Here is a 144,179-nt window from a genome sequence, read left to right on the forward strand (position 1 = left end):
TCTTTTTGTGTTTCTGACTGTCACCCCCTCTCTTCTGTTTACAGTATGCAGTGTACAGTGTGTCTATATTATATCCGCCTATAGTCATCCTTCCTTTCTTCTTTGCCTCCCACTCTCTAAGTAGTCCCTCTCTCTCTCTCTGTCTCCCTCCCTCCCACTCACTCTTCCGCTGCTTGTGTGTTTTTTTGTCATCTTTAACATTATCCGTCTCCAACAGGTGAAGATCGCCAACATTTCACACTAAGATGTTTTGGTAATCAAGTTTGGTTTTCTTTTTTTCAGAATCAGAAGCAGTTATTGCCACGGTTGCACATACAAGGAATGTGACATGATATCTCTTAAGTCTTTGTTTTGCCTGGTACGCTATTCTTCTCTCTGTATCTCTTTCTTTCTTTGTTGCTTTCTAAGTGTGTGCGTGTGTCTGTGTGTGTGTATGTGCGTGTGTGTTTAGAATGAAGATGTTTCATTAAGTGGCATAGAGAGTGAAGCCTCTCGCTCCTTTTTTTCTTGTCTTGCTGATAGTCGGCAGTCGGCAGTGTGTGTGTGTGTGTGTGAGTTTGTTGTGGGACTGGCTGGAAGAGGAGAAAAGCCTCTGATGGCTCCAGTCACTCTCCCTTGAGCCTGACGGATTAACTGGGACATACAAACACACACAAACACACTTACAGTGTGCGTGCACATAGCAAAATGTAACTGCCAATTGTATGTGTATACATTTGCATTCATACACCCACGCGCATATACACGCTGACATAATAATGGATGGGACAACACACACACAAGAGGAAGATTTGTATGCTGCATTTCAGAACGCAGATTAAATCAGAGCATATGGCACATACACAATGTAGGTGTACGTACCTGCATCTATGCACACCAAAGTCAAATGAAAGAAGATGAAACACACACACACAAACACAGATCCAGAAAGACAAATATACGCTGTCCATGCATGGACACAAATAGACTAAATGCACAAACACATACTCCGTCGACATCAGTCATAGTGAGTTTGATTCCAGGAAGTGTTGCCTTGGCTGTTTTTAGTCCCGGACATTAAATATTTAAAGGGACCAATCACACAGGTTTAATTGAATCTGAGGCCCCTCCCTTCGGGGGCGACGGGCTCCGATCACAGCCAATTAGAGGCAGATGAGTCTGACAGTAATGGGTGCTATCTGCTAGTCCCTGGAGAGAAAGAGAAAGTGTGTGTGTGTGTGTGTGTGTGTGTGTGTGTGTGTGTGTGAGAGAGAGAGAGAGATAAGGTGCAGGGTAGGTTCTGTGACGCATCAACACACTTACCGACCACCCATTCACACACACACACATGCATGCATGCACGCAATAATGCTATTTACAAAGTCTGTGTCTGTCTGTACTCTCTGTGTGTGTGTGTCTGTACTCTCTGTGTGTGTGTGCGTGTGTGCGTGCGTGCGTGTGTGTGTGTGTGTGGAGAAAGAGAGAGAGATGGGGGACATGCAAATCTACGTTAACCTAATTATTCTGTTGGTCCCCTGTGTTTTCTCATTAGAACTCACTGCCAGCAGGGACCAGAGAGAGAGAGAGAGACTTGGTGAGAGAGAGAGAGAGAGAGAGGGAGAGAGAGAAGCTTGGTGAGAGAGAGAGAGAGTGAGAGAGAGGGAGAGAGAGAGAAGCTTGGCGAGAGAGAGAGAGAGAGAGAGAGAGAGAGAGAGCAGATTGAGCCACAAATGAATAGAAAGCAGGGGAAAAGATGGAGTGATGCAGAGAGATGAGTGTTACGGAGAGACAGAAGACAGCTTGTTGAAAAGTGTATGAGCCATAAATTCCCAGAGAGATGCGTGACTGAGGTTTCTCACCAACTTAGTGCACACACACACACACACACACACACATTTTTGTCATATCCAAATTTGAAATCACTTTGATTTCATGCCCAGTTTACAGTTTTAAGATATATTGATTTATTTTAGATTTTGTCATTTACTTTAAAACAATTAAACATGACTTGGCTGATAAGTTGAAAAACTATATCAACAGTATATCTGTCTTATTCACACGACAGCCAAATAGTCACATTCAGAATGAAGTAAAGCAGATGGATGCAGCACAGCTCAACCTCAAGCTTTATGCCCCACTAGCAATGTTGGGAGAGAAATGTGTTTATTACAACCCACAATGAGACTATGTTGGATATTACAATTAGCATACACATTCATTTCACTATTCTTACAGCCTAGTAGACAGGAACGGATCCCAATTAACACACTAAAGGGCCTTGAGCTACAAATGTGGGGTGGGCCCCCCTTTACTCTCTTACAGAGGTTTAGATGAGGGGATTGATACCAATTTCCTGTTTATGAAGCCAGTTAGCTTAGCATAACTTAGCATAAATACTGTCTGGCTCTGTCCAAAGGTATCAAACTCCACCCAATAGCACCTCTGAAGCTCACCAATGTCATGTCATATCTTGTTTGTTTAATCCTTACAAAGTGTTAAATGACAAATAGCACGCAGTCAGTCAGTCTCAGCGAAAAGGCAAATAAGCATATTTGTGAAAAAAATTGGAACGTTTCCTTTAAAATTGTCACTACCCGTTTTCTCATGAACTCTGGATCATGCCCGGACATTGTCCAGGTTTGCCCAGTCACACATGTAGCACACAACAGGAGGTTGTCCGTGTGAGAAAGGGCGTATGTTTGCATATGGAGGAAGGGGACATGGCCCTACCAATGTTTTAGCAAAATCACATACACACATGCAGAGAGAGAGAGAGAGAGCAGTACTATACATTGTTTTCATTCAATTTCAACTTTATGGTAGTATTACTTTTTTCTCAAAATATAACAACTTCTCAGAGAACACAGATATGTAGGATATGTATTAAATGTGCAGAAATTGAGCTTAAAAATGTATGAGCTATTAAAGTCCAGGGTTAATGAATGTTGGGATGTGGCAGGAGCATGTTTGGTTATCAGCAAGTATAAAAACTAAATTATTGACATCAATAAAGTGATTCATATTAATAAGACTATTAAGATATATTATTAATAACAGGGCACCACCCTGAGATCAGTGAGATCAATAACCAAACTACAAATTGAGTCTCAAAATTGGTGTTCACCCACAATATCAATGTCAAGGTACTATTCCACATTCAGAGTGAACAGTGAAGGTTTGAATTCGAGCACAGGCCAGGATAACCAGCTATTATTAGTTTATTGAATACCAATAATACTGATCAAGTCAAATAATATCTAAAACCAACAACAACTGCTGTACAATTACGAGCCTACTATCTAAAATCAAATAAGTATTTGTGTGGGTTAGTTAAACAAAAAGGGAACACTCAAAACAAGGCTTATCACACAGAAACCAGACTGAACTCAGATCAGGTCTTTTAACTGATAAAGTTACAGTTACCAAAGCAAAATGTCTTCCTTACGACCAGCAAATGTTGACTTGATTGGGAAGACAATCTGTCCTTCTTTTCCTCTGAAGATGTTCTTCTTCCTTCTGCGGGCAAGTTGTCCGCTTCTCTTTCGGGATCCAAAACAGTCTATTGTTCCACCAGCGAATGTAGAACTATTCCTAGGTTTTCTTAAAAGCAACAACATTGTGTGCGCCCCCTCACATTTGAATCGAATCGCGTGGGTAGCGCTGATTTTTATAGTCTCAGTGACGCCAGCCCCTGTGGTGCCTGTGGCCCTCGTCCAATGAGACCCCAGTGTTGGGTTTGGACCAAAAATCACGCCGAGGTGAGATTCAACGTCTGGTGGGGCTTGGTGTGATTTTAACCCAAATCAGGCTGTTGAACCATAAAGGTCCATGTAGGTAAGACTCCCTTTGTTCCAACCACATGGTGAAGTCCCAACATAAATGAATGAATGTATCATTGAGGGTAATAAGTGCCACATGCATATTTAAAGAGGTTACTTACCAAAATAAAAGACACAAAGTGTGTTGACTTGGCAGGGATGACATTAAATGAGAGAAGTTGCTCTTCAGGGGAATAAATGCTTGAGAGCAACACAGAATGACTGAGAGCCTTTCTTACCTCTTGTGTTTTCCGGCACATAAATAAAAGGCATTTCCACCTGACACTGATGCATGCAAATTCACCACAATGCCGGACAGAACCCAGCTTCATGTGTCAAGAAAAGTCAGGGGTTTCAGCGCATGTGTGAAAGGGGCTGTTGTTTAAATATTTTGGGAATTGTGGGAAAAGAACAATTTCACAAATATTTGATAAACACAAATATATGATGATTCAGACAAAGAGGATTGCACCAGCTGGGAACTCACATCGACTTGTACCACTGCTTAATACAAGAACATCATCTATAATACATCTGCACTATGCCACATAGAGGAGGAGTCCAGGGGGGGTTCATACACCGTTCTATTGTTTTTCAATACTGTCTCTGAATAAACAGTGACGACGCATTGTTGTTGTGCTTTTCAACTTTGCATCAGGTTCAGGATCAATAACCGCACAGCGACAACTTCATTCTTGTCTTTTGGTTTTGAACTAATGCGCCTTTTTCACAACAGACGTGTCATAACAGGGAAAGCACATGTAATCAATGGCGCTACTGCTGGCTGCATTTACTGTGCGTGATGGCTCACTGGCATGACTTATTGGGACGCCCCAGTGAAACAGCCCTCGTTAATGTTATTAGAAACACCTGTGTTTCTCCTGATATTAATGAGTGCTGTGACAAAGGCTTATTCAGGAAACCGTCTTGCACTTGTATTTACGATGTACTCACCTCTGCTGCCACTGATTTTTCAATAGATCCATGTAAATTAAGTTAGATCAAATACATTTCCCACTACCGCACACCTCTAGAAGGATAGGTCTGATTTTTCTAAGTTTGCATCAGGTACTTATTTATAGATTCATAGAACCCCACTTCATAAAATCTGTACTATACCTTAAATATATGAGATGCACATGCACGTATCTGCACCAACTGTGCTGAAGTCAATCCAGCAGAAGGCTCAGTCAACCACGCTTCCCATATCTCCTCGTGTTTGTAGCATGATCCTCCTTTGACTGGGCTTCGCTGATTGCATGCAAGCTGTACCTCGGTTCTGAGGAGAAAACTGCGCTTCCAGGCTGCTGCATCTGTTTGATAAAGAGCCTTCACGTCTCCAAACACAGAATGCAACCTCCGAAAGTAGCACAAACATTTATATTCTTGGCCTAAAAAAAGCAATGACAGGTAGATTTTTCATTGAAATGAAAATTCGAAATGTTATGGGAGTAGCTCCTTCAACCAAACAGTTACAAGTCGGGGATTTATGTCATGTAGTCGCATGTAAACTGCGACGGTTAGACTGTTCAAAGTGTATTTCGCAACAACCTTTAAAGCAGATGTTATGTGGGGGGATGCTTACTACATTATTGAATGCATAATTTATGAATTAGTGAAGAAATAAAAAACAAAGACAAGCTGCTGAGAACAGAAATAAAGGGATCGTCCCGACAGTAACACAGTCATGAAACCCCCACAATCCAATGGGCTTCCAATTAATATCCATATAGGCCTGTTGCTATAGCGTAGTTTTCCTCTTAACTCTCTCAGACACAGTCAGCATGTGTCAGCTTTGCATTATGTCTTCTGGAATGTGAAGGAGCTTTTTATATTGGAACACTGCAGCGCCAGGACTCCATAAAGCCATCACACAAGCATACAGCCCATAATGTGATGCATGTCAGAGACAGTATGCTGGCTCCAGTCTGCCTGAATAAAAAAATCTGAGTTTGCCAAGTATCGTTGGAAAGAGGAGTGAAATGTTTGGTGGAATGAAGTGAGTGGAGCAAACATAGACACGGAGTGTTTGTTTTATGAAGAAGCCGGGACTGGAAACAGAAACATTTGGATCAGCGTGAGAGGAGTGGAGATTGGAGGCTCGCATTCTCTGCGCGTCATCCTGCTGGCACCTCCGATGCTAACTGCTAACTGCTGTGGTTTGTGGTTGGAAGGCTTCTCGCCACTGTGTCACTGTCCATTCACTCGCGCGCGCACACACACACACACACCCACGCTCACAAAGGCATTCTCACAGAGAAACGATGACTTATTTATTATAGACTCACACAGACAAAGGACCGTCTGTAATCCCACCCTTGAAAACTGAGATAGTGGGCTCCATGCTAACACTTAAGCATGCACTGTGTTCACCGATAGCAGGCTGAATTTGATGACGTTCAACTCTTTGCTCCGGGGCAAGATATCTCAACAAGCCCTGGACAGTTTGCTATGAAATTGGGTATGGATAGTCATATTACCAAGCGGATGAATTCTAATGATTTTTTGTATCTCATCCACCTTTTCTCTCCAGCACCACCATCAGATTAAAGTTCCTCAACAACCTTTTTCTTGATAACTTAAAAATAATATTCAGATCTATATGGCATTCCCTGTAAATATTCAGGTTCCTCAGAGGATGAAGCCTCTTTCTCTCTGGTCATCACCCTTAGCTTTCCTGTCACTATTATGCTAAACCATATATATATATATATATATATCAGTGGTGGGCCGTCAGGGCCAGCAAAGCCTTCTCTGCTGGCCTAGACAGAATCATAAAGTTATAGCTATTTTATAATTTAATTATTTTTCATAAATACACTACATGTATTCTAAATATTTTTTCCCATATTGTCTCATTGCACAGCTACTGTCTTCCAAAGTTGCCCTGCTTTCAGCGCTGCAGTGCAGCTTGTTTTAAGTAGAGCTTTTATCCAATCAGATTTCACTCCTATGCTGTCTCTAGGTAAAATAAAATCTGCCCGCAGGCCTTCAGAATTACAAGTGAAACCCTTTGCAGTTTAAGTGAATGGGGACGATATTGTTGATTGTCATAGTCTTCAACCAATCAGATCTTTAGTTTGACATGTTGGGCGTATTCTTTTTCACTTTTCGAATGTTGCAGTGTTATGTGAATAATGCGGTTTTTACACTAAGAAATGATAACACGTAGCTGTGGCATCATAATGACGTTATTATGAGGTGGTTTAACTGTAGTAGGACAGGACTGAAGGCCCAGGTATAAAACACATGGCCCATATATGTAGTATAAAATCATAATGGTCGGATTTGTGTGAAATTTACGGAACTTATTTATGCTCCCCATAGGATGAACCCTCTCCATTTTGGACTCATCATGAGCTTTCCTCTAGCACCATCCTCAGGCTAAATGTCTTGAAGAAGAAATTCATAAAAATGTGTAATTCCTTGTTATTGTACATACACAAATACACACACACGCACACACACACACACACAGGACCCATAGTCATGCAGTTAGAAGGACAATAGATCAGGGGTCTCCAACCTTTCTTTCCTCTGAGAACTAATTAGACAAAATGAAAGCCGCGAGCAACTCATAGCTCCAAGTTGTAAATTGCCAATAGAAGGCATAATTTCCGTCTATCTTTATGGCCCTTTAATAATGTTTCATCCACTGCAGTCATCACCTCTTTTTCTATCCCGCCATGGGTGAAGGGCTTTTTGTGTGTAGTTGGGATGTGCACCACTAAACTAAGCCTCCGTTGCTGCGCTGGCCTTTTTATTCAGTTTGGTAAACTGTTGATTTTTGAGGTTTGTTTTCACCTTCTATGTTCCTGGACTGATACCAGCCAGCAAGTCCCATCAAATACTGCTGCAGAGTTTGGTGAAGTGGACCATTCAACTTTTACCAACTGGTAAGCTCAATGAGACACACACATTTGTCATTCACTAAATCTGGTGTGCGCTTGCTAGTCTGCTAACATCGCTTAATATTACAGCATCACTGAAAACTCGAAAGCAGCGTAACTCGTTCAACTGTCAGCTAATTGTGCCAGAAGGGGGCGGGATGTCAGTGTATTTGATTGGATAGAAATTTAAACGGGTTTACAAACTGACTTTGTGTTATAAAATTCACGTACACATTCTTTAAACCTTTAGTGAGCCACTCAGATATAGTAGCTCGCGAGTGCACAGCCATGTGTAGTGCAAAGTATGTATTGAAGTCAGCCTTAACCACATTCTCTTTCCCTGGGGAACATGAATGTCGTTCTCTAATCTGAACTGCAGTTGCAATTCGCAGATATCAAAGCAAGAATGTCAAAGCGTGGTGGTGGCCGCGTAAAACGTCGTTGAACGTAATTTGTGCTTTTGCGGAATTGTACCACAACAACGTTCCTGTCTGGCAATAGGGTTGACTATAACAATCAACAGCAATTGTGGAGCAATTATTAACACTCAGTGTGGGTTATTTGAGTAACCCACATATATGTTATTATTCAACATATCCTCTGAGTTAAATCCTTAACATTATGTCATCTATAGCATGGTACTATCTATCTGTGTCATTACACCTCATATCTGTGTGTGTGTGTGTGTGTGTGTGTGTGTGTGTGTGTGTGTGTGTGTGTGTGTGTGTGTGTGTGTGTGTGTATGATACCTGCCCTGTGGGACATATACTGTATAGCTTAGTATGATTAATAGGCCTTTAGGTTTGGTGAAGTGACTTTTTCCATTCACTCATATAGAAGCTGTCATAGTGTGTGTGTGTGTGTGTGTGTGTGTGTGTGTGTGAGTGAGTGTGAGTGTGCGACCTATAACCTCTGACTATGACTAAAAGATCATCACTCACTTACACACATGTATAATGGCTCACATTCTCAAACATACATTCATACTCCAGCACATGATTCTGTTGCCCCCCCCCCCACACACACACACTGAGGGTGTCAGTGGTAGGTGTCGCTAGGCAGATGATGGCGAGGCGGCAGGTCATGAGCTTGAGGGAGGGTTTGAGAGTTAAGAGGTTCAGTGGGGGGACAGCACTCTGGCTGATTGGTTATGGTCCCATGGGATGGGGGAGGCACTGAGACATGACATCATACTGTCCTGTGAGGAAAGAGAGAGGGGGAGAAAGAGAAGGTTGAAGGTCAGAGGGTCATAAAAAGGAGCGTTGGATGGTGACAACAACGCCAACTGCATGAGGTCAACAGCTCATTATCAACAAGTATCCTGGCGAAACTACAGTTCACTGTTAAGCTCAGTTTAGCCTCAGAGTTACTTTCTCCAGGGTGGAAACAGTACATTACGTAAGTTAATCAGCAGTTTCAGAGGGCTGCACTCTAACTTCAATCCTGCTGATCCATATCATGGTCAGATGATTTGGATATAGTTCAAATGGAATTAAATTTGGGAAATGTTAAATTTCCTTGCATATGAAATGTGTAATGCATGGCGTCATGCTCCAAAGAAATAAGGGGCAGCATTTCACCTCTTCTACTGGGTCCATACAATCTAAATACAATCGTACAGTCTAACAGTCAGTTATCAAAGAAAAACAAGCCAACTAACAAAAAATGAAAACTTTGGAGTGGCCTAGTCAAAGTCCCGACCTGAATCCGATTGAGATGCTGTGGCATGACCTTAAAAAGGCGGTTCATGCTCGAAAACCCTCCAATGTGGCTGAATTACAACAATTCTGCAAAGATGAGTGGGACAAAATTCCTCTACAGCGCCGTAAAAGACTCATTGCCAGTTATCGCAAACGCTTGATTGCAGTTGTTGCTGCTAAGGGTGGCCCAACCAGTTATTAGGTTTAGGGGGCAATCACTTTTTCACACAGGGCCATGTAGGTTTGGATTTTCTTTTCCCCCTTAATAATAAAAACCTTCATTTAAAAACTGCATTTTGTGTTTACTTGTGTTATCTTTGTCTAATATTTAAATTTGTTTGATGATCTGAAACATTTAAGTGTGACAAACATGCAAAAAAATAAGAAATCAGGAAGGGGGCAAACACTTTTTCACACAACTGTAGAGGTCATTGACGTAACGTCAACACGGTCACATTCTGGCCAGATACACACTGCACTTTAACCATACACTACACAGGTGTTGATATGAGGGTGGATCCCAATCTGAAAAGTGCACTACACTGCACAAATAGCACCTGTATTATATTTGTCACATATGCCTGTGAACAAACATCGGCAGTGATATCTCGCCGTACACCCCCGCCCGACCACTTCGCTCTGCTGCCTCGGGGCAATTGGTCGCTCAGAGGTCCCTGCGGCCGATCGACCTGGTCACGGCTAGTTTCTGTCCTGGCCCCACAGTGGTGGAATGAAGTCCCCACTGACGTCAGGGCAGCGGAGTCGCTGCCCATCTTTCATCAGGCTGAAAACTCACCTCTTCAAGAAGTACTACCCTGAGCCTTCCACTTAGCACTTATTGTATTCATACTAGTTTGTTGCACTTATTGTATTCGTATTAGTTTGTTTCTGCACTGTACGTTGGCTCTGGTTTATGCTCTGAGATGCTTGTTTAAAAAAGGAGATGCACTTATGACTTCTGGTGACTAGTAGTTCTCTTGAAGCCCTTCTTCCAAAAATACAATATCCCTACTAAGCTGTTAAATGACATTTAATATTCCTGTTTACATACAACCAAACATACTCTGATTAATGTCAAACTCCCCAATGACACATTGGGATACATTTTCCCTCCTTTTCTATTTGCAGTCATGTTGCTCCGGTGGAGTACAGCAGCAGGGTGAACAGGCTGAGGCTGGGTGGGTTTTGTCTTTTAATATCCTTTTAGTTCTTCGCAGGCACCTCTTCTCACCAATATCACTGATGCTCAGTAGGTACCAATGATCTTTTGGGCGGTGTTAATCACCCGCTGCACATCTCATGCCAGTTTGTAATGTTTGCAGTCAGGATGCTTTCTTATATGCTGTATACATTTCCAAAGAATGCTCCTAAAACCTGAATAATATCGGCATATTAATCAGAAAATGCCACAAATAAGGCCTAATTCAGAATATCCAAACGGATCAAATTTGGAATATTGTCATATTTGGAATAAAAGTGGAATATTAGTGTACATATGTGTAGTCAATGTTTTATTATTCTTCGCTCTCTGTTTCTCAACTTAATTGTCATCATTTGTGTGTGTAAAAAGCGTATTCATCATTTTTTTTGAACATTGTATAATACATCTGGCTCCAGTTCTGTAGCTAATGCACAAGCATGAGATTGATATCAATCTTCTCATCTCACTCTCAGAACAAAAGCTGATTATTTTTTCTAACTGTTGAACTGTACTTAACACCAAAAAAAATCCGATTTACATTACAAGACCTACAGGCTGCAGTCATGAACTATTTCAATAACAGCAATATGGAGGTTAAGAATGATAAAATGTGTGAAAAAATGTATTTATTCAAAGTTATTGTGTTACATCCAGTAATGTAATTGAATCTGTAATTCTCTGCTGTCCAAAAAGTACTTTAGTCATATTTAAATCGCTGGAGGAGCACATCTGATATTTTATTACCTTCATTATGCTGTAAATCTAATCTTGTCCAATGTTGCTGTGGAACGTCTGCACATGAAGCACATCACCTCTAACGTACAGTATAGGAATTGTAAAAAATGAAGTGTTTGCCTCAGTTTTACTACAGCGTGTGGAGAGAGTGAAAAAGATCTCTCCGTGATTTATTGGGAGGTAAAAGAAGACGGTGTGGAGTGGAGGAAAGAAAGAGGCTGCTATCTCTTCCAATCACTACCCACTGCTTACTGGCTTTGATGGAGGACGGATAAATGAACGGGCCAAGGGAGGGAGGTGGTCGAGTAACATAAGAGTGACTGGGGCATTCTGGTGGATTACCGCAATGTCCAACCCGTTCTCATTCCCAACTCAACTCACATTGGGACGCTTGGAACCCCAGGCTGGTCTCACACAGAGTTCATACCCACACGAGGATGAATGCACTGCAATTCATAGACAATCGTTGATCTACAATGTTCGTATCCCTCCTGTTTCGTTTTGTTTGGCCTGTTCTGCTTTCTTGGATTTTTAGTTACTACTATTGTACTCACCTGGCATGTAAGTTTTCTTTATTAGAATCTCTGTTTATTGTCCTCCTGCTCACCAGGTCTGTCTGTATGTGGGGCCATCCCCAGTTGTCCACACTTTGAATCCCTGTTGGTCAGGCTCCAAAAACACTCGATCCTACACTCTCCATATTGCAACTCCTGACCATGTTTTTCACGTTTTTCAAACTTCATACCCCAGTTTTTAATGCAGGGTTTTATGTTAACAATGTTTACAATCACAAAGTGAGATAACTGCACAAGACTTTGTGATTACAAAATCACTCTGCCTAATGTTAGGGAAAGATCATGGTTTCTGGCGAATGTTAATAAAAAATATCGTCTTTCTTATCAAATCAGTCAGCACATTCTGATTCAAGACGTCCCAAATTATTAGTATATGATGTCATTTCTTGGAGACGGTTGCTGTGGCGTCACCTACTGTACCAGTGTTATTGGAATTAATGAAAATGTTGCATTTTGTTGTTGCTCCAAAGATAACTTGAGAAATTCTCCCTATTAACTATGTCTTTATTATCGTATTTTATCATGATTTTAGTGTGAAATGCAATAAGCTTTGCAGCCAATTGGACCCACTATCAGGGCTTCACTTCCTGTGACTGATGTCCAGATGGGTTTAACAACTCACAATATGATGACTGGAGATAGAGTCAAAGTGAACGTATAGAGTGGTGTGAAAATGTACCATCGTGTTATACTCCACAAATATATTTGGTTCATAAAAAGATGTTTAATGCAGGTATTTATACAAGTTGTACACAAATGTAATATATACAAAAATAAAACCAAGTGAAAATATGATAACTGCTACAGATCAAATTGGATAATGAGAAGGAATACCAAAGGGAAGTCCATAATGTATGAGCAGTTATTCAGCTCCAACGATGCAGTCACATGAAATGTCCCCTTGAAGTACAGTGTGTCAAATCAACATGAAATAAGTATAACTGAATATATATTATTAGAATTTGTTTCATTCTCTTTTGGTGCATCAACATTTAAAGAGAAAGCGTGAGAGTCATATGTAATTCCATTGGTTTAGGCCTGACATTTTAAATTGGACAGCTACTATTTGAATCTATGCAGTCTGATATCTACTTCAGGCAGAAAAAGGTGAAGAAGTGTTTATCATTTATAAATAATGAAAAGAATCCACTATTCAAATCCAGTACTCTATTCATTATGGAGCTGTGCATGTGCCTGCATTCACCACAGCAGTGTCCTGCAAATCTTTCAGAATAAAAGCCTGACACAGAAAAACACAAGAGGGCAGTTGTTGGGTTAAAAATAAATAATAGTAAAGTTCTTCATGTCTGTGTCATGCTGTACAGATATAGATGTCGAAACTGTTGTAGCGTTGCTAATATGATGTCAATATACTGTCAAAAGATCATTACCACCGTCTGTTATTAATGTGAACCAAGTGCACAAAAAGCCCTGGTGGGATTATTCTCAGTGTGTGACCATGAGTGCCAGTACTGATTGTGGCCTAATCAACTTTAGACCGCTGGGACTTTGTAATATACTCTAGACTTCTATTCAAAACCCGGCAGATTGGCTCCCTAAAGCCAATCAATTCACCCTGAATCCGTCAATGATTTTCCTCGTGGATCGGTGACGGAATGGATCTCCTGCATTGTGCTGCGTGTCGATAAAGCTTAGAAGAAGAGGACAGAAAGAGAGGAGGGAAAATAGAAGACTGGCATTCGTATTTACAGGATTCCAATTACTGTTTCAACTCTCAGTCACTCTTAATGCTCAGCATTTAACACAGATGCAGTTATTTGCAGGACGTTATATAGTGTGATGTTTGGACATGTGGCCTTGTGTTCATTGTGAATTCACTGTGACTGTCCCAGTTTGGTAATTTGTCACTCTGGGATTGCAAAATGGTGTTTCACTCAGCGAAACTGAGTGGCAAGCCCACTGGGACAGTCATGCTGGTTGTGATTGCCAGTTTGAAAAAGAATAACCAGCTCTGACATCAGTGAAAGCCGCCCAAGGCCATGAAAACAATACTGAACAGTGGGAGCCTCACATGCTGTCTGCAGAATTCACTCATCACAAGTCCACTCTTTGTATTTCATGACTGGGAGCACTCTTTAAAATGTACATTACAGACATTACAGTCATTTAGCAGACGCTTTTATCCAAAGCGGCTTACAGTAGGTGTATTCAACATCGGTATTCAAGAGAACTACGAGTCACCAGAAGTCACAAGTGCATCTCTTTTTATAAACAAGCATCTAAGAGCATAAACCAGAGCAAAAGTACAGTGCAGAAACAAACCAATACAAATACAATAAGTGCAACAAAGGGCTAATACAACACAATATGTGTATTGTATTGTATTCAGAAAAGGATCTCAAGGCACTGTACAAGAATGTACAGAATAACTGTTAAATGTATAGATTAACCGAAACGTTGATAAAACAAAGACTTTATGTGAGCTAGACACCTATAACCTACCTGCTTATCACCAAAACCCCACAGTTTACATACCAGCTGCTCGAACAATAAACTTCAACTTTAAGAGGAAAATCGGAGTCAGGCTGAGGCAGTCAACGTGTCCTCATATAACAGTTCCTATGATATCTTATGAAAAATGACTCCTCATTTTTTGTGCGTTTTCCTGCAACACTCCAGCCACACTTTTCAATTTCCACTCGTTGCATGCAAACATAAACCTAGTTAGGTCTAGGCAACAAAACGAATTAGTTGGCTTCAGGAAAAGACCGTCATATGGGTAAGAATAACCAAGCAAGCGTGAGTGTATGAACACAGTGATTGGGGGCGGGACTGGCTGCGATGCAGAGGGGCACCAGATTGGTCAGGACCAGCTCTGAACCAAACGCAAAGTCCTTCATGAAATCTCTGTTTCCTGGTGTTGATCCATGCTGTTGACAGGGAGCTCACCTGTTACAGCGTCAAGCAACTGTGGGACTGAGGGGAACTCACAGCCTGGTCCTGCTTGATGCCCTGTGACAGCCCTCTCTTCTCTTCATGTAGCCAATTCACTTTTTTACTTTAGTTTCTGAAATTGTTTAATTCACCCGCTGGATTCCTCACCTGCACAAGCCATTTAAAGCACGCGTGCGGGTCATTTTTATGGCTTGGCTTACTTCTTTTTTTATCAGCTCAGTATGAAATTTGACTTTTGTGTGAAAAAGGAGGCAAGAAATGTGCTGATCCTGACCCACCAACCACATGGGAACGCGAACATATAGTCCTGTTTGGGAACCCATATGACAACATTAAAGCCATCAGTAGAGCAAGACCCTGTTCAGATATGCTGGTCTGATGTCAGCTACAGGTGCTACTCTCTGTTTCTTTCAGCCTGTATTTGTCAACACAACGGCAGATGATCAGCTGTTTGCAGTGTACCCGTGTTTGAACAGACACCTTGAACTGGAACACTTTGATACTAAAGTCAATCAGGTATTCATATAATCACATGTCATGTGTTCAGATTTAACTGAAGGAGCATGCTTCCATTGTTATTATTTCATGCATTGATTTTTTTTTTCATTACTGGTGTAATTGATGAAAACATAATGGAGAAGTAACATTCCTGCGGAGAATAGAGATGGCCGTCTGGATGGCGATGATCCGATGGAAATAGATTTGAACCTGGATGTTTTCGTTTTTTGCTTGCTTGTTAGTTTCTTTCCCACGACCACTTGATTTTGTTGTGATGTCTAATTGTCAAGCAGGCGCGAGTAAAAGTAATTGTCTTCTGTAAATCCTCTGGCTGCCAAATAAAACAAAAACATAAACATGCAGTAACAGATTTCTGTGTCATGCATGTTGTCCTGTTTTATTACCGTGGAATATCTCCACGTACTGTATGCATGTGTGTGTGTTGGGCAGCGTGTGTGTGTGTGTGTGAATTGTGACCCAGCTGCTGCTGAGCCCCCCCCCCCAATTCTACAAGGACGTCTGGCCAACAGTGAGTCAACCCCTTTGTCTCAATGTCTCTCTATACCTCTCTCACTTTGTCCATGTTGTCAAACCTCCTCTCTCTCTGTCCCTGTATCGTATATGTCTCTGTCCCTGTGTGTCTCTGTCCCTGTGTGTCTGTTTTCCACATCTCTGTGACTCTCCATGTCTCTTTCTCTCTTTTTCCCACCAACTGCCTCCTTCCCTGTTATCTCTCCATCTCTTCTCTGTCATGGCTCACTTTCTTTGTTTCTTTTCCCTCTATCTATCTCTCTCTATCCCTCTCTCTCTCTATCTCTCTCTCTCTCTCTCTCTATCTCTATCTCTCTCTCTCTCTCTCTCTCTCTCTCTCCTTCTCTACCTACATCAGCGTCTGGGAAGTAGAGCGCTATATTATCATCTCACCTCATTTCCAAGGCTGGCCTGCCACCTTGTGGCAATGGAGACAATAGCACTGCATATTGCATAATTAGACCACTTTTATGTGACATAAATTACTACTCCAAATATTCACCTCCTCCACCAGTACTGGGTTATTTTCAGGGTAACATGACTAGATAAATAGATGAGTCATCTTGAATGCCGGTTACAGCAGAGTGGTTCAAAGAGAAACTTCTACTTTGGTGGAAAGTACGTTTATTTACTCAAGTACTGTACTGCACATTTCAGCTACTTGTACTTTACTTGAGTACATCCATTTCATGTGACTTTATACTTCTACTTCACTAGATTTCAGAGAGAAATACTGTGAGTTATGTGACAAATTTACCAATGAGCTTTTTCATACAAAACATATGATAAACATATACAATGTGATGCATTGCTATCGATGAAACAGCTCAGTAATATATATCAATGAGTTAAAAGCATAGCTGGAAAAGCAGGCACACTAACCCTATGTTATATACTGTCGCTGCTCCACAACACAATCCAAACATAATCTACCAAATTCTGTTCTCAGAACAATGATTTTCATGATTTTTGCAACTCAAAATTATAACTTTCCTCGAAAAATAATAAAACATGTTGACTTTGTTCTCAAACCAATGAACAAATAAGATAAGGGGGAAACTAATACTGTCTCATACATTATGTAGAATTATGATAATGATGGTAGTAGTTTCATGTGGATCATGTAACTACAGTGGACACACTTACTGTAGCGCTGTACTGAATGTGGGTCGTGGGTATGATGCGCTGCTTTTATTACAGCATAGAACTTTGTTCATCGGTTCAGTTTTGCACGACTCCCTCCCTCTGTCAACTTCACTTTTAAGAAATTTGGCATGACTGCAATACAATCATGCCAAAGCATGTTAATACAAACTACACAAATATAATAAACAATAAAGATGCAAAAGGCAGGAAAAACTACAGGGCTATGGATAAGGATAACACAAGACATAAATACATACAACAGGCAGGGGACATTAGCTATTTGCCATGTGAGAGAGGGAGCTCTCCATAGAAATAGAATAGTAGTAGAACAGACATCAAACTGTATGGCGCGGATGGTTGTGTCTTGAAAAAAAACTCCAGGGTATTTATTGGTAATGTAAAAATAAATGATGAAGAATAAATACTATTAAAATGAGCCCCCGTCTAAAAGCAAACACAGTGTTCATAAAAGACATTAAATTAAAATGAAAAAATGATCATTTGAAAAAGGGAAGCCCCAGTTTGGGTCGTGATGTTTCATTCCCAGGTTCAGTCGCTTTTCATAAACAGTGCATTCGGCATCAGAATGGCACCATTCATTGTCACATTTATTCATTTCTATTTTGCAATTTATACATTTTATGCAAGACTGTGACAAAGTGGGTTGGAACATGTTTCTGCCGTATCTCTTGGTAGTTCAGCCATGCTTGTTAGTAGTTCATCATTGCTCTGGGACTGAAGACACATACTATCCGGGTTTGAGTGTGTTTTGCATGTTGTTTGATTACAGTTCATAGAACATGAGACAGTTATTGTTGTGTTTAGTTATTGTTTATTGGTTCAGTTCTGCATTCTATAAGATGCTGTGTTCCACACACAAAAGGAGGAGGTGCCTAACCACACTGGACGAGTTCAGCAGTGATGTCATTGGGTTAGGGGGGCAGATTAGGTTAACGAATGTATTTATGTTGATTGTTCTGTGTGGTTTCAAATGTCTTTCATATGGTAAACTATGTGAAAATGTTCTCCAGTGGAAAGTTAGTAATAATGATGAATCTGAATCAAATGGACCGAATGGAAATCAAAGACAAACGTAAACATACATTTCAACTCTTGTTACGTTAAGAGCACAACAGACGATTAACAAATCCTAATCAACTAAACAAAAACACAGCTGACCATTTGAATTAAGCCAGCAGTTGAATGCATACAGAGCCAACAGATCCACAGAGGACCGTGTCCTCAGCCCTCCCTGCTGTGGGACAGAACGCCTACATCAGGATGCTTTAGCTGCTATCAGCTCAGCATTCATTCCCGTGCACTATGAAGGGTGATTAAAAGCACCCAGAACATTATTGCTACCGGTCTACAGAGCACCTGTGATATCGGTGAGAATATTTCATTTCTTCATCAGAGCTTCTTTTATAGATTGCTCTCCGTGTTATATTTTATTCTATTTTAAATATTTTGGTATATCTGTTAATACGTGTGTAGCAAAACTAGACTGAATTAAATGAGTAGAAAGTTATAACACGTTTAAGCTTGGACTCAGGATCTCATTAGTGTGACTGCGCATATTAGTTATATTATATAGTATTGATAACTTGTACACTCATTGCATTGTTTTACTGTTGGAAAAGGGTCTCTGCATCGCGGCTCACGTCTTCCTCAGGGCTCAGCAGGGCTCACACACAGCAGACATGTTCCTGGAGGTTTCTAAAGAGAGAATCAGGACTACACTCTCCTCTCAGGAACACTGGACAGACGAGGACGTGGACACAACCTGGAGTTAGTCCAGCTGGAGGACTGCTTCCTGTTCTCTCCTCTAAACTTTCTTTAGACGACGAGACGCAGCAGTTAACTAAGTGTCTGAGTAACAGACGGTCTCTGATTACCAATGAATCTGTGTCTGTCATGTAGTGGTGAAACAGATTATAAAACTCATGGTGCTGGATCAGCTGGTCTACAAGGCTCCAAGAAACCATTTCAACCGTTCTGAAGTCAGTAAACCATCAAATTATAGTCATCTATAGTGTTACACACAATTCAAATAAGGAAATAAAAGATTGTATTTTATGGATGAACACAAATCTTGTCATTAGTAGTTTTAATGATGTATTCTAAGCTGCTTAGAGCTAGTGTTAATTCATCTCTAATATCTGTCGATGTTATTGTGAAAACATCTTCAAACATCTATGTGTATTCAAGTTTCTCACCAGCACTACATTTTACGAGGTTACATGTGAACACATCTTAATAAAGTTATAATTTACCTTTATACTCATTTTCACTAAAAAGCTTGAACGCATCATAATGTAACTGAACGGAACCTTTGATCGTTAGGGGTGCTGCTAACGTTGCTAGCTCTCCTGTCATTTTAAACACGGATTGGTTCTTTACAATGTAACATTATCAGAGGTCGGAGACTAGTAAAGCATAAATGATGTCCTGATCACATGTTTTACTGAATATTGATGGATAACGATCGTCAGTAAAACTTTATTTCACACTGCGATGGTTAACGTTAAACTGTGTAATTAATCCGGGTTCACATGCAAGCAGAACCGTGAGGGAGGATCAGTACAGATCACGGACCATCAGTGGTCCGTTTCACCACTAACCCCAGTGCAATCAATTAAAACAAGTCCCCTTCAGGAAACTACTTTTATTCAGAACTTCTTGACGGTAGATAAGTAAGAGCAGGTTGACGGTGAGCTGAATTCAGTCGGACTTGCACATGTTGGAAAGTGGTTTCATGGGATGCCTCACAGCTTTTCCCCATTAAAGTAAACAGACACAGAGCAGTCAAAGGATCAGCAGGATGTCTTGTGTGTCACACAAAGCACGTTCAGTCCTGGCCTGCTCTACTCCTATTCTTCAGTTAACGTTACGCGTTGGGAGCGGACAGCACCCTTGTGTGGCAGAGCATAGAACTTGTTTTTTGGTAAATAGCGGCTCACAATCTCAACAACACTCCCACTAGCACAATGGTACCTTTTGATTTTGCAAACATTGTTTTATTAATCCATTTCTCAGTTTGTAATGTATAAATTACTTTTAAAAAGGTGAGAAGCAGATGCACCTACAAGAAGGACATGGCATGAAAACACGGGAGTCATAGAAAACTTAGACTGTGTTTAAAGGAGCCGTCCAGGTCCACATCTCCCAGAATCCTCTATTGCCTCTCCAGAGCGTATTTATCTGGGTTTTCCCTCAGTTACAGAACAAATGTGCACGGGGCATTTTTTAGAATTTAAAAAAGTTCTATGGGCGTCGACCTGCCTCCATGTGCCAGCTCCCTTTCCTGTCTCTTCTGTGGCGCTCAGTCCATCCAGATCAGTGCAATGCGGGGGCCGTAGCCCGGGGGGGAGGGGGAGGGGGGGCGGGGTCGGGGAGACGGGTGTGTTGGCAGACTAAGGCGTCTGGTGGCGTGTTGGTATCTCCTCCTCGTCCCAGCTCACATTTCGTTTGCCACGTCGTCGTGCTCTCCTGCCGACAGGTCTCCGTTGGCACTGATTGTGGCGTTGTTGTCCTGGTAACCGGGTGGCATGAAGGCCAGGCTGTAGGGGTAGATCTTATGGCAGGACACTCGGTAAGCCTCAGCAGCCTTCTGCTGGCCCTCGCCCAGCTGTCCGTCACGCAGAGCGTCCAGCACCTGAGTACAGATCTGCAGCACAGAAACACATGCAGAGTCAGTCTGGATGTCTTGAACCTAAAGAACCGCATCAGAAAACTCACGGCTCACAGCACAGAAGACAAAAGGAGCAACTAGAACTCCTAGAGATCACTGATCACGTTATTTTGCCACCGATACTAATTGATGATCCATATTGGCAGATACACATCCCTTTGTTGTTTGATTATAGCAGCTGGTCTACAAGATCTAGACCAGATCTAGACCATGTCTTTTTTTATCACCGCCCAAAAGTCATTTCAGCTGCTCTGAAGTCAGTGTAAACCATCAAATATTCTAAATGTTATCCTTTTACTTTGTTGTATGGTTTACAGTGGTATTTAATAACTGATCCCATACCTGGATGCTTCTTCCGGAGAGTGACTCGTCCAGGGCCGTGGCTATCTCACAGGCCATCTGATCAGAGAGAGGCTCCAGGTGGACCATCATCTTAGCAGCTGGGAACGCAACACAGAGACACTCTGAACAACAGCACCTCCTCATGCTAATCTTACATGTTCTTTTACATAAAGGTCACATTGGCAATCACACTAGGTCCACCTGTAACACTTTCAACCCAACACAAGTCTGAATTAAATACTTTAATGTTGACAAAATAAAGTATTGATGCAGCTGAACTAAAAATGATGGTCTTTTTTTAGTACACACCTTCTTCTTTCTTGTCAAAAACCTGGCGCCTACATTACCCACAGAGGGAGGAGGACAGAGGACAGGAGGGGGAGGGAGGGAGGGAGGAGGACAGGAGGAGGAGGGAGGGAGGGAGGAGGACAGAGGACAGGAGGAGGAGGATAGGAAGACAGAGGACAGAGGGAGGAGAACAGAAGGACGGAAGACGGAGGACAGAGGGAGGAGGACAGGAGGAAGGGCTGATACTGATGTTCTTTACTCTTTATAAACTTAATTTAGGAATGTTATTCATTACATTTTAGTTTTGTTTCAATATTTAAAAAGTGTTATGTTCACATAAATTCCTTTTCCCTCATTGAATATGAACATCCGAGTGATGCTCATTTCATAAATCGGACCCTGCTGGACACCGGCTATCACCTGCTTCAATGGTGGTCCAATGGTGGCGGCTTCATCTAGTTTCCACTGAAACTGTAGATAGATGTAATCCTGAGGAGTGTCACTGTGTGTGTGTGTGTGTGTGTGTGTGTGTGTGTGTGTGTGTGTGTGTGTTCTGCTTACCGGCCACTCGGTGTGGAATGGAGCTGGAGTGTTGACTCAGGTAGTTCTTGTTGAAGCTCTGAGGGTTGCTCTCCCCAAACAGCCTGGAGATCTCCTGCTTCAACACCTCCCTCACTGCCTCCGCCAGGTCTGCACTCTCACGCACTGCACACGCACACGCACACACACAATAAAGGACCCTTATGAATCGTAGCTCACGTCATTGAGGCACGTCACACTATTGAGGAAACGCCCACAGACTCATGAGTGAATGGACAGTATACTTGACCTATATATGCTTCCACAATCCAGACAGAAAGGTTTCCCACTTTGATCACACAATGTTTCACACTCTTCATGTCACTTTGAAGCCCCTCCCCCACAGCCCCAGTAATATGCTATGAAACATCAGCTCAGTGTGGATTATAACCTCTTGTTCCGATACCGAAACCAGTACCTAAGGTATCGGATCAGTACTCTGTGTCGGCCAATAAGCAGGTTGGGGTAAAACGGTATCAGAGCATCTCTACCTCCTTTGAAGAAGCGCACCAGACACTGGTGCAGCCATGGGTTGGAGGGCTCTATGGTTACAGCCCGCTTTATCGCCTGAAGCATCAACAGGTACTTCTCTGAGGGAAGAAAAGACAAAAGAGAATGTTAGTTCAACAAGTAATGATGCGGTTACACCCGAGATTCTAAATAATCTTAAAAATGAGACAGAATATTAAAAAAAGAGTGCATGAAACACAGAGAAACGCAGGCTGGCAGTGCTGGTTAGACCTTTCCTGAAGTAGATCTCGAAGGCCAGGAGGTGAGTCTCGATCTTGTTGCGCACGAGGTTCTTCAGAGGGATCAGGAACTTCACCGCCTCCTCCAGAGGATTCTCTGCCTGGTGAAAACAAGTGCAAACGCAGTACACGTCACACACTGGGAAGACATTCCAACGGGGAAAAAAGGAATCTGCCTCCGTTAAAACTCAGGAGGAAGACATAAACGGAGGAGGAGTCCGTACGTCGCCGTGACAGCACTCTGATTGCTTTGGTGCTGGTTCTATTTAATCTGAATGTATGTTTTCCTTGTTATTGGTCTCTGTTCAGCAGCTGCATACAGCTCCACTCCACAGAGCTACATTATGATGCATAAACCAAGATATTAGCACCGACTAGGCTGCAACTAGAAGCACATTCATTGACGAGTAGGACTGTAAGCGGCTGAAGTAAATGACATGGCCTGTCAGAGTCAGGTAAATATAGGACTCAGTGATCCAGCCGACACTATTAGCTAGAATACACATAAGTCATGACATGTGACATCACTGCAGCTCCCTGGTTATTTATTACCAGCCTTAACGCTTTTAACAGAGGTATTGCTGGCTAACGTTAGCTAAACAAAGTGCACATGCTAACTTAGTTCACTGAGGCCCAAAGTTAGCAACGACTTAGCCTTAATAATAATAATTACACTAATAAGCGGGATCATTTTGGTAACTTTCAGCCCTAACACACACAGCCATCACCTTTATGACATGACGCTGTATTCACACAGCTCAGCTACTACAAGCTTCTGTCATGGCGGAGTAACTGATAATATGAGCCCACCTTGGCCAGTTTGTCTGGTACGAGCTCCTCTTTGGGCCCTCCTATCTCCTCATCGTCGTCCTCTTTCTTCTTCTTCTGGTTCTTGAGCTGTTTCTCCTTCTCCGCGTTCTTCTTCTCCTCCTCTAACTGGGCCTTCTTCTGGGCTCTTCGCTGTTTGTTGCGCTGCTTCTTCAGCTCCTTGTCTGTCAGATTCTCTACGGAGAGCAAAACAGCAAACGGTGCGTTTGAATCCACAGTGACGCTCTGAAGACACACCGACAACAAACTAGTATTGTTCCTATCGGACCAAACTGTTCATGAAAAATATGGAAGCACAGACACTAAAGATGAACAGCCGTGAAGATGCGGTACATCTGGCTGATGAAACATTCAGAAACAATGGCATGGGTCTGTGGACTTCTGTCGCATGCCATTCCTCATCCCTCCCTTTCAATAATCTCTCGATGTTACACCTATCTAATAAAAGCATAAATATGGAAACAACACAGAATCATCCTGCTTCTCATAGTATTTGCTGTTACTTACGGTTCTTATTGTACATTCTGAGGAGACCATAACGGTATTTGCGGAGAAATATAGGCACAATCTGGACAGTTTCACTATCTACAATGAGCACAAGTACATAAAGGAATTGCCTTTACTCTCGGTGTTCACAGTGAAACTACAACTAGCCTACATACTACCGAGTATGTGGCATGTTATTCGCAGAGCACCAGATTTACGGAACAGTCCGGTTTGTGCCAGAGTGCAGTCAATGACTCAAGAGAGAGAGTATCTACGGACGCACCCCGGTGACTAGTGGTGTAACGGATCACGGATCGATCCGTGATCCGTTCGGATCAGCCCTCACGGTTCGGATCACTCGTGAACCGCGGATCAATTGAGTATTTTTTTTCTTTTTTTTTACACTTTAATCATCACAGTGTGTAATACAGTTTTACTGCTGCTGTTCCTTTTCAAGTAACAACTTCCTGAATATCAATGCAGAGTGTCAGTGAACAGATATAAAGCAGTAGTGTGTTCACGTGAACGGAGCAGGTTAGAAGCATTTAACGGCGAAAGTCATGGCGAGCGGAGGAACGTCAGAAGCCCCCGGCGTCATTTAAGTCGCAAGTTTGGGAGCATTGTGTCTTCCCTGCAACTTATAATGACGGATGAGGGTGGTGGACAAAACCGTTACGGTATGTAGGCGTTATTTAAAGAGAAAGACACACGACAACGGCAACATCGGGCATGTCCACACATATGAAGAGACACCATCCCGTCTGTCAGCGACGGGGGACACTCCGGTGTGGAAAACAAAGGATTTCAAAATCTGGTTAAAATGCTTGAGCCACGCTACGAAATCCCCTCACACACCCACTTCAGTGTGAAGCTTGTTCCAGGCTTCTATGAGAAGGAAAAGACTGTGACTGCTTTCACCCTGGCGGAGTGATTCATAGTCCGGTGCTGTAGACACGCCCCCTCTGTGAGAGTCACACAGACACACACCTGGGGTAGGTGCTGACAGAAGCAGCAGAGTGGAAGCTAGACAGGCCCAATAGCAATATCCCAGTCACCACAGAAAGGTCTACCCTCTCCCCAGGCAATGGAGATATTCTCATCTTTTTGAAAATAATGTCACAGCAATGGTAAACATTATTGTGTATTTGAATGACATGACCTGACAGGAAGTAAACATAGACCCAAGTTGTTGCCGAGCAGTTCAGTTCAGTTGAAACAGTGGAAGCTAGCTCACTGGCTGTTTCAAAGGTCGAGGGTATCAACATACCTCATGTTGCACTTAAACTTAACAGAATTCTTGAATGTTTTATTTTTATTTATTTATTTCATTTTGTTTCAAATTGGACATCTTCAATATTTTTGTTTTTAGGTAAGACTCAAAGTTCTTTTCTTTAAGTGTTCTTGAAGTTCTTTAATTAATAAATGGAAAGCAAAGTTATATTTGACTCCTCCCCTTTTCTTTGTTGATCGGAAAAATGATCCGAACCGTGACTCAAGAACCGTGATCCGAACCGTGATGTTTGTGATCCGTTGCACCCCTACCGGTGACACAAACTCTGTGCTTCAGCTTACGTTAAGTGTGCCAGGCTGAGGTGGATTGTGATGGGAAACATGAGAGCGGAGCCGCACGCTAACGCGCACACATGGCACTGACCGGTGTCCGCCTGGCTCTCCTTGTTGTCGTCGGCCAGAGGTTTGTCATGCAGCACCAGGTAGATCTGGATGGCGGTTCGAGCAGCTTTGTAGTAGAAAGGGTGTTGCCGCAGCACGTCCTCCAGCTTCAGCAGGTCCACGTAGGAGCGCAACGTCATCTTCCTCATGCAGTAGGTGTGGAAGTCGAATTGGTCATCTGTGATCTCCACAAAATGCTGATGGGGGGAGAGAGGGGGGGTGAGAGGGTAATGCCTGCGTTTAGATCTGCTGGTTTTAGAAGAATGAATGTCAAACTCCTCTGATGGGAGTGATGGCGGTGGAGAACACCTCATAATAACCTCAAGTGTCTCGGTAGAGATAAATGTGACTTCTTTATTCTTCTTTTCACATTCTGGACTGGAGGTCAGGGTTTGTCACCAGAAGTCTAATCATGTGGCAGATGAATCAAATTTAAACATTGCCTTAATAGAGTTAGAAAACAAAACATTCCATTCTTTTGTAAAAATAAAGTGCTTCTACATTTGTTTCTGTTCAGTCGGATAAGGCGCTGTGCAAAACACTTAGCATGGTAGAGAAAACCCTGATTTCCATAAATGACATCCACATTTTGGTCAATTCCATGATATTGTGCATTTTACAGCGGAAGTCATCGGGCCCTAGAAAGCCTGATATCACACTGAAGGCACAGCAAGAGTGTTGCAGCATCAAAAGAACTATTTTATGACCGGGCTCTGGAGGAAGGAGGTATGCTTGGGACAATTTAAAGATGCACACAAAACAAGCGAAAATAAATGATATCATAGCAGGAAGAAGAAAAAAAACCCACTGGACTTATTTGAAGGCTCCACCTAAATAATGTTAAAATATTATAGGGGACAGAAAATGAATATATATTAGGTTGTGGAGGCTCACCCTCTCAATCTCATGGCACTTCTTCAGGGCCTCTCCAAACTTGTTCATGGCCTTGTAGGCCAAGGCACACTCTGTCTGGAACCACATGCACTGCATCTCATTCAGGTTGTCCACCGCAGACGCCCCCTCCTGAGAGAAAGACAAACACACCCATTGTCACGGCTCATACAATGGGAAGTTACACCGCCCCTCTGAACTCAGTGACATCATCTCTCACATCAGCTTTCTGGCTTGTACCTGAACCAAAGGGTTTTATGAGCTGAGCCAACTAGAAATATCTCCGTTTGCCCAGTCGTATGAAAGGTCCGTCCTATTTACTGGAGCAGTGAACAACAAATTCCATCCCATAATGATCGTTCCAAGTATTAGAAAACCAGTGAAACGGAGTGAATGCAACAAATTGCTTGTTTCAACCTGATGATTACCAGTTTCAGTCAGAAAAATGTTATTCGAAAGTATATAATATAATAATAAAGTGTGTGTATATATATATATATATATATATATATATATATATATATATATATATATATATATATATATATATATATATATATATATATATATATATATATATATATATATATATATATATAGATATATATATATATATATATATATATATATAGATATATATATATATATATATATATATATATATATATATAGATATATATATATATATATATATAGATATATATATATATATATATATAGAGATGTATATATATATATACACACACACACACACAGTACTAAATTGATCCCATTGTCAACAATACCCGATCCAGCTATCTGGATCAGTATAGGCGTGATGTCCCTAAATATAAGAAACACATTGTTAACCATCAAACTAGAACACTGCACCAATACTACTCATCTGTGTGGTGGATGGACATACGATTTATTGAGCAGATCAAAACTACCTGGCAACAAATAACTTCAGCCACATTCTCTTCCGACTCACCCGTGTGAACTTGGAGCACATCTCCTCTGCTTCTTTAATGAGGCCAGCCTTCAGCATGTACTTGGCACACTTGGAGTTAATGAAGCGGTCAGCAGTGTCCAGGGCCTGAGCTTCATCCATCCACCGAGCTGCTTCCTTTATGTTGCCCGTGTGCTGCAAGGACAAAACACAGGGACAGTGTGAATGCTCATGATACACAACAGATCTCAGAGTCCAGTTCCATCAAAGTCAAGAACCGTATACATATGTGCAGACTTTCTACTCCACCTTGTAGATCTTGGCCTTGATGAGGAAGAGCTCGATGAGCGTGGGCGTGCTGTCGATGGCGGTGTTGATGTACTCCAGAGCGAGGCCCGGCTGGTCTATGAAGTCAAAGTGCTGTGCTAGGAAATACTGGACCCACAACAGGGTGGTAGGGGGCTCCTCCTTTCCATCATCTGCACACACGTTTTACAACAGTCACAGTGTGCAATTCAGCCTCCACACGTATGAGAAATCTAAATCAAACAAACACATTGAGGCCAGAGAAAGGCCACACTCACCATTTTCACTAAACATTCGACAGGCCTTCAAACAGGTTTCATAGCCAACTACTAAGTCTTCAATGATTGCAACCTGCATAGGAAGAAAACAAGTGAAGAACACATATACATACATACATACATATATACACAGGTTATTTTAAATGTCTCCATGCGTACCTTTTCTCTGTCGGTGTAGAGGGATTTGAGCGTGGTGAAGACGGGGGGGCAGCCTTTACTGAAGTTCATCCTAAGGTAGCTGTCCAGACATTCACCAAACTTCTCCCCTGCCCAGCACAACACACAGTAGAGGTACAGTAACGTGAGACTTGTATTGAGAAAGATGACAGTAGTGTACAGGGTTTGATCCCACACCTTTTTAACCTGTGGTTAGACTCAGTGAGCATAGAACACGTATGGTAATATTTGGGTTTGGAACATAAAATGAGCCAACTCTGCACACCGGTAGGTGGACAGGTACTGAGGTTTGAAATAGCATGGAAGCTGGAGGGATGAACTGACATTTTCATTTATGCGCTTTTCTCCGGATTGTGCTGGATCCCGGGGAGCCAGATTTCGCAAAAGAGTTTTTTGTGTATTTTATTCAGTACTTTTGGTCAGATAGATCTTGTTTTGGCCTTCGTTAATCCCACATTATATTGTTGCAGTTCATTGTTAGCTGAAACTTAGTTGAATTATTAAGTAATAAATACTTGTATTGAGGAGGGAACAGCCTCTTACTGTCATGATGTGCTTCTACTCCCCTAGATAGAGGCACAGCAAGGTTTAGAAACCAAACCTTCTTTAGGTTTAGGCACAAATTCTACTTGGCTAGGTTTCAGAGAAGATGATGGTTTGGGTTAAAAAAGTAGTTCATCCTGGAACTAATCTCAGGGAGAGTGTTGTCTAGTAAAGTGGGCGTATCGTGTTGCCTGTGAGACTGCTGATGGAATAGCTGGCCTCTAACAGGCTAGAGAGTTTGTGTCACAATATGGATATTATATTCCGAATCATCGTGGGCATTTGCTCACTAAACATGACATACAGTAGATTGAGATTGAGATTGAGACGGACAGCATGGTGGTGCTGCAGGCTGTACTGTGTTTACCTGTGAGGAAATTAAGAGGCAGTCTTCGGAGAACCAGGCCTTTAGGAAACTTCACCCAGGAGTCCTCATAAATCTTCTGACGATCCTCTACACTTCCTGGAAAAACACACACACACTGTAAGGAGAAGTACTATCCAACCACAGCTGATTTACAGCAACAGACATCTGAGGCTCCAAAGACTCATTGGACACACATCAGGGCTTCCCCCTGAACAGTCAATCCTTCAAATCATCAGCCCAATCTCATTTTATAAGTCAAATCACTACATTTCTTTGTATTTTCTTATATTGATGTTTAACCCGTACAGAGAAAAAGGTACACATTAGAACATGATATCCATCCTCTATCCATCACACACTCTGCCTTTCTGTCACGGCCAAGAATGCTCCCCAAACCTTCTTAAAGACAGCAGTCAGCCTCTCATATCATCACTCATTCATTTAAAGTCATGACATTGATTGGTTTCCAGTGTCTTAAAGCAATTCTACTCCCTGTTATTGTGGCCAACCTAAGTGATAGTCTCGGATGTTTAGTCAGTGTATTGGGCTCAGGCATTAAACCAAGTATACACATGAATCAGTGGTACTTTCACAGTCTTAATGGATACGCCCTTAACTGGTTACTCTGAGATCATTTTGGTTCTGGTACAGCCCTCTTCAATAGCTACAGTAGCAATTGTCAATCCACCATATTGCGTGGACTGCACCAGTGTGGGCCTGAGGGTAGTGTTCACCTGGCTTTAAGGCCTTTTCCAGGCCCTGGTAGTAGGCCCAGTTCTCAGGGTTCCTCTCCTGGAGACTTCTGTAGACCTCAGAAGCCTCATCAGGCCTCTCCAGATTCAGCAGCAGCTCTCCTACACACACACAAACACACTTTCAACATTAACTAAGCACAATGGTTTCATTACACAAGTTATTCAGTCTAAAATATCAAGCGGTACTGAAATATAAAAGGTGCTCCTTAGCCAACCTCAATTGTGTTGTTAGCTCCGTCACACGTTCTGTCCAGAGAGAGCTGGAGAACCGACAGAACCTTTGTAGCTCCTCTGCATTAACACAGCAACAAAGTGACGCCGTCGCCATCAACCCACCTCTCGTTTCTTCCACGGCCAGTTTGTCGCAGATCTGTTTCTCATAGTTGTTGAGGTGCTCGAGGGCCTCCTTGTGCAGGCCGGCCTCCCTCAGGACCTGGTTCTGATACAGCAGCAGTTCACTGTACTCGTAGTCCACCTTGTCTGGAGACGTCTACACACACACACACACACACACACACACACACACACACACACACACACACACACACACACACACACACACACACACACACACACACACACACACACACACACACACACACACACACACACACACACACACACACACACACACACACACACAGTGTTCCAATGTTGGCTTCTGTTTTTCGTGGGCACTACAGAGAGGATCATTTCTACACTTGAGAAGTTGAACCAGGACTCGGAGCCTTGTCTACACGTATACAGATAGTTTTTGAAGATGGACATTTTCCCCCTTCGGAAAGAAGTTTGGGTCCTGCTAAACAGCTGATTCTACATCAAAGTGTTCAAAGGTTCTCTCTGCCAAAGCTCTCCAACATGTCTCTCTTTGCCGACGAGAGACGGGCGCACAGGAGGACAAGAAATGTTACGAACTCATCTGTTATATCCATGTCACTACGTATTTATGAAATATGGATGGAATATGCACAAACATTAAATGGCATTTGACAACATAACGGGACGCACAACAGAAGTGATCCTGGGCCAGTCACAAGCACATTGTATAAATAAATACTCTGTAATCCATCCAATCACACATCAGGATGTTATATTACCAATTATTAAATTACCAACCAAAACGCTTGATATCCATATTGTAAGATAGTGTAGGAAATGACATCACTTTGCTGTAATGCAGCCTGTAAAACCAGGAAAAGACAACACTGATGCCTTCATTACTAATCTGAGACGATATGTAGCCTCCGTATAGTATCGATATATTGCCCCGTCCTAATTCAGAGACAAATAACTGGTTTATTAAAAATGGCGTATGCAAAAGTAGCCGACAGCAGAAAAAGCATGTCGTAACATTTTACTTCAACTTGTCGTCCAAAGAATTCAAACCTACTATTTCTATACCACCACTACTATAGTACTACTACGATAAAGCTTTTTTAGACTTATGTCTTCAGTGCTTATGAATGACTTTGAGTGTGATACAGTTTGTGCAGACTGTAATAGAGTCAAAGCTGTGGCGGGAATGAATGGGAAACACTGCATGAGTCATAGAAAACAACAACCTACATAGTTCCTCTTCTGTGTCGAGCTGGTTTCAACCCAATTTAGAAAATGTCAAGAAATGCTTGTCACCATTCACTACCATAAAGCCATTATTAGGAGTTGGTTCATTCAACAGTAGGTGGCACCAAGTCTCCAGTCACAAAACCCAGAGAGGAAGAAGAAGAAGATGACCCTGAAGCACAAGTTTCAGTGGACATTGAAGTCTACAATTTCACGGACGTCATGATTTCCATTGAACTTTATCGCATTTCACTCCTTTTTTCCACCTCAGCCGGCATAAACCTTCTTGCCATATTTCCCTATTCATTCCTGATATACGTTTTCTTGTGTGTTGACTAAAGAGAGTATGATTTTTGACTCAAATACATCACACAGTATCTTTGCCTGACGTCGCCTTTTGGCTTGGTCCTGTGGAATGTCTGCTACAGCCCATATCCTGGAGCTCTCTATAACAATAAGTAAAATTACTGAGGACCACGGCGAATATCTCCTTCCCCCCGCCTCAACCCCTATAATGTTAATGTAGTGTTGTTAGAGTGGGTCTATTAAACACGTAGAACGTTTGTACAGAAACGTGTACGGTTCTATTGAGTCGTCTATAGCTCTGGCCTACCTGTTGCGTTTTGCGGAACTCCTCAACGATCTTGGCGGCCATCTCAAAGTCCTCCAACAGGTGATATGCTACAGCGTATCCGATCCACGAGGCCCGCTGGGCCGGACGGAGCTGCAGCAGCTGGTACCGGGTCTCCTGTCATAGCACAGCAAAGTGAAGGCAAGAAAATGTAGGTTTTATAATCCCGTCCAACATTGACATCTTCATTTCCCCCCTCATGCAGGACCGTGGGTGACAGTATGACCCTGCACAACCTCCCGCCTCCAACCCCCTTCATCCATTCAGGCGTTTCATCTCGACGGTTTATATTTCCTACACATGTCCTCCTCCCTCTGCCACACTCACCCTGTATCCCTCCAGGTCCCTCATCTGGATCTGCAGCAGGGAGAGGTCTCTCAGGATCTGCAGGTTGTCCTTGTCCCACTTCAGAGCGTTGCGGTAACATTTGATGGCCTCGTCGTACTTTTTATCGGAGCGCTGCAGCAGGCCGTACACATGCCAGCCTGGAGGAGCGAGTTCAGGAAATAAAAACAAACACACACACACACACACACACACACAGACACACTATGCGGGTTTTCACATGTGCTTGAAAATGTAAACACACACAAACTAAATCAAATGTCTGGAAGAATTCACAGAGTGTTTTACAGAAGCAGAAATGACGTTAAAGAGCAAGTACAAGGTCTTTAGGGGCGAATGCAGCTGCTGTGGTGCTTAACTGAATTTGAATGAAACCCGGCTGTCCTGAGGGGCTGATGTAAGGATACAGACGTGGCTCTTGAGGTCGTTGCGAAGGCCTCGTCTCACCAGCTCATAGGCGTCCTCCTTCTTGCCCACACAGTTGAGGGTTAAACCCTTCATGGCCAGCGTCTCTGGAGCACAAAGCAGGGGTGGGAGGGAGAGGGGTGAGACATCCGGGGACATGACTTGTCAAGAGTGACACTAGCCGTGTTCCGTTAAATTGAAGAAGCGAATTATTAAAGCGAATTTTAGGCGAACTTTTCAAATGCTGTAAAAACAGGAAATGCAAATCAGGTGCATCAGCACGGTTTGGTCAGTAGTTGGCTGCCTTAGGCTATGCTTTACACATGGCCGTAATCTGCCAGTAAACAGAGTGGAAGAAGTAGGTTTTTGAACCGGAAAACAAAACAATTAGCTCTGGCCATCTGAAGACGAAGACCAGCATTCACGCGTCATGACAATATTCAGGTGAGACGCAAACATTACATTACATTACAGTCATTTAGCAGACGCTTTTATCCAAAGCGACTTACAATTCAGAGTCTATCACATTTCTACACCGTAGGCACAGCTACGGGAGCAATTTTGGGGTTAAGTGTCTTGCTCAAGGACACATCGACATGCGACTTGCAGAGCCAGAGCCGGGGTTCGAACCACTGACCCTCTGATTGAGAGGCGGCCCTGCTATCCACTTAGCTACAGTCGCCAAACAGCAGAAACAGCTGATCAGTCATAAGAGGTAAATGTTCACTACGTCAGAATATATTCGGCGTTTCCATAATCCATCAACTCTTTTTCCACAAATGGAAAAAAACACCTCAAGTAAGCATAAAAACCTTTTTTTTTGTATGAAAAATGTCAATGGGAACACAGCTACTGATTACACAAAGGATTGTTTACAGGTTTATTAACATCGTGGTTTACTTCACAGTATTTAAGAAGCTAGCTTGCCAGATAAATGGAACAGGCGTGAGTAATAAAGTATGAGGCACATGGTGAAGTCCCACCATCCTGGAAGGAGGCTGTAATAACAGTGATTCCTAAGGGAAAGAACAGTGATACCTGCTCTGGTTACAGACCTATATCAATTCTTAATATAGACAATAAATTATATACCTCGATTATTGCAAAAAGGTATGAGCACTTTATGAATGATATTATAGATGAAGACCAGATGGGCTTCATCAAGGGGCGCCAAACCCAAGATAACATAAGGAGAACCCTACATATACAGTGGGTACGGAAAGTATTCAGACCCCTTTAAATTTTTCACTCTTTGTTTCATTGCAGCCATTTGCTAAAATCAAAAAAGTTCATTTTATTTCTCATTAATGTACACTCAGCACCCCATCTTGACAGAAAAAAACAGAAATGTAGAAATTTTTGCAAATTTATTAAAAAAGAAAAACTGAAATATCACATGGTCATAAGTATTCAGACCCTTTGCTGTGACACTCATATTTAACTCATATGCTGTCCATTTCTTCTGATCCTCCTTGAGATGGTTCTACTCCTTCATTGGAGTCCAGCTGTGTTTAATTAAACTGATTGGACTTGATTAGGAAAGGCACACACCTGTCTATATAAGACCTTACAGCTCACAGTGCATGTCAGAGCAAATGAGAATCATGAGGTCGAAGGAACTGCCCAAGGAGCTCAGAGACAGAATTGTGGCAAGGCACAGATCTGGCCAAGGTTACAAAAGAATTTCTGCAGCACTCAAGGTTCCTAAGAGCACAGTGGCCTCCATAATCCTTAAATGGAAGAAGTTTTGGACGACCAGAACTCTTCCTAGACCTGGCCGTCCAGCCAAACTGAGCAATCGTGGAAGAAGAGCCTTGGTGAGAGAGATAAAGAAGAACCCAAAGATCACTGTGGCTGAGCTCCAGAGATGCAGTAGGGAGATGGGAGAAAGTTCCACAAAGTCAACTATCACTGCAGCCCTCCACCAGTCGGGGCTTTATGGCAGAGTGGCCCGACGGAAGCCTCTCCTCAGTGCAAGACATATGAAAGCCCGCATAGAGTTTGCCAAAAAACACATGAAGGACTCCCAGACTATGAGAAATAAGATTCTCTGGTCTGATGAGACCAAGATTGAACTTTTTGGCGTTAATTCTAAGCGGTATGTGTGGAGAAAACCAGGCACTGCTCATCACCTGCCCAATACAATCCCAACAGTGAAACATGGTGGTGGCAGCATCATGCTATGGGGGTGTTTTTCAGCTGCAGGGACAGGACGACTGGTTGCAATTGAAGGAAAGATGAATGCGGCCAAGTACAGAGATATCCTGGAAGAAAACCTCTTCCAGAGTGCTCTGGACCTCAGACTGGGCCGAAGGTTCACCTTCCAACAAGACAATGACCCTAAGCACACAGCTAAAATAACAAAGGAGTGGCTTCGGAACAACTCTGTGACCATTCTTGACTGGCCCAGCCAGAGCCCTGACCTAAACCCAATTGAGCATCTCTGGAGAGACCTGAAAATGGCTGTCCACCAACGTTCACCATCCAACCTGACGGAACTGGAGAGGATCTGCAAGGAAGAATGGCAGAGGATCCCCAAATCCAGGTGTGAAAAACTTGTTGCATCATTCCCAAGAAGACTCATGGCTGTACTAGCTCAAAAGGGTGCTTCTACTCAATACTGAGCAAAGGGTCTGAATACTTATGACCATGTGATATTTCAGTTTTTCTTTTTTAATAAATTTGCAAAAATTTCTACATTTCTGTATTTTTCTGTCAAGATGGGGTGCTGAGTGTTAATTAATGAGAAATAAAATGAACTTTTTTGATTTTAGCAAATGGCTGCAATGAAACAGAGTGAAAAATGTAAAGGGGTCTGAATACTTTCCGTATCCACTGTAATTGAACATATTAACCATAAAATATCAATGCAGCCCTAATAAGTCTTGACGCAGAAAAGGCATTTGACAGTGTAAACTGGACATTTCTGTATAAGGTACTTGAGAAATTTGGACTAAATGAAAAAGCTATTCAATGTGTTAAAACACTTTACCAAAACCCAACAGCAAGGATAAAAATAAATGGCAGTCTGACTGATAGTATAGCATTAGAACGGTCTACCAGGCAGGGATGTTGCCTTTCACCGACTATTTGCAATTTTTATAGAACCTCTGGCACAAGCAATTAGGCAGAATAAAGACCTTAAAGGGATAAAGGTCGGAAACGAAGAACATGTCATTGGACTTTTTGCAGATGACGTGATCTGCTATTTAGAGGACCCTGACACATGCCTCCCTATATTAATCAACCAACTTGAGACGTTTGGCTCTTACTCTGGATATAAATTGAACTTGTCAAAAACAGATTTTAACACTGAACTACAAACCAACCGAAACTATACTTTCGGACTTAAATTGGAGTTCTAAAAGAATGACATATCTTGGGGTTACTATAACAAAAAGTATTGATGACCTATATAAAGCCAACTATAATAAAGTGGATCAGGACATTAGGATGATTTGGAGAGGTGGGCTGTTCTTCCACTAGATTTCAGTTCACGGATAGACACTATAAAAATGAGCATACTTCCAACACTATCTCTTTCAGTCACTACCAATCGAGATCCCTGAGAAACAATTTAGAACCTGGGATAAAGTTATCTCAAGGTTTATATGGAAAGGTCAAAGGCCAAGAGTCAAATACGAAACATTACAGATTGGAAAAGATAAAGGGGGCATGTCATTACCAAATCTTAGGGTATATTTTCATGCAGCTCAAAATAGACCAGTAATTTATTGGTGTACCAATGATTATGAAGCTAAATGGAAAAACCTAGAACGATATATAGAAGGAAGGGAAATTCAAAGCCTTATCGGAGACAGAAATATAGCAAAGGATTTTCTTGACCAGATGGATGTTGTCACCCGATTTACATTAGAGATGTGGTTTAAACTGATAAGAAAATACAGATTAGAAGAAGAGCTCAGGCTTCTACGATGGATAGCCTATGATAGACATTTTATCCCGGGTACTCTCGATCTGAGGTTCAAACAATGGATTTCACATGGAATAACAGCTATATGCACAGTCATTAAAGATGGGAGCGTTGTGAGTTTCCAGGAGCTGAAAGACAAATACTCACTAAATAACCAGGACCACTTCAGATATCTGCAATTAAGGGACTTTTTCGACAGAGAAATAAAGCACAAAATTAACTTGGATAAAAATGGAATAATTAGAACCATAATAGGAGTTTACAACTCAAAGAAGTATATATATCAACATCTGATGGAAAAATTAGAAAATACAACTTTTTATGTAAAACTGAAATGGGAACAAGAACTTGGTGTGGATATTACAGAGGATGAATGGTTGAATATCTGGAGGACACAACAGTCTTCAACATCCTCGCGTATTTGGAGAGAACATTGTTGGAAGAATGTAATCAGATTCTCTATTACTCCCCAAATTACAAATAAATGTCTGTCTATGTCTGCCATGTTGTAGGAAATGTGGGGCAGTAAATGTAAACGACTCCCATGTATTTTGGCTATGTCCGGAAATTGTACAGTTTTGGGGAAATGTCCATATGGTTATAGTCCAAATTCTGGGCTATGATATACCAAAGTCATGTATGTTTCTCTACTTGGGTAATCTGACAGCAGACACTGTGTTAAGAGAAGACAGGTTTTACTGAAGATCTTGCTAGCAGCTTGTAAGAAGGCTATCACGAAGAGATGGCACAAGGCAGAACCACCATCACAAGATGGATGGCTGAAAATTGTGACTGAAATGTATGATATGGAACTATTAACTCATAGAATAAGAGCTCAAGTGGAGCGATGTCGTGAGAAGTGGGAGAAATGGACGATGTTTACATGTGAACGATAACACAACCTGAATATTTCACAGGAGTTATCATGTTTTTGAAGAGACAGAGCAATCCAGATCCCTTTTTTTTTTAAATGTATTTATTTTTATGTTTTTGTGTATGTGTTGTCTGTCTGTCTGGTGAAAAGCCGAAAAAATAAAGTGTGAAAAAAAGTATGAGGCACTGTTGAGAAAACAATACAACCGCAGAACAGGTACACTATTAGAAATCCTGCTACTAAACCGCTAAAAACTCCCAATGGAACACAGCATAACTTACATTACAATGATCAGTATCACTGCACACATCAGCTGATAAGTAACAACACACTGAAACAGCCATGCTATTACAGTTTACCCATCAGAGAGGACTGAGAAATGATCCACTCAGCACATATAAATATTGGTCAAAATTCTTTAAAAAAGCTAAATTAAGGGATGTCAGTTTGTTATGTTACAGAAATATCAATATGTACTTGTATCTGCCTAAAACAATCTACAATCAAACTCTAAAAAGACCGCTGTGTCAATGTTTTGCTTTATTGTACCAATTTGTTTGCCATCAATGGTCAACGTTAAATGGACTTGTATTGTCTCTCTCAAGTCTTCTGACAGCTCAGAGCGCTTTAACACTATATGTCAACGTTATCACACACACATCCACACACCGATGGCAGAGGCTGCCATACAAGGTGCCACCTGCTCAGCAGTTCTAATCACTCACACACCGACAGCACAGGTCCTTTGACATGAAGGAGCCGGGAATCGAACCGCTAATATTCAGAGCAGAGGTAGACCTGTTCTACCTGACCCACAGCTAAAGCGTGTGTACACACACACACACACACACACACACACACACACACACACACACACACACACACTTGTTCTTACTTTAAGTTGCTAGGACACCTATTGTTTTTTGATGACTGGCTTTTTCACCTCAATCCACATTTATTTAAATGTATGTGCAACTGTCAAGAGGAGAAGGGAGGTTGTGTGAACGTGCATAAACACAAATTACACAGTGATCCATTCCACTGTACGTCATTAATCTGTGTCTTACCTCCATGTTCAGCAAACTTCGGGTTGTTCAGGATCTGCTTGCAGAACTTCAGGCCGTTTCTGTACTGCTTGTGTTCGTAGCATCTCTGCAACAGACAGACAGAGCAAACTTCACACCGGGCGTCTGAGGGACAACAGACCGCAACGCTCTGCTGCACTGATCCTCAAGACAGTCGGCTTCAAGTGCACAAATACATGTACAGTGTTGTAAGTGCTGAATGCAAACCACCGTGTTCCAGAAAACCAGCGGAAATAGTCCAGTCAGCGGGACTGTTGTAGCGCTGAATGAACAGCAATTGAGAGAACTATGTTGATTAAAAACGTTGACACTGTAGACGAATATGTTTTAAAAAACGTTAAACTAACCCCTCAACTACCCTCCTAACTTAACGCTGAACTGTGTATTGCTGTACATGCCGAGCAGCTCTGTTACTGTTGTACTTTACTTGTGTTTTAAGGCCAATGGCAGAGCTACGACACCACACGACTGGTTGTTAGCCAAGTAATTGCTGTTTCCTTAGTTTCATTGTTACAACCACTCGTTAATAACAGAGACGTGAACAGCACAATGCGTTTGGTGTACTGAAATATTTGGGTTAATTCAGTAGCGACTTCCTAGCTACTTGCTCTGACTGCTACAACTGACGGCTACTTGGCAAACTAGCATTAGCCAGCAAGCTAACGCTTTCTCAGGCATTTAGCCTACCAATATTCTCTTGAAGAGAGCATTCTCCTTCGGCGGTAGAGTGATTGTGGGCATTGTGCTGGCTTCCTACGCCTCTGTCGAGTCACACATCAATAGTATCCTCTTTGGGTTCAGATATCCTGGGCTGTGTCAGTCTCCAACGTCTCACGTGTTGAAGCCGAGGCCCCCTTCCGAGCAAAATGGCCGATGTGCTTCTCCTCCGGGTCAGACTGCTCTGAGTCTGCGTGTCAAACACGGACAAGCGGGGCTGTATGTGGCTGTGTGTCACTTAATGGCCTTTGGACAAGAATAACATGTTTAACTGTACATTTAATCACGTGTATCTGGTTATATTAAAAAATAAAACATGTCCTATGGTAGCAGGTTGAATGGGGCAGTAGTAGCCTACTGTGTCCAGTGCACTGTGGATGTATCGAAAGTTGCAAACCAAATTCCAAAACTGGGTAACGTCAATCGAGATGTAATCGCTTTACAATAGTAAAATCCAGACATTTGTTGAGTTTAAAATTTAAAATGCTATTAGTTTGTTAGTTTTTCTCATAAGTGTCCTAGCGATTTATCGGTGATCCTGTGATCAGCTACTCAAGTCTTCCAGGACGTTTAATCGATTGCGGAGTGGCAGATCGCATGAAGGAAGCTGCTCTGAAGCTAAAATGACTTTCAACAGGATATTCTCTGGAGCTGCTTTCGTCGGCAAAAGTAAGATTAGGACATAATCGTAATTCTTTCACTGATATGATTTTGAATAACGTTTTTTTGTCTCGCTGTTCACAGCGTGAACGTTGTGACGTATGTGTATGTTGAAGCCTGACCTTAGCTTAGCTTCATGTAAGCACTGCAGTCACACACAGGCGGGTTTCTCCCCCATTAAGTTACGCATTATAAGAGTGTTTTTTAGCTTAACGTTAGTGATTTCAAAATTGTTTACCCAGCTGTTGCGAATGTATTATTATTATGTTTGGTCTAGTTAACAGGAATGATTGTAATCCAATCTGTATCCACGTTATACCTTTCGCTCATGTATGAAGAGGTATTCACGCCAAACTTCTTTCAGGATTTGTGCGATTTCTTTCTCCTCTCTCCTGCTTCTTGTAAAAACAAATTCAAATACATGCTGTCAAGTAATTACTTCTATGTTTGCAATGGTCCATTCCTGTAACCATGGTATTGATGCGACCCTTCATGTCTGTTTCAAGTCCAGTCAGTGTGCTTGTTTATGATGTTGTGCTGTTTTCTCTTTTCTCGCAGTTGGATCCAGGTCTGTATTCACAAGCTCCAAGCCTGACAGTGGTAACCCCAACTGGTTGAGAGTGGGACTTGCCTTTGGAACATCTGCTCTCCTTTGGGGCCTGGTAAATGAACACATCATATTATCATCTCTAAAAACGGATCATTTGTTGTTGTCAGAGTTCTGTGTTTAATTCACACAAGGGGTTCTTTCAGCCCATTGAGTTCATGTCTGTCCCATTGAAAGGAGACCAAACTGACCTATTCAGAAATGTATAGGCCTGCATGTCTTTTGGCAAGATGAAATACTTTTATTTCTGAATCATGCAGCAGATTGTATCAGGTCAACTATTCAGCATTTACTGTACCTCAAAGGGACAGGAGAGGGCAGCAGTGTTTTATTTAAAAAAATAAATAAAAAAACGTATGTCACATTTTGGATTTTCAGTGAAGCGTAGGCTCAGGACAAAAAAAACAGTTTGCTAATTTCTAAGCAGAACAATGAAATATTTCCTCATGGCATATGGTGTGATATTCTCATCGTAAAAGGAGCATTCCTTGATTTGATTAATGTAGTTTAAAAGAGAAGTCCTATAGTGAAGATTGGTTGTCTTATATTGTTATGATTTCCTTTTATTTAATTCCAGATGGCGATAGATTATGTAATGTAGTTGAATATGAAGAGTGTTCTAATATAACCACTTGGTGCCATTAAACGACTTGTGGTGTCCGTCTTCCACCCGCAGCTCTTCAAGCAGCACAGTGTGGATGTACACGAGTACAAAGTGAGGAATGGCCTGGAGTAACCCAGCACGCTGGTATGTGAGTGTTTAGTTTGTTTAGATGTTACTATAATCAACGTACAGTATACCATTATGCCTATATATGATCTGATGCCATATAGCGTTATTGGTATTCTGCCATCCAGTGTGAAGATGTATATTCTATAAATAGATGAACACATTTAAACATGATACTCTTGTCATTTCTTGTCCTATTTAGGGGTCGTCAGGTCCTGTCTATGGGATGCACCTGTTTGTCTGCTTCTTTCTGTTTCCACTGCTCTAAATTCTGTGTAAAATAAAAAAATCGAACATGTGAAATATACGTGAGTCATGTTCATTTTGTCTGCATACATTCACAGTTGCTGTGGTTGTTTTATTAATAATATACATAATATGTTTTGTTGGACAGGACCTCATTCTTTGTACGTGGAGTTATTCAAATTACAATGTTGACGATTTGACAGAAGTCGTGATTTTCTTTTTTTTTTTAACAGTCTGGAACTGTTGTCAGGGCAACTGCAGATTGATTGACAGCTAGCTGGCAATCGTACTTTATTACTTATGTTTGCCAGAGATCGGGAGTACATTCCAGCATGCACACACAGATGACTGCGGTCAAGGTCTCCAAACAGATCACGGCTCAGTTAGCAACTGCATTTAGCTCAACTCAAGTTAGCTACATCGTGATACATGATCAACATATTATAGCTGGCAAGACTGAAATTAGATCCAAATCAACTGTTTCATGGCTCCGATTATAACTGGCTGGACTGATTTAGTTAATTTATGAACATGGTAACAAGTACCGCTCTAAAGGCCCAGATTTATAGAGGCATGTTCAAATTTGAGGATTAGCACCAGCTTCTGACAATAACAGGAAACATTATCGAGAGAGCTGGCTCCTGAATATTATGAAGTAGCATTACCGGTTAATGTTTGGTTAGGTATTGATAACAAAGCTGCTCAGTTACGATCAAATACATACTACCGGCTATGTGAGTTAAGCGGCGATGAAAAATAGTGCCAAACAAGACCGACTGTCGCTCATCCATACTGGGCTGCCTCGCTTTAATTTCTAATGTCACTTCTGAAGGCTTTTGGAAGCGAAGCAGCAGTCAGCAGCGGGGGGGGGGGGGCCTGTTCAGATTGTTCCTTGTCCTTGCCTTGTTCAGATTGTGGCCTTGATACTGAAGGAGCAGTGATTCAAGGATCATTTGTTATCATTATGCAACACAGGGATGCAGTTGTATCCCATTTGTAACACAACAAACACATGACAAACATAACTAAGCAAACACAGCAGTGCATTCCTGTAGCGCATGTTGGGGAATTTGCATCAGGAGGAATGTCAACAACAGCAACAAAAACAAATAATATGGCCGATATCTCCACATAATTCAAAATGAAGGAAACATCGTCCATCAACTTTCAACATGTTTGAGCACCAAGCATCATGATGTAAACACGGAGTCCACCAGGAGTCCTGCTCTCTGTCCTGCTGTCCACCCACCAAGTGCTGCTTGATCCAGGATGCCATGATGGAGTCACCGACCTCCCGTCACAGGGTTCTCCTGAAGTCTTATTTCATACCATCTTATTTTCTTTGCGCCGCGTTTGGTGTGAACGCACCTCAACGTTAGCCACGCGACTTATAACTGTGGTGCTGTCACACAGCGAGCCTTTATCATCGAAACACGAAGGCAGACTATGAAGGCAAATCAGTGTCAAAATCCGCGAGCACAAATTAGATCCGTGTATGTAGAGGTCCCACGCGTGCAAATCAAACAGCCGTGCACGTGTATTACTTTGGCGAGTGCTTTTACATCACTCCGCGCAGAATATCTCTGCTCGCGGAAGCAAAATTTACACTATTTAATATTTAAATTTTTTGAAATTGCTAACAGCCGTTCTCGGCTTACACAAGACAACAGGTAAGGTAAGACAGAGAGAGAGAGAGAGAGAGAGAGAGAGCACAATTGCCAACTATCTCCAAACTGTTCTCTTTGCAAATGACATGTGAATATTAGTGTGTGGAGTTATAAAAGGTCATACAGTAGCTAACATGGAGGACAACACTTAAGTAAAATGTGAAGAATCCACAGCAACATTATCTTGTGCATGAAAAACAGAGCCTGTAAAAGCAGAGTTGAGTACAGGAATGAGCAAGCATGAAAAAAAAAATGATAACAGTGTCATTTTGTGTGTGGCCTCGACCTTCTGTGCTTCTTGTGACGTGACTCTTCCAGGTCAGAGGGGTGGAGCTGATGAGAGTCACCATGATGTATGGAGGGTGATCGATGCCATGAAAAGAAACAGCAGCAGGGAGGACTGCTGTAAGTTGACACGCTTTGGTGGGAGATTTTTAAAAAGCAGTTGAGAAGTGCAGTTGTAGAGGTGGATATAGCACGAGTATAACTTTCTACACTTTGTTATGGTATTTCCCAGTCTCATCTTATATATATCTTAGGTTTTGAGCATGTGTGGTGTAGAGCAGGCATGGGCAAACTACGGCCCGTTGGGCCGGATACGGCCCGTTGGGCTTTTTAATCCGGCCTGTCAAATATTGGGCAGTATATCGGTTTTAATTTCCCATATGGTATGAATTCTTCACACATACCAGTGCATAGCCAAAACAACTGCTGTCTGCTTTCAACAGGCAGCTAAATGCATTATTTGCTGCTAATGCACAGTGGTCAGCACTAGTTGTCTTATATGTATTGAGAGGGAACCCTAGTCATGGTCATAACTTTATAACACAACAATTAACAACCCACAACTAATGCTCTTTAACAGAGAAAAACACCACAGCACACAACAGTCTGTGACACATAAACAATTTGTAACACTAATAATTGTACATTTATAAAATTTCACCGCCGAACTGCATGCTGGGTACAGCTCGCGAGCGAGCCTGCTTGCTAGCACAACAGTCTGCTAACAGCTGGGAGAGGCTCCGTCGCTCCAGTAACGTTACATTAAAGAACAGAACAGAGCGATGCAGGATGAACAAAGACAAAGAGCAAAGACAGACCGGAGATGCACCGATAGAGTTTGACACATATGCAACGCTGATTACCGTGTAATATGTGTGGTATTTGTTCTAAATGTATGTTGATACATAGAGGGTGATAAGAAGCTGTACTTGGAGGGGCTTAGGACCCAGGGGAATGTAGGTGAAGGAAACAGGAAGAGACGGAAGACACTCCACACAAACAGCTGTTCACCGCTCGTCATGATCCTGCAGACCAGTGATTCTCAACTGGTGGTTCGTCGCGGACCCGTTTTCAGTGGGTCGCGGGCCTTTGCTTCATGCAGCGGAGTTATTCACGCTCCTTTCCAGCATTTACGGCACTTGTTCAGCGGTGCAGGAAAAACACCGACCAATGCGTTGTAAATCACGTCACGTGATGCAGTTTAGCCAATAAAATAAGGGTATTCTGATACGTTTACTGACGCCAGTGAGATGTACCCACACCGTGACACAGGGGGGAGAGACAAGGAAAGACATTACAGAGCAGAGCTCGGATAATGTTAGATGTGACAGTCAAGTATTTGTATGATCCATCAAAGAATCAAACTGCTAAAAAGACCACAGGTATTAACCTTTACACTAAAAACACTGTGTCAAAAATGACTACTTAATAAGTAAGTGCGCGATAAAATATGCATTAATGCGATAACAAAATACCGTGTAAGATCCCAGCTAACTGATGAACACCTCAGATCTGTTCTGAGAATTGCCACAACCAAACTGACACCAAATGTTGACGCACTGGTTAAAAAGGGTGACCAACAACACTGCACTGAAATTAAATGCAAGTTACTTTTCAGGTCATGGCTTTTACTTGTAATTTATTTTAGTTCACACAAACACTCCATTCATCTGCTACTGGCCCGGCCCGTCTGTCAAATATTAAAACTCAATGTGGCCCCCGAGCCAAAAAGTTTGCCCACCCCTGTGATCAGTGGTAGTCGTGAGAGAAAGTTATTTGGACATGGTAACCCCCACATGCTGCTTTGAAGAGGGTTGATGACGAATTCCATGAAATGTACACCTTCATACTGATCTATTTCAGATTGTCTTCTTGTGTTTATTTGTGGTGGTGCAACGGATCATAAAACTCACGGTTCGGATCGTATCACAGATCAGAGTCACGGATCAGATCAGAGATCAGATCAGCACAAAAGAAAAAAGGGAGCAAATATAACTTTTAGATATGCCTGATCCTGTTTTTTTGCTGCCTATACTAAATGCCGATCATTATTGATCATAGATTGGCAGATACAGATCCCTCTGTTGTTTGATTATAGCAGCTGGTCTAGGCTACAGGCTATTTGTTTGTTGTTTTCCTTTCAACCATTCTCAAGTCAGTGTAAACCATCAAACATACCAAATCTCATCCTGTTACTTTAGAATAGCAATTTATAGTGGTTTTTTTCTTTATGAAAACACACAATGGTCTTTTATTGACAAAAACAAATCTTGTCATTAGTAGTTTTAATGATGTATTATAAGCTGCTTAGAGCTAGTGTAAACAGCTCATAATTCATCTCTAATATCTATCGATGTTATTGTGAAAACATCTTCGAACATCTATGTGTATTCAAGTTTCTCACCAGCACTTTTATGAGGTTACATGTGAACACATGTTAATAAAGTTATAATTTTCCTTTGGCCAATACTAATTTTAACTGAACAAAGCTTGAACGCATCATAATGTAACTGATCGGAACCTTTGTTCGTTAGCCGTTAGCGGTGCTGCTAACGTTGCTGCTAACGTTGCTAGCTCTCCTGTCAATTTAAACACGGATTGGTTGTTTACAATATAACATCAGAGAGGGTCCGTCGTCTCTTTAGCCACTTTTATATGTTGAACGTCCTTCTCTTCCAGGGGTCCGAATGACTCCTCATACTCCTCACCTTCCTCTTTCTGTGGCATTAAGCACCCTTCATACAACAGCGCCGCACAACCACATTGCGCAACAGAAAGCAAGTGTGCCCTCCGCCTCCTCCTCGCACACGTTTTTCTGACCAGACCAGCCATTCATTCATTCATCCAGCACTTGCTGAAACTGCTACATTCATTCCCCCCCACCGTATCCCGGAGATCAGCGATGTTTTCCTGCAGAGCGGCCTGGCAGAGGTGTGGGCCTCTGGCGCGGAGAGCAGCCTACAGGTTGCCCCGGGATGGTGAGTGTTCATCACTGGGACTATTGGCAAAACACAAAATCTGAATTTCTCGTATTATTAACCGTTGTCTTTAACGCAAGACTTGCGCTTTTAAATGTGACGTTTTCTCGCATCATCCGTCGCCTCCTGACTGAAGTGTGTGGAATAGTACACGTTGTCCTCGTGCGAATGTTTCTGCATAGCTGCATTCCCCCACCAAGCTGGATAATGGCAATGGCTGCCCATAGGATGTGAAGGTCAACTCGAGCTTTTTTTATTTGGTGGGGGGCTGAAGCTGGGCTGTAACACGTTTGTGGTGTACTTAAATTTTTCTTATTTAAAGTGTGCGTCTCAAGACGTACGGGTATACTGTGAGCCCCGGTTGGAGTATTTCCGAATGACAGTTACCTCCCTTCTATCCACGGCCAGAGTGTTAAACAGAGCAGCAGACTGCAGGTCAAACCCGCAGCGCCCTTCATGTCACTTCTCGGCTTGTGTCAGTTGGCCTTTTTTAAATTAAATGACATGTGACGCGTTATACGGTACCGGTGTAAAACTGGCCTCACCGTGCACACGCGTCCGAATGAACGCGGGCACGCGCCCTCTCTCTCTCTTCTCTGGGAAGTTCATGCCGTTTGAAAAGCGAACGTGAGGCATGTATATGTTCGTGTGTGACCTTCACGGGCTGCGGGTGGCGTGGAAACATGGTGGCCGCTGTCGGTCACGTGATGCGCTCGTGTGACTGCAGTCTAATGTAAAGAGTGCGGCTGACGTAAGCTCTCTGACGTCAGTGTCAGCAGCTTCTCTCTCCATCGCTGATAATGACCTTACATAACCACAGGTGACACATGGAAACATTGGAAACTACTTAAGGTAGAGTGAGTGAAGATGTCGGCCTAATGATAGAACACCAGCTGAAGGGGGTGTCCTTCAATCAGAGGATCGGTAGTTCGATACCCGCTAGTTCATGTTGATGTGTCCTTAAGCAAGACACTTTACCACTTAACAAGAGGATGGTATCATGGTCTAATCCTCCCGACATCTTGACCTGCATCCCCCTCCACTAGCCCCCCAACTCCAACCTTGCTTAGACTTTAGCCGGTAAAAATAACAGGGTGTCCTGTCAGAGCCTTGGACTCCGGATTAGTTCCTGAGAACAGGAAGAGTTTAACCCCCTCAACACTGGACATGACAAGTCCCCGTACACTGGCTATGGATAAGTACTACACACAAACCCACTTCCATACAGCCAAACTATCTACTACAACTAGTTAATGACATTGATTCCTTTCATGTAATCTAGGATTATTGATGACAGTGTCCGCCTCATAGAGTACATTAAATGTTCTTTAATCGCTATTCGGAGCATTAATACAGCAGCGAACAACCCCAATCCATCTGTGTTTTTGCACTAAGAGTCTGCGGGGCACGGCCCCCACCAGAGGGCGCTGTTGTACAAGAAGTTATAGGCTTTTCTCCATTTCAGATGCAATAATGGCAAAGCTTTGTCTACTTCATAAAATGTTTGCAATTTGTCATGTTCTGAATGAAATCTCTTCTCTAGAAACACATTGCTTTGTTGTGTGTGTAACTTGTGTGTCTTTGTGCCTGATGCTGCTTGGTCGGGCAGACCCGGCCCTACTGCACTGATCATGAGTGGGGCCTGATAGCCAGGGTCCCTAAAAGCATCCCATTGGTTGATTTTAAGGGGTGCAAGGGTGTACACGTGATATTGTACTTACATTAACGTTACAATAGTCGTGATGACTCGTGTGGATTATTTAACTACGGTACGATTTAGCACTTTACACCTTGAGCAAAAATTGACTGAATAAACGGGTATGCTCTTGGCAGAATTCTAACCTGTATGAAGCTTTGTGGAAAGTGCGACATTGCCTTGCGTGGACATGACGAGTCTGCCGGCTCGGTGAACCCTGGCCTTTTCAAATGCATATTTAAATGCGTATTAAAAACCCTATTTTCGGGCACTTCAGCCATTATTCAAAAACAAACTTTTGGATTGCATGTACAATGTTTAAAAGGATGAGGTTGCTCAACAGATGACAAATGCACCTTTGGTTGCTGGCCATGATCAGGCAGGCTGTTGGATGTTGACCTTTGGTGGTCATATGTGTTGGTATGGTAAGATATGTAGTCAGATCTTCATCGTGTGATTTTTAGACGGTGTTATTCGGCTGAAATTCGGTCGCCACTGCTGTTGGTGATACATTGGTCATGGCAGTGTCTCCACTCTCTCACTCACGTACAGCCGTATGTTTGGATTGCATCATCACATTTTCTCGTGTGAATATTGTGTGGCCCCACCCAAAATGTTCAGACCAAAATTGCCACTTCTGCTATCTGTTCAAGGATCATTCATTGGCATTATGCAACACAGGGAAGCACAACGAAATTCAGCTGCAACACAACAAACACGTGACGAACAAAACTAAAACAGTAGTGCAGTCCTGGAGCGCAACTCTTGAATTAGCATCATAAGGAATGTAAACAGCAGATAATATGGCCGACATCTTCACATTAAACACTCAACATGAGGAAAAACATTATCAATCAACTCTGACAATGTTTGGAGTCAGTTGAAAGAACTGCAAGGCACTCGTGTGTCCTGTTACCTGGATCTGTTTTATGAAAGGAATTCATTTGGGTGCTGTTTAGGTGCAGAGTTCATTGATTTACACAGTTTTTATAATGAAATGTTAAAAACTGACTTTGTTTAAGTGATGTGATGTCAGGAGTATTGGTAAAAGGTGTGGACTCCAGTCAAGTTTTTTTATAAATAGTATTGTTAAATATTAAAATGGATTGCGTGACAGGCTCAAACCGAACTGCGTACACGAGGGTGTATGCATCACCTTGCAGGTATCAAACAAGCCCTGACGAGCCTATTTTTTGGTAAACTTGATCTACTCTGCTGAATCCAATCAGAGCGTGAGGCATCGTGAGCCTCTGGGTGCTTTCTCACCATATCTCCTTCTACACTGAGAGCTGAAGCTTCGGGCTTGTGCAGCACATTGTTGTTATCCAGACCTGTGGGATCTTTTGAAAAGCTGCCGTGGGTCAAGTGTCATCAACAGTGAGGACACATGGAGGCAAAGCAGCCGATGTGAACAGTGAAGGCGAGGTTTATCATCCTCTGTGTTCTGTCTAGTGGTGCAAAGTATCATACAACTCACGGTACGGATCAGAGTCACGGATCCGGTAACCGATCGGATCAGCACAAAAGAAAAAAGGAAGCAAATAGAACTTCTAGAGATCCCTGATCACGTTCTTTTGCCGCCGATACAATTTTTTCTTCATAAAAACACTCAATTCAAATGATAAGGAAGTTAATTAATTATTGTACTTTAATGGATTAAAACAAATGTTGTCAATAGTAGTCCTAATTATGTATTATAAGCTGTTAGAGGTATTATAAACAGGTCATAATTCATCTCTAATATCTATTTATATATGTTGTGAAACCGATTTATTCAAGTTTTCTCACCAGTTTAAACACTGATTGGTTGGTTACAATGTAACATTATCAGAGATCGGCAAACAGAAAGCATAAATGATGACCTGATCACATGTTTTACTGAATGTTGATGGATAACGATCGTCAGTAAAACTATATTTCACCCTGCGATGGTTCACGTTAAACTGTGTAATCCGTGGTTCACGTGCGTGCCGAACCTTGAGGGGGGGATCAATACGGATCGACAGTGGTCCAGTACTAGTTCTGTCACTCTATTCCTTTCAGTGAATCACTTCCTGTTTGAACCTTCTCTAAAGCCCCCTTTTTGGACTGCAGGAACCTTCCCCCGGGACTAGTAGGAACCTTTCTACCTGCGACCTGCAGAGGCCCGGGTTGAAATAAAGTTCTGGGGACACTCGACATTTACCATCCCTTGTCCCCTGTCATGTTGCTTCTCATATGTCGGCGGACCAATTTGCCTAACCTGGGGCTGTCGGCCCAAACAGACGTTTGAATATTCGGTCTAGATAAACACATATTCATGCCCTCGCTAGCAGGGAGCCTCCGTTTGGATCCCACCGGTTACGTGGTTTGTTTGCACGACGTAACGTAGCGCTTGCTGTTGCCTCTGCCAACATTACGGTCGTTGTTGAATTATTCCTTGTCGAGCTTCAACCAACGTTTCCATTCAATGTTAATTAATGAAAGTGGCATTGATTGGCTCCTGTCATGCGGTTCATTCAGCGCTTAACATGTGACCTTTTAATCCTTTCCAGTTGTGCAACGGCGACCGATGTCATCCGTTCCTGGTGGGTCTGGAGAGAACATACTCTACACCCTGCTGTGTGGTGGAGCCTTTGTTGGCGCTGTGTCATACGTAAGTTGTATTGTTTTTCATCATTTGATCATCATGATACTACCACGATACTAACCTGCACTTAAAACCATTGGCATTGTGTCCTCAACAAAAGGTTTAAGCACTCAAGTGCAACAAATGAGCCAATCTTGTAGAATGACACAATTTGCAAAGTACCTGCAGTTTTAAATCCTTTCATTTTACGAACTGGAACTTCTTTCCTCCTCCCACAGGCATACAGCACTGTGAGCACAGACGGCGCCAGGTTCGACGACCGCATTGCAGAACTCAATGCCAGACCCAAGGTCGAGTGGGTACCTAAGCCATGGCCCCCTAAGAGTAAGTATTCCTCACCTGCCACTCTTTTCCACCACTCTACCAGACTACACTAGTGTTGATTCAAGACCAGATCCCCTCCACTAGCTCGCTAACTGTAATGCACATTGGGTTTGTGCCAGTTTATTCACATACTCAAACGATGACAACATGATGTTGTTTTATACTTTCATTTTGTTCTGTCATCAAGTCGCTCACAGAATTAGTGTTCAGGCCAGACGGAGAGTTTTCACTCTGCGTACTTTCTGGTATTCAGAAGATGGGAGATTTTCAGATCCCTTTTGGATCTCCACATCCTTCTCCAGTGCATTGCCAGTGAGATGGTTTGATGTCAATCATCAAGCGGTTACTGGATCTAGTCCAGCCGGACGATTGTTTCAACGCCGTCGACTGAAAGTTGCACGCTTTAAGATCGAGGTTGCCTCGACACTGTAGACCGTAAAATATGGACATGGTCTCTGTGCCGTCACCCGTAGGTTTAAAAGTGGGCGGCTCTAATGGTTAGCGTTGTAGCACAGCAGAGTGCAGTAAGGAAACACAGCAGAGACTCATTTCCTCTCAATACAAACATCCTCTGGTCCAGTACACACGACTGTGTGTATTTAGTTTGAGTATCATATCAGTGTTTGTGATCCCTGATAGTCTGCTTTCTATTGGTTCTGGCTAGCAGAATCTTAACTGCCCGTGCCCACTTATCTCATCCATCCCAATGTGGAGGAGATAAGTTAATTTGATCCATTTGACAAGTATGAATGGATCAAATGTACCAAATGACAGTGTGCTCCCAAATCCCATCAGCAGCAGCACAATCACTGCACAGACACTAATGTGTAGAAGATAAATCCACTGTGTAAAAGACTTTGCTTATGCTAAGTCTATCCATCACATACGGTCAGAAAGGATCACCTCCAAGCATTGACAAATGTAGTTGGTTCCACAGAACTACAGTTTTAGGGGTTGTAGAACTGCATTTTTTACTTGAGGAATCTTTTGTCCACCTTCAAACCAAATATTCCATTTTTACGAAGTTAAGTTAATGCATTCGTTGCTCCCCAAAGGACAAATCCTGTGTGATAAATAACAATAATGTTGGAAATTGAATATCCATTTCAAAAAGCATACCTAAGACAACAAATGGCATAACTAGCATGTTTGTACAGAAACTAATTGATTGAAATGCATATCAAAAGTCATTGTTCTTAAGCTGTAACAGAATGTAAACTGACCGTCCGACTGTAACGGAAAGAGAAAAGTTAACGACCTTTGCTGAACCTCTGCGTGTCCTCACTGCTCAGCTACTGTCACTGTGGCTTGATTCTATGACATGAATGGTGTTTCTGTTTGCTTGCAGGCCGGGACGAAGAAGAGGGTACGTCACAACACCTTCAGCATTCCATTCATTAACACTGCCTGAACACTTTCTGAATGCTCACTAAAATGCTGTGTTGAGTTCGGTTATGGGCTGGATTGGGCGTCTATGGGCTACTTTTACTATCCTGACTCCAACATTGGTTGCAATGAAAGTTCATGATGGCACTAATCATTGTGTATTTGTTTTAACACTCATGGTTCCAAGATCAGCCCGCCAACGGCGGGAAGGTAATTAGTCAAGTGACGTACACATTAAAATGGCCACACCTAAAACGGAGACAATCACACAAAATAGAGGTTTGTTGGGTGAGCTATAGGTGAAACTGAGAATGAGGAGCACTTTTTGTTTTACTGTCCTGTCTACGGGGACATGAGGGATGTACTCTTTAGTAAAATGACTTCCATTCATGTAGATTTCTTTTGGCTGGATGTCTATGGAAACCTTGAGCTTGCGCTTCAGGAAAGCAGCCTTTTTTTGTAGCAGATGTTATTCACCAGGTCTGGGAGAGAAGGCAGAATAGTTTAAGACCGAGCGGTGAAGTAACCTGTTATTTTGTAATTGAATGAAACTTAATGGAATGTGTCCACTGCAGCTGTAATTTGAGGGTTGGGCACGTTCATGACATGAAAATAAAGATATCAGTCAATATAGGTTAAATTATGGATTCTACCGATGAACTCAATTTGCACAATATAAGAAAAGGATAGAACAAAGAGGTTAGCGGAACAGGTTTTTAAAATGGGGAGGGGTTTGAACTGAGGAACATAAATACATTTACAGCAATCATTTAGTATCAGAGTATCCTGAGGAGCTAAGCTGTGTCGGTGCCCATATTTGCAACTCATTTTTAACATAATCCTATTCTGCATAGAGCTTGGCTATACTCGGCCAATCCAATTTTGACAAATCCGTCCTCCCATGTGACCCCAGTCTCAACTCTCCTGAATTTTTATCCTACTGGCCAAAAGGCTTAGGCCCAATCCCAATCTCCAGTCTCACAGGCTTTAAGGTCCTCCAGGGTTTAGTTCTGTTCTACTGTCAAATCATCCAGTGTTTTAGGACTCTTTCAGACATTAGGAACACTTTCCGTCACTCCACATTTCTGTCGACTTTGCTCAAGGGAATTACCCACAATTCATAGCAATATAACGTTAAACACGGGGTTACCAGTGTTAAACAAAGAAGACGCCACATGGGTGTTCAGCCTGTCGTATTGCATTTACTCAGAAACATTAAGGATTAAAGATTTTGTCATTAAAGCTGTTTTGACAAAAATGAGTGAATAGATTATTTGAAATGACCTCATCTTGTGAGGAAAGTGCCTGGAAGATGTTCAAATCAGGGAGTAAGAAATGTAAAATGAATACCCACATCATATTGTCATGGTAACGTGAAATGTTGCAGCAAAGTTGTTCCATTCGTATTCACACCATTTCATCTACCAGGAGACGTCAGTTAAGTCCCTGAGGGTTTTGGGTTTAGGGCCTTAGGGGGGACCTTGGGATTGGGCCTTAGTCTCCATCGGTCTCTTCCTTTGGTACCACTCGATCCCTCGTTTCTCTCTCTTCATTGTCTCCCTCACACTTCTCTGTGTTTCCAAGAGGCTTCAGATAAAAACAATCGATATCTCTGCTCCAAGTGAGACAAACTGCTGACTTTTGTCATAGTTTGCTGATGACTAAAGCTTGTTCTCACTAGAGCACTCGCCATCAACCTCACCAGTGCATCTTGGTAGCAGCTCATACCCATTTATTTATTGTTTTTTGCTACCTACACACCGCTTCTGTGGTTGATTTGTAGTTTGACGATGACCTTGTGTAAATTGAACTGGGCTCTTTTGAGAGAGCAAGAGTCCTTCCTCCCGTTTCTCTAATGCTTTGTGTCTTTGCTCTTTTCAGTGTAATGGTAAAGCTAAGGTCCTCTGTGGCCGCATGGAGATCCGTCCTAGAACTGGATTCTTTGGATCTGAAAAGGGAAACAAAAATCCCTCTCTCCTCCCTCCCTCCCCCTCCTGTACTGATAAGAAAGAAAGAGTGCTCCACTCAGCCTAAAACCTCGGGACAAGTCTGTGAAGGATATTGATTCCGTGCACCGTCCATTCTTTTTTTGTTTACCCCTCTTGCTGATAAATATTAATGTGCAACACTGTGAAGAGGATAAATGGACTCGACAGAAGAGTCTGAAACATTCGAATGGATTTTTCTTTAGTCAATGGACTTCATCACTGCTCAACACCACTGTGGGTTTTAAGGAGAGGATTTGTTTATGCGGGACATTTGGTGAACATGTGCTGTAGATGTATCTGTGGTGAGCAATTATTCTATTCATCCACTGTATTTGCAGCCGCAAAGGGCCACTTCAAAAATCATTCAAATAAATCGTTATGCATTGAGACTTGGGGAAACCTTTTCAGAGCAGTCGTGTTTTCAGTATGAAAGTAGCATTACAAAACATTAGAGTGGATTAAATGGTTGCAAGTCGCTTCCTTTGATCATGATCCCGGATTGAGCTTTTCTAGCTACGGGGTTCATCTTTCGATAGTTTTCTAAAAGGAGGAAGAATACTAGAAGCGTAGACTCAGTATAGAGGTGTGTCTGGATGTCCACCACTGTAAAGTCTAAATTGAATGAATACAAACCGCCATTGTCTTACCTTGGCGTGCAAATGTGGATCGGAACAATTCTGAATTCCAAGCGTAAAGAAAACTCCAAACTGAAGCAGCTGTCGATGACTTGCAGCACCTCACGGCCGGTTAACAGCAGTCGACAATCCTATAAAACACTGCAACCATACAGCCATAAATGTCCCCAAAATATATTATATATATTCTAAAAAATAAATGTTAATGCATGATCCCCTCCAGGCTTGCACCAGGTAGAGAAAATACAGTTATTGTATTTTTCTAAACATTAACACTGAAGTGATGCTCACTGATGGCCATAACATTGACCTATAGTTGGTATTGTTACATTTAGCGGGAGATGCCTGCACTTTTAAAAGGACAGTGGGGATAAATGCAGAACTAGCAGCTCCTCCATGTTGTATGCTCATGTCTTGAGCATTTTACCAGTGGCGGGCCGTGCATTTTATACCTGGGCCTTCACTGCTGTCCTGCAGCTGAAATACCACCTTATAACCACATTACGGCGCCACAGCTATTATTCATTTTTAATGCTGTAGCTATGTACGTCTTCGCATTAAACCGTTCGGTACGAGTCGTTTGAATAATGCTAGAGCATTTAGAAAATGCAAAAGCCTAAATTCAGGAAAATATAATGTTCTCAACTGGTCTGGCTGTGGGATCCACCATGATTCCTTAATGACAAGCAGCGACCCAAAGAGATTATCATAGGATTTTATTTTCACAATTTGAGCGTTGAACGTCCTGCTCTGCAATGTCTTTCCTCGTCTCAGCACCCTCTCTCATGGTGCATCTCACTCAGTCAGAATGCATTTTGATTGGCTGAGCTGCATCACGTGATGTGATTCACTACCCATCAGCCTCTGCTGGCTGTTAAGTTTCGTTTTACGATAGTCACGTGCTCGCCCACTGACCAATTACAGCACACTCTGCACCTCGCGGGAAAGCTACACACGGACACTGAGCGGCATGTAATGCTGATGTCATAGGCCTGAGCGCAGGCTCTGACAGTCAAAGAATACGCCCAACATGTCAAACTAAAGATCTGATTGGTTGAACACTATGACAATCAACAATATCGTCCCCATTTACTTTAATCTGCACTGGCTGCAGGTGAGAGTCTGCAGGCCTCGGGCCTCTCTTCTTACCTAGAGACACAGAGGTGAGATCTGATTGGATAAAAGCTCTACTTAAAACAAGCTGCACTGGAAGCAGAGCAACTGAGGAAGACAGTAGCTGTGCAATGAGAAAATAAGATAATGGGAAAAATATTTTTATAAATTATAATACATGTAGTGTATTTAAGAAAAAATATTAAATGATAAAATAGATATAGCTTTGTGATTCTGTTTAGGCCAGCAGAGAAGGCCTTGCAGGCCTTGCAGGCCCTGACGGCCCGCCACTGCATTTTACCCATATCATGAAATTCTAACGGACCAGCTGGCTATTGTCGATCCCAATAGTCACCGCTCAAGTGTTGATCGAGTCAAAGTGGACTCCTGGACCAGTCTCCCACAACTCTGTGTGTTTCTGCTGATGGTCAATGTGGATGAAATGGTGGAGGATCTCTCTGTTTAAAGATTAAAGAAGCTCAACCTACTTGGGCTCGCTGTCAGACTCGCTGTCGGAGCTCCAGATAGCACGTAGTTTGTTAATTGGATGGTAAGAACCAAGATTCAACTTGACCCCCTTCTACCCTGCACCTTGACCCGCACTCCTCTCCTTCCCCCTGCCCCCCCCCCCCCTCCTGTCTATGTCATGCCCCTCCCTGTCTTTGAGTTTGCATGCGGTTTAGTGTCGTGAATGTGTCGCCTCTTTGTTGTTTTTTCCCAGGAGAAGTATTCACTGAGGCAGTGGTGTGTTTTAGAAGTGGCTTGTCTACAAGAAGTGCTTCTGGATCAGCCTGCTAGGTTTCCATCCAACGGCCTGTCCGTCTCATGTTTTACACAGCTGATATACACTTCTTCTAACGAGGTTACACTTGTCTTTGCAATGCACCTCTTGTGATCGGATGCACCACAACGGAGCTCAGCTGTGTCCCCACATGTGTGTTGACAGTTAACGCAACCTCAATGATGGCCATCGGATATATTTTGCGGTCAAAAGAGCAGCTATAAAAACGGTAGATTTCATTTCCTATAAATTCTTCACAATAAAAGTCCCCCGTACTTTTTTTTTTTTTTTTTTCTTTGCTGCCTTCTCTTCCTCCCTGTAGTAGTAGTTGAGTTATTGGAGAATGGCTGCTGACAAAGCTCATTTTCCTATCTTTTTTCCCTGTTGTATAAAAGCTTTTATTTTAAATCATTTTCATCATCAGTAACTTAACAGGACTCAGAGAGCAAGCTGTGCTCCAGCCTGGTTGTCCTCTCTTCCCATTGCTGTCCACAGGAGATGATGATGGAGACCTACATTTAATAAACTGTCTGTGTTGTGTCCACATGCTGTCCACACCTCACTGAGACCACTGAGGTGTGGACAGCATGTGGATACAACACAGGCCACCTCGGCATACGGCCCCGGCTGGTCCGATCCTGATCTCCGAGCGCACAGACTTGACAGTCAAAGCGTCCCGGCATGACCGGATGACAACAGTTTGCACTGAAAAGACCCGTGTAACCCCCCCCGCCCATAAACCTTGAATGCAGCAGCTAAGAGCTGTGCGAGTTCAGGAGAGGGGCACATCTGCTGTTGTGTGTACATGAAAGAACAACGCTCACTATCTGAAAGCACCCGACATTTGAACAACCCGTTATCTTTGACAAAGATATTCAGCACACGTCTTTTTGTCATCTACATTGTAGAGCTGTCACTTCAAAAGAAAAACATCAAGTTTGAATGAATGAGAAACTAACGTGCAACTGTTCAAAAACATTCCTAAGAAAGTCACGTACCCTCGCTCTGCATCGTTGAACCGTATGTCCGTCCGGTCCGTTCTCATGAACACCATATCTCAGAAACACGATATCTCAGAAACACGATATCTCATGAACACGTTATCCCAGAAACACGTTTTTTTTTTGTGAAAATTTCTTTAATTTTGGCACAAACGTCCAACACGTTTTTGGCCGTAACTCAATAATTCATGTGCTAGCTATGCTAATTATGACACTTTCACATTTAAAAGTATAAAAATAATGAAGAGATGATACTTTGGACGGACATGGATGAACTGCAACAGGAGGTGTTTTTCCACAGTAAGATTGTTACCGGTCAGATGGTGTTCTTTGTATCCCACTGTTGTAAGGGTGGTTTGGATTTTGAATAAAGAGTGACAGCTCTACTACATTTGAGTGCGCCCTCTCCGTTGTGTAGTTCAACACACCTTGGATGGAAACCCAGCTGCTGATAATATAATAATAATGCCGCTTTTTAAAATGCTGATTTATCTTCTAACATGCAGCGTCTGTGTCTGTAGAAAGCACAGAGCAGCTGCACCGCTGATTTGATATCGTTGAGGGAGGGTGGCTGCTTACTGTAGTAGATAGAAGAGCGTGGTAGTGGTACTCTGGCTAATGTGCTCCTTCTGCTTCTTGTGTTCCAGTTGGAGAGGAGGAGGAGGGGGAAGTGGCAGCTGAGGAGGCCGGCGAAGAGGAGGCGGCCGCTGATGGCGAGGCAGAGACCGTAGCCGAGGCGGTTTCCGAGGCCGTGGCGGAGGAGGTTGCCGAGGTGGCGGAGGAGATCGCTGAGGCAGCGCGGGAAGTGGAGACGGTTGCGGAAGAAGTGGCTCACATAGCCGAAGCGGTCCAGGCTGCCGCAGAGCCAGCCGCCGTCCCCGCCGAGGAGCCCGACAGCAACGGTACGACTTCTTCACCTGAGGTGGTGGTGGAGGAGGAGGCAGCTGCCTCTGAGGCCTGAAGATCCACACAGTCATTATAGGGAAACATACACACACACACACGCACTACCAGACACAACCTCGACTATCTCTAAACCACTTTCAATTAAGAGCCACTGAGAACAGTAACACTGGTAGCTCACTGTCTAGAACCCCTAGAGGGTAGTTGCTTCTCCTTGGGTGCCTGGGTTCACCTCTTGTTCATCATCCTCTATTAATTTCCTAAAGCTGTATATTATTTTCTCTCATATTTATTGGAGTGGGTATCGGGCGCAGCATTGTGCAATTGAAGCGTTTCTTCTCGTAAGATTTCTGTTGGTGTGCAGCGTAGATCACCGTGTGCGATGTCTATATTTGTTCAGATTATAACGGAGCCCTCTACTCAGCAGGCTCCTCTTGGTGTACAGCTGCACACCACAGGGAAACATTTCCAAAGTGGCAAAGAGGTCTTTATGTGACTCTTATGCAGTTATGGGTGAAATAAATGTGATCACTGTGAACACAGAATTGGCAGGAACAGCCCTCAAATACTGTTATATTATTGGTATATTTTTGTTTCGAAGGGCCTAATGCTATTTCACGAGATTTGACCAAACACTGTTTTTCATTGAAAATCTCTGTATTGTTGCACTTCCTCGCCACTTGTCAAAGAGCAGTTGTGTATACCCGACAGCAAAAGGAGATGGCTCTGTACAAAGTGTAACTGCTGCAGTGTGCTCTTTTTATCTTCAGTGTAATGTGAAACTAGTCACCGAGTGATTTAACCCATATGTGATCATTATTTTATTTGACTTATAACTGGTTAATGAGCACTGTGAACATTTTAGGGTAACTCATCAAGCCACACAATAAAACCTTTATCAAAGCGGAAAGGTTTACTGCCGTCTTTAATTTGTCTGAATTGGTCTTTTAATCCTAATTTGTATTGGAGCTTTTAAGGATCTTTTCTAGCTATCCATTCCACTTTAAAGTCTCTCATATTGAATGTTGTTCTACATGGAACTTGCAGACGTAAGCTCGCTCTTTTCATTTATTAAGTGAGCATTTCAGCTTGATTGAAATGCACACTTAATAAATGCATTTTCATATGCATTGCATTTTCTTCTCACTGCTTTCTGCGCCCAACTCTACTTTGAGAGATGCACTGTGACCTGTATTTGTCAAGACACACAACCCTTACCTTCTGCATGGTTCGATATGTGCACGATGACCTAAAGTATGTTCCATTTGTATTGTTCAAAATTCCCAGTCTCTTCACAGATACTGTGTATCAGCACCGCTGCATGTTTTGTGGAAAAGGGAAAGAAATCGCATACGTACGTGCGTGTTGATATTTATCATATACTCGTATTCTGATATGGAAGATCTTCATTGGTTTATGGCACTACATCGACACCCGTAGCGACTAAAACTGCTTTCCTGTTGCACCTTCTTCTACTGCAACTGCTGTTGACGTTGCACCTGCACGTTGTCGCAATCCACCAGATAGATTTGCTGTCACTGGATTTGGTTAAACACCACAAGTTGAGTTACCTTAATGTGGGAAAAAATATATAACTTCAGCATCAGTGATGTTTGGATGGCTGGATTTTGTGTTTCAGTGCCGCTGGCAGCTGCCTCTGCTCTAGACGTACCAAAGATCACTGAAGTAAAGGAAGAGGTGGCATCAGCTGTTGAAGACATCGATGAGTCCGTGGCACCAGTTGAGGAGGCTACTAAACCAGCAGAAGAGGCCCTTGCCCCAGTAGAACCTGCACCCACAGAAGAGGTCCCTGCACCAGTAGAGGCTGCACCTGCTGAAGAAGCCCCTGCACCAGTAGAGGTTGCACCAGTTGTCGAAGAGGCCCCAGCCACAGTAGAGGTTGCACCAGCAGAAGAGGCCCCTGCACCAGTAGAGGTTGCACCAGTTGTCGAAGAGGCCCCAGCCACAGTAGAGGTTGCACCAGCAGAAGAGGCCCCTGCACCAGTAGAGGTTGCACCAGTTGGCGAAGAGTCCCCAGCACCAGTTGTCGAAGAAGCCCCAGCCCCAGTAGAGGTTGCACCAGTTGTCGTAGAGGCCCCAGCCACAGTAGAGGTTGCACCAGTTGTCGAAGAGGCCCCAGCACCAGTAGAGGTTGCACCAGCAGAAGAGGTCCCTGCACCAATGGAGGCTGCACCAGTGGTTGAGGAAGCCTTGGCACTAGTAGAACCTGATGTTACCACAGCTCTTGCTGAAGAACCAGTCACCACCACAGTTGAGGAAGAAGTTGCGGCAACCCCTGCTGCAGAAGTAGTAAGCCCTGTGGTGGTGGAAGAAGTAGCTGCTGAGACCCTGGCAGAAGGTCCAAAGAGAGAGTACATTGTCGTGGTCCTGGAAGGAACACCTAAAGCTGATAAATCGCCCAAGGTGCTTGGAGTGGGGTCCATGACTGGTAGAATCATACCAGCTCCAGACGACGACGGCCCTGCTTCTGAGGTACCAGATAACTTTGTTTTTTGACTGATCTCAGATTGGTTACTCCATGTCCTAATCTTGGTTTCAGTGTAGCAGTGTTTTGAGAAAGGCTTTAAGAGACCAATTTGTGTTATCAGTATGCTTCATTAAGTATATATAGTGGTTTAAAAAAAAATCTCTTTAACATGGGTTTTTACACTCTGCTACTCAGGGTAGGCGACGCCTTCTTAGGATGCAAATGCAGTAGTTCCAAATAAGGTACTGAGCCTTTGATTTATTTCTACCATGGTAGTTAGAGCATGCTGTGGACATGACGTACTTGTTCTTAAAATATAACATTCCCACCCGTCCACATTTCTATGCTTACGGTTCAAATACACTCCAGGGATGTAGAATTGTTTTTTTAAATATATTAATATTGGAATATATTAAATATATTGGTGTTTGTATGGCTGCAGACAGTGTACACTACTATTGACTTCTGTGCTTCTGTCCATCACAATAAACAGCTTCCTGAATGATGACTTTCTATCCTGCAGAAGAAGATGGATGTGCCTTCCTCCAACACTTTCCCCTTACTCCCATAAAAAACACTGCAAGGGATAATATGTCATTCCAGTGTAAAGATACACATACTGCACAGTGTTCAATGCTATGTGGAGCCATCAAACCGACATATGAGCCCATTACTGTGACACTCTACACCGACTTCCATGTCTTGACTCCATAGTCCCGGATGAGCCCAGTCAGTAGTTGAACAGATCTCTGGTATATCTTTTAGTAGCCTCACTGAGCCATTCAGTTACAGTCAGTGTTTACTGCTTCAGAAAACTACCAGAAACTAGTTACACATTTTAGAGAGGCAAGGGGGGGGGTTGTGTTTTACTTCATCAGCATTCTGAACAGCTGGAAAACACCTGCTGTACTATTGTTATGAAGAAACACCTTGAACACACTGGCTCAACGGCCCCTTTGTACAGAAGCTACCTCACCGTTCCTCGTATTTTCAGTCCTTACAAATGAAACTCCTGACCTCTTCATGACGCAGTCACACGGAGGTTACACTTCCTAAGCCAACAACACAGTTGCTAAGCCACTGACTTCAATATGCACATCGTTATTCTTTTCAAAAGCTGTCATTTGATCACCCAAACTCATCTTATAAAACTAAATACTACAGGCGTTTTGATTTCACGACACTTTTCTAATTATTATACAGTGAATGTATGAAATACATGGGACATTTATTAAACTTAGCCAAAATCCTTTTTATCCACATCTCCGCCTCAGTCATTGATCTAGATTCAATACGTAACACTGTTTGTTTGTCTAGGCTGTGGGTTCAGTGAGGTGGATGAGCAGCATTGTGTTCTTTCACTCTTTGCTTTTCTTGTCTTCGTTCTAGCGGTCAGATCTGTGTAGATGTGTGATTTAATGGCTTTGCAGCAAGTATGACCAGTAATAATATCAGATATGTGGGTGTGACATGAAATGTGTGTGCGTGTATGTGTTTTGGAGGTGTTGCGTAATGTCGGAAGTGAAGTCTCCCGTGTGAAATGCTTTGACAGCTGCTGTTGTGGTCCTTTCTTCAGGGACTTCCTCTTTCAGATGTTCTCACCTCTACTATTGAACCTCTGGCTGTGTTAGCTTTGTGTACGGTATTTGAAATGGAATCACTGAGGGAAGATTTGAACATGACTATGTATTTATTTTTTAAACGGAAATGAGAGCAATTACACTCTTGACGGTCTTCGCTGCTCGCAGAAAGGATTTTGTAGTCGGATGTGAGTGGATGCCTTTGACTTAGCAAAGGACTGAAACTGTGACTGTTTCACATAATACAGTTTTTCTTGTTTTTTTGCTTAATAAAGTGGGATTAAACATGATTTCTGTGCTGTCATTCTTTAGCCAATTTTTCCCACAACAATTGACTGCTTGACTCACCCTAAGTTGACATAAGTGTGTGTGCTGTAAAGTCACAAAAAAGACTTGCAGCCCCTGTGCTAAATGATTCAAGTTCAAAGTAATGATAATGGGTTACTGGTCATTTTAAATGCTGGTGTAATACATTGTCACCCTGCAGCGTTCATCTCCTGTGCTCTCTCTGTTAGTGCTAAACTCCAACCACACACAATGCCAGTCAGCTGACGGGCCGCGGTGAAGACGACAACTACACTCGTTACTGTTAGTGCAATAAAACTTTCTGGAGTAAAAAGTCAAAACTTTGTCAATAAATCTGTTTAACAAGCATGAACATGTAAACGAAAGAGAAATTCAAGCTGCTCTCATCCACCACCGCTGTGTTTACGGCACACTAGCTCGGCTAAATCTTCTTTTTTTTAAACAAAAGCTGTGTGTCTGTCTAACTGCTTATCTTAGTTTGTTCTTGTAAACGTATCTGCTGCCTGAGACAAAGCAGCTCCTCCTCTCTCTAGTGGTACCTGCAGGCAGTGAATCAGCAGAGGACAGAGGAAGGAGGGAAGAGGACAGGAGGACTGACTCATGTTCTTCATTCATTATAAACTTCACTCAGGAATGTTGTTTATTAGGGCCCGAGCACCGACGTAGTCGAAGCGGAGGACCTATTGTTTTTCGATTGTTTATTATTAGGGCCCGAGCACCGACGTAGTCGGAGCGGAGGACCTATTGTTATTCGATTGTTTATTATTATTATTAGGGCCCGAGCACCGACGTAGTCGGAGCGGAGGACCTATTGTTATTCTAATGTTTATTATTATTATTATTATTATTATTATTCTTAGTGTTTCGTCGCAAAAAGGAGGTGCTTGGGATACTGGGAATTTTGTGAAATTTGGCACGCAAGCCAGAATTTGCGAAAATTGCAGTCTGATTGGGGTGTCCAGCTGGGCTATGAAATATTGGCTCGATAGCGCCCCCTATTGAGTAGCCCCAACATCGGGTTTCACCTAGCTGTATGAAATTTGGTAGGAATGTGGATCGTGATGAGACGCACAAAAAATCCTCTAGGAATTTTTCTCTAAACCAAACAGGAAGTCGGCCATTTTTAATTCTATGATGTTTTTGGACCGAGGCGTCATACTTTAACGAACTCCTCCTAGAGATTTAACCCGATCAACTTCAGATTTGGTCAGTATGCTCTTGAGACCTTGGCAGTGAAAAGTTACTCAAAGATCAAAAAGTTATCGAACTATGTGTCCGTGGCGTGGCGTCAAAAAAATACCATTCGCCGCGAAACAGGAAGTTGTTGTAACTCGGCCGTACATTGTCGAATCTGCTCCAAATCTCTCATATGTCATAACATCCTGACCCGGAACACATCTATATGATAATTTAGAATCATAGTAATAGCGCCACCTAGTGGCAACTGGAAGTTGTAAGTTGTGTACTTTGACATCCTGCTCCTCACAGATTAATCAGATCCCTCTAAAATGTTGTCAGAACAGCCTTAAGACCTTGATAATGCTTCATTGTGAAAATTGTAAGAAGTTGATGAAGGGCGGCGACGTGGCGGCTCGGTGAATTTCGATCCTTCGCCATGAACGAATAAACTGATGTAACTCAACTCCACGTCATCAGATCTTTACCAGCTTGCACATGTTTGATTAGACTCCCGGCCTGAAGACATCTGCAGGCCAATTTTGAATCATAGTCATAGCGCCACCTACTGGTAACAGGAAGTTAAAGTCATTATACTTTGGCTTGTTTCTCTTAGTAGGTAAATCAAATCAACATCAAATTACTTCCACACAAATGTAAGAAGTTCATAATACCAGTTCATGAAGCTTTTGATGTTTCGTCGAACGCCGTTGCCGTGGCGATGCAGTCTTCGCCGTTAACAACGAAGGTCATTTTGAGAGGCTAAAAATGCTCGAAACATAAGCAAACTTGGCAAGCAGATTACAAGCCCAAAATTTAGTTATGGAATATGATTTTATTGGTTCAGAGTGGCAAATCGGCTCAATAGCGCCCCCTACAAAATTTCAACGAAGCAGCCCTCACTGTACGTTTCACATAGATTTACAAAATTTGGTAGGCACATGTATCACATGTGGACTTAAAATAAAGTCTCTTGGGACCATGCTCTAAACCCAACCGGAAGTCAGCCATTTTGAATTTTGTATGAATTTCTCGTGTTTTTTTCCATTTCCAGGTGCTGTACTACGAACTCCTCCTTGGGAATTAATCCGATCAGCTTAGAATTTGGTCAGAACAATCTAAAGACCTGAGCGATTAAAAGTTACTAAAAGCTTTAGGTTTCATCGAATGACGTGGATATGGTGTGATGGCCATTTTACATGGTTCGCCATCAAGCTGTTGTAACTCGACTGTACTTTGTCAATACTGTCCCAAACTTGACATGCTTGTTGACTGTCATGGCTTTAGGACTTCTGCATGCCAATATTAACTCATAGTCATAGCGCCACCTACTGATAAGCACGGACGTAAGCAGGATTCTATAATTACAACGGCCCAAACACTGAACTTATTGAAAGGGTTTGTGGGCACACCATGAGAAAAAGACTTCTCTGATCTAAATATGTGCAAACTAAGATGCTTGGAGAGCAAACGTTAGATAACAGTGGATTAACAGTGGATCTGTCCAGAGCTTCTTCATGACAATCAGGTTAAACGTTATAATGAATGCTTCACACTACAATCTAAAGTTACAGAAGAACTTAAAATGAAAACAGTGTTAAATTGAAGTGTTCAAGTAACAGCAAATGGCACTACAGTTTTGTTAACTTTCATGTAAGTCCAAATACAATCAGCAGGACACTGCAGGGAGTTGAACCCCATCACAGTAAACTGACAGTCTGTGATGTTACAAACACTGAAGCACATTCACACGCATTCATTTTCTTAATGATCTTTTAAGGCTTACATTTATGATTGTATCGGATGTACACTCAAAACATTTGAGGCTTAAGACCTGGCAACATGATCTTGCTACGCTGCTGGTCTACGCAGGAAATATCTCACTCGTGCACGCAGTGTGTGATGGACACGGAAATTCATGGCCGCGTCACCCAGAGTCCTGCCAGTACCAGGAAATACCGTTGAACTCGTGCACGCAGTGTATGACGGTCACAGAAATGCATGGCCAGAGTCCTGCTCGTACCCTCGACGTGCGTGAAGTTGCGAGGGCCCGATCAATGCTGCTCGCAGCTTTAATTCATATTTGTTTCCAGTAAGATATTATTGACTTTAAAAGTGACTTTGCTGCTGTAAACATGACTGTTGCTGCTCTACAAACAGTATTTAGTTATATCTAGTGTAAAAATATATTATAATCCTGCTCTGAATTAATTTTATTAAATTATATGTTTTTATAATTAATTATGTAGTCATGAAGACTAACCGGTATTGATAAGAGTAGCTCCTAGCAGTAATACTATCCTAAAGATACCTATCTCTACCTGAAGGACATCGCGTTCTACACACTTAGAGAGGGAAGAGTGAGCTGAGGGGTATTTAGTTGGTTGTAATCTGCAACTCACCACTAGATGGCACTAAATCTCACACACTGCTCCTTTAAAGTTACTGGGAGGAACTTTTAACTGGTAATGAAACAGCCTCCGTTTCATACTGATGCATTTATATGACCTACATAAGTGAAGGAGACCATCAGCTATATAGTTATTCTTCATGCTTGAAATCAGATGAAATCGTCCGGGTTCACTGGAAACTCCTTCAGGTCAGACTCCAGCGGGGCCTCCAGCAGAGACCAGCCCACCATGGACAGACACAGATCCTCCAGCAGAGACCAGCCCACCATGGACAGACACAGATCTTCCAGCAGAGACCAGCCCACCATGGACGGACAAAGATCCTCCAGCAGAGACCAGCCCACTATGGACAGACACAGATCCGGTTTCACTGTTGCCTTCGACCTTGCAGTCGAAAGCTCTGACGGGAGGAGAGCTCGGGGCCTGTCAGCAGCGGCTCCTCCTCTGGCCAGGAGCAGAGCTTAGCTTCGCTGCTCCTCCGATCCCTGCTGCTGATGGGATGGATCCCGCTGGAGGGAAGGGAGGCAGGGGAGAACCAGAACCAGGACTGAGCAGGGCAGACTGTCAAACCCTGCTGCATAAAAACAAGAGCTTTTTTAAAGGGAATCTGGTGCACGGGACCCCCCCCTCACTTTCATCCAGAGGGACTGCCAATATTAACACAGAATGGAAGAAAGGGTATTTTTTGAAGCAGTTTGTTATGATGTGATCATACATTAAAACATTTTTATTATTCTTACCATGCAAGAGGCCACCTGCTAGGTGGACTATCTAATCATTCATACCCATTCATACACCGCAGGCACAGCGGTTCTGGAGGTCAAAGGTCAAGGTCACTGTGACCTCACCTCTAACCCTTTCTCTGGAATGTGTTATGTCTGGAACAACAAATTTCCTCAAATTTAACACAAACATCCACCTGCACTCAAGGGTGAACTGATTAGAATTTGGTGGTCAAAGGTCACCGTTACCCAGTGGTGTATAAAGTATCCAAAAGCCATACTTGAGTAAAAGTAAAGATACCTTACTGGACAATTACTCCGGTAAAAGTGAAAGTCACCTATTCGAATACTACTTGAGTAAAAGTCTTAAAGTATCTGATATTTATTGTACTTAAGTATCAAAAGTAATTTTCTGATATTAAATGTACTTAAGTATTGAAAGTAAAAGTACAAGTAAATGCTGTTAATAAAAAAGCAAAGGGTCAGAATTATGAAGTTTATTCTTTTAATAAGTGCTGTGGCCACCATGACCAAGGACATGGAGCTGTGTTGAAAATAATTGGGTTGGCTGTGATCCATCCAGGAGCAACAATGTTCAACATAATATATTGTACATAAGTATACTTTTGCATATACTATGAACTTATCATCATAATTCTCCGAAAAGCAATATGACACTATGAAGGAGTTGTAACAGTGCGTTTATAAGTATGCTCATTCCGACTAGAGGATGTAGAGGGCAAATGCATAATATTGTGTTCAGCAAAAAATATCCACTTGATGCATCAGGTCAGTGTTTAGAGAAAGGACACCTGCCTTGTAAACTATGGGCCTGATTTGAACACAATAGGCAAAGGTTTTGCTCAAGCTGAATCTGCAATTGGGCGACTGCTACCATCATAACTCCATCTGATCATCCACAAAATGACTCAAATATCAAAACATGATCAATACTAAAGCAGCAACCCAGTCATTACTTGAAACTGAAAAATGTCCTGTTCATCTTCAAAAGAAGTTGGTTTTCAAAATTGAGAGAATTCCGTCTCGCTCTTCTTGGGCTGAAGACTAGTCCTGCGATGCTAAATAGCCTTTCACAGGCCGCTGAGGCAGGTAGAGGTGTGTTCAGCTTCACACACAGCTTGCGCACAGCTGGGAAGGATTTCCCTAATGCTAACCCTAATGCTAACCCTAATGCTGCGCTCTCGCAGCTCCTGTCAATCCTATGGTGTGGTGGCTAACGTTAAGTTAGCTAACATTAGCCAACTAGTGCTGCAATGATTATAGCTAAGATGACTCAAATCAACAAAATCTCACAACTGTCAACACTTCCTCAGCTCACTAACTCGCTAGCGATCCACGGGTGTTGGTCTTCGTCACCACCGTAGATTGTTTTGGTAGTAGCAGGTGCTTCCATTTCTGCTTCCGTCATGAAATCAGTCATCGTAGAGTGGAATTATACTCATGTAGTCGCTCGCTAGCTATAGCATATAGCATCCTGGGCATCACTGGGAATCTAAACACCGCGGCTTTGACAGCACTTGTTTGCAATTGCGCATTAACGTGATTAACCAAAGATTTAACTTGCAAGCTAGGACCACTGATTCACCAAACCTGCTGCTTGCAGTCTCTGTTCCACCACAGTCCCCGACGTTGGTCTCATGATTCATTTGTTTCTAAAGATAGATTTGATTTTGTAGCGAGTAACGAAGGTTTCAGGGGAAATGTATCGGAGTAAAAGTATCAGTTTTCTTTGCAAAATGTAGTGAAGTAAAAGTAAAAGTCAACAGAATATAAGTAGTAAAGTAAAGTACAGATATCCAAAAAAACGACTTAGCTAAGTACAGTAACAAAGTATTTCTACTTCGTTACTATACACCACTGCCGTTACCTCACAAAACACGTTTTTGTGAGAAACAAGTGACAGAGGAGAAATGGCAGAGCGTACATATCTTTACATTACAATTCATAATTAATCTGGAATGTAAACAACGGTTTTTGAGGGAGGTTACACATTTACCATTTACTAGGTCGTGTCGGCTACTTTGCATGTGAATAAGGTGCCAGAGTGCATTAAAAAGCATCAAAATATAGCAGGTTGATTGAAAACATTCCCCGGGGAAGATCCCCCCCAGGTCCACCAGTTATAACTATTCCACACAAATGTTAAGCATTTTTTTGAAATGATACTGACTGCCTGTAGACTTAGATTAACTTTTGGATGTATTGTGGAATGGAACAAAGACTGTGGATTTTGTCCCTCATCTCTTAAATTAGAGGCCTGTAAGAGTATAAGAGGGATGATTATGGCAAGTAAAAACGTTAACGATGTTCGTTTGGGCACCTGGTCGTTGTTTTCAGATGGATTTGAAAAATTGTGAACCTATCCTTTAATAATCACGGCAGGCTAATTAATATGAGCTTTCATGTACCTTACTTGTTCATTAATTGGTATGACTGTTTATGTTAAAAAAGATCACAAAAAAAGAGAAATTCTGAGATAGAAAGTCGAAATTATAAGATTCTTTAAGACAACAGTCATAGAAGCAGCTCTTTGGTATAGGTTACCCTACATTTGACAGAAATGTATTGTGAGTACATTGAAGACTACTTTAAACATGGCTTGACAACAGATGAAATACTTCAATTGCTTGCTGTTTCACGTGGGATTGTACTAAGCAAAGAAGCAGCAAGAAGCAGCTCTGGCGTAGAAAGAATAAAACCGACTTTCCATCTCATATTTCCTCTCTTTTTTTGTATTTTTTTTTTGTAAATTAAAAATAATAATAATGATAACCTTTTTTAATTTTATTTTTATTTATTTTTGCATGCGGAAATGGGCTTCCATACTTACGTGCTTTCTTTCTTACAAAAAAAAAGGCACTTACGAGGTTGCGCCCATTGGTGGGGTTTTGTCGTTGTGACGTCACGGCGGGCCGTGCTCTGACCCGCCTGGATATCCGCTGCAGCGAAGAGGCGACGCGCCGGAAAGCTACAGGGTAGCAAGAAACGAGCTGGAATCAAAACACCACTTAAAGGCTTGCGTCCGCGTCCACTCTTTAGATCCCGGCGCAGGAAGGCGAGAAGTGTCTGCAAAAGTGATTTTGAGGGACGGAGGACGTGCAAACACTGGTTTTATGCGAGCAAAGTAAGCGTTTTGGCCTTGACAGCTCGGCTAACGTTAGGCCCAGCTAGCGATAGCCGCGGAGCTTTTCTTCTGACAAGCAAAAGCAAAACAAGGTAAGGGGGAGGAAACTCATTGCTATAACACACCAGCGAGCTCGGATAGAGCACAACTCCCAATACAGACGTCTTAATTGGGCCACTTGGTCAGTCAGTGACAGTGTACTAAATGTTAAGTGCGGTGTCAATGTTTGCTAGCCGTATGCTAACGTCAAGTGTTTCGAGCTTGTTCGTTAAACTTAATGCTAGCTAGCCATTGCTATGTTATTCGGTGTTGGGCGAAACCATCTTTTACAGGAGAATGCTCTGTTTATTTATTCTTATGGAACGAAATGTGTGAGGTTACGCGACAAAAGTGCATAACGCGAGTAGGAGTAACGTTAGCTAATTTAAGTTGTGTTCGCTAAGTAAGTAGCAGGAGCGTTGACGTTAGCCGCAGAGTTTGTACAGTAGTTGTAGCTACGGACCCGCGCAGGAAGTAAACATGAGCCCGTGTGGTGGAGAGGCTCAGCGGCGTCTGAGGGGATGGACGCGGTTGTAAAAATTAGTCGTGCTGGCATTTTGCCAACGGTACGGTTTTTCTTCTGGATCCTGAATTGCATGCATTTCGTACTAAGTCATGAGAGGAGCCGTGGGGCTTTCACATGATCGACCACAAACACACAAACACACTCCCATCTTCTCCAGCCTGACACCGTGTACTTGTTTGTTTTGGTAGGAATGAGTGATGACCTCTGTGGTGGTGTCAGATGGTGGAGGGAACATAGTGGAGTATGTCACCGTGGTGGAGGAGCCCCAGCAGGTAAGCCCTTACATCCCCACAACAGCTGTCAACAAAGCCAGTTATGTTGGAACAAGACTGAGTTATGAAGGAAGCTATGTAAAAAAATAATCAGAAATGCTTTTGTTGCCAAGTACGTTACACATACAAGGAATGGTGCATAACAATAAACACGGTGCAATAGTATAAGACATAATGGGAAATAGAAAATATGAAAATGTACGATAAAATATGATAAACAGACAAATAAGAGTATGTTAAGACAAGTATGTTATTAACATGTCAATTGTATATTAATAGAGAAGAGTTGTGTATATATAGGCGGTTATTGTCAATGGACTAGCCTATTAATACAGTTTGGTGCTTTTCATATAGGATGGGGGTGGTCCCACTTAAATAAAGGTATGGAGCAAGTATACCTATTGTGATATTAGTATAAACTTGGTCAATAGCAAGACACTAAGCGTCGTACTGGAAAGCTAAATGCAAGAACAAACATAGTCCTGATACCAAAGGCACAAAACATAAATATGTTTTCAGAAAATATGCAGCATTTATTCAGTAATGATAAAATCAGGACAGTATCAGTGTGATAAAATATTCATCAAGTGTACTGCTGCTGATGAAAATTATTTATCATTTCCCAAAATTCTGTGGTCCAAAAGATTTCAAGCCATTTGTTTTACTTTTTTTTTTTTGTACATGCTAGTGAAACAAATGTTTATACTGAATTATATAACACTGACTACGTTTACATGCATACTAATATTCCACTGTTATTCCCAATATGGCAATATTCTGAAGTTGATCTGGGTCCTGTAAACATCATGTTGGATATTCTGAATTCGGCTTTATTCCAAACGGAGCATTTTCCGATTAAGACGTGTGGGATACGCGATATTATTCAGCTTCTATGGGCATTCTTTGGACATGTATCCAGCACATTCAGAATGTGTGCATCAATGAGGCGTGTTAAGACGTCACACTGTCTGTTTACGGCCAGCGCTGTGCGTTGAACACAAACTACGGTTTGAAAAACATATCGCAAAAATAATGAAAGACGGAGGCTGTACTCAGAGTATGTATGGCTACATGTAAACAGAAATATTCATTGTCATTCGGCATGTAAACGGCTCTAACTCGACAAAAACAAAAAAAATCTCACTTTTCTCACATCTTTCCAAACGGTTCAGTGTGAGCAGCAGCACACTGAGGAGGAGGAGGAGGAGGAGGAGGAGGAGGAGGAGGAGGAAGAGGAGGTGGTTGAGCAGGAAATAGTGGCTGTGATCGTGGGAGGCGGCGAGGAGGTGGAGGAAGATGTGCTGGAGGAGGAGGAGGGCGTGTTGCTGCAGGAGGAGGGCTGTCCGGCGGTGATCGTGGAGGAGGTGCCGAGTGCCCAGGTGGAGGAGTGCTACTCAGCACAGGTCCTGGTCTACGATGACGAGACGTACCTGATGCAGGACGTGGCCGAGGAGCAGGAGGTGGTGACAGAGGTGTCCGAGACCGGTAAGGAGTTCTCTGAATCCTATCCCTGTGAAATCCTATTGTGTGAATGAGAAGGGGCAGATTCACTCTGTGTCGTTCACATTGATCTACATTGACGGTACCTGTTGTTGTGTATGACTGCAGCAGACTGCCCTCTACTGGCAGCATCAACGTCTTACTATTTACACCAGATTGCTGGCAACGTGAAGAACAGACGTAACCCAGAGTGAACATTTGAAAGTGGTTGCGGCCGCAGCGCTGTGCTTTTGTGAATGTGACCACGGACGGGATGTTTGAGGAGTCTTGTAGCCTCTCTCTGCTCCTCTTCTCAGTGGAGCTGTCCGGTCATGACATGGTGTGTTTCGACAAAACCTTCGAAGCAGCCGAAGCTCTTCTCCACATGGAGTCTCCTGGAGGACTGCACAATGAACGCAACACAGGTAAACGCACCTCAGCGCTTCCTTCTCTGTGGTTAAGGTTAATGCTGTGTTTCATAAATGATGTCAGCAGCTTTTTAACACTGGGAAACATTGTATATTTTTATTAAAAAAATAGGGCTAGGCGTATGGCCCAGATTTATTTCAGGGTTTCATTTTAAATCAAGGATGGTAACAGTTTATATCACAGTATATTTGTTTTTCCTAAAATGTCAATACAAGTGCTTTTGCATTTCTACCAATCATTACTGAAACAGAAGCGTAGGCTGTGCCAGCGGGGTTTGATTACACCAGAACAGATCAATCGATCGATTGTTAGCGTAGAAAAAGACTGAACAGCAAAGAAAACGAGACCCCACTTCATCAAAACGATTCAGAGTGATGCTTCTTCTCTGAGGAGTTCATCTCTGACCAAGCAGAACTAGTACAGGTACAGCTGCAAAACAAGAGAGCATATTAACCCATGGGCTGCATTCCAAACTGCCTACTACATACTACGCAGTTCATTTTGCATCGTACTCGGCCAGGTTCTAGCCTTTAAACAAGCTCTTAAAGCACCGGACAAAAAACTAAGTCATATGAAAAGTACAAGTTACTGACAGCTGCTCTGAGTGAGGTCGTGCTGGACACACAGAGCTGCAGCTCTTTACAGACAGCAGTGTGAACAAACAGCCAGACCTCACCTGAGCTGTTATTGGCCCGCTGACCAAAGGCCGACGCCCAGAAAATGTCAATTTAAGATGTTTTGATCATATTTTGATCATTATTGGGACCACATGGTTAATCCCTTTTTTTCTGTCCAGGATTGAATAGAGTATACGGTGTGTGTCATGGAGTCTGTCTGGCCCTTTGTCTCGTCCGGTGAGGAACCGACTTGCAGCCGTGAGGCTCCAACTGATATGTGAGTGTGTGTTTTGTCTGACAGCAGAGGATGTGATGATGGAGACGGTGGTGGAGGTGTCTACAGAGTGCGGACCCATAGAGGAGGAGTCCTTCCCCATCCCTCCTGACGGTGAGCCCGCTGTCAAGAGGAAGAGAGGTCAGTGTCACTACAACACACCTCCGAGGCTTAATGTGTGCTGGAGGCCACACAGGTTCTCCATGCCACACACATACACTGTATGAGTCATACTAGATAAGTGCAACAGATAAGTCGGTAACGGTACCACACATGTTTGGACATGAGATCGTGACATGGTGCGTAAAGGCTCCCGTGTATGTGTGATGGGTGCAGGTGGACGCAAGCCCAAGACCAACCAGCCCGCCTCCAACAGCTCCTTTGACCTGGGCATCAAGAAGAGGCCGAGGGAGGGCAAAGGTTAGTGATGCTCAAGTACACTTCTATCCAGATCACCCTGCTCGCTAGAGTGGAGAGTATTAATATTATCAGATACATTTTTGAATCCCACTTAAAGTGACTGTGAGGAACTTGGAACTCGTTGTGAAACAGTCTCGGTCATCATTGTGCTTCTTGGCATATCGTGTTATTGATATACATGTTGTCATGGAATTCAAGACCTGTGTTTTGTATAAAGCCAGTGTGTGATTGTTGTGGAGTATATCTGACAACATCTTGACTACTTTTACTACTCCAAGACGTCCCCTACTGGATGTGAAGGGAGACTCAAAGATATTGTATTTCCACAGCTTTTAAATGAAGCTCTAGAACTAGAACTTTGTGTTTTAGCACATCTTTAAGTCCATTAATATTCAATGTGTTCGGTAGAGTCTCTCTATATAAAAGTCTTCTACGTTGCATAGCAACTTGTGAGCTTCTGTATTTCATGTTGGTGTGCTCCGTTTCCCCCCCCAAGGCAACACCACCTATCTGTGGGAGTTCCTGCTGGAGCTGCTGCAGGATAAGAACACCTGTCCCAGGTACATCAAGTGGATGCAGAGGGAGAAGGGCATCTTCAAGCTGGTCGACTCCAAGGCCGTCTCCAAGCTGTGGGGGAAACACAAGAACAAGCCTGACATGAACTACGAGACCATGGGGAGAGCCCTGAGGTCAGCCCGTCCTCCCCGCAGACACCCGATCCTTTAGTAGTCCTGAGCAGAGTCCGTCTCTGTGCTGTCTGACAGCATAGCTCTGATGTTGCCTGTGTGTGTGTGTGTGTGTGTGTGTGTGTGTGTGTGTGTGTGTGCAGGTACTACTACCAGCGCGGCATCCTGGCCAAAGTGGAGGGACAGCGGCTGGCCTACCAGTTCAAAGAAATGCCCAAGAACATCCGAGTGATCGATGACGAGGAGGACGGAGACGAGGTGGAGGACAGCGAGGGCGTGGTGTCTGGCCAGCTACCTGATCACCAGCACGGCACAGCCAGCCTGGGCACCAACGCTCCCGCTGCCACGCAGCCTCAACATACCTACATCACCGTCATCCCCAGCAACGCCACCACCAGGTCTCTGCTCCTTGTCTGTGCCCGTATGAAAGGGATCATGTTAACTTTTGAATGGTAGTTTATGGACCACAGTGTTTTGTGAAACCATCACATCACATGTCAAATATGCTTCTGATCTGGTCTAGTGTCCCAGTTAGAACAGTACAGAGACCCTGGAAGGGAAGCAGCTAAATGGAACTCAGCCACCTTTCCTTTTCATGACGCCTGTGCTTCTCTGACTGCGTTGTGTCAGTCACAGCTGTAGTGAAGTGTTGCAGCTGAGCAGAGGTGTAACCATTCACCCTCCCTGTGCTTCTCCCTGCAGGTCCATCCGAGCCATGCCGCTCGTCATGACCAACTCACTGGGTCAGATGACGATTAACTCCTCCTCCATCCTCACCACTGCCGCGGGGGTCCCGGTAACGGTGGCCAACGCCTCCGCCGGCGCTCCCCCGAAACTGGTCATCCAGGCTCTGCCCACCATGCTGCCCCACGGCTCCAAAATGGGGGAGAAGATCACCATCATCACCATCCCAGCCAGCCAGCTCGCCACGCTGATGCAGGCCAACCCGTCGGGCCAGATCGCGCAGCTCTTCCAGGCTAAGCCCGTGGCGACGCAGTTGGCGCTCGGTGCCGCCGCCAAACAGGCCGCCGCCGCCGTCTCCACCATCCAGCTGATGGCAGGCCGGCAGACGCCGCACCTCATCCTGGCTAAGCCGGCGGCGGTGGCCCAGCCGCTGCCGCAGCTCTCTATATCGGTCGCCCAGCCTCACCCCGCCCCACCCAAAACCCCCACCCAGCCCTCCAAGCCCCCCAGCAGTCAGCCTGAAGCAGCAGCAGTCGAGGCTCCACCAGCAGAATCAGCAGAAAGCACTTCTTCCTGAGCGCCCCAGGGGCCCTCTGGTGGGGTACAGGAAGTGACTGTTGACACTGCTGAGGAAGTGCAGGACACATCCCCCCCCCACCCACCCACCCACCCACCCTAGTCACAGAGCAGAGCTGCTCTCTGATTGGCTCAGACTATGGAGCTGGTGAAGCCTCACAATGGATTAAAGGGACACGGACGCACACACAGACCCTTCGGAGCTCAGGAGACATGGGCAGCCTTAGATTGTAAATGGAAAAAACTCGTTTTTGTAATCAAACGTAATATGTCGAGACTTGTAAACAGAAATGTAAAAAGCTTTTTTTTTGATACTCAGCGGGTATGCATCAGTCCAGTCCTTCATGTCTTTGTTTCATTCTAACGGTTTGTCTGTTTTTTACAGTTCATAAAAAGGGAGTGAAAGATAAAAGAACTAAATGATGTGCTCCACATCGGAAGGATAATATACTATTTTTTTTCCTTTTACTATCATTGTATTGACGTAGATTTTACTGAAATGTGTATTATAAAAAAAAATGACAAATGTGAATTGAGACCGACTGAAGTTGTCTTTTTCAGCCATCTTTAGTGGCAGTTTTAGTGCTTTTAAATTAAAGAGTGCTGTCACAAAGCTGCTAATAGCTTTGTATGCTTTGTATGCTTAGTGTACAATTTCAGAAAGTCCTGACGGCAAAGAAACACATGAGATGCGATCTATGCAAACCGGATCCAAAACAAGCACAGCATTGGGGGGGGGGCCCTTCAGCCCGGGTTCAGTACTCCCTGCTGTGGGAGTGAGGTTAGCTGCTGGTCTGAGCAGGCCGAGATGCTATGACTCTCATACTATGACTTATCCAACACAATACTATTTTGACATACTGTGTATGTTTAATGACATTTTTTACTACTTTTGTTTTTGTATACTTGACTTTTTATAATTGGACATACTTTAGTCTGACTTTCACCACACTGTTTCCACATATACTGTGACTTGTTATGACTTTATTTAAACAGCTATACTATCACTTTTTATAACTTTGGAATAAATTATTTGATTTTTTTTTTTTGACATGCCATAATGTGACCTTTCATGAAATACTATGACTTTTTTTGACATTACTGTGCATTATTGTAATTATAATACTTGACTCTTTTTAGACATACTATGATACTATACTGTGGCTTTTATATGATGTTTTGGCATACGATATGTCATTTATTTTTAAATACTATACTCCGACTTTGTTGAAATCCTGCAGCTTCACCTGAAACTCCTTCAGCAGCAACCAGCCCATCGAGCACAGAGCCAGCTGCGGGGCCCCTCCTCCAGCCAGGGGCCCAGCTCCTTCTCGCTGCTCCCCCATTCCTTTTGTTTACAGGGGCCGCCAATACCAGCACAACATTTAAATGAAGTAGACTTTGTACATTATTCTTACTTTTATGTTTATTGTCATAATTAAAGAGCAGTCTTGAGAGTTGATAACATGCTGAAACAAATGAACAGAACTCCTCAACCTTGACTTCTACAGCTAGGATGTCAGCAAGAATAAAAATAACAGTAAAAATAACTATTTTTATATATATATATATATTAACATTTCTCCTCATTGTAGTCACAGGAACAACATTGTCTAACTGCAGAACTGTCGTCAATGACTTTAATGCAAAATAATTCATTTAAAAACTAGGATGAATTGTTGATTGTTTAACCAAAAGATAGAAAGTATAATGGAATAAATTAATGTAATAACAGTCGGTTTGCAGAGGTCAAAGTTCAACAGATGAAGCACATAGCTGCCGTTTCAGCTGCAGTTACCGACAGGCTCCTCCTCAACACAAGTCAGTGGATCGAATCTCAGTTATTGCTAAAACTACAAGTAGTTTTTCAATCAGATGTGATGATCTTCTAATATTCCACGTTGTGACTCGTTAAATAGCAACAGTACAGAAAGTGGTTCGTATCTCATGATTGCAAATTATTCACAATCCAATCAGATTTCCCTCCATCCGGTAGATGACGTCCCGTTCACTCTCCTCTCTCTGGTCTGCAGTGGAGGTGGACTATTGTTCCCAGCAGTCTCCTCCCTCAGTGCATCTCTTGGTCCAGGGCTGCTGTGATTGGCAGCCTACATCAACCTATGGGGCTCCTCCCTGAAGCTGACGTCACAGAGCAGGGATAGATGGTCAGAGGGGTAGTGGTAGGAGGGGAGGCGGTCTGGGCCGATCTGCTCCTCTGTGGGGATGTCCAGCAGGCGCTGCACACTCAAAGCATCATGGGTATACCAGATGTAGTCCAGGGTGCTGCAGCTCTCTCCGGAGGGGCGGATCTTCCACGTGGTATAGGCCGGCTCCATCTGTCCGTCGGAGCTCAACAGCTTGTACGCCGAGTTCAGGCCGAGAGCGGAGGAGCTGAACCGCCGGTACACGTCCTCCGAGGGCTCTGCGTTAAAGTCCCCGCACACTACCAAAGGGATGCCACCGGACTCCGCCTCCTTCTGGCTGCCGCCGCCACATTGGGACGTTATGCTGCGCAAACTCTGCAGCAAGTCGGCACCCTGAGCACTCCGCAGTCTCTCCCAGCCGCTACGAGCTTTCAGATGGGTGACAGCAACGCACAGCCGTCGGCCAGTTCCCCGGCACTTCAGCGTCTGGACGATGGCCACCTGGTTGGTGGGCAGCATCATGGCCGACAGCCGCAGGTGAGCCGTGGCCTGGAGGGAGAAGCGCGAGTGGCGGTAAAACAGAGCGCAGCCGTCGGGGCCGTTATTCTGCTCTACATCCAGACAGGGAGACCAGGGCTTGGCCAAGAAGCTGCCTTGGTAGCCGAGGCTGGCCATGATTGGCTGAAATGTGTCGTAGTAGTGGTCTACTTCCTGCAGGCACAGGATGTCTGGGCGGTAGGTGAGGATCTCCTCCAGGATCAGGTACTTCCTCTCCTGCCAGTTGAGAGCATCCAGCGGACAGCGGGTGAACCCGTCCTTCCCCTCACCGAGAGCTGGAGAGAGAGAGAGAGAGAGAGAGAGAGAGAGAGAGAGAGAGAGAGAGAGAGAGAGAGAGAGAGAGAGAGAGAGAGAGAGAGAGAGAGAGAGAGAGAGAGAGAGAGAGAGAGAGAGAGAGATTCATTTTAATGCTTCATTCATTCATTATCATTATCAGCAGTGCTTTCAGCTAAATGGTAATACATCTTCATTTAGTGTGTCAGCAGAATTAGCATAATAACCAAGTGACTGAGAGGTGCATGAATGTCTGAACCAAAGCTGATGGCAATACATCAAATAGCCGTCAAGATATTTCACTTCAAAGGGATCACCTAAATCAGCTGGATTTACCCTCTGAGGACCATGAATGAATTTCAGTCTGGACTGACCGACAGCGGAGCTGTTGGCATAGTAACCTAAATAACCGCTACATTTCTACATGTCACTGGAGTCCTCACAAATCACAAAGTTGTAGTTTATCCACAGATGTCTACCTTGTGCCAGTATATTCCACTGCATGATCCGTATGGGGGGGTTAAGCTTGTGGTGGCAGGGCGCCATGCCGCTGGGACGGACCAGGTCTCGATGCGGCCTGGCCGGACGCCCCTGCAGGGCCTCTTCACACTCTCTGAGCAGCTGGTCCGGGTCACTCTCGACCACGTCCTGGTCTGGGTTCTCCTCTGGGTACGGGTCCGACTGGTCCAAGGGGGCGCTGTTCAACGACTGGGCCAAAGTACCAAACAACCTGCTGCCGCTGCCACCCATTGGACAAACTGATGAAGGGAAACAAGGGACACATATGTGTGAACATTAAATGGGCTTTGTGTAGGTGTGGCAACAACAGGCGCCAGAGTTTCTGAAGATCCTGCTTTGATTCTTCTCGGTGCCATTTTCATATTGTGTCACACTACCCATGAGGCTTTGAGTGAGTGAGTGAGTGAGTGAGTGAGTGAGTGAGTGAGAGAGAGAGAGAGAAAATGGGATTGATTAGAAAGATCGACCGGAGTCTCTCTGGTGTCAAAAACAACCTTTACCCCACTAACCCAACCGGGCAGGAAGAGGAGTAGCATGAGCACCACTGAACTGAGAGAGCGTACATCTCCACTGCCAACATTAATGAAGATATGCCAACAGTCAGCACAAAGGTTGTGTTGCTTTATGGGGACTTTGGCAGTCACAGAACATACTCACTGATGGCTGACTGCTGGACCTGGTCTGTTCAACAAAGTCACATCACCTCTACATAAACGGCTAGCAGGGAGCTCCATCTTTAGACGGGCTATGTGGTAGAATGTTAAACAGAGGGTCATACATGCTCTTCTGTCTCCACACCAGTATCTACAACACTTTGCTGTTGTCCCAGTGACATCTCTCAAGGTTCTCGTATTCTATGGTGGTGCGTTTTATTGTTTGTGACACATTAGTAACTCTGCTTGGGTGAGTATTTGAGACGAGACAAGATGAGCTTTAGATTGAGGTCTCGACCATATCCAAGTGAACCAAACTACGTCCAGCCCAATACCTCGACCAGAAGCTCTCCGACCTTAAAACCAGTGTGAAATGGTCTGCTGTCTGCACCTGTACATGTAGTGTAGTGATACTATAGGATAGCTACGGAACAACAGGGAGACTAATGGAAAAACTAGCTGAACATAGTCTCTCCCCTGAATGAATTCCATGCAACTCCTTTGATGACTTTTCTACAAGCACAACTTTGGGAAACCCAGCCTCAACCTTTACTCAAAGGTTTCAGAAAGACTCTTTCACATGACCCAAAGTTCTATTAAAGGCCAACTCAAAAACCAGGACATGGCCCACACAGCCATATGTGTGTGTGTGTATCAATGTAGAGGCCCATAGTGCTGAGTATCACAAAGAAGCCCTCACTGGTCAGGAGCCTATGTGATCTTTGACTGTTGATTCCTTTCCGTTGTTCGGGATATAAAGCGTTGTCTACAAAACCCCCTTTTTGTCCTTTCAACAGATGCAACCAGCTGTTTTGAAGCTTTGCTGAGATAAAATGAGAGAAGTTCATCTTTCTATCAGGGACTATCTGAATGCTTTCAGACACTCTGTGCCTGTGGTAGCAATTAGAGTCTGTAGGCTACCCAGGCCAACTGGGTTTGCATTGCTTTCCCCTGGTCTCCACATGCTTCTTATTGGAATCAGTCACTGCGTATTGGTGTTTCTTTCTTTGTCAACAGAGCATTTCTCTGTATGCATGAGGAACAGTTTGGTCCTAATCTCCTGAGTATCACAAAGTAACCTGTTGTGGAAAATTAATGCTGAATAGATTTCAAACTCTTAGCCCAGGGATGGCCCTGCAAATTGTCCCAATGACGTGTTTTTACTCTCTGATCAGACATCTTCACAACCTCCACTCGTCTCAAATGATTTTGTCTAAAATGTACTCTTCCTGTTTTGTCTCCATTTACCACTAGCCTAGTGTGTGTATGAGTGCGTGTAAGATGTGGATGAGGACGTTTCCATTGAATAAGGAAGTGGGTTTTTAATAAGAATAGGCATGTTGTCTAACAAGTGGGGATGGCAGGGTTATCTGCCCAGCCCCCCCCCCCCCCCCCCACACACATGACATGTGAGCTCTGGCTGAGGATGGAGGGAAGAGAAAGACGTATCTACTGGTCCATCTGTGAGTCAGTAGAAGTACAACTGCACTGGGCTGCAACCAACAATCATCAATGAAACTATTACTTTAGGCTTAATCATTCAGCATACACAATGACGAAACTGCTCCACCACTGAGCCACACTATGATTTTTAAGTCGTGATGACATCATTTAAACTAAGCTGAAGAGGCTCTACTTGCTTTGAGTAGGCTAGTTCACAATGACAATGCTAACATGCTTATTTTCAGACTGTAGTGTTCACCATTGTTGCCACCTTAGTTTAGCATGCTAACATTAGCCAATTTTGTCACAACTGAAAGTCCCATGTAAGCCGTAGAGGAACAACTTTAAAATACTTTGAACATTGAACTCATCACTTACAGCGCGAGGGGTTTCATGGCATTCCATTCAACATGAAGATATTCCAGTTAAATTGTCCTTCAGCCTACCAACCGACCTCCTGACTCATCCCTAGAAACACGGCAGCTCGACTACAAAGCTCTCAATAAAACACAACGCTAACCGCGTCCTCAGCTATGAGCACACAATCAGCTCAGCTCCACTCCAACACTGTCAACTACACTACAAGCAGTGTCTCTTTGTCACGTCAGGCTAACATCACCTGTAGCAAACAATGCAGGGTTTTTCCCGACTCAAATGAGGCGGAGCTGGTATCATCCTGATCATGTGCGCACACACACACACACACACACACACGTGGAATTTCACATGACATGGTTAAGCTGTTTGAGATTGAGAAAATGACCATGAATACTGATAGACACAACTCCTAAAAACGACTTTATTTCAACCAATGCATACTTCTAGACCTTTGTAAGATAACCTAGCCCTTTGTCTAATTATAGATCTGAAATATTTTACGACCTAATTTGAATCATTTGCTTTCATCAGTAGGCCTCCCTTGTTTACATACTTTCCACGGTTGTAAACAGATGCACACATGGTCATGTTTATGACAGCTGTCAATATTAGGCTTTAATAAAGCATCAGAGTAGAAGACTAATAATGAGCTGCTTCTGAAGTGATTCTTTTCCGTCTTGGCTCCCACTTTGCTGCGGTCTGTAGCCAAACCCAGGCAGCTCTGCTACTCCTCTTTGGCAGCTCATTTCCTGGTCCACTGGTTATGATACAGTGAAAGCACGTCGGTGCAATGCTGCTGCCGTCACAACAGACAGAAATCCATAACCTGCAATGGGATGACCTCATCCGACTCAAGAACATCCTCGTGCTTTAACTTCATACATAGCTACGTCTGGATGCTGATCAATTCCACCGTGACAATATAATCAGTCACATTGCAGATTTGATTTAACTGGTGGTGACAATACAACACCAACATATACTTGAATGAACCAAAATGGATGAAGGACACACACACACACGTATACATACACAGTCTTCAGTCTGGTTATCCACCTAATGCTGTCCTCTCATCCCTTGCTCTTGGTGGGAGTGCGAGCAGACAGAGTGCTGGACGTGGCTCTGGAGGGACAGTGTGACTCTCATGAGACCGTCACAGAGAGGAGGGGGACTCAGCCATGAACCGGCCTATTCAAGAACGCTCTCCCCTCTGCCTCAAGTAACAGAGTGAGAGCCAACGCAGCAAAGGAAATCCAGGGAGCCCACGCAGTAAACTGGAATGCCGGTCAACAATGAATAGCCACATTCTCTTTGTGTGGTCATTCTACATTCATCACCACCGGGAGAGAAGGCAGGAGGGCCCTGCTTCCCAAAATGCCAACAGCCAGTACACGGAAAACATTCTGGATTTGTCCTCCTGTGAACATACTTGTTCTAGTAACAAGTGCAGTGTGTCTGTCTTCTTCCTCTGTTCCATAGAGCTCCATTAAAAGGCTTCAGTGAGCCTCACTGCCGTTCCTTCATCTCCACCAACACACCCACTGTACTTTAGTTGGACTCCATCCCTACACACACCGTCCTGCTGCCACAAACACTCACTAGAGCACCAAATGTGGATTAATCTGCCGCTCAAAACAGTCCCCTTCAAAAGCACCATTTCTTCCTGTTTGATAAAAACTACAGTGACCAGCTGTTGTTTTTTTGTTTGTTTTTTAAAGTATTGATCCTTTAAAAAAGAAAAAACATCAGTGCCTCCAGTGAATTACCTAAAGACTTTCCAAGATGGTTTTGACGCACTAGCGGGTCCTCACATCTCTAAAAAACACCAAATGATTATTTGTAATCTAAATGTTTACTTACTTGCTCTCTCAGATGTGGGCTGATGTGAAATGCATGCTGGGATACTTCATACAGGTTAAAACGGGATGAGCAGAAACACTTGAAGCGTACTGGGCTAAAAAGCAGATAAGAAGTTCAGACAGGCGTCACACTGAGAATAAAAACACGTGAACGGGAGAATTCATTCACCACACTCTGGGTAGAACAAGCCACAGTAACAGACAAGTGTTGCTGACAAAGTGACTTGTATCTGTATTCATTGAGCACCATTATTGCCCTCATACTGTGGCCTTTTCTCCGTGCCAAAGAAAGAAAGCACGTGGTGGCAGAAGTCCACTTCCAGGACTGAGGAATACTCAGTAGTGCTGTTGAATAATAGGCCAGACTGTGCTGGGTGCTGCTGGTTACACAGAAGGATCAAATTCCAAGTCAACGTCTCCTCTGCTGTGCAAACTCATGACAACTCACTGAATCACTAGCGTGTCCTGTTAGATTAAGTGGTACAGAATTAAATACAAATGACAATATTCAGACAGAGTTTTACACCATGCATGTATGAAGGGTACTGGATCCAGTGTTGGAGGCCGGTCCCGGGTCATTCCTAATAAAACTGCTCAGTGGGGCATAAAACTAAAAGATTAACTTCCAAATAGAATTCAGAATTCAAATCTTCTGGGAATCTTCCACATTCACAGCCCATGGAGCGTTTCCTTCTTCAGATGAACGGAGGAAGGAACATAACTCAGCTATCAGTGCGCGTGTAAACTGTTAGGACCTAATGATTTAAATCACAGATATGCATGTGTTCATACCGGGAAGTTGATTCACCTCAAAAGAAATGATCTCTTTCTCAATATACAGGTGCTGGTCATATAATTGACATATAACTGACAACTAAGGAAAATCCCAAATTCAGTATCTCAGAAAATTAGAATATTGTGAAAAGGTTCAATATTGAAGACCCCTGGTGCCACACTCTAATCAGCTAATTAACTCAAAACACCTGCAAAGGCCTTTAAATGATTTCTCAGTCTAGTTCTGTAGGCTACACAATCATGGGGAAGACTGCTGACTTGACAGTTGTCCAAAAGACGACCATTGACACCTTGCACAAGGAGGGCAAGACACAAAAGGTCATTGCAAAAGAGGCTGGCTGTTCACAGAGCTCTGTGTCCAAGCACATTAATAGAGAGGCGAAGGGAAGGAAAAGATGTGGTAGAAAAAAGTGTACAAGCAATAGGGATAACCGCACCCTGGAGAGGATTGTGAAACAAAACCGATTCAAAAATGTGGGGGAGATTCAGAAAGAGTGGACTGCAGCTGGAGTCAGTGCTTCAAGAACCACTACGCACAGACGTATGCAAGACATGGGTTTCAGCTGTCGCATTCCTTGTGTCAAGCCACTCTTGAACAACAGACAGCGTCAGAAGCGTCTCGCCTGGGCTAAAGACAAAAAGGACTGGACTGCTGCTGAGTGGTCCAAAGTTATGTTCTGTGATGAAAGTAAATTTTGCATTTCCTTTGGAAATCAGGGTCCCAGAGTCTGGAGGAAGAGAGGAGAGACACACAATCCACGTTGCTTGAGGTCCAGTGTAAAGTTTCCACAGTCAGTGATGGTTTGGGGTGCCATGTCATCTGCTGGTGTTGGTCCACTGTGTTTTCTGAGGTCCAAGGTCAACGCAGCCGTATACCAGGAAGTTTTAGAGCACTTCATGCTTCCTGCTGCTGACCAACTTTATGGAGATGCAGATTTCATTTTCCAACAGGACTTGGCACCTGCACACAGTGCCAAAGCAACCAGTACCTGGTTTAAGGACCATGGTATCCCTGTTCTTAATTGGCCAGCAAACTCGCCTGACCTTAACCCCATAGAAAATCTATGGGGTATTGTGAAGAGGATGATGCGAAATGCCAGACCCATCAATGCAGAAGAGCTTAAGGCCACTATCAGAGCAACCTGGGCTCTCATAACACCTGAGCAGTGCCACAGACTGATCGACTCCATGCCACGCCGCATTGCTGCAGTAATTCAGGCAAAAGGAGCCCCAACTAAGTATTGAGTGCTGTACATGCTCATACTTTTCATGTTCATACTTTTCAGTTGGCCAAGATTTCTAAAAATCCTTTCTTTGTATTGGTCTTAAGTAATATTCTAATTTTCTGAGATACTGAATTTGGGATTTTCCTTAGTTGTCAGTTATAATCATCAAAATTAAAAGAAATAAACATTTGAAATATATCAGTCTGTGTGTAATGAATGAATATAATAGACAAGTTTCACTTTTTGAATGGAATTAGTGAAATAAATCAACTTTTTGATGATATTCTAATTGTATGATCAGCACCTGTAAGTCTATGGGGGAAAGGCATCGCGTGACTGACCCGGACCTTGTAGTTGCACTGTTTGGCCACTATGTACACTCTGCATCAAAGCCTGGCTCTCTTCCTGGGGGCTCGGTAACCTCAGCCATCAGATCAGTTGGATGTTTTAGTTTGAGTGCTGTTGTGTCGACACTGCCAAGCTAACTCAAGTGGAAGATAATGGGCCTGAAGGGTTGATGTACACATAGTATGCACTCCCTTGATCCATGTCTTGGTGATCATGTAACTCACCCTGAGCTCCAATCCCATTACCAATGGTAAAGACCTGCATGTTGGATTAAGAGTTTTAGCCTCTATTACAAAGGCTAACCCAAGGCCCCGTTTTTGCTGACCCAGGCCATGTGAGGATGTTCATGCATGTGCACGGTTATGAAAGGAGAGACTTGACCCATTTCCTTGTGACGATAACTTAAATAGAGAACCCATTGACCTGGTTAGACCTGCTTTAAGACTTTGACTCAAACCACGGGTCCTGACTGGCTCACGTTTCACCTGCACAAGTTGAAGGCCAATCCTCCGTTAAAAATCAGGCTTCCTTTAGACAGTCATATTTGTTACAGTAAATACTGCCTGTCGAATGTAAAAGCCAAGCACTGACATTCTTCTGGTTGGGTTTCGCCAGCTGTTTTCAGCCATGCTTTCCACCCGCTTAACTCTTCTTTGATTCTCCCCTGGGTTAGGGACCAACTTTGGTGCATCAGGGCTCCAGACTACAGCAGAAAATAGACCGTTTTTGTAGAGTGCCCCCTAACCCTGCTAAATTCAAATGCACGAGCAAGCATTGAGGAGGGATGGAGCACCAATTGGCGTCTGATCTGGTGTCTGTGTCGGGGAAATGGAGAACCGGTTGCGTAGTGTAAACTCGGCACAGACAGACAAGGAGGCCTCCTCTTATTCATTTAATTTATTTCTAAGAAACTGATGAGCATATCTCTGGTAAACACAAGAGTGAAAGATATGCTTTTGTGTGATTATTTGTGGAGAAAACTCACTTTTACAGATCCGTCGATTAAATCAAGGAATCAATTAATGGACGAAAGAGTCAGAAGGATAAGAACTGGATTGCTAAATTTGCCTTATCAACTTAAACAGCTGCCCCAACATGTTGCTATTGCAGTTATAAATAATATTTAATAAAACAATATCAAACCGTTCTGTTGCTTTAACCCTCGCCCTTGTGTGACCTTGACCTAAATCAGCTGTCTGTGTCTGCTGCCGCGTTATGTCAAACCTCTCCTCCTCGCAATGCAAGACGATGGTGTACACATGGAGCTGCACTGATCTGCAACAAGGTCAATGATGTGCGTTGACTCATGCTGGTTGAGAAGTGCAGTGTCAGAGTTTTGCAGGCTGCTTGAACAGATTAGCAGACAGAGGTAACTGCTTAAGAACACGGAGAACATCCTGTATCTCCGTTTCAGAGAAGGATAAATAGAAGGGCCTCAGTATAGGCACTGTGGCTGAAGAAATGGGTGTTTTATGATGTTTAATGTGAGCTTTTCTTCTGTTTGAATGAAAACTGAAACATTTAATCAACTCATTGATAAGTCGATCAAATCAAAATGACGGTTTTCATCGAGTGAAAAAGGCCACAAATGTGCTGTTTGCAGCATCTCAAATGTGGATATCTGCTGCTTTATCTTATAGTAGCAAACTGAATTCCAGCCCACGTAAAAGTACATTTGGGTACTTGTCGATACTGAGGACCAATTAATAATACCATTACAGTTCTAACTTTGACACATCTTTTATGTTCATCAGATTTACGACTGTAACAGATTAAATATACAACACAATGTTGTTAATGACATTTTAATATTCAACTTTGTGTTTTCCTGAAACAAGCAGAGCACAGTTCTTTGCAGTAGGGATGTTAATAATTAACAGTTTTGCCGTGCGATCAGGTAAACAGTTAAAAGACTTATTACAAAACTCAGAGGAGCGGCTCGTCTCTTACAGGACAATAACCTCGCTCCAACACTGATTGGTTCTTTGGAGACTTAAGTGGCTGCATGTGTCCACACCACGGCTGCTTGCCATCTCTGACCGCTGAACTGGGACCTGTTTAGCTCAAACACTGCAGCTGGCTGTGAATGACTGGTTATATTGACTGGATACACCAGTTTGTGTATCAGGTTGTCGTTGCAACCGGGCGGCTTGCCGTAAAGTGGTATCGCCACAATCTGTTCCAACGTCCGTCAGGAGACGGAGCAGGCTGTCCGCTCAGAGGAAGATGAGTGGACAATAAGATGAGTGGACAATAAGATGAGTGGACCACGTAACCAACCAGCCTGTAAATACAGTGAGGAGTTCTACTTCTAAATGTATCACTGTCAAAAAAGTTGCCCCCACAAAACAACGCCAAATATTTTAGAATCATTATGGTAATGAAGAAGAGCATAGTTGCTAAAAAAATAAATCAGCTTGTGTCAATATTTCACACTTATTTGACCGAAAGATATAATGATGGAGGAGTAGGCGTTATTACTACTGAGGAGTGAAGTACCTGGTGCTGCCCCAGTGAGGGGTGTCTCGTTCGGCTTCAGTTGGGGACAGGGCCCTTTGACTCCCTCTCCACCTCCTCGTCCGACACCGGAGTGACAGTACCGTGTTCCCGCCGGGGCTGAGACCGCTGCCGGTGTCCTGGCGGTCGGCCCCCCTCGCGAGGACACACACAGCTGGCTCAGAAAAGCCGAACAGCGACGAGCTGGATTCATTCCTTACTGTACTGAGTGTAACGGAGAAAGAACTGTTAGTTCCGGCACAGTGCTGCTGTCTTTTCACCTCTACTAAAGAAACTGAGCCATTTATTAAACCAAAAACTTGAGAATGTCCTTCTTACACGCGGCTCACTGCTGTACCTTCCTTTTTGTCTCTGTGCTTTTGAAGGTAACAGAAACCCGGAACCGGCAAAAGTTACATCATTTTTCTCGTGTGTCACGGAACTCCGGCAATTGAGGGTTGGGCCAAAGATGGACTCGTCCATTATGCTTTACTATTGACACAAACATACGTTGGAGTTCACTCCATACTATAAGAAGTGAAATAGCCTCGTGGGAAATCCACTTGACTGTTACTTTTCCTTCGCAAACGGCATTTTAAGTCTACAATTTTAAAAAGCAACATAAGTGATCCCCCTCTTGCCACCAGTGGCTCGTGCCGCACTAACTTATAGGCGGGAACCTGCCAGAAGAGGGTGTTGACTTTCCATAAACAAGCCAATCAGCGTTCAGATCATTTGTTAGACAGGAATGACGGCTCTGACGTCAGCAGCACGCACGCAGAGTGCCTCGAGAACAGGGCTGGGCAAATATTTTTCCCAAGGGGCCACATGAGAAACAGGGACAGTTGTGGAGGGCCGGACAAATAGACTGAACTCAATCCTGATCAATATTATTCCACCTCTTTAAAAAAACAAACAGTACATTGTATGGTTTTGATAAGCTGCAAGTGGTAAGAGTAAATATTATGATCAGTGGTAGAATGTAACAAAGTATATTTTATTAAGCACTGTACTTATGTACAAAGTTACTTTACTTGAGTGTTTCCATTTTATTGTACTTCCACTCCACTACATCTCAGAGGGAAATATTGTACTTTTTACTCCACTATATTTGTCTGGCAGCTTTAGTTATAGTTACTTTGCACAATATAATTTTTCAAACCCCTCCGAACTACCCAAACTGAACAACAGAGTACAAAGGAGTTAAAATGAGCTCCACCTTAAAAATACATTTGTAACATCCATATATAATAGTAAAACACTGACAGTGATCATGCTTCGGCAAAATTGGTACTTTTATTACTATTGTTTGAAGTCCAATTACCTCATTTTCTGTTTTTCAGATTAGTGCCAGAACTCTAGTCTGTGTTGGTCTTGAAGGAGTGCTCTGAAGTCAGGTTGAATGTGTGAGGTGAGATGTGAAGGACAGCTGACAGGTGATGTCAGTGAGAGAGGATCTGGATCTGGATTTGTTAAACTTCATCACGGAGGAATGTTTGTTCACAGATGTAGGTCGATCCAAAGAGAACCAACATCTTCTGAGCATGTTGCTTTTGCAGTTTAGCTAGCAAAGCCTCAGATGTCCGTGCCCGCTCTGCATCACCAACACATCCCAGGTAGCCAAAATGACCTGGCCCTGCTCCGGCATAAGCTCAGCATGTCGGAAGAAACACGTCTGGCTGAGTCCGGTTGCCGACTCGGCTGAGAATCGGGCCAAATACACCGGCCCGATTCCGGCTGCCGACACTGCCATTATTGGGATTGCAGTGACGCTGCTGCCCGCACACATCCGCGAACGTACTAACGTACGTAAATTGAGATTCTAAAAAAAGCCTTCAAAATAAAAGCAATGCAGCTGTATTCCGTGCATGATGTACAATTATTTACGTTTTATTCCTAATTTCCCATTGACGTCCCGTACAAGGCCCAGGTCTGCTCCTGAGTGTTCTGTGATGGGAAAAAAAACTATTCAATAGTACCACAGTGGCGGCTGGCCAATAGAGGGCAATGGGGCATGGCCCCACCTTGAGCCACACAAAAAAAAAAAGATATGTTTATTTATTGAGATAAGTTATAGGAGGTAAAGATCAGGAGAAGTAGACATTAAGTGTAATTATGAATACTGATGTTAAATTAAGCTATGATGAGTTTTCACTGTTAATTTACCATCTCAATTAAATGCTGATGCCTCCATGACCAAGTTAAGCAGATGAGACTGAGGACAACTATGAAGAAGAGAACATGTTCACTTTGCCTAATATGTAGCTTGACAGAGTTCTCCATGTGTGCCCTGGTGTTCTCATGTTTCCTTACCTCCTCATCCCTCACTCCCGTAGCTGTCCGTGCTGGATCTGTCCACGTTGTTTCAAAAAGCTAAATAAGTTATTAGCATGACGTCATCCAGCAAGCCAAACCTGTCTGGTGTACAGCTAGTACAGAAACTTCTTATGAACGAAAGAATCATCAGTGTCTCAGTTTGAGGTTATCTGAATGTGATTTCATTGACATCTATCTTCAGTTGTAGTCTGTAGTATTTGTCATGTTCAACCGCCATTAGCATTTGATGAATGGTCAATTCGAGTGCAATGAGTCATCTTGGTGCAAATCTTTGCCACATGGTGGCCTGAAGTTGGAGCTCCATCACAAGTTCTGAGAACCAACACAAAGAAATACAGTTTGCACTGTACATCTACTCCCAAAGGCACTTTCTACTTTAAGACCCCAAGACAGCTTCTGAAACAATAGACAACAGATTTGAAACTGATTCCAATGCAGAATCTGGGACTAAAATTTTAGAGTATATCTCAGTAGAGTTTTGAAATGAAATACAGCTTACACACTTGAAGATGTAGAGATCAGCAAAACTACCCCAACAAAAAGCACTTACTGCATTCACAAGTCAAGTCAGTGCTTGTGTTTGGGTAACTTTGGTGCCTAATTAATGCATTTAGCTAGTAATTTTAAATTGGTGGAAATCTACTGTCTGTGCATTTGTCCCTTGATATGTCTGTTGAAGAACACACAACCAAGACAACCCCAAAGAGAAGCACTTATGAACGAAAGAATCATCAGTGTCTCAGTTTGAGGTTATCTGAATGTGATTTCATTGACATCCATCTTCAGTTGTAGTCTGTAGTGTTTGTCATGTTCAACCGCCTCAACAAGTAGCACTTACTGAATTAAAAACACAAGCCAATGCTCAAGTTGAGGAAACATAAATGACTTACAGAGAGCAGTCATGAGTTCCCCCGTAGTCCAGATGGTTCGCTCCTCGCATCATCTGTGTTGTGCCCAGGAAGCTGTGGAAGTGGTGCTTCCTGCTCAGATTTGACCATCTTAAATACTGAATGCAGCCAAGTCACATGAACTCCGCCTACTTTTTGATGAAGTTTCAATGGTCTTGACTATGTAAGTAAACAAAGGCTTCATGAAGATACAACTATCATCTTAAATGTATGCACACCATTAGCATTTGATGAATGGTCAATTCGAGTGCAATGAGTCATCTTGGTGCAAATCTTTGCCACATGCTGGCCTGAAGTTGGAGCTCAATCAGGAGTTCTTAGAACCAATACAAAGAAATACATTTAGCACTGTACATCTACTCCCAAAGGCACTTTCTACTTTAAGACCCCAAGACAGCTTCTGAAACAATAGACAACAGATTTGAAACTGATTCCAAAGCAGAATCTGGGACTAAAATGTTAGAACATATCTCAGTAGAGTTTTGAAATGAAATACAGCTTACACACTTGAAGATGTAGAGATCAGCAAAAATACCCCAACAAAAAGCACTTACTGCATTCACAAGTCAAGTCAGTGCTAGTGTTTGGGTAACTTTGGTGCCTAATTTATGCATTTAGCTAGTCATTTTAAATTGGTGGAAATCTACTGTCTGTGCATTTGTCCCTTGATATGTCTGTTGAAGAACACACAACCAAGACAACCCCAAAGAGAAGCACTTATGAACGAAAGAATCATCAGTGTCTCAGTTTGAGGTTATCTGAATGTGATTTCATTGACATCTATCTTCAGTTGTAGTCTGTAGTGTTTGTCATGTTCAACCGCCTCAACAAGTAGCACTTACTGAATTAAAAACACAAGCCAATGCTCAAGTTGAGGAAACATAAATGACTTACAGAGAGCAGTCATGAGTTCCCCCGTAGTCCAGATGGTTCGCTCCTCGCATCATCTGTGTTGTGCCCAGGAAGCTGTGGAAGTGGTGCTTCCTGCTCAGATTTGACCATCTTAAATACTGAATGCAGCCAAGTCACATGAACTCCGCCTACTGTTTGATGAAGTTTCAGTGGTCTTGACTATGTAAGTAAACAAAGGCTTCATGAAGATACAACTATCATCTTAAATGTATGCACACCATTAGCATTTGATGAATGGTCAATTCGAGTGCAATGAGTCATCTTGGTGCAAATCTTTGCCACATGCTGGCCTGAAGTTGGAGCTCAATCAGGAGTTCTTAGAACCAATACAAAGAAATACATTTAGCACTGTACATCTACTCCTAAAGGCACTTTCTACTTTAAGACCCCAAGACAGCTTCTGAAACAATAGACAACAGATTTGAAACTGATTCCAAAGCAGAATCTGGGACTAAAATGTTAGAACATATCTCAGTAGAGTTTTGAAATGAAATACAGCTTACACACTTGAAGATGTAGAGATCAGCAAAAATACCCCAACAAAAAGCACTTACTGCATTCACAAGTCAAGTCAGTGCTAGTGTTTGGGTAACTTTGGTGCCTAATTTATGCATTTAGCTAGTCATTTTAAATTGGTGGAAATCTACTGTCTGTGCATTTGTCCCTTGATATGTCTGTTGAAGAACACACAACCAAGACAACCCCAAAGAGAAGCACTTATGAACGAAAGAATCATCAGTGTCTCAGTTTGAGGTTATCTGAATGTGATTTCATTGACATCTATCTTCAGTTGTAGTCTGTAGTGTTTGTCATGTTCAACCGCCTCAACAAGTAGCACTTACTGAATTAAAAACACAAGCCAATGCTCAAGTTGAGGAAACATAAATGACTTACAGAGAGCAGTCATGAGTTCCCCCGTAGTCCAGATGGTTCGCTCCTCGAATCATCTGTGTTGTGCCCAGGAAGCTGTGGAAGTGGTGCTTCCTGCTCAGATTTGACCATCTTAAATACTGAATGCAGCCAAGTCACATGAACTCCGCCTACTGTTTGATGAAGTTTCAGTGGTCTTGACTATGTAAGTAAACAAAGGCTTCATGAAGATACAACTATCATCTTAAATGTATGCACACCATTAGCATTTGATGAATGGTCAATTCGAGTGCAATGAGTCATCTTGGTGCAAATCTTTGCCACATGCTGGCCTGAAGTTGGAGCTCAATCAGGAGTTCTTAGAACCAATACAAAGAAATACATTTAGCACTGTACATCTACTCCCAAAGGCACTTTCTACTTTAAGACCCCAAGACAGCTTCTGAAACAATAGACAACAGATTTGAAACTGATTCCAAAGCAGAATCTGGGACTAAAATGTTAGAACATATCTCAGTAGAGTTTTGAAATGAAATACAGCTTACACACTTGAAGATGTAGAGATCAGCAAAAATACCCCAACAAAAAGCACTTACTGCATTCACAAGTCAAGTCAGTGCTAGTGTTTGGGTAACTTTGGTGCCTAATTTATGCATTTAGCTAGTCATTTTAAATTGGTGGAAATCTACTGTCTGTGCATTTGTCCCTTGATATGTCTGTTGAAGAACACACAACCAAGACAACCCCAAAGAGAAGCACTTATGAACGAAAGAATCATCAGTGTCTCAGTTTGAGGTTATCTGAATGTGATTTCATTGACATCTATCTTCAGTTGTAGTCTGTAGTGTTTGTCATGTTCAACCGCCTCAACAAGTAGCACTTACTGAATTAAAAACACAAGCCAATGCTCAAGTTGAGGAAACATAAATGACTTACAGAGAGCAGTCATGAGTTCCCCCGTAGTCCAGATGGTTCGCTCCTCGCATCATCTGTGTTGTGCCCAGGAAGCTGTGGAAGTGGTGCTTCCTGCTCAGATTTGACCATCTTAAATACTGAATGCAGCCAAGTCACATGAACTCCGCCTACTGTTTGATGAAGTTTCAGTGGTCTTGACTATGTAAGTAAACAAAGGCTTCATGAAGATACAACTATCATCTTAAATGTATGCACACCATTAGCATTTGATGAATGGTCAATTCGAGTGCAATGAGTCATCTTGGTGCAAATCTTTGCCACATGCTGGCCTGAAGTTGGAGCTCAATCAGGAGTTCTTAGAACCAATACAAAGAAATACATTTAGCACTGTACATCTACTCCCAAAGGCACTTTCTATTTTAAGACCCCAAGACAGCTTCTGAAACAATAGACAACAGATTTGAAACTGATTCCAATGCAGAATCTGGGACTAAAATGTTAGAACATATCTCAGTAGAGATTTGAAATGAAATACAGCTTACACACTTGAAGATGTAGAGATCAGCAAAAATACCCCAACAAAAAGCACTTACTGCATTCACAAGTCAAGTCAGTGCTTGTGTTTGGGTAACTTTGGTGCCTAATTTATGCATTTAGCTAGTCATTTTAAATTGGTGGAAATCTACTGTCTGTGCATTTGTCCCTTGATATGTCTGTTGAAGAACACACAACCAACACAACCCCAAAGAGAAGCACTTATGAACGAAAGAATCATCAGTGTCTCAGTTTGAGGTTATCTGAATGTGATTTCATTGACATCTATCTTCAGTTGTAGTCTGTAGTGTTTGTCATGTTCAACCGCCTCAACAAGTAGCACTTACTGAATTAAAAACACAAGCCAATGCTCAAGTTGAGGAAACATAAATGACTTACAGAGAGCAGTCATGAGTTCCCCCGTAGTCCAGATGGTTCGCTCCTCGCATCATCTGTGTTGTGCCCAGGAAGCTGTGGAAGTGGTGCTTCCTGCTCAGATTTGACCATCTTAAATACTGAATGCAGCCAAGTCACATGAACTCCGCCTACTTTTTGATGAAGTTTCAATGGTCTTGACTATGTAAGTAAACAAAGGCTTCATGAAGATACAGCTAACATCTTAAATGTATGGACACCATTAGCATTTGATGAATGGTCAATTCGAGTGCAATGAGTCATCTTGGTGCAAATCTTTGCAACATGGTGGCCTGAAGTTGGAGCTCAATCAGGAGTTCTTAGAACCAATACAAAGAAATACATTTAGCACTGTACATCTACTCCCAAAGGCACTTTCTACTTTAAGACCCCAAGACAGCTTTTGAAACAATAGACAATAGATTTGAAACTGATTCCGATGCAGAATCTGGGACTAAAATGTTGGAACATATCTCAGTAGAGATTTAAAATGAAATACAGCTTACACACTTGAAGATGTAGAGATCAGCAAAACTACCCCAACAAAAAGCACTTACTGCATTGACAAACAAAGTTAGTGTTTTTGTAAGGGTAATTCTAATGACCATTACTGGATAACAGATGGGAAAAATAACACTGCATTCAATCCCACTTGATTGTAACAACTAAAACAAAATGTTAGAGTATATCTCAGTAGAGATTTGAAATGAAATACAGCTTACACACTTGAAGATGTAGAGATCAGCAAAACTACCCCAACAAAAAGCACTTACTGCATTCACAAGTCAAGTCAGTGCTTGTGTTTGGGTAACTTTGGTGCCTAATTTATGCATTTAGCTAGTCATTTTAAATTGGTGGAAATCTACTGTCTGTGCATTTGTCCCTTGATATGTCTGTTGAAGAACACACAACCAAGACAACCCCAAAGAGAAGCACTTATGAACGAAAGAATCATCAGTGTCTCAGTTTGAGGTTATCTGAATGTGATTTCATTGACATCTATCTTCAGTTGTAGTCTGTAGTGTTTGTCATGTTCAACCGCCTCAACAAGTAGCACTTACTGAATTAAAAACACAAGCCAATGCTCAAGTTGAGGAAACATAAATGACTTACAGAGAGCAGTCATGAGTTCCCCCGTAGTCCAGATGGTTCGCTCCTCGCATCATCTGTGTTGTGCCCAGGAAGCTGTGGAAGTGGTGCTTCCTGCTCAGATTTGACCATCTTAAATACTGAATGCAGCCAAGTCACATGAACTCCGCCTACTGTTTGATGAAGTTTCAGTGGTCTTGACTATGTAAGTAAACAAAGGCTTCATGAAGATACAACTATCATCTTAAATGTATGCACACCATTAGCATTTGATGAATGGTCAATTCGAGTGCAATGAGTCATCTTGGTGCAAATCTTTGCCACATGCTGGCCTGAAGTTGGAGCTCAATCAGGAGTTCTTAGAACCAATACAAAGAAATACATTTAGCACTGTACATCTACTCCCAAAGGCACTTTCTATTTTAAGACCCCAAGACAGCTTCTGAAACAATAGACAACAGATTTGAAACTGATTCCAATGCAGAATCTGGGACTAAAATGTTAGAACATATCTCAGTAGAGATTTGAAATGAAATACAGCTTACACACTTGAAGATGTAGAGATCAGCAAAAATACCCCAACAAAAAGCACTTACTGCATTCACAAGTCAAGTCAGTGCTTGTGTTTGGGTAACTTTGGTGCCTAATTTATGCATTTAGCTAGTCATTTTAAATTGGTGGAAATCTACTGTCTGTGCATTTGTCCCTTGATATGTCTGTTGAAGAACACACAACCAAGACAACCCCAAAGAGAAGCACTTATGAACGAAAGAATCATCAGTGTCTCAGTTTGAGGTTATCTGAATGTGATTTCATTGACATCTATCTTCAGTTGTAGTCTGTAGTGTTTGTCATGTTCAACCGCCTCAACAAGTAGCACTTACTGAATTAAAAACACAAGCCAATGCTCAAGTTGAGGAAACATAAATGACTTACAGAGAGCATTCATGAGTTCCCCCGTAGTCCAGATGGTTCGCTCCTCGTATCATCTGTGTTGTGCCCAGGAAGCTGTGGAAGTGGTGCTTCCTACTCAGATTTGACCATCTTAAATACTGAATGCAGCCAAGTCACATGAACTCCGCCTACTTTTTGATGAAGTTTCAATGGTCTTGACTATGTAAGTAAACAAAGGCTTCATGAAGATACAACTATCATCTTAAATGTAGGCACACCATTAGCATTTGATGAATGGTCAATTCGAGTGCAATGAGTCATCTTGGTGCAAATCTTTGCCACATGCTGGCCTGAAGTTGGAGCTCAATCAGGAGTTCTTAGAACCAATACAAAGAAATACATTTAGCACTGTACATCTACTCCCAAAGGCACTTTCTATTTTAAGACCCCAAGACAGCTTCTGAAACAATAGACAACAGATTTGAAACTGATTCCAATGCAGAATCTGGGACTAAAATGTTAGAACATATCTCAGTAGAGATTTGAAATGAAATACAGCTTACACACTTGAAGATGTAGAGATCAGCAAAACTACCCCAACAAAAAGCACTTACTGCATTCACAAGTCAAGTCAGTGCTTGTGTTTGGGTAACTTTGGTGCCTAATTTATGCATTTAGCTAGTCATTTTAAATTGGTGGAAATCTACTGTCTGTGCATTTGTCCCTTGATATGTCTGTTGAAGAACACACAACCAAGACAACCCCAAAGAGAAGCACTTATGAACGAAAGAATCATCAGTGTCTCAGTTTGAGGTTATCTGAATGTGATTTCATTGACATCTATCTTCAGTTGTAGTCTGTAGCGTTTGTCATGTTCAACCGCCTCAACAAGTAGCACTTACTGAATTAAAAACACAAGCCAATGCTCAAGTTGAGGAAACATAAATGACTTACAGAGAGCAGTCATGAGTTCCCCCGTAGTCCAGATGGTTCGCTCCTCGCATCATCTGTGTTGTGCCCAGGAAGCTGTGGAAGTGGTGCTTCCTGCTCAGATTTGACCATCTTAAATACTGAATGCAGCCAAGTCACATGAACTCCGCCTACTTTTTGATGAAGTTTCAATGGTCTTGACTATGTAAGTAAACAAAGGCTTCATGAAGATACAGCTAACATCTTAAATGTATGGACACCATTAGCATTTGATGAATGGTCAATTCGAGTGCAATGAGTCATCTTGGTGCAAATCTTTGCAACATGGTGGCCTGAAGTTGGAGCTCAATCAGGAGTTCTTAGAACCAATACAAAGAAATACATTTAGCACTGTACATCTACTCCCAAAGGCACTTTCTACTTTAAGACCCCAAGACAGCTTTTGAAACAATAGACAATAGATTTGAAACTGATTCCGATGCAGAATCTGGGACTAAAATGTTGGAACATATCTCAGTAGAGATTTAAAATGAAATACAGCTTACACACTTGAAGATGTAGAGATCAGCAAAACTACCCCAACAAAAAGCACTTACTGCATTGACAAACAAAGTTAGTGTTTTTGTAAGGGTAATTCTAATGACCATTACTGGATAACAGATGGGAAAAATAACACTGCATTCAATCCCACTTGATTGTAACAACTAAAACAAAATGTTAGAGTATATCTCAGTAGAGATTTGAAATGAAATACAGCTTACACACTTGAAGATGTAGAGATCAGCAAAACTACCCCAACAAAAAGCACTTACTGCATTCACAAGTCAAGTCAGTGCTAGTGTTTGGGTAACTTTGGTGCCTAATTTATGCATTTAGCTAGTCATTTTAAATTGGTGGAAATCTACTGTCTGTGCATTTGTCCCTTGATATGTCTGTTGAAGAACACACAACCAAGACAACCCCAAAGAGAAGCACTTATGAACGAAAGAATCATCAGTGTCTCAGTTTGAGGTTATCTGAATGTGATTTCATTGACATCTATCTTCAGTTGTAGTCTGTAGTGTTTGTCATGTTCAACCGCCTCAACAAGTAGCACTTACTGAATTAAAAACACAAGCCAATGCTCAAGTTGAGGAAACATAAATGACTTACAGAGAGCAGTCATGAGTTCCCCCGTAGTCCAGATGGTTCGCTCCTCGCATCATCTGTGTTGTGCCCAGGAAGCTGTGGAAGTGGTGCTTCCTGCTCAGATTTGACCATCTTAAATACTGAATGCAGCCAAGTCACATGAACTCCGCCTACTGTTTGATGAAGTTTCAGTGGTCTTGACTATGTAAGTAAACAAAGGCTTCATGAAGATACAACTATCATCTTAAATGTATGCACACCATTAGCATTTGATGAATGGTCAATTCGAGTGCAATGAGTCATCTTGGTGCAAATCTTTGCCACATGCTGGCCTGAAGTTGGAGCTCAATCAGGAGTTCTTAGAACCAATACAAAGAAATACATTTAGCACTGTACATCTACTCCCAAAGGCACTTTCTATTTTAAGACCCCAAGACAGCTTCTGAAACAATAGACAACAGATTTGAAACTGATTCCAATGCAGAATCTGGGACTAAAATGTTAGAACATATCTCAGTAGAGATTTGAAATGAAATACAGCTTACACACTTGAAGATGTAGAGATCAGCAAAAATACCCCAACAAAAAGCACTTACTGCATTCACAAGTCAAGTCAGTGCTTGTGTTTGGGTAACTTTGGTGCCTAATTTATGCATTTAGCTAGTCATTTTAAATTGGTGGAAATCTACTGTCTGTGCATTTGTCCCTTGATATGTCTGTTGAAGAACACACAACCAAGACAACCCCAAAGAGAAGCACTTATGAACGAAAGAATCATCAGTGTCTCAGTTTGAGGTTATCTGAATGTGATTTCATTGACATCTATCTTCAGTTGTAGTCTGTAGTGTTTGTCATGTTCAACCGCCTCAACAAGTAGCACTTACTGAATTAAAAACACAAGCCAATGCTCAAGTTGAGGAAACATAAATGACTTACAGAGAGCAGTCATGAGTTCCCCCGTAGTCCAGATGGTTCGCTCCTCGTATCATCTGTGTTGTGCCCAGGAAGCTGTGGAAGTGGTGCTTCCTACTCAGATTTGACCATTTTAAATACTGAATGCAGCCAAGTCACATGAACTCCGCCTACTTTTTGATGAAGTTTCAGTGGTCTAGACTATGTAAGAAAACAAAGGCTTCATGAAGATACAACTATCATCTTAAATGTATGCACACCATTAGCATTTGATGAATGGTCAATTCGAGTGCAATGAGTCATCTTGGTGCAAATCTTTGCCACATGCTGGCCTGAAGTTGGAGCTCAATCAGGAGTTCTTAGAACCAATACAAAGAAATACAGTTAGCACTGTACATCTACTCCCAAAGGCACTTTCTACTTTAAGACCCCAAGACAGCTTCTGAAACAATAGACAATAGATTTGAAACTGATTCCGATGCAGAATCTGGGACTAAAATGTTGGAACATATCTCAGTAGAGATTTGAAATGAAATACAGCTTACACACTTGAAGATGTAGAGATCAGCAAAAATACCCCAACAAAAAGCACTTACTGCATTCACAAGTCAAGTCAGTGCTTGTGTTTGGGTAACTTTGGTGCCTAATTTATGCATTTAGCTAGTCATTTTAAATTGGTGGAAATCTACTGTCTGTGCATTTGTCCCTTGATATGTCTGTTGAAGAACACACAACCAAGACAACCCCAAAGAGAAGCACTTATGAACGAAAGAATCATCAGTGTCTCAGTTTGAGGTTATCTGAATGTGATTTCATTGACATCTATCTTCAGTTGTAGTCTGTAGTGTTTGTCATGTTCAACCGCCTGAACAAGTAGCACTTACTGAATTAAAAACACAAGCCAATGCTCAAGTTGAGGAAACATAAATGACTTACAGAGAGCAGTCATGAGTTCCCCCGTAGTCCAGATGGTTCGCTCCTCGCATCATTTGTGTTGTGCCCAGGAAGCTGTGGAAGTGGTGCTTCCTGCTCAGATTTGACCATTTTAAATACTGAATGCAGCCAAGTCACATGAACTCCGCCTACTTTTTGATGAAGTTTCAGTGGTCTAGACTATGTAAGAAAACAAAGGCTTCATTAAGATACAACTATCATCTTAAATGTATGCACACCATTAGCATTTGATGAATGGTCAATTCGAGTGCAATGAGTCATCTTGGTGCAAATCTTTGCCACATGCTGGACTGAAGTTGGAGCTCAATCAGGAGTTCTTAGAACCAATACAAAGAAATACAGTTAGCACTGTACATCTACTCCCAAAGGCACTTTCTACTTTAAGACCCCAAGACAGCTTCTGAAACAATAGACTATAGATTTGAAACTGATTCCGATGCAGAATCTGGGACTAAAATGTTGGAACATATCTCAGTAGAGATTTGAAATGAAATACAGCTTACACACTTGAAGATGTAGAGATCAGCAAAACTACCCCAACAAAAAGCACTTACTGCATTGACAAACAAAGTTAGTGTTTTTGTAAGGGTAATCCTAATGAACATTACTGGATAGCAGATGGGAAAAATAACACTGCATTCAATCCCACTTGATTGTAACAACTACACAAAATGTTAGAGTATATCTCAGTAGAGATTTGAAATGAAATACAGCTTACACACTTGAAGATGTAGAGATCAGCAAAACTACCCCAACAAAAAGCACTTACTGCATTCACAAGTCAAGTCAGTGCTTGTGTTTGGGTAACTTTGGTGCCTAATTTATGCATTTAGCTAGTCATTTTAAATTGGTGGAAATCTACTGTCTGTGCATTTGTCCCTTGATATGTCTGTTGAAGAACACACAACCAAGACAACCCCAAAGAGAAGCACTTATGAACGAAAGAATCATCAGTGTCTCAGTTTGAGGTTATCTGAATGTGATTTCATTGACATCTATCTTCAGTTGTAGTCTGTAGTGTTTGTCATGTTCAACCGCCTCAACAAGTAGCACTTACTGAATTAAAAACACAAGCCAATGCTCAAGTTGAGGAAACATAAATGACTTACAGAGAGCAGTCATGAGTTCCCCCGTAGTCCAGATGGTTCGCTCCTCGCATCATCTGTGTTGTGCCCAGGAAGCTGTGGAAGTGGTGCTTCCTGCTCAGATTTGACCATCTTAAAAATGAATGCAGCCAAGTCACATGAACTCCGCCTACTTTTTGATGAAGTTTCAGTGGTCTAGACTATGTAAGTAAACAAAGGCTTCATGAAGATACAGCTATCATCTTAAATGTATGGACACCATTAGCATTTGATGAATGGTCAATTCGAGTGCAATGAGTCATCTTGGTGCAAATCTTTGCCACATGCTGGCCTGAAGTTGGAGCTCAATCAGGAGTTCTTAGAACCAATACAAAGAAATACATTTAGCACTGTACATCTACTCCCAAAGGCACTTTCTACTTTAAGACCCCAAGACAGCTTCTGAAACAATAGACAATAGATTTGAAACTGATTCCGATGCAGAATCTGGGACTAAAATGTTGGAACATATCTCAGTAGAGATTTGAAATGAAATACAGCTTACACACTTGAAGATGTAGAGATCAGCAAAACTACCCCAACAAAAAGCACTTACTGCATTGACAAACAAAGTTTGTGTTTTTGTAAGGGTAATCCTAATGAACATTACTGGATAGCAGATGGGAAAAATAACACTGCATTCAATCCCACTTGATTGTAACAACTACACAAAATGTTAGAGTATATCTCAGTAGAGATTTGAAATGAAATACAGCTTACACACTTGAAGATGTAGAGATCAGCAAAAATACCCCAACAAAAAGCACTTACTGCATTCACAAGTCAAGTCAGTGCTTGTGTTTGGGTAACTTTGGTGCCTAATTTATGCATTTAGCTAGTCATTTTAAATTGGTGGAAATCTACTGTCTGTGCATTTGTCCCTTGATATGTCTGTTGAAGAACACACAACCAAGACAACCCCAAAGAGAAGCACTTATGAACGAAAGAATCATCAGTGTCTCAGTTTGAGGTTATCTGAATGTGATTTCATTGACATCTATCTTCAGTTGTAGTCTGTAGTGTTTGTCATGTTCAACCGCCTGAACAAGTAGCACTTACTGAATTAAAAACACAAGCCAATGCTCAAGTTGAGGAAACATAAATGACTTACAGAGAGCAGTCATGAGTTCCCCCGTAGTCCAGATGGTTCGCTCCTCGCATCATTTGTGTTGTGCCCAGGAAGCTGTGGAAGTGGTGCTTCCTGCTCAGATTTGACCATTTTAAATACTGAATGCAGCCAAGTCACATGAACTCCGCCTACTTTTTGATGAAGTTTCAATGGTCTTGACTATGTAAGTAAACAAAGGCTTCATGAATATACAACTATCATCTTAAATGTATGCACACCATTAGCATTTGATGAATGGTCAATTCGAGTGCAATGAGTCATCTTGGTGCAAATCTTTGCCACATGCTGGCCTGAAGTTGGAGCTCAATCAGGAGTTCTTAGAACCAATACAAAGAAATACAGTTAGCACTGTACATCTACTCCCAAAGGCACTTTCTACTTTAAGACCCCAAGACAGCTTCTGAAACAATAGACAACAGATTTGAAACTGATTCCAATGCAGAATCTGGGACTAAAATGTTAGAACATATCTCAGTAGAGATTTGAAATGAAATACAGCTTACACACTTGAAGATGTAGAGATCAGCAAAAATACCCCAACAAAAAGCACTTACTGCATTCACAAGTCAAGTCAGTGCTTGTGTTTGGGTAACTTTGGTGCCTAATTTATGCATTTAGCTAGTCATTTTAAATTGGTGGAAATCTACTGTCTGTGCATTTGTCCCTTGATATGTCTGTTGAAGAACACACAACCAAGACAACCCCAAAGAGAAGCACTTATGAACGAAAGAATCATCAGTGTCTCAGTTTGAGGTTATCTGAATGTGATTTCATTGACATCTATCTTCAGTTGTAGTCTGTAGTGTTTGTCATGTTCAACCGCCTGAACAAGTAGCACTTACTGAATTAAAAACACAAGCCAATGCTCAAGTTGAGGAAACATAAATGACTTACAGAGAGCAGTCATGAGTTCCCCCGTAGTCCAGATGGTTCGCTCCTCGCATCATTTGTGTTGTGCCCAGGAAGCTGTGGAAGTGGTGCTTCCTGCTCAGATTTGACCATTTTAAATACTGAATGCAGCCAAGTCACATGAACTCCGCCTACTTTTTGATGAAGTTTCAGTGGTCTAGACTATGTAAGAAAACAAAGGCTTCATGAAGATACAACTATCATCTTAAATGTATGCACACCATTAGCATTTGATGAATGGTCAATTCGAGTGCAATGAGTCATCTTGGTGCAAATCTTTGCCACATGCTGGCCTGAAGTTGGAGCTCAATCAGGAGTTCTTAGAACCAATACAAAGAAATACAGTTAGCACTGTACATCTACTCCCAAAGGCACTTTCTACTTTAAGACCCCAAGACAGCTTCTGAAACAATAGACAATAGATTTGAAACTGATTCCGATGCAGAATCTGGGACTAAAATGTTGGAACATATCTCAGTAGAGATTTGAAATGAAATACAGCTTACACACTTGAAGATGTAGAGATCAGCAAAAATACCCCAACAAAAAGCACTTACTGCATTCACAAGTCAAGTCAGTGCTTGTGTTTGGGTAACTTTGGTGCCTAATTTATGCATTTAGCTAGTCATTTTAAATTGGTGGAAATCTACTGTCTGTGCATTTGTCCCTTGATATGTCTGTTGAAGAACACACAACCAAGACAACCCCAAAGAGAAGCACTTATGAACGAAAGAATCATCAGTGTCTCAGTTTGAGGTTATCTGAATGTGATTTCATTGACATCTATCTTCGGTTGTAGTCTGTAGTGTTTGTCATGTTCAACCGCCTCAACAAGTAGCACTTACTGAATTAAAAACACAAGCCAATGCTCAAGTTGAGGAAACATAAATGACTTACAGAGAGCAGTCATGAGTTCCCCCGTAGTCCAGATGGTTCGCTCCTCGCATCATTTGTGTTGTGCCCAGGAAGCTGTGGAAGTGGTGCTTCCTGCTCAGATTTGACCATTTTAAATACTGAATGCAGCCAAGTCACATGAACTCCGCCTACTTTTTGATGAAGTTTCAGTGGTCTAGACTATGTAAGAAAACAAAGGCTTCATTAAGATACAACTATCATCTTAAATGTATGCACACCATTAGCATTTGATGAATGGTCAATTCGAGTGCAATGAGTCATCTTGGTGCAAATCTTTGCCACATGCTGGCCTGAAGTTGGAGCTCAATCAGGAGTTCTTAGAACCAATACAAAGAAATACAGTTAGCACTGTACATCTACTCCCAAAGGCACTTTCTACTTTAAGACCCCAAGACAGCTTCTGAAACAATAGACTATAGATTTGAAACTGATTCCGATGCAGAATCTGGGACTAAAATGTTGGAACATATCTCAGTAGAGATTTGAAATGAAATACAGCTTACACACTTGAAGATGTAGAGATCAGCAAAACTACCCCAACAAAAAGCACTTACTGCATTGACAAACAAAGTTAGTGTTTTTGTAAGGGTAATCCTAATGAACATTACTGGATAGCAGATGGGAAAAATAACACTGCATTCAATCCCACTTGATTGTAACAACTACACAAAATGTTAGAGTATATCTCAGTAGAGATTTGAAATGAAATACAGCTTACACACTTGAAGATGTAGAGATCAGCAAAACTACCCCAACAAAAAGCACTTACTGCATTCACAAGTCAAGTCAGTGCTTGTGTTTGGGTAACTTTGGTGCCTAATTTATGCATTTAGCTAGTCATTTTAAATTGGTGGAAATCTACTGTCTGTGCATTTGTCCCTTGATATGTCTGTTGAAGAACACACAACCAAGACAACCCCAAAGAGAAGCACTTATGAACGAAAGAATCATCAGTGTCTCAGTTTGAGGTTATCTGAATGTGATTTCATTGACATCTATCTTCAGTTGTAGTCTGTAGTGTTTGTCATGTTCAACCGCCTCAACAAGTAGCACTTACTGAATTAAAAACACAAGCCAATGCTCAAGTTGAGGAAACATAAATGACTTACAGAGAGCAGTCATGAGTTCCCCCGTAGTCCAGATGGTTCGCTCCTCGCATCATCTGTGTTGTGCCCAGGAAGCTGTGGAAGTGGTGATTCCTGCTCAGATTTGACCATCTTAAATACTGAATGCAGCCAAATCACATGAACTCCGCCTACTTTTTGATGAAGTTTCAATGGTCTTGACTATGTAAGTAAACAAAGGCTTCATGAAGATACGGCTATCATCTTAAATGTATGGACACCATTAGCATTTGATGAATGGTCAATTCGAGTGCAATGAGTCATCTTGGTGCAAATCTTTGCAACATGGTGGCCTGAAGTTGGAGCTCAATCAGGAGTTCTTAGAACCAATACAAAGAAATACAGTTAGCACTGTACATCTACTCCCAAAGGCACTTTCTACTTTAAGACCCCAAGACAGCTTCTGAAACAATAGACTATAGATTTGAAACTGATTCCAATGCAGAATCTGGGACTAAAATGTTGGAACATATCTCAGTAGAGATTTGAAATGAAATACAGCTTACACACTTGAAGATGTAGAGATCAGCAAAAATACCCCAACAAAAAGCACTTACTGCATTCACAAGTCAAGTCAGTGCTTGTGTTTGGGTAACTTTGGTGCCTAATTTATGCATTTAGCTAGTCATTTTAAATTGGTGGAAATCTACTGTCTGTGCATTTGTCCCTTGATATGTCTGTTGAAGAACACACAACCAAGACAACCCCAAAGAGAAGCACTTATGAACGAAAGAATCATCAGTGTCTCAGTTTGAGGTTATCTGAATGTGATTTCATTGACATCTATCTTCAGTTGTAGTCTGTAGTGTTTGTCATGTTCAACCGCCTGAACAAGTAGCACTTACTGAATTAAAAACACAAGCCAATGCTCAAGTTGAGGAAACATAAATGACTTACAGAGAGCAGTCATGAGTTCCCCCGTAGTCCAGATGGTTCGCTCCTCGCATCATTTGTGTTGTGCCCAGGAAGCTGTGGAAGTGGTGCTTCCTGCTCAGATTTGACCATTTTAAATACTGAATGCAGCCAAGTCACATGAACTCCGCCTACTTTTTGATGAAGTTTCAGTGGTCTAGACTATGTAAGAAAACAAAGGCTTCATGAAGATACAACTATCATCTTAAATGTATGCACACCATTAGCATTTGATGAATGGTCAATTCGAGTGCAATGAGTCATCTTGGTGCAAATCTTTGCCACATGCTGGCCTGAAGTTGGAGCTCAATCAGGAGTTCTTAGAACCAATACAAAGAAATACAGTTAGCACTGTACATCTACTCCCAAAGGCACTTTCTACTTTAAGACCCCAAGACAGCTTCTGAAACAATAGACAATAGATTTGAAACTGATTCCGATGCAGAATCTGGGACTAAAATGTTGGAACATATCTCAGTAGAGATTTGAAATGAAATACAGCTTACACACTTGAAGATGTAGAGATCAGCAAAAATACCCCAACAAAAAGCACTTACTGCATTCACAAGTCAAGTCAGTGCTTGTGTTTGGGTAACTTTGGTGCCTAATTTATGCATTTAGCTAGTCATTTTAAATTGGTGGAAATCTACTGTCTGTGCATTTGTCCCTTGATATGTCTGTTGAAGAACACACAACCAAGACAACCCCAAAGAGAAGCACTTATGAACGAAAGAATCATCAGTGTCTCAGTTTGAGGTTATCTGAATGTGATTTCATTGACATCTATCTTCAGTTGTAGTCTGTAGTGTTTGTCATGTTCAACCGCCTGAACAAGTAGCACTTACTGAATTAAAAACACAAGCCAATGCTCAAGTTGAGGAAACATAAATGACTTACAGAGAGCAGTCATGAGTTCCCCCGTAGTCCAGATGGTTCGCTCCTCGCATCATTTGTGTTGTGCCCAGGAAGCTGTGGAAGTGGTGCTTCCTGCTCAGATTTGACCATTTTAAATACTGAATGCAGCCAAGTCACATGAACTCCGCCTACTTTTTGATGAAGTTTCAGTGGTCTAGACTATGTAAGAAAACAAAGGCTTCATTAAGATACAACTATCATCTTAAATGTATGCACACCATTAGCATTTGATGAATGGTCAATTCGAGTGCAATGAGTCATCTTGGTGCAAATCTTTGCCACATGCTGGACTGAAGTTGGAGCTCAATCAGGAGTTCTTAGAACCAATACAAAGAAATACAGTTAGCACTGTACATCTACTCCCAAAGGCACTTTCTACTTTAAGACCCCAAGACAGCTTCTGAAACAATAGACTATAGATTTGAAACTGATTCCGATGCAGAATCTGGGACTAAAATGTTGGAACATATCTCAGTAGAGATTTGAAATGAAATACAGCTTACACACTTGAAGATGTAGAGATCAGCAAAACTACCCCAACAAAAAGCACTTACTGCATTGACAAACAAAGTTAGTGTTTTTGTAAGGGTAATCCTAATGAACATTACTGGATAGCAGATGGGAAAAATAACACTGCATTCAATCCCACTTGATTGTAACAACTACACAAAATGTTAGAGTATATCTCAGTAGAGATTTGAAATGAAATACAGCTTACACACTTGAAGATGTAGAGATCAGCAAAACTACCCCAACAAAAAGCACTTACTGCATTCACAAGTCAAGTCAGTGCTTGTGTTTGGGTAACTTTGGTGCCTAATTTATGCATTTAGCTAGTCATTTTAAATTGGTGGAAATCTACTGTCTGTGCATTTGTCCCTTGATATGTCTGTTGAAGAACACACAACCAAGACAACCCCAAAGAGAAGCACTTATGAACGAAAGAATCATCAGTGTCTCAGTTTGAGGTTATCTGAATGTGATTTCATTGACATCTATCTTCAGTTGTAGTCTGTAGTGTTTGTCATGTTCAACCGCCTCAACAAGTAGCACTTACTGAATTAAAAACACAAGCCAATGCTCAAGTTGAGGAAACATAAATGACTTACAGAGAGCAGTCATGAGTTCCCCCGTAGTCCAGATGGTTCGCTCCTCGCATCATCTGTGTTGTGCCCAGGAAGCTGTGGAAGTGGTGCTTCCTGCTCAGATTTGACCATCTTAAAAATGAATGCAGCCAAGTCACATGAACTCCGCCTACTTTTTGATGAAGTTTCAGTGGTCTAGACTATGTAAGTAAACAAAGGCTTCATGAAGATACAGCTATCATCTTAAATGTATGGACACCATTAGCATTTGATGAATGGTCAATTCGAGTGCAATGAGTCATCTTGGTGCAAATCTTTGCCACATGCTGGCCTGAAGTTGGAGCTCAATCAGGAGTTCTTAGAACCAATACAAAGAAATACATTTAGCACTGTACATCTACTCCCAAAGGCACTTTCTACTTTAAGACCCCAAGACAGCTTCTGAAACAATAGACAATAGATTTGAAACTGATTCCGATGCAGAATCTGGGACTAAAATGTTGGAACATATCTCAGTAGAGATTTGAAATGAAATACAGCTTACACACTTGAAGATGTAGAGATCAGCAAAACTACCCCAACAAAAAGCACTTACTGCATTGACAAACAAAGTTTGTGTTTTTGTAAGGGTAATCCTAATGAACATTACTGGATAGCAGATGGGAAAAATAACACTGCATTCAATCCCACTTGATTGTAACAACTACACAAAATGTTAGAGTATATCTCAGTAGAGATTTGAAATGAAATACAGCTTACACACTTGAAGATGTAGAGATCAGCAAAAATACCCCAACAAAAAGCACTTACTGCATTCACAAGTCAAGTCAGTGCTTGTGTTTGGGTAACTTTGGTGCCTAATTTATGCATTTAGCTAGTCATTTTAAATTGGTGGAAATCTACTGTCTGTGCATTTGTCCCTTGATATGTCTGTTGAAGAACACACAACCAAGACAACCCCAAAGAGAAGCACTTATGAACGAAAGAATCATCAGTGTCTCAGTTTGAGGTTATCTGAATGTGATTTCATTGACATCTATCTTCAGTTGTAGTCTGTAGTGTTTGTCATGTTCAACCGCCTGAACAAGTAGCACTTACTGAATTAAAAACACAAGCCAATGCTCAAGTTGAGGAAACATAAATGACTTACAGAGAGCAGTCATGAGTTCCCCCGTAGTCCAGATGGTTCGCTCCTCGCATCATTTGTGTTGTGCCCAGGAAGCTGTGGAAGTGGTGCTTCCTGCTCAGATTTGACCATTTTAAATACTGAATGCAGCCAAGTCACATGAACTCCGCCTACTTTTTGATGAAGTTTCAATGGTCTTGACTATGTAAGTAAACAAAGGCTTCATGAATATACAACTATCATCTTAAATGTATGCACACCATTAGCATTTGATGAATGGTCAATTCGAGTGCAATGAGTCATCTTGGTGCAAATCTTTGCCACATGCTGGCCTGAAGTTGGAGCTCAATCAGGAGTTCTTAGAACCAATACAAAGAAATACAGTTAGCACTGTACATCTACTCCCAAAGGCACTTTCTACTTTAAGACCCCAAGACAGCTTCTGAAACAATAGACAACAGATTTGAAACTGATTCCAATGCAGAATCTGGGACTAAAATGTTAGAACATATCTCAGTAGAGATTTGAAATGAAATACAGCTTACACACTTGAAGATGTAGAGATCAGCAAAAATACCCCAACAAAAAGCACTTACTGCATTCACAAGTCAAGTCAGTGCTTGTGTTTGGGTAACTTTGGTGCCTAATTTATGCATTTAGCTAGTCATTTTAAATTGGTGGAAATCTACTGTCTGTGCATTTGTCCCTTGATATGTCTGTTGAAGAACACACAACCAAGACAACCCCAAAGAGAAGCACTTATGAACGAAAGAATCATCAGTGTCTCAGTTTGAGGTTATCTGAATGTGATTTCATTGACATCTATCTTCAGTTGTAGTCTGTAGTGTTTGTCATGTTCAACCGCCTGAACAAGTAGCACTTACTGAATTAAAAACACAAGCCAATGCTCAAGTTGAGGAAACATAAATGACTTACAGAGAGCAGTCATGAGTTCCCCCGTAGTCCAGATGGTTCGCTCCTCGCATCATTTGTGTTGTGCCCAGGAAGCTGTGGAAGTGGTGCTTCCTGCTCAGATTTGACCATTTTAAATACTGAATGCAGCCAAGTCACATGAACTCCGCCTACTTTTTGATGAAGTTTCAGTGGTCTAGACTATGTAAGAAAACAAAGGCTTCATGAAGATACAACTATCATCTTAAATGTATGCACACCATTAGCATTTGATGAATGGTCAATTCGAGTGCAATGAGTCATCTTGGTGCAAATCTTTGCCACATGCTGGCCTGAAGTTGGAGCTCAATCAGGAGTTCTTAGAACCAATACAAAGAAATACAGTTAGCACTGTACATCTACTCCCAAAGGCACTTTCTACTTTAAGACCCCAAGACAGCTTCTGAAACAATAGACAATAGATTTGAAACTGATTCCGATGCAGAATCTGGGACTAAAATGTTGGAACATATCTCAGTAGAGATTTGAAATGAAATACAGCTTACACACTTGAAGATGTAGAGATCAGCAAAAATACCCCAACAAAAAGCACTTACTGCATTCACAAGTCAAGTCAGTGCTTGTGTTTGGGTAACTTTGGTGCCTAATTTATGCATTTAGCTAGTCATTTTAAATTGGTGGAAATCTACTGTCTGTGCATTTGTCCCTTGATATGTCTGTTGAAGAACACACAACCAAGACAACCCCAAAGAGAAGCACTTATGAACGAAAGAATCATCAGTGTCTCAGTTTGAGGTTATCTGAATGTGATTTCATTGACATCTATCTTCGGTTGTAGTCTGTAGTGTTTGTCATGTTCAACCGCCTCAACAAGTAGCACTTACTGAATTAAAAACACAAGCCAATGCTCAAGTTGAGGAAACATAAATGACTTACAGAGAGCAGTCATGAGTTCCCCCGTAGTCCAGATGGTTCGCTCCTCGCATCATTTGTGTTGTGCCCAGGAAGCTGTGGAAGTGGTGCTTCCTGCTCAGATTTGACCATTTTAAATACTGAATGCAGCCAAGTCACATGAACTCCGCCTACTTTTTGATGAAGTTTCAGTGGTCTAGACTATGTAAGAAAACAAAGGCTTCATTAAGATACAACTATCATCTTAAATGTATGCACACCATTAGCATTTGATGAATGGTCAATTCGAGTGCAATGAGTCATCTTGGTGCAAATCTTTGCCACATGCTGGCCTGAAGTTGGAGCTCAATCAGGAGTTCTTAGAACCAATACAAAGAAATACAGTTAGCACTGTACATCTACTCCCAAAGGCACTTTCTACTTTAAGACCCCAAGACAGCTTCTGAAACAATAGACTATAGATTTGAAACTGATTCCGATGCAGAATCTGGGACTAAAATGTTGGAACATATCTCAGTAGAGATTTGAAATGAAATACAGCTTACACACTTGAAGATGTAGAGATCAGCAAAACTACCCCAACAAAAAGCACTTACTGCATTGACAAACAAAGTTAGTGTTTTTGTAAGGGTAATCCTAATGAACATTACTGGATAGCAGATGGGAAAAATAACACTGCATTCAATCCCACTTGATTGTAACAACTACACAAAATGTTAGAGTATATCTCAGTAGAGATTTGAAATGAAATACAGCTTACACACTTGAAGATGTAGAGATCAGCAAAACTACCCCAACAAAAAGCACTTACTGCATTCACAAGTCAAGTCAGTGCTTGTGTTTGGGTAACTTTGGTGCCTAATTTATGCATTTAGCTAGTCATTTTAAATTGGTGGAAATCTACTGTCTGTGCATTTGTCCCTTGATATGTCTGTTGAAGAACACACAACCAAGACAACCCCAAAGAGAAGCACTTATGAACGAAAGAATCATCAGTGTCTCAGTTTGAGGTTATCTGAATGTGATTTCATTGACATCTATCTTCAGTTGTAGTCTGTAGTGTTTGTCATGTTCAACCGCCTCAACAAGTAGCACTTACTGAATTAAAAACACAAGCCAATGCTCAAGTTGAGGAAACATAAATGACTTACAGAGAGCAGTCATGAGTTCCCCCGTAGTCCAGATGGTTCGCTCCTCGCATCATCTGTGTTGTGCCCAGGAAGCTGTGGAAGTGGTGCTTCCTGCTCAGATTTGACCATCTTAAAAATGAATGCAGCCAAGTCACATGAACTCCGCCTACTTTTTGATGAAGTTTCAGTGGTCTAGACTATGTAAGTAAACAAAGGCTTCATGAAGATACAGCTATCATCTTAAATGTATGGACACCATTAGCATTTGATGAATGGTCAATTCGAGTGCAATGAGTCATCTTGGTGCAAATCTTTGCCACATGCTGGCCTGAAGTTGGAGCTCAATCAGGAGTTCTTAGAACCAATACAAAGAAATACATTTAGCACTGTACATCTACTCCCAAAGGCACTTTCTACTTTAAGACCCCAAGACAGCTTCTGAAACAATAGACAATAGATTTGAAACTGATTCCGATGCAGAATCTGGGACTAAAATGTTGGAACATATCTCAGTAGAGATTTGAAATGAAATACAGCTTACACACTTGAAGATGTAGAGATCAGCAAAACTACCCCAACAAAAAGCACTTACTGCATTGACAAACAAAGTTTGTGTTTTTGTAAGGGTAATCCTAATGAACATTACTGGATAGCAGATGGGAAAAATAACACTGCATTCAATCCCACTTGATTGTAACAACTACACAAAATGTTAGAGTATATCTCAGTAGAGATTTGAAATGAAATACAGCTTACACACTTGAAGATGTAGAGATCAGCAAAAATACCCCAACAAAAAGCACTTACTGCATTCACAAGTCAAGTCAGTGCTTGTGTTTGGGTAACTTTGGTGCCTAATTTATGCATTTAGCTAGTCATTTTAAATTGGTGGAAATCTACTGTCTGTGCATTTGTCCCTTGATATGTCTGTTGAAGAACACACAACCAAGACAACCCCAAAGAGAAGCACTTATGAACGAAAGAATCATCAGTGTCTCAGTTTGAGGTTATCTGAATGTGATTTCATTGACATCTATCTTCAGTTGTAGTCTGTAGTGTTTGTCATGTTCAACCGCCTGAACAAGTAGCACTTACTGAATTAAAAACACAAGCCAATGCTCAAGTTGAGGAAACATAAATGACTTACAGAGAGCAGTCATGAGTTCCCCCGTAGTCCAGATGGTTCGCTCCTCGCATCATTTGTGTTGTGCCCAGGAAGCTGTGGAAGTGGTGCTTCCTGCTCAGATTTGACCATTTTAAATACTGAATGCAGCCAAGTCACATGAACTCCGCCTACTTTTTGATGAAGTTTCAATGGTCTTGACTATGTAAGTAAACAAAGGCTTCATGAATATACAACTATCATCTTAAATGTATGCACACTATTAGCATTTGATGAATGGTCAATTCGAGTGCAATGAGTCATCTTGGTGCAAATCTTTGCCACATGCTGGCCTGAAGTTGGAGCTCAATCAGGAGTTCTTAGAACCAATACAAAGAAATACAGTTAGCACTGTACATCTACTCCCAGAGGCACTTTCTACTTTAAGACCCCAAGACAGCTTCTGAAACAATAGACAACAGATTTGAAACTGATTCCAATGCAGAATCTGGGACTAAAATGTTAGAACATATCTCAGTAGAGATTTGAAATGAAATACAGCTTACACACTTGAAGATGTAGAGATCAGCAAAAATACCCCAACAAAAAGCACTTACTGCATTCACAAGTCAAGTCAGTGCTTGTGTTTGGGTAACTTTGGTGCCTAATTTATGCATTTAGCTAGTCATTTTAAATTGGTGGAAATCTACTGTCTGTGCATTTGTCCCTTGATATGTCTGTTGAAGAACACACAACCAAGACAACCCCAAAGAGAAGCACTTATGAACGAAAGAATCATCAGTGTCTCAGTTTGAGGTTATCTGAATGTGATTTCATTGACATCTATCTTCAGTTGTAGTCTGTAGTGTTTGTCATGTTCAACCGCCTGAACAAGTAGCACTTACTGAATTAAAAACACAAGCCAATGCTCAAGTTGAGGAAACATAAATGACTTACAGAGAGCAGTCATGAGTTCCCCCGTAGTCCAGATGGTTCGCTCCTCGCATCATTTGTGTTGTGCCCAGGAAGCTGTGGAAGTGGTGCTTCCTGCTCAGATTTGACCATTTTAAATACTGAATGCAGCCAAGTCACATGAACTCCGCCTACTTTTTGATGAAGTTTCAGTGGTCTAGACTATGTAAGAAAACAAAGGCTTCATGAAGATACAACTATCATCTTAAATGTATGCACACCATTAGCATTTGATGAATGGTCAATTCGAGTGCAATGAGTCATCTTGGTGCAAATCTTTGCCACATGCTGGCCTGAAGTTGGAGCTCAATCAGGAGTTCTTAGAACCAATACAAAGAAATACAGTTAGCACTGTACATCTACTCCCAAAGGCACTTTCTACTTTAAGACCCCAAGACAGCTTCTGAAACAATAGACAATAGATTTGAAACTGATTCCGATGCAGAATCTGGGACTAAAATGTTGGAACATATCTCAGTAGAGATTTGAAATGAAATACAGCTTACACACTTGAAGATGTAGAGATCAGCAAAAATACCCCAACAAAAAGCACTTACTGCATTCACAAGTCAAGTCAGTGCTTGTGTTTGGGTAACTTTGGTGCCTAATTTATGCATTTAGCTAGTCATTTTAAATTGGTGGAAATCTACTGTCTGTGCATTTGTCCCTTGATATGTCTGTTGAAGAACACACAACCAAGACAACCCCAAAGAGAAGCACTTATGAACGAAAGAATCATCAGTGTCTCAGTTTGAGGTTATCTGAATGTGATTTCATTGACATCTATCTTCGGTTGTAGTCTGTAGTGTTTGTCATGTTCAACCGCCTCAACAAGTAGCACTTACTGAATTAAAAACACAAGCCAATGCTCAAGTTGAGGAAACATAAATGACTTACAGAGAGCAGTCATGAGTTCCCCCGTAGTCCAGATGGTTCGCTCCTCGCATCATTTGTGTTGTGCCCAGGAAGCTGTGGAAGTGGTGCTTCCTGCTCAGATTTGACCATTTTAAATACTGAATGCAGCCAAGTCACATGAACTCCGCCTACTTTTTGATGAAGTTTCAGTGGTCTAGACTATGTAAGAAAACAAAGGCTTCATTAAGATACAACTATCATCTTAAATGTATGCACACCATTAGCATTTGATGAATGGTCAATTCGAGTGCAATGAGTCATCTTGGTGCAAATCTTTGCCACATGCTGGCCTGAAGTTGGAGCTCAATCAGGAGTTCTTAGAACCAATACAAAGAAATACAGTTAGCACTGTACATCTACTCCCAAAGGCACTTTCTACTTTAAGACCCCAAGACAGCTTCTGAAACAATAGACTATAGATTTGAAACTGATTCCGATGCAGAATCTGGGACTAAAATGTTGGAACATATCTCAGTAGAGATTTGAAATGAAATACAGCTTACACACTTGAAGATGTAGAGATCAGCAAAACTACCCCAACAAAAAGCACTTACTGCATTGACAAACAAAGTTAGTGTTTTTGTAAGGGTAATCCTAATGAACATTACTGGATAGCAGATGGGAAAAATAACACTGCATTCAATCCCACTTGATTGTAACAACTACACAAAATGTTAGAGTATATCTCAGTAGAGATTTGAAATGAAATACAGCTTACACACTTGAAGATGTAGAGATCAGCAAAACTACCCCAACAAAAAGCACTTACTGCATTCACAAGTCAAGTCAGTGCTTGTGTTTGGGTAACTTTGGTGCCTAATTTATGCATTTAGCTAGTCATTTTAAATTGGTGGAAATCTACTGTCTGTGCATTTGTCCCTTGATATGTCTGTTGAAGAACACACAACCAAGACAACCCCAAAGAGAAGCACTTATGAACGAAAGAATCATCAGTGTCTCAGTTTGAGGTTATCTGAATGTGATTTCATTGACATCTATCTTCAGTTGTAGTCTGTAGTGTTTGTCATGTTCAACCGCCTCAACAAGTAGCACTTACTGAATTAAAAACACAAGCCAATGCTCAAGTTGAGGAAACATAAATGACTTACAGAGAGCAGTCATGAGTTCCCCCGTAGTCCAGATGGTTCGCTCCTCGCATCATCTGTGTTGTGCCCAGGAAGCTGTGGAAGTGGTGCTTCCTGCTCAGATTTGACCATCTTAAAAATGAATGCAGCCAAGTCACATGAACTCCGCCTACTTTTTGATGAAGTTTCAGTGGTCTAGACTATGTAAGTAAACAAAGGCTTCATGAAGATACAGCTATCATCTTAAATGTATGGACACCATTAGCATTTGATGAATGGTCAATTCGAGTGCAATGAGTCATCTTGGTGCAAATCTTTGCCACATGCTGGCCTGAAGTTGGAGCTCAATCAGGAGTTCTTAGAACCAATACAAAGAAATACATTTAGCACTGTACATCTACTCCCAAAGGCACTTTCTACTTTAAGACCCCAAGACAGCTTCTGAAACAATAGACAATAGATTTGAAACTGATTCCGATGCAGAATCTGGGACTAAAATGTTGGAACATATCTCAGTAGAGATTTGAAATGAAATACAGCTTACACACTTGAAGATGTAGAGATCAGCAAAACTACCCCAACAAAAAGCACTTACTGCATTGACAAACAAAGTTTGTGTTTTTGTAAGGGTAATCCTAATGAACATTACTGGATAGCAGATGGGAAAAATAACACTGCATTCAATCCCACTTGATTGTAACAACTACACAAAATGTTAGAGTATATCTCAGTAGAGATTTGAAATGAAATACAGCTTACACACTTGAAGATGTAGAGATCAGCAAAACTACCCCAACAAAAAGCACTTACTGCATTCACAAGTCAAGTCAGTGCTTGTGTTTGGGTAACTTTGGTGCCTAATTTATGCATTTAGCTAGTCATTTTAAATTGGTGGAAATCTACTGTCTGTGCATTTGTCCCTTGATATGTCTGTTGAAGAACACACAACCAAGACAACCCCAAAGAGAAGCACTTATGAACGAAAGAATCATCAGTGTCTCAGTTTGAGGTTATCTGAATGTGATTTCATTGACATCCATCTTCAGTTGTAGTCTGTAGTGTTTGTCATGTTCAACCGCCTCAACAAGTAGCACTTACTGAATTAAAAACACAAGCCAATGCTCAAGTTGAGGAAACATAAATGACTTACAGAGAGCAGTCATGAGTTCCCCCGTAGTCCAGATGGTTCGCTCCTCGCATCATCTGTGTTGTGCCCAGGAAGCTGTGGAAGTGGTGCTTCCTGCTCAGATTTGACCATCTTAAATACTGAATGCAGCCAAGTCACATGAACTCCGCCTACTTTTTGATGAAGTTTCAGTGGTCTAGACTATGTAAGAAAACAAAGGCTTCATGAAGATACAACTATCATCTTAAATGTATGCACACCATTAGCATTTGATGAATGGTCAATTCGAGTGCAATGAGTCATCTTGGTGCAAATCTTTGCCACATGCTGGCCTGAAGTTGGAGCTCAATCAGGAGTTCTTAGAACCAATACAAAGAAATACAGTTAGCACTGTACATCTACTCCCAAAGGCACTTTCTACTTTAAGACCCCAAGACAGCTTCTGAAACAATAGACAATAGATTTGAAACTGATTCCGATGCAGAATCTGGGACTAAAATGTTGGAACATATCTCAGTAGAGATTTGAAATGAAATACAGCTTACACACTTGAAGATGTAGAGATCAGCAAAACTACCCCAACAAAAAGCACTTACTGCATTGACAAACAAAGTTAGTGTTTTTGTAAGGGTAATCCTAATGAACATTACTGGATAGCAGATGGGAAAAATAACACTGCATTCAATCCCACTTGATTGTAACAACTACACAAAATGTTAGAGTATATCTCAGTAGAGATTTGAAATGAAATACAGCTTACACACTTGAAGTTGTAGAGATCAGCAAAAATACCCCAACAAAAAGCACTTACTGCATTCACAAGTCAAGTCAGTGCTTGTGTTTGGGTAACTTTGGTGCCTAATTTATGCATTTAGCTAGTCATTTTAAATTGGTGGAAATCTACTGTCTGTGCATTTGTCCCTTGATATGTCTGTTGAAGAACACACAACCAAGACAACCCCAAAGAGAAGCACTTATGAACGAAAGAATCATCAGTGTCTCAGTTTGAGGTTATCTGAATGTGATTTCATTGACATCTATCTTCAGTTGTAGTCTGTAGTGTTTGTCATGTTCAACCGCCTGAACAAGTAGCACTTACTGAATTAAAAACACAAGCCAATGCTCAAGTTGAGGAAACATAAATGACTTACAGAGAGCAGTCATGAGTTCCCCCGTAGTCCAGATGGTTCGCTCCTCGCATCATTTGTGTTGTGCCCAGGAAGCTGTGGAAGTGGTGCTTCCTGCTCAGATTTGACCATTTTAAATACTGAATGCAGCCAAGTCACATGAACTCCGCCTACTTTTTGATGAAGTTTCAGTGGTCTAGACTATGTAAGAAAACAAAGGCTTCATGAAGATACAACTATCATCTTAAATGTATGCACACCATTAGCATTTGATGAATGGTCAATTCGAGTGCAATGAGTCATCTTGGTGCAAATCTTTGCCACATGCTGGCCTGAAGTTGGAGCTCAATCAGGAGTTCTTAGAACCAATACAAAGAAATACATTTAGCACTGTACATCTACTCCCAAAGGCACTTTCTATTTTAAGACCCCAAGACAGCTTCTGAAACAATAGACAACAGATTTGAAACTGATTCCAATGCAGAATCTGGGACTAAAATGTTAGAACATATCTCAGTAGAGATTTGAAATGAAATACAGCTTACACACTTGAAGATGTAGAGATCAGCAAAACTACCCCAACAAAAAGCACTTACTGCATTGACAAACAAAGTTAGTGTTTTTGTAAGGGTAATCCTAATGAACATTACTGGATAGCAGATGGGAAAAATAACACTGCATTCAATCCCACTTGATTGTAACAACTACACAAAATGTTAGAGTATATCTCAGTAGAGATTTGAAATGAAATACAGCTTACACACTTGAAGTTGTAGAGATCAGCAAAAATACCCCAACAAAAAGCACTTACTGCATTCACAAGTCAAGTCAGTGCTTGTGTTTGGGTAACTTTGGTGCCTAATTTATGCATTTAGCTAGTCATTTTAAATTGGTGGAAATCTACTGTCTGTGCATTTGTCCCTTGATATGTCTGTTGAAGAACACACAACCAAGACAACCCCAAAGAGAAGCACTTATGAACGAAAGAATCATCAGTGTCTCAGTTTGAGGTTATCTGAATGTGATTTCATTGACATCTATCTTCAGTTGTAGTCTGTAGTGTTTGTCATGTTCAACCGCCTGAACAAGTAGCACTTACTGAATTAAAAACACAAGCCAATGCTCAAGTTGAGGAAACATAAATGACTTACAGAGAGCAGTCATGAGTTCCCCCGTAGTCCAGATGGTTCGCTCCTCGCATCATTTGTGTTGTGCCCAGGAAGCTGTGGAAGTGGTGCTTCCTGCTCAGATTTGACCATTTTAAATACTGAATGCAGCCAAGTCACATGAACTCCGCCTACTTTTTGATGAAGTTTCAGTGGTCTAGACTATGTAAGAAAACAAAGGCTTCATGAAGATACAACTATCATCTTAAATGTATGCACACCATTAGCATTTGATGAATGGTCAATTCGAGTGCAATGAGTCATCTTGGTGCAAATCTTTGCCACATGCTGGCCTGAAGTTGGAGCTCAATCAGGAGTTCTTAGAACCAATACAAAGAAATACATTTAGCACTGTACATCTACTCCCAAAGGCACTTTCTATTTTAAGACCCCAAGACAGCTTCTGAAACAATAGACAACAGATTTGAAACTGATTCCAATGCAGAATCTGGGACTAAAATGTTAGAACATATCTCAGTAGAGATTTGAAATGAAATACAGCTTACACACTTGAAGATGTAGAGATCAGCAAAAATACCCCAACAAAAAGCACTTACTGCATTCACAAGTCAAGTCAGTGCTTGTGTTTGGGTAACTTTGGTGCCTAATTTATGCATTTAGCTAGTCATTTTAAATTGGTGGAAATCTACTGTCTGTGCATTTGTCCCTTGATATGTCTGTTGAAGAACACACAACCAAGACAACCCCAAAGAGAAGCACTTATGAACGAAAGAATCATCAGTGTCTCAGTTTGAGGTTATCTGAATGTGATTTCATTGACATCTATCTTCAGTTGTAGTCTGTAGCGTTTGTCATGTTCAACCGCCTCAACAAGTAGCACTTACTGAATTAAAAACACAAGCCAATGCTCAAGTTGAGGAAACATAAATGACTTACAGAGAGCAGTCATGAGTTCCCCCGTAGTCCAGATGGTTCGCTCCTCGCATCATCTGTGTTGTGCCCAGGAAGCTGTGGAAGTGGTGCTTCCTACTCAGATTTGACCATCTTAAATACTGAATGCAGCCAAGTCACATGAACTCCGCCTACTTTTTGATGAAGTTTCAATGGTCTTGACTATGTAAGTAAACAAAGGCTTCATGAAGATACAACTATCATCTTAAATGTAGGCACACCATTAGCATTTGATGAATGGTCAATTCGAGTGCAATGAGTCATCTTGGTGCAAATCTTTGCCACATGCTGGCCTGAAGTTGGAGCTCAATCAGGAGTTCTTAGAACCAATACAAAGAAATACATTTAGCACTGTACATCTACTCCCAAAGGCACTTTCTACTTTAAGACCCCAAGACAGCTTCTGAAACAATAGACAACTGATTTGAAACTGATTCCAAAGCAGATTCTGGGACTAAAATGTTAGAACATATCTCAGTAGAGTTTTGAAATGAAATACAGCTTACACACTTGAAGATGTAGAGATCAGCAAAACTACCCCAACAAAAAGCACTTACTGCATTCACAAGTCAAGTCAGTGCTTGTGTTTGGGTAACTTTGGTGCCTAATTTATGCATTTAGCTAGTCATTTTAAATTGGTGGAAATCTACTGTCTGTGCATTTGTCCCTTGATATGTCTGTTGAAGAACACACAACCAAGACAACCCCAAAGAGAAGCACTTATGAACGAAAGAATCATCAGTGTCTCAGTTTGAGGTTATCTGAATGTGATTTCATTGACATCCATCTTCAGTTGTAGTCTGTAGTGTTTGTCATGTTCAACCGCCTCAACAAGTAGCACTTACTGAATTAAAAACACAAGCCAATGCTCAAGTTGAGGAAACATAAATGACTTACAGAGAGCAGTCATGAGTTCCCCCGTAGTCCAGATGGTTCGCTCCTCGCATCATCTGTGTTGTGCCCAGGAAGCTGTGGAAGTGGTGCTTCCTGCTCAGATTTGACCATCTTAAATACTGAATGCAGCCAAGTCACATGAACTCCGCCTACTTTTTGATGAAGTTTCAATGGTCTTGACTATGTAAGTAAACAAAGGCTTCATGAAGATACAGCTAACATCTTAAATGTAGGCACACCATTAGCATTTGATGAATGGTCAATTCGAGTGCAATGAGTCATCTTGGTGCAAATCTTTGCCACATGCTGGCCTGAAGTTGGAGCTCAATCAGGAGATCTTAGAACCAATACAAAGAAATACATTTAGCACTGTACATCTACTCCCAAAGGCACTTTCTACTTTAAGACCCCAAGACAGCTTCTGAAACAATAGACAACAGATTTGAAACTGATTCCAAAGCAGATTCTGGGACTAAAATGTTGGAACATATCTCAGTAGAGATTTGAAATGAAATACAGCTTACACACTTGAAGATGTAGAGATCAGCAAAACTACCCCAACAAAAAGCACTTACTGCATTGACAAACAAAGTTAGTGTTTTTGTAAGGGTAATTCTAATGACCATTACTGGATAACAGATGGGAAAAATAACACTGCATTCAATCCCACTTGATTGTAACAACTAAAACAAAATGTTAGAGTATATCTCAGTAGAGATTTGAAATGAAATACAGCTTACACACTTGAAGATGTAGAGATCAGCAAAACTACCCCAACAAAAAGCACTTACTGCATTCACAAGTCAAGTCAGTACTTGTGTTTGGGTAACTTTGGTGCCTAATTCATGCATTTAGCTAGTCATTTTAAATTGGTGGAAATCTACTGTCTGTGCATTTGTCCCTTGATATGTCTGTTGAAGAACACACAACCAAGACAACCCCAAAGAGAAGCACTTATGAACGAAAGAATCATCAGTGTCTCAGTTTGAGGTTATCTGAATGTGATTTCATTGACATCTATCTTCAGTTGTAGTCTGTAGCGTTTGTCATGTTCAACCGCCTCAACAAGTAGCACTTACTGAATTAAAAACACAAGCCAATGCTCAAGTTGAGGAAACATAAATGACTTACAGAGAGCAGTCATGAGTTCCCCCGTAGTCCAGATGGTTCGCTCCTCGCATCATCTGTGTTGTGCCCAGGAAGCTGTGGAAGTGGTGCTTCCTACTCAGATTTGACCATCTTAAATACTGAATGCAGCCAAGTCACATGAACTCCGCCTACTTTTTGATGAAGTTTCAATGGTCTTGACTATGTAAGTAAACAAAGGCTTCATGAAGATACAACTATCATCTTAAATGTAGGCACACCATTAGCATTTGATGAATGGTCAATTCGAGTGCAATGAGTCATCTTGGTGCAAATCTTTGCCACATGCTGGCCTGAAGTTGGAGCTCAATCAGGAGTTCTTAGAACCAATACAAAGAAATACATTTAGCACTGTACATCTACTCCCAAAGGCACTTTCTACTTTAAGACCCCAAGACAGCTTCTGAAACAATAGACAACTGATTTGAAACTGATTCCAAAGCAGATTCTGGGACTAAAATGTTAGAACATATCTCAGTAGAGTTTTGAAATGAAATACAGCTTACACACTTGAAGATGTAGAGATCAGCAAAACTACCCCAACAAAAAGCACTTACTGCATTCACAAGTCAAGTCAGTGCTTGTGTTTGGGTAACTTTGGTGCCTAATTTATGCATTTAGCTAGTCATTTTAAATTGGTGGAAATCTACTGTCTGTGCATTTGTCCCTTGATATGTCTGTTGAAGAACACACAACCAAGACAACCCCAAAGAGAAGCACTTATGAACGAAAGAATCATCAGTGTCTCAGTTTGAGGTTATCTGAATGTGATTTCATTGACATCCATCTTCAGTTGTAGTCTGTAGTGTTTGTCATGTTCAACCGCCTCAACAAGTAGCACTTACTGAATTAAAAACACAAGCCAATGCTCAAGTTGAGGAAACATAAATGACTTACAGAGAGCAGTCATGAGTTCCCCCGTAGTCCAGATGGTTCGCTCCTCGCATCATCTGTGTTGTGCCCAGGAAGCTGTGGAAGTGGTGCTTCCTGCTCAGATTTGACCATCTTAAATACTGAATGCAGCCAAGTCACATGAACTCCGCCTACTTTTTGATGAAGTTTCAATGGTCTTGACTATGTAAGTAAACAAAGGCTTCATGAAGATACAGCTAACATCTTAAATGTAGGCACACCATTAGCATTTGATGAATGGTCAATTCGAGTGCAATGAGTCATCTTGGTGCAAATCTTTGCCACATGCTGGCCTGAAGTTGGAGCTCAATCAGGAGATCTTAGAACCAATACAAAGAAATACATTTAGCAATGTACATCTACTCCCAAAGGCACTTTCTACTTTAAGACCCCAAGACAGCTTCTGAAACAATAGACAACAGATTTGAAACTGATTCCAAAGCAGATTCTGGGACTAAAATGTTGGAACATATCTCAGTAGAGATTTGAAATGAAATACAGCTTACACACTTGAAGATGTAGAGATCAGCAAAACTACCCCAACAAAAAGCACTTACTGCATTGACAAACAAAGTTAGTGTTTTTGTAAGGGTAATTCTAATGACCATTACTGGATAACAGATGGGAAAAATAACACTGCATTCAATCCCACTTGATTGTAACAACTAAAACAAAATGTTAGAGTATATCTCAGTAGAGATTTGAAATGAAATACAGCTTACACACTTGAAGATGTAGAGATCAGCAAAACTACCCCAACAAAAAGCACTTACTGCATTCACAAGTCAAGTCAGTACTTGTGTTTGGGTAACTTTGGTGCCTAATTCATGCATTTAGCTAGTCATTTTAAATTGGTGGAAATCTACTGTCTGTGCATTTGTCCCTTGATATGTCTGTTGAAGAACACACAACCAAGACAACCCCAAAGAGAAGCACTTATGAACGAAAGAATCATCAGTGTCTCAGTTTGAGGTTATCTGAATGTGATTTCATTGACATCTATCTTCAGTTGTAGTCTGTAGTGTTTGTCATGTTCAACCGCCTCAACAAGTAGCACTTACTGAATTAAAAACACAAGCCAATGCTCAAGTTGAGGAAACATAAATGACTTACAGAGAGCAGTCATGAGTTCCCCCGTAGTCCAGATGGTTCGCTCCTCGCATCATCTGTGTTGTGCCCAGGAAGCTGTGGAAGTGGTGCTTCCTACTCAGATTTGACCATCTTAAATACTGAATGCAGCCAAGTCACATGAACTCCGCCTACTTTTTGATGAAGTTTCAATGGTCTTGACTATGTAAGTAAACAAAGGCTTCATGAAGATACAACTATCATCTTAAATGTAGGCACACCATTAGCATTTGATGAATGGTCAATTCGAGTGCAATGAGTCATCTTGGTGCAAATCTTTGCCACATGCTGGCCTGAAGTTGGAGCTCAATCAGGAGTTCTTAGAACCAATACAAAGAAATACATTTAGCACTGTACATCTACTCCCAAAGGCACTTTCTACTTTAAGACCCCAAGACAGCTTCTGAAACAATAGACAACAGATTTGAAACTGATTCCAAAGCAGATTCTGGGACTAAAATGTTAGAACATATCTCAGTAGAGTTTTGAAATGAAATACAGCTTACACACTTGAAGATGTAGAGATCAGCAAAACTACCCCAACAAAAAGCACTTACTGCATTGACAAACAAAGTTAGTGTTTTTGTAAGGGTAATTCTAATGACCATTACTGGATAACAGATGGGAAAGTCACATGAACTCCGCCTACTTTTTGATGAAGTTTCAGTGGTCTTGACTATGTAAGTAAACAAAGGCTTCATGAAGATACAACTATCATCTTAAATGTAGGCACACCATTAGCATTTGATGAATGGTCAATTCGAGTGCAATGAGTCATCTTGGTGCAAATCTTTGCCACATGCTGGCCTGAAGTTGGAGCTCAATCAGGAGTTCTTAGAACCAATACAAAGAAATACATTTAGCACTGTACATCTACTCCCAAAGGCACTTTCTACTTTAAGACCCCAAGACAGCTTCTGAAACAATAGACAACAGATTTGAAACTGATTCCAAAGCAGATTCTGGGACTAAAATGTTAGAACATATCTCAGTAGAGATTTGAAATGAAATACAGCTTACACACTTGAAGATGTAGAGATCAGCAAAAATACCCCAACAAAAAGCACTTACTGCATTCACAAGTCAAGTCAGTGCTTGTGTTTGGGTAACTTTGGTGCCTAATTTATGCATTTAGCTAGTCATTTTAAATTGGTGGAAATCTACTGTCTGTGCATTTGTCCCTTGATATGTCTGTTGAAGAACACACAACCAAGACAACCCCAAAGAGAAGCACTTATGAACGAAAGAATCATCAGTGTCTCAGTTTGAGGTTATCTGAATGTGATTTCATTGACATCTATCTTCAGTTGTAGTCTGTAGCGTTTGTCATGTTCAACCGCCTCAACAAGTAGCACTTACTGAATTAAAAACACAAGCCAATGCTCAAGTTGAGGAAACATAAATGACTTACAGAGAGCAGTCATGAGTTCCCCCGTAGTCCAGATGGTTCGCTCCTCGCATCATCTGTGTTGTGCCCAGGAAGCTGTGGAAGTGGTGCTTCCTACTCAGATTTGACCATCTTAAATACTGAATGCAGCCAAGTCACATGAACTCCGCCTACTTTTTGATGAAGTTTCAATGGTCTTGACTATGTAAGTAAACAAAGGCTTCATGAAGATACAGCTAACATCTTAAATGTAGGCACACCATTAGCATTTGATGAATGGTCAATTCGAGTGCAATGAGTCATCTTGGTGCAAATCTTTGCCACATGCTGGCCTGAAGTTGGAGCTCAATCAGGAGATCTTAGAACCAATACAAAGAAATACATTTAGCACTGTACATCTACTCCCAAAGGCACTTTCTACTTTAAGACCCCAAGACAGCTTCTGAAACAATAGACAACAGATTTGAAACTGATTCCAAAGCAGATTCTGGGACTAAAATGTTGGAACATATCTCAGTAGAGATTTGAAATGAAATACAGCTTACACACTTGAAGATGTAGAGATCAGCAAAACTACCCCAACAAAAAGCACTTACTGCATTGACAAACAAAGTTAGTGTTTTTGTAAGGGTAATTCTAATGACCATTACTGGATAACAGATGGGAAAAATAACACTGCATTCAATCCCACTTGATTGTAACAACTAAAACAAAATGTTAGAGTATATCTCAGTAGAGATTTGAAATGAAATACAGCTTACACACTTGAAGATGTAGAGATCAGCAAAACTACCCCAACAAAAAGCACTTACTGCATTCACAAGTCAAGTCAGTACTTGTGTTTGGGTAACTTTGGTGCCTAATTCATGCATTTAGCTAGTCATTTTAAATTGGTGGAAATCTACTGTCTGTGCATTTGTCCCTTGATATGTCTGTTGAAGAACACACAACCAAGACAACCCCAAAGAGAAGCACTTATGAACGAAATAATCATCAGTGTCTCAGTTTGAGGTTATCTGAATGTGATTTCATTGACATCTATCTTCAGTTGTAGTCTGTAGTGTTTGTCATGTTCAACCGCCTCAACAAGTAGCACTTACTGAATTAAAAACACAAGCCAATGCTCAAGTTGAGGAAACATAAATGACTTACAGAGAGCAGTCATGAGTTCCCCCGTAGTCCAGATGGTTCGCTCCTCGCATCATCTGTGTTGTGCCCAGGAAGCTGTGGAAGTGGTGCTTCCTACTCAGATTTGACCATCTTAAATACTGAATGCAGCCAAGTCACATGAACTCCGCCTACTTTTTGATGAAGTTTCAATGGTCTTGACTATGTAAGTAAACAAAGGCTTCATGAAGATACAACTATCATCTTAAATGTAGGCACACCATTAGCATTTGATGAATGGTCAATTCGAGTGCAATGAGTCATCTTGGTGCAAATCTTTGCCACATGCTGGCCTGAAGTTGGAGCTCAATCAGGAGTTCTTAGAACCAATACAAAGAAATACATTTAGCACTGTACATCTACTCCCAAAGGCACTTTCTACTTTAAGACCCCAAGACAGCTTCTGAAACAATAGACAACAGATTTGAAACTGATTCCAAAGCAGATTCTGGGACTAAAATGTTAGAACATATCTCAGTAGAGTTTTGAAATGAAATACAGCTTACACACTTGAAGATGTAGAGATCAGCAAAACTACCCCAACAAAAAGCACTTACTGCATTGACAAACAAAGTTAGTGTTTTTGTAAGGGTAATTCTAATGACCATTACTGGATAACAGATGGGAAAGTCACATGAACTCCGCCTACTTTTTGATGAAGTTTCAGTGGTCTTGACTATGTAAGTAAACAAAGGCTTCATGAAGATACAACTATCATCTTAAATGTAGGCACACCATTAGCATTTGATGAATGGTCAATTCGAGTGCAATGAGTCATCTTGGTGCAAATCTTTGCCACATGCTGGCCTGAAGTTGGAGCTCAATCAGGAGTTCTTAGAACCAATACAAAGAAATACATTTAGCACTGTACATCTACTCCCAAAGGCACTTTCTACTTTAAGACCCCAAGACAGCTTCTGAAACAATAGACAACAGATTTGAAACTGATTCCAAAGCAGATTCTGGGACTAAAATGTTAGAACATATCTCAGTAGAGTTTTGAAATGAAATACAGCTTACACACTTGAAGATGTAGAGATCAGCAAAACTACCCCAACAAAAAGCACTTACTGCATTGACAAACAAAGTTAGTGTTTTTGTAAGGGTAATTCTAATGACGATTACTGGATAACAGATGGGAAAGTCACATGAACTCCGCCTACTTTTTGATGAAGTTTCAGTGGTCTTGACTATGTAAGTAAACAAAGGCTTCATGAAGATACAACTATCATCTTAAATGTAGGCACACCATTAGCATTTGATGAATGGTCAATTCGAGTGCAATGAGTCATCTTGGTGCAAATCTTTGCCACATGCTGGCCTGAAGTTGGAGCTCAATCAGGAGTTCTTAGAACAAATACAAAGAAATACATTTAGCACTGTACATCTACTCCCAAAGGCACTTTCTACTTTAAGACCCCAAGACAGCTTCTGAAACAATAGACAACAGATTTGAAACTGATTCCAAAGCAGATTCTGGGACTAAAATGTTGGAACATATCTCAGTAGAGATTTGAAATGAAATACAGCTTACACACTTGAAGATGTAGAGATCAGCAAAACTACCCCAACAAAAAGCACTTACTGCATTGACAAACAAAGTTAGTGTTTTTGTAAGGGTAATTCTAATGACCATTACTGGATAACAGATGGGAAAAATAACACTGCATTCAATCCCACTTGATTGTAACAACTAAAACAAAATGTTAGAGTATATCTCAGTAGAGATTTGAAATGAAATACAGCTTACACACTTGAAGATGTAGAGATCAGCAAAACTACCCCAACAAAAAACACTTACTGCATTCACAAGTCAAGTCAGTGCTTGTGTTTGGGTAACTTTGGTGTCTAATTCATGCATTTAGCTAGTCATTTTAAATTGGTGGAAATCTACTGTCTGTGCATTTGTCCCTTGATATGTCTGTTGAAGAACACACAACCAAGACAACCCCAAAGAGAAGCACTTATGAACGAAAGAATCATCAGTGTCTCAGTTTGAGGTTATCTGAATGTGATTTCATTGACATCTATCTTCAGTTGTAATCTGTAGTGTTTGTCATGTTCAACCGCCTCAACAAGTAGCACTTACTGAATTAAAAACACAAGCCAATGCTCAAGTTGAGGAAACATAAATGACTTACAGAGAGCAGTCATGAGTTCCCCCGTAGTCCAGATGGTTCGCTCCTCGCATCATCTGTGTTGTGCCCAAGAAGCTTTGGAAGTGGTGCTTCCTGCTCAGATTTGACCATCTTAAATACTGAATGCAGCCAAGTCACATGAACTCCGCCTACTGTTTGATGAAGTTTCAGTGGTCTTGACTATGTAAGTAAACAAAGGCTTCATGAAGATACAACTATCATCTTAAATGTATGCACATCATTAGCATTTGATGAATGGTCAATTCGAGTGCAATGAGTCATCTTGGTGCAAATCTTTGCCACATGCTGGCCTGAAGTTGGAGCTCAATCAGGAGTTCTTAGAACCAATACAAAGAAATACATTTAGCACTGTACATCTACTCCCAAAGGCACTTTCTATTTTAAGACCCCAAGACAGCTTCTGAAACAATAGACAACAGATTTGAAACTGATTCCAATGCAGAATCTGGGACTAAAATGTTAGAACATATCTCAGTAGAGATTTGAAATGAAATACAGCTTACACACTTGAAGATGTAGAGATCAGCAAAAATACCCCAACAAAAAGCACTTACTGCATTCACAAGTCAAGTCAGTGCTTGTGTTTGGGTAATTTGGTGCCTAATTTATGCATTTAGCTAGTCATTTTAAATTGGTGGAAATCTACTGTCTATGCATTTGTCCCTTGATATGTCTGTTGAAGAACACACAACCAAGACAACCCCAAAGAGAAGCACTTATGAACGAAAGAATCATCAGTGTCTCAGTTTGAGGTTATCTGAATGTGATTTCATTGACATCCATCTTCAGTTGTAGTCTGTAGTGTTTGTCATGTTCAACCGCCTCAACAAGTAGCACTTACTGAATTAAAAACACAAGCCAATGCTCAAGTTGAGGAAACATAAATGACTTACAGAGAGCAGTCATGAGTTCCCCCGTAGTCCAGATGGTTCGCTCCTCGCATCATCTGTGTTGTGCCCAGGAAGCTGTGGAAGTGGTGCTTCCTGCTCAGATTTGACCATCTTAAATACTGAATGCAGCCAAGTCACATGAACTCCGCCTACTTTTTGATGAAGTTTCAATGGTCTTGACTATGTAAGTAAACAAAGGCTTCATGAAGATGCAACTATCATCTTAAATGTATGGACACTATTAGCATTTGATGAATGGTCAATTCGAGTGCAATGAGTCATCTTGGTGCAAATCTTTGTCACATGGTGGCCTGAAGTTGGAGCTCAATCAGGAGTTCTTAGAACCAATACAAAGAAATACATTTAGCACTGTACATCTACTCCCAAAGGCACTTTCTACTTTAAGACCCCAAGACAGCTTCTGAAACAATAGACAACAGATTTGAAACTGATTCCAATGCAGAATCTGGGACTAAAATGTTAGAACATATCTCAGTAGAGATTTGAAATGAAATACAGCTTACACACTTGAAGATGTAGAGATCAGCAAAAATACCCCAACAAAAAGCACTTACTGCATTCACAAGTCAAGTCAGTGCTTGTGTTTGGGTAACTTTGGTGTCTAATTCATGCATTTAGCTAGTCATTTTAAATTGGTGGAAATCTACTGTCTGTGCATTTGTCCCTTGATATGTCTGTTGAAGAACACACAACCAAGACAACCCCAAAGAGAAGCACTTATGAACGAAAGAATCATCAGTGTCTCAGTTTGAGGTTATCTGAATGTGATTTCATTGACATCTATCTTCAGTTGTAATCTGTAGTGTTTGTCATGTTCAACCGCCTCAACAAGTAGCACTTACTGAATTAAAAACACAAGCCAATGCTCAAGTTGAGGAAACATAAATGACTTACAGAGAGCAGTCATGAGTTCCCCCGTAGTCCAGATGGTTCGCTCCTCGCATCATCTGTGTTGTGCCCAAGAAGCTTTGGAAGTGGTGCTTCCTGCTCAGATTTGACCATCTTAAATACTGAATGCAGCCAAGTCACATGAACTCCGCCTACTGTTTGATGAAGTTTCAGTGGTCTTGACTATGTAAGTAAACAAAGGCTTCATGAAGATACAACTATCATCTTAAATGTATGCACATCATTAGCATTTGATGAATGGTCAATTCGAGTGCAATGAGTCATCTTGGTGCAAATCTTTGCCACATGCTGGCCTGAAGTTGGAGCTCAATCAGGAGTTCTTAGAACCAATACAAAGAAATACATTTAGCACTGTACATCTACTCCCAAAGGCACTTTCTATTTTAAGACCCCAAGACAGCTTCTGAAACAATAGACAACAGATTTGAAACTGATTCCAATGCAGAATCTGGGACTAAAATGTTAGAACATATCTCAGTAGAGATTTGAAATGAAATACAGCTTACACACTTGAAGATGTAGAGATCAGCAAAAATACCCCAACAAAAAGCACTTACTGCATTCACAAGTCAAGTCAGTGCTTGTGTTTGGGTAATTTGGTGCCTAATTTATGCATTTAGCTAGTCATTTTAAATTGGTGGAAATCTACTGTCTATGCATTTGTCCCTTGATATGTCTGTTGAAGAACACACAACCAAGACAACCCCAAAGAGAAGCACTTATGAACGAAAGAATCATCAGTGTCTCAGTTTGAGGTTATCTGAATGTGATTTCATTGACATCTATCTTCAGTTGTAGTCTGTAGTGTTTGTCATGTTCAACCGCCTCAACAAGTAGCACTTACTGAATTAAAAACACAAGCCAATGCTCAAGTTGAGGAAACATAAATGACTTACAGAGAGCAGTCATGAGTTCCCCCGTAGTCCAGATGGTTCGCTCCTCGCATCATCTGTGTTGTGCCCAGGAAGCTGTGGAAGTGGTGCTTCCTACTCAGATTTGACCATCTTAAATACTGAATGCAGCCAAGTCACATGAACTCCGCCTACTTTTTGATGAAGTTTCAATGGTCTTGACTATGTAAGTAAACAAAGGCTTCATGAAGATACAACTATCATCTTAAATGTAGGCACACCATTAGCATTTGATGAATGGTCAATTCGAGTGCAATGAGTCATCTTGGTGCAAATCTTTGCCACATGCTGGCCTGAAGTTGGAGCTCAATCAGGAGTTCTTAGAACCAATACAAAGAAATACATTTAGCACTGTACATCTACTCCCAAAGGCACTTTCTACTTTAAGACCCCAAGACAGCTTCTGAAACAATAGACAACTGATTTGAAACTGATTCCAAAGCAGATTCTGGGACTAAAATGTTAGAACATATCTCAGTAGAGTTTTGAAATGAAATACAGCTTACACACTTGAAGATGTAGAGATCAGCAAAACTACCCCAACAAAAAGCACTTACTGCATTCACAAGTCAAGTCAGTGCTTGTGTTTGGGTAACTTTGGTGCCTAATTTATGCATTTAGCTAGTCATTTTAAATTGGTGGAAATCTACTGTCTGTGCATTTGTCCCTTGATATGTCTGTTGAAGAACACACAACCAAGACAACCCCAAAGAGAAGCACTTATGAACGAAAGAATCATCAGTGTCTCAGTTTGAGGTTATCTGAATGTGATTTCATTGACATCCATCTTCAGTTGTAGTCTGTAGTGTTTGTCATGTTCAACCGCCTCAACAAGTAGCACTTACTGAATTAAAAACACAAGCCAATGCTCAAGTTGAGGAAACATAAATGACTTACAGAGAGCAGTCATGAGTTCCCCCGTAGTCCAGATGGTTCGCTCCTCGCATCATCTGTGTTGTGCCCAGGAAGCTGTGGAAGTGGTGCTTCCTGCTCAGATTTGACCATCTTAAATACTGAATGCAGCCAAGTCACATGAACTCCGCCTACTTTTTGATGAAGTTTCAATGGTCTTGACTATGTAAGTAAACAAAGGCTTCATGAAGATGCAACTATCATCTTAAATGTATGGACACCATTAGCATTTGATGAATGGTCAATTCGAGTGCAATGAGTCATCTTGGTGCAAATCTTTGTCACATGGTGGCCTGAAGTTGGAGCTCAATCAGGAGTTCTTAGAACCAATACAAAGAAATACATTTAGCACTGTACATCTACTCCCAAAGGCACTTTCTACTTTAAGACCCCAAGACAGCTTCTGAAACAATAGACAACAGATTTGAAACTGATTCCAATGCAGAATCTGGGACTAAAATGTTAGAACATATCTCAGTAGAGATTTGAAATGAAATACAGCTTACACACTTGAAGATGTAGAGATCAGCAAAAATACCCCAACAAAAAGCACTTACTGCATTCACAAGTCAAGTCAGTGCTTGTGTTTGGGTAACTTTGGTGTCTAATTCATGCATTTAGCTAGTCATTTTAAATTGGTGGAAATCTACTGTCTGTGCATTTGTCCCTTGATATGTCTGTTGAAGAACACACAACCAAGACAACCCCAAAGAGAAGCACTTATGAACGAAAGAATCATCAGTGTCTCAGTTTGAGGTTATCTGAATGTGATTTCATTGACATCTATCTTCAGTTGTAGTCTGTAGTGTTTGTCATGTTCAACTGCCTCAACAAGTAGCACTTACTGAATTAAAAACACAAGCCAATGCTCAAGTTGAGGAAACATAAATGACTTACAGAGAGCAGTCATGAGTTCCCCCGTAGTCCAGATGGTTCGCTCCTCGCATCATCTGTGTTGTGCCCAGGAAGCTGTGGAAGTGGTGCTTCCTACTCAGATTTGACCATCTTAAATACTGAATGCAGCCAAGTCACATGAACTCCGCCTACTTTTTGATGAAGTTTCAATGGTCTTGACTATGTAAGTAAACAAAGGCTTCATGAAGATACAACTATCATCTTAAATGTAGGCACACCATTAGCATTTGATGAATGGTCAATTCGAGTGCAATGAGTCATCTTGGTGCAAATCTTTGCCACATGCTGGCCTGAAGTTGGAGCTCAATCAGGAGTTCTTAGAACCAATACAAAGAAATACATTTAGCACTGTACATCTACTCCCAAAGGCACTTTCTACTTTAAGACCCCAAGACAGCTTCTGAAACAATAGACAACTGATTTGAAACTGATTCCAAAGCAGATTCTGGGACTAAAATGTTAGAACATATCTCAGTAGAGTTTTGAAATGAAATACAGCTTACACACTTGAAGATGTAGAGATCAGCAAAACTACCCCAACAAAAAGCACTTACTGCATTCACAAGTCAAGTCAGTGCTTGTGTTTGGGTAACTTTGGTGCCTAATTTATGCATTTAGCTAGTCATTTTAAATTGGTGGAAATCTACTGTCTGTGCATTTGTCCCTTGATATGTCTGTTGAAGAACACACAACCAAGACAACCCCAAAGAGAAGCACTTATGAACGAAAGAATCATCAGTGTCTCAGTTTGAGGTTATCTGAATGTGATTTCATTGACATCCATCTTCAGTTGTAGTCTGTAGTGTTTGTCATGTTCAACCGCCTCAACAAGTAGCACTTACTGAATTAAAAACACAAGCCAATGCTCAAGTTGAGGAAACATAAATGACTTACAGAGAGCAGTCATGAGTTCCCCCGTAGTCCAGATGGTTCGCTCCTCGCATCATCTGTGTTGTGCCCAGGAAGCTGTGGAAGTGGTGCTTCCTGCTCAGATTTGACCATCTTAAATACTGAATGCAGCCAAGTCACATGAACTCCGCCTACTTTTTGATGAAGTTTCAATGGTCTTGACTATGTAAGTAAACAAAGGCTTCATGAAGATGCAACTATCATCTTAAATGTATGGACACCATTAGCATTTGATGAATGGTCAATTCGAGTGCAATGAGTCATCTTGGTGCAAATCTTTGTCACATGGTGGCCTGAAGTTGGAGCTCAATCAGGAGTTCTTAGAACCAATACAAAGAAATACATTTAGCACTGTACATCTACTCCCAAAGGCACTTTCTACTTTAAGACCCCAAGACAGCTTCTGAAACAATAGACAACAGATTTGAAACTGATTCCAATGCAGAATCTGGGACTAAAATGTTAGAACATATCTCAGTAGAGATTTGAAATGAAATACAGCTTACACACTTGAAGATGTAGAGATCAGCAAAAATACCCCAACAAAAAGCACTTACTGCATTCACAAGTCAAGTCAGTGCTTGTGTTTGGGTAACTTTGGTGTCTAATTCATGCATTTAGCTAGTCATTTTAAATTGGTGGAAATCTACTGTCTGTGCATTTGTCCCTTGATATGTCTGTTGAAGAACACACAACCAAGACAACCCCAAAGAGAAGCACTTATGAACGAAAGAATCATCAGTGTCTCAGTTTGAGGTTATCTGAATGTGATTTCATTGACATCTATCTTCAGTTGTAATCTGTAGTGTTTGTCATGTTCAACCGCCTCAACAAGTAGCACTTACTGAATTAAAAACACAAGCCAATGCTCAAGTTGAGGAAACATAAATGACTTACAGAGAGCAGTCATGAGTTCCCCCGTAGTCCAGATGGTTCGCTCCTCGCATCATCTGTGTTGTGCCCAAGAAGCTTTGGAAGTGGTGCTTCCTGCTCAGATTTGACCATCTTAAATACTGAATGCAGCCAAGTCACATGAACTCCGCTTACTGTTTGATGAAGTTTCAGTGGTCTTGACTATGTAAGTAAACAAAGGCTTCATGAAGATACAACTATCATCTTAAATGTATGCACATCATTAGCATTTGATGAATGGTCAATTCGAGTGCAATGAGTCATCTTGGTGCAAATCTTTGCCACATGCTGGCCTGAAGTTGGAGCTCAATCAGGAGTTCTTAGAACCAATACAAAGAAATACATTTAGCACTGTACATCTACTCCCAAAGGCACTTTCTATTTTAAGACCCCAAGACAGCTTCTGAAACAATAGACAACAGATTTGAAACTGATTCCAATGCAGAATCTGGGACTAAAATGTTAGAACATATCTCAGTAGAGATTTGAAATGAAATACAGCTTACACACTTGAAGATGTAGAGATCAGCAAAAATACCCCAACAAAAAGCACTTACTGCATTCACAAGTCAAGTCAGTGCTTGTGTTTGGGTAATTTGGTGCCTAATTTATGCATTTAGCTAGTCATTTTAAATTGGTGGAAATCTACTGTCTATGCATTTGTCCCTTGATATGTCTGTTGAAGAACACACAACCAAGACAACCCCAAAGAGAAGCACTTATGAACGAAAGAATCATCAGTGTCTCAGTTTGAGGTTATCTGAATGTGATTTCATTGACATCTATCTTCAGTTGTAGTCTGTAGTGTTTGTCATGTTCAACCGCCTCAACAAGTAGCACTTACTGAATTAAAAACACAAGCCAATGCTCAAGTTGAGGAAACATAAATGACTTACAGAGAGCAGTCATGAGTTCCCCCGTAGTCCAGATGGTTCGCTCCTCGCATCATCTGTGTCGTGCCCAGGAAGCTGTGGAAGTGGTGCTTCCTACTCAGATTTGACCATCTTAAATACTGAATGCAGCCAAGTCACATGAACTCCGCCTACTTTTTGATGAAGTTTCAATGGTCTTGACTATGTAAGTAAACAAAGGCTTCATGAAGATACAACTATCATCTTAAATGTAGGCACACCATTAGCATTTGATGAATGGTCAATTCGAGTGCAATGAGTCATCTTGGTGCAAATCTTTGCCACATGCTGGCCTGAAGTTGGAGCTCAATCAGGAGTTCTTAGAACCAATACAAAGAAATACATTTAGCACTGTACATCTACTCCCAAAGGCACTTTCTACTTTAAGACCCCAAGACAGCTTCTGAAACAATAGACAACTGATTTGAAACTGATTCCAAAGCAGATTCTGGGACTAAAATGTTAGAACATATCTCAGTAGAGTTTTGAAATGAAATACAGCTTACACACTTGAAGATGTAGAGATCAGCAAAACTACCCCAACAAAAAGCACTTACTGCATTCACAAGTCAAGTCAGTGCTTGTGTTTGGGTAACTTTGGTGCCTAATTTATGCATTTAGCTAGTCATTTTAAATTGGTGGAAATCTACTGTCTGTGCATTTGTCCCTTGATATGTCTGTTGAAGAACACACAACCAAGACAACCCCAAAGAGAAGCACTTATGAACGAAAGAATCATCAGTGTCTCAGTTTGAGGTTATCTGAATGTGATTTCATTGACATCCATCTTCAGTTGTAGTCTGTAGTGTTTGTCATGTTCAACCGCCTCAACAAGTAGCACTTACTGAATTAAAAACACAAGCCAATGCTCAAGTTGAGGAAACATAAATGACTTACAGAGAGCAGTCATGAGTTCCCCCGTAGTCCAGATGGTTCGCTCCTCGCATCATCTGTGTCGTGCCCAGGAAGCTGTGGAAGTGGTGCTTCCTACTCAGATTTGACCATCTTAAATACTGAATGCAGCCAAGTCACATGAACTCCGCCTACTTTTTGATGAAGTTTCAATGGTCTTGACTATGTAAGTAAACAAAGGCTTCATGAAGATACAACTATCATCTTAAATGTAGGCACACCATTAGCATTTGATGAATGGTCAATTCGAGTGCAATGAGTCATCTTGGTGCAAATCTTTGCCACATGCTGGCCTGAAGTTGGAGCTCAATCAGGAGTTCTTAGAACCAATACAAAGAAATACATTTAGCACTGTACATCTACTCCCAAAGGCACTTTCTACTTTAAGACCCCAAGACAGCTTCTGAAACAATAGACAACTGATTTGAAACTGATTCCAAAGCAGATTCTGGGACTAAAATGTTAGAACATATCTCAGTAGAGTTTTGAAATGAAATACAGCTTACACACTTGAAGATGTAGAGATCAGCAAAACTACCCCAACAAAAAGCACTTACTGCATTCACAAGTCAAGTCAGTGCTTGTGTTTGGGTAACTTTGGTGCCTAATTTATGCATTTAGCTAGTCATTTTAAATTGGTGGAAATCTACTGTCTGTGCATTTGTCCCTTGATATGTCTGTTGAAGAACACACAACCAAGACAACCCCAAAGAGAAGCACTTATGAACGAAAGAATCATCAGTGTCTCAGTTTGAGGTTATCTGAATGTGATTTCATTGACATCCATCTTCAGTTGTAGTCTGTAGTGTTTGTCATGTTCAACCGCCTCAACAAGTAGCACTTACTGAATTAAAAACACAAGCCAATGCTCAAGTTGAGGAAACATAAATGACTTACAGAGAGCAGTCATGAGTTCCCCCGTAGTCCAGATGGTTCGCTCCTCGCATCATCTGTGTTGTGCCCAGGAAGCTGTGGAAGTGGTGCTTCCTGCTCAGATTTGACCATCTTAAATACTGAATGCAGCCAAGTCACATGAACTCCGCCTACTTTTTGATGAAGTTTCAATGGTCTTGACTATGTAAGTAAACAAAGGCTTCATGAAGATGCAACTATCATCTTAAATGTATGGACACCATTAGCATTTGATGAATGGTCAATTCGAGTGCAATGAGTCATCTTGGTGCAAATCTTTGTCACATGGTGGCCTGAAGTTGGAGCTCAATCAGGAGTTCTTAGAACCAATACAAAGAAATACATTTAGCACTGTACATCTACTCCCAAAGGCACTTTCTACTTTAAGACCCCAAGACAGCTTCTGAAACAATAGACAACAGATTTGAAACTGATTCCAATGCAGAATCTGGGACTAAAATGTTAGAACATATCTCAGTAGAGATTTGAAATGAAATACAGCTTACACACTTGAAGATGTAGAGATCAGCAAAACTACCCCAACAAAAAGCACTTACTGCATTCACAAGTCAAGTCAGTGCTTGTGTTTGGGTAACTTTGGTGCCTAATTTATGCATTTAGCTAGTCATTTTAAATTGGTGGAAATCTACTGTCTGTGCATTTGTCCCTTGATATGTCTGTTGAAGAACACACAACCAAGACAACCCCAAAGAGAAGCACTTATGAACGAAAGAATCATCAGTGTCTCAGTTTGAGGTTATCTGAATGTGATTTCATTGACATCCATCTTCAGTTGTAGTCTGTAGTGTTTGTCATGTTCAACCGCCTCAACAAGTAGCACTTACTGAATTAAAAACACAAGCCAATGCTCAAGTTGAGGAAACATAAATGACTTACAGAGAGCAGTCATGAGTTCCCCCGTAGTCCAGATGGTTCGCTCCTCGCATCATCTGTGTTGTGCCCAGGAAGCTGTGGAAGTGGTGCTTCCTGCTCAGATTTGACCATCTTAAATACTGAATGCAGCCAAGTCACATGAACTCCGCCTACTTTTTGATGAAGTTTCAATGGTCTTGACTATGTAAGTAAACAAAGGCTTCATGAAGATACAGCTAACATCTTAAATGTAGGCACACCATTAGCATTTGATGAATGGTCAATTCGAGTGCAATGAGTCATCTTGGTGCAAATCTTTGCCACATGCTGGCCTGAAGTTGGAGCTCAATCAGGAGTTCTTAGAACCAATACAAAGAAATACATTTAGCACTGTACATCTACTCCCAAAGGCACTTTCTACTTTAAGACCCCAAGACAGCTTCTGAAACAATAGACAACAGATTTGAAACTGATTCCAAAGCAGATTCTGGGACTAAAATGTTGGAACATATCTCAGTAGAGATTTGAAATGAAATACAGCTTACACACTTGAAGATGTAGAGATCAGCAAAACTACCCCAACAAAAAGCACTTACTGCATTGACAAACAAAGTTAGTGTTTTTGTAAGGGTAATTCTAATGACCATTACTGGATAACAGATGGGAAAGTCACATGAACTCCGCCTACTTTTTGATGAAGTTTCAGTGGTCTTGACTATGTAAGTAAACAAAGGCTTCATGAAGATACAACTATCATCTTAAATGTAGGCACACCATTAGCATTTGATGAATGGTCAATTCGAGTGCAATGAGTCATCTTGGTGCAAATCTTTGCCACATGCTGGCCTGAAGTTGGAGCTCAATCAGGAGTTCTTAGAACAAATACAAAGAAATACATTTAGCACTGTACATCTACTCCCAAAGGCACTTTCTACTTTAAGACCCCAAGACAGCTTCTGAAACAATAGACAACAGATTTGAAACTGATTCCAAAGCAGATTCTGGGACTAAAATGTTGGAACATATCTCAGTAGAGATTTGAAATGAAATACAGCTTACACACTTGAAGATGTAGAGATCAGCAAAAATACCCCAACAAAAAGCACTTACTGCATTCACAAGTCAAGTCAGTGCTTGTGTTTGGGTAACTTTGGTGCCTAATTTATGCATTTAGCTAGTCATTTTAAATTGGTGGAAATCTACTGTCTGTGCATTTGTCCCTTGATATGTCTGTTGAAGAACACACAACCAAGACAACCCCAAAGAGAAGCACTTATGAACGAAAGAATCATCAGTGTCTCAGTTTGAGGTTATCTGAATGTGATTTCATTGACATCTATCTTCAGTTGTAGTCTGTAGTGTTTGTCATGTTCAACCGCCTCAACAAGTAGCACTTACTGAATTAAAAACACAAGCCAATGCTCAAGTTGAGGAAACATAAATGACTTACAGAGAGCAGTCATGAGTTCCCCCGTAGTCCAGATGGTTCGCTCCTCGCATCATCTGTGTTGTGCCCAGGAAGCTGTGGAAGTGGTGCTTCCTGCTCAGATTTGACCATCTTAAATACTGAATGCAGCCAAGTCACATGAACTCCGCCTACTTTTTGATGAAGTTTCAATGGTCTTGACTATGTAAGTAAACAAAGGCTTCATGAAGATGCAACTATCATCTTAAATGTAGGCACACCATTAGCATTTGATGAATGGTCAATTCGAGTGCAATGAGTCATCTTGGTGCAAATCTTTGCCACATGCTGGCCTGAAGTTGGAGCTCAATCAGGAGTTCTTAGAACCAATACAAAGAAATACATTTAGCACTGTACATCTACTCCCAAAGGCACTTTCTACTTTAAGACCCCAAGACAGCTTCTGAAACAATAGACAACAGATTTGAAACTGATTCCAAAGCAGATTCTGGGACTAAAATGTTAGAACATATCTCAGTAGAGTTTTGAAATGAAATACAGCTTACACACTTGAAGATGTAGAGATCAGCAAAACTACCCCAACAAAAAGCACTTACTGCATTGACAAACAAAGTTAGTGTTTTTGTAAGGGTAATCCTAATGAACATTACTGGATAGCAGATGGGAAAAATAACACTGCATTCAATCCCACTTGATTGTAACAACTACACAAAATGTTAGAGTATATCTCAGTAGAGATTTTAAATGAAATACAGCTTACACACTTGAAGATGTAGAGATCAGCAAAACTACCCCAACAAAAAGCACTTACTGCATTCACAAGTCAAGTCAGTGCTTGTGTTTGGGTAACTTTGGTGCCTAATTTATGCATTTAGCTAGTCATTTTAAATTGGTGGAAATCTGCTGTCTGTGCATTTGTCCCTTGATATGTCTGTTGAAGAACACACAACCAAGACAACCCCAAAGAGAAGCACTTATGAACGAAAGAATCATCAGTGTCTCAGT

General features: G+C 41.7%; 5 protein-coding genes across 15 annotated transcripts; 3 read left to right on the top strand and 2 right to left on the bottom strand.

Annotated features, from left to right (window-relative positions):
- Nucleotides 1–19,639: 19,639 nt before the first annotated feature.
- LOC142962550 (N-alpha-acetyltransferase 15, NatA auxiliary subunit-like) lies at nucleotides 19,640–39,595 on the bottom strand. 3 transcript variants are annotated; one of them, XM_076103101.1, is made up of 20 exons: nucleotides 39,393–39,586; nucleotides 38,688–38,772; nucleotides 32,815–32,919; nucleotides 32,390–32,547; nucleotides 32,045–32,179; nucleotides 30,205–30,358; nucleotides 29,848–29,967; nucleotides 29,114–29,209; nucleotides 28,186–28,292; nucleotides 28,027–28,099; nucleotides 27,752–27,921; nucleotides 27,485–27,637; nucleotides 26,518–26,646; nucleotides 25,607–25,820; nucleotides 23,449–23,642; nucleotides 22,631–22,739; nucleotides 22,381–22,479; nucleotides 21,872–22,015; nucleotides 21,023–21,120; nucleotides 19,640–20,656 (listed from the first exon to the last, which is right to left on the bottom strand). In XM_076103101.1, the coding sequence occupies exons 1-20, from the start codon at nucleotides 39,444–39,446 to the stop codon at nucleotides 20,447–20,449; spliced, it is 2,607 nt and encodes an 868-aa protein (XP_075959216.1). In that variant the 5' UTR covers nucleotides 39,447–39,586; the 3' UTR covers nucleotides 19,640–20,446. The 3 variants fall into 3 exon arrangements, 1 of the variants encoding a protein (XP_075959216.1); XR_012957329.1 differs by lacking the exons at nucleotides 19,640–20,656; nucleotides 21,023–21,120; nucleotides 21,872–22,015; ... (1 more) ...; nucleotides 22,631–22,739; nucleotides 23,449–23,642 and adding an exon at nucleotides 25,944–26,029 and having other exon boundaries at nucleotides 25,682–25,820; nucleotides 39,393–39,591; XR_012957330.1 differs by lacking the exons at nucleotides 19,640–20,656; nucleotides 21,023–21,120; nucleotides 21,872–22,015; ... (5 more) ...; nucleotides 27,485–27,637; nucleotides 27,752–27,921 and having other exon boundaries at nucleotides 28,186–28,302; nucleotides 39,393–39,595.
- A 338-nt stretch (nucleotides 39,596–39,933) lies between these two features.
- On the top strand, nucleotides 39,934–41,724 carry ndufc1 (NADH:ubiquinone oxidoreductase subunit C1). 2 transcript variants are annotated; one of them, XM_076103104.1, is made up of 4 exons: nucleotides 39,934–40,091; nucleotides 40,641–40,744; nucleotides 41,366–41,441; nucleotides 41,622–41,724. In XM_076103104.1, the coding sequence occupies exons 1-3, from the start codon at nucleotides 40,046–40,048 to the stop codon at nucleotides 41,423–41,425; spliced, it is 210 nt and encodes a 69-aa protein (XP_075959219.1). In that variant the 5' UTR covers nucleotides 39,934–40,045; the 3' UTR covers nucleotides 41,426–41,441; nucleotides 41,622–41,724. The 2 variants fall into 2 exon arrangements, with proteins under 2 accessions (XP_075959219.1, XP_075959217.1); XM_076103102.1 differs by having other exon boundaries at nucleotides 41,366–41,437.
- A 4,642-nt stretch (nucleotides 41,725–46,366) lies between these two features.
- mgarpa (mitochondria localized glutamic acid rich protein a) lies at nucleotides 46,367–63,409 on the top strand. Of its 4 annotated transcripts, XM_076103547.1 has the most exons (8): nucleotides 46,367–46,595; nucleotides 50,826–50,926; nucleotides 51,139–51,244; nucleotides 52,593–52,610; nucleotides 58,796–59,050; nucleotides 60,691–61,544; nucleotides 61,735–61,781; nucleotides 62,033–63,409. In XM_076103547.1, the coding sequence occupies exons 1-7, from the start codon at nucleotides 46,520–46,522 to the stop codon at nucleotides 61,768–61,770; spliced, it is 1,446 nt and encodes a 481-aa protein (XP_075959662.1). In that variant the 5' UTR covers nucleotides 46,367–46,519; the 3' UTR covers nucleotides 61,771–61,781; nucleotides 62,033–63,409. The 4 variants fall into 4 exon arrangements, with proteins under 4 accessions (XP_075959662.1, XP_075959664.1, XP_075959663.1 ...); XM_076103549.1 differs by lacking the exon at nucleotides 61,735–61,781; XM_076103548.1 differs by lacking the exon at nucleotides 52,593–52,610.
- A 7,257-nt stretch (nucleotides 63,410–70,666) lies between these two features.
- Nucleotides 70,667–77,413, top strand: LOC142962466 (ETS-related transcription factor Elf-2-like). 4 transcript variants are annotated; one of them, XM_076102970.1, is made up of 9 exons: nucleotides 70,667–70,971; nucleotides 71,633–71,716; nucleotides 72,889–73,201; nucleotides 73,513–73,620; nucleotides 74,543–74,656; nucleotides 74,852–74,935; nucleotides 75,432–75,624; nucleotides 75,765–76,019; nucleotides 76,324–77,413. In XM_076102970.1, the coding sequence occupies exons 2-9, from the start codon at nucleotides 71,642–71,644 to the stop codon at nucleotides 76,880–76,882; spliced, it is 1,701 nt and encodes a 566-aa protein (XP_075959085.1). In that variant the 5' UTR covers nucleotides 70,667–70,971; nucleotides 71,633–71,641; the 3' UTR covers nucleotides 76,883–77,413. The 4 variants fall into 4 exon arrangements, with proteins under 4 accessions (XP_075959085.1, XP_075959087.1, XP_075959086.1 ...); XM_076102972.1 differs by having other exon boundaries at nucleotides 74,543–74,629; XM_076102971.1 differs by having other exon boundaries at nucleotides 74,546–74,656.
- An 876-nt stretch (nucleotides 77,414–78,289) lies between these two features.
- nocta (nocturnin a) lies at nucleotides 78,290–89,988 on the bottom strand. Of its 2 annotated transcripts, none has more exons than XM_076102976.1 (4): nucleotides 89,913–89,988; nucleotides 89,577–89,793; nucleotides 80,336–80,614; nucleotides 78,290–79,858 (listed from the first exon to the last, which is right to left on the bottom strand). In XM_076102976.1, the coding sequence occupies exons 2-4, from the start codon at nucleotides 89,785–89,787 to the stop codon at nucleotides 78,990–78,992; spliced, it is 1,359 nt and encodes a 452-aa protein (XP_075959091.1). In that variant the 5' UTR covers nucleotides 89,788–89,793; nucleotides 89,913–89,988; the 3' UTR covers nucleotides 78,290–78,989. The 2 variants fall into 2 exon arrangements, with proteins under 2 accessions (XP_075959091.1, XP_075959090.1); XM_076102975.1 differs by having other exon boundaries at nucleotides 89,577–89,798; nucleotides 89,913–89,982.
- Between the last annotated feature and the right edge of the window lie 54,191 nt (nucleotides 89,989–144,179).

The sequence above is a fragment of the Anarhichas minor genome, unplaced genomic scaffold, assembly GCF_050575085.1.
Source record: "Anarhichas minor isolate MPS153535 unplaced genomic scaffold, ASM5057508v1 ptg000028l, whole genome shotgun sequence".
Lineage (NCBI taxonomy): Eukaryota > Metazoa > Chordata > Actinopteri > Perciformes > Anarhichadidae > Anarhichas > Anarhichas minor.

What these genes read in the sequence shown, in the direction of transcription:
- nocta (XM_076102976.1), bottom strand. Translation starts at nt 89,787, where the DNA reads ATGAATCCAGCTCGTCGCTGTTCGGCTTTTCTGAGCCAGCTGTGTGTG. An exon ending in CCTCACTGGGGCAGCACCAG is followed by an intron (nt 80,615 to 89,576) that starts GTACTTCACTCC and finishes TCCCTTCATCAG; the next exon opens with TTTGTCCAATGGGTGGCAGC. An exon ending in GTGGAATATACTGGCACAAG is followed by an intron (nt 79,859 to 80,335) that starts GTAGACATCTGT and finishes CTCTCTCTCCAG; the next exon opens with CTCTCGGTGAGGGGAAGGAC.
- ndufc1 (XM_076103104.1), top strand. Translation starts at nt 40,046, where the DNA reads ATGACTTTCAACAGGATATTCTCTGGAGCTGCTTTCGTCGGCAAAA. An exon ending in AGCTGCTTTCGTCGGCAAAA is followed by an intron (nt 40,092 to 40,640) that starts GTAAGATTAGGA and finishes CTTTTCTCGCAG; the next exon opens with TTGGATCCAGGTCTGTATTC. An exon ending in CTGCTCTCCTTTGGGGCCTG is followed by an intron (nt 40,745 to 41,365) that starts GTAAATGAACAC and finishes TTCCACCCGCAG; the next exon opens with CTCTTCAAGCAGCACAGTGT.
- LOC142962466 (XM_076102970.1), top strand. Translation starts at nt 71,642, where the DNA reads ATGACCTCTGTGGTGGTGTCAGATGGTGGAGGGAACATAGTGGAGTAT. An exon ending in GACAGAGGTGTCCGAGACCG is followed by an intron (nt 73,202 to 73,512) that starts GTAAGGAGTTCT and finishes TCCTCTTCTCAG; the next exon opens with TGGAGCTGTCCGGTCATGAC. An exon ending in GCACAATGAACGCAACACAG is followed by an intron (nt 73,621 to 74,542) that starts GTAAACGCACCT and finishes TTTGTCTGACAG; the next exon opens with CAGAGGATGTGATGATGGAG.
- mgarpa (XM_076103547.1), top strand. Translation starts at nt 46,520, where the DNA reads ATGTTTTCCTGCAGAGCGGCCTGGCAGAGGTGTGGGCCTCTGGCGCGG. An exon ending in CTACAGGTTGCCCCGGGATG is followed by an intron (nt 46,596 to 50,825) that starts GTGAGTGTTCAT and finishes AATCCTTTCCAG; the next exon opens with TTGTGCAACGGCGACCGATG. An exon ending in TTGTTGGCGCTGTGTCATAC is followed by an intron (nt 50,927 to 51,138) that starts GTAAGTTGTATT and finishes CTCCTCCCACAG; the next exon opens with GCATACAGCACTGTGAGCAC.
- LOC142962550 (XM_076103101.1), bottom strand. Translation starts at nt 39,446, where the DNA reads ATGCCCACAATCACTCTACCGCCGAAGGAGAATGCTCTCTTCAAGAGA. An exon ending in GGCCGTGGAAGAAACGAGAG is followed by an intron (nt 29,968 to 30,204) that starts GTGGGTTGATGG and finishes GTGTGTGTGTAG; the next exon opens with GAGAGCTGCTGCTGAATCTG. An exon ending in TCGAATGTTTAGTGAAAATG is followed by an intron (nt 27,922 to 28,026) that starts GTGAGTGTGGCC and finishes ACGTGTGTGCAG; the next exon opens with ATGATGGAAAGGAGGAGCCC.